This window comes from Sciurus vulgaris (genome assembly GCF_902686455.1).
Source record: "Sciurus vulgaris genome assembly, chromosome: 3".
Lineage (NCBI taxonomy): Eukaryota > Metazoa > Chordata > Mammalia > Rodentia > Sciuridae > Sciurus > Sciurus vulgaris.
The window spans coordinates 133,189,782-133,333,960 of record NC_136463.1 but is presented as its reverse complement, the minus strand read 5'-3'; the positions used below and the strand labels follow the sequence as shown (position 1 = coordinate 133,333,960).

Sequence of the window (144,179 nt, the reverse complement as noted above, 5' to 3'; positions counted from 1 at the left end):
ATAGTATGCAGGGCAGTATTTCTTTTCTTTTTTTTTTTTTTGTATTTGCTGAGTTGTTTTGTGGCATAACATATGGTTTATTTTAGAGAAGGATCCATGTGCTGCTGAGAAGAAAGTGTATTTGCTCAATGATGGGTGAAATACTCTATGTATGTCCTTTAAGTCTAAATAATTGTATTATTTAATTCTATATTTTCTTTATTTAATTTTTGTTTGGAAGATCTATCCAGTGGTCAGATAGATGTGTTAAAGTCACCCAGCATTATTGTGTTGTGATCTATTTGATTCTTGAAATTGAGAAGGCTTTTTGTGGTGTACATAGATGCTCCATTATTTGGGGCATATATATTTATGATCCTTATGTCTTACTGGTGTGATTCCCTTAAGCAGTATGAAATGTCCTTCTTTATCCCTTCTGACTATCTTTGGTTTGAAGTCCACTTGTCTGATGTGAGGATGGAAACTCCCACTTGTTTATGCAGTCCATGTGAGTGATATGTTTTTTTTTCCAACTGCAGGATGGCATCTATGACTAGCAAGTAAAATCAGGCTTGGTCAAGCCGTCAGACACAGAAATCTGACTTTCAGGAACCGACAGTCACGGGAGATTGTTTCAGATGACCTGAAGTACGTGGCTTCCTCGAAGAGTGGCTCACCATCAGAAATTGTGCATCCTAGATGTGTCACAAAGACTGGCTAGAGCAAAATGGCTTCCTTAACTCTATCCCATCCTGTTTCTCACAGAAGAAGCTCTTACATGTCCCCCTTTGGTCTGTACCACTATAAATAAACCAAGCATGGGCTCTATGTCTTGTTAGAGCCAGATCTTAGCATGTAGGGGTGCCAGGCTAGCTCAGGCACAGTTAAGGGCCATGGAGTCAAGACCCCCAGACTCTGGGAGTTGGGTGGAAGCAGGCTTGTGGCGAGCAGCCTGCAAACTCATTTATTGCGGGAACAGGTATACAGTTTATAAGTTTCTTGCCCAATCACAATGTACCACGGGGCATCAGACCTCCAGGCTCCAATACAGGTTCCCTTGGTAACACTAAGTCAACTTGGGCCAGTTGTTTACTTTCCTAGGTAGGAGAAGCGGAATGCTCCTCCCTCAGGTTTACACACTTGAGACATTAATTGCTGTGAGACAAGAACTAGGATTTCTCCCAACATTAGCATGCCTCCTAATCCAAAAAAGAAAAAGAAAAAATTGTCTCCTGTGTTTTTTTCTATTAAATAAGTTTCTTAGAGATTTATTTATAGCTGGCCCATCCCTCCAACAGAAACCCTTTCCCTCACTCATGCTGGGCATGTACCAAGACCCAACCTTTTACCTTCAGTCTATGGATGTCTTTTCCTAGGAGGTGAGTCTCATGAAGACAGTTTATTGTTGGGTCTTTTTTTTTTTTTAATCCAATTTGCCAGTCTATTTGCCAGTGTTTTGATTGATGGAGTTTAGGCCATTAACATTCAGGTTATTATTGAGATATGATTTGTATTCCAGGTCATTTTAACTTGACTTACTTTCTCCTTTGACCTTTCCTTTAGAGTAGTTCCTCCCTTTGCTGGCTTTCATTGTTTGTTTGTTTGCATTTACCCCACATGGAATATTTTGCTGAGAACATTCTGTAGTGCAGGCTTTCTGGTTGTGAATTCTTTTAACTTTTATTTATCATGGAAGGTTTTTACTTCATCTTCAAATCTGAAGCTTAATTTTGCTGGATATAAAATTCTCGGTTGGCATCCATTTTCTTTCAGAGCTTGATATATGTTATTCCAGGACCTCCTGACATTGAGGGTCTGGGTTGAAAAATCAGCTGAGATCCAAACTGGTTTGCCCTATATGTAATGTGATTTTTTTTCTCACAACCTTTAAAATCCTACCTTTATTATGTATGTTAGTCATTCTCATTATAATGTGCATTGTTGTGGGTCTGGTGTAATTTTGTACATTTGGGATCCTGTAAGCCTCTTGTAATTGATTTTTCATTTTGTTGTTTAGATTTGGGAAGTTTTCTGATATTATATCATTGAAAAGATTGTGCATTCCTTTGGTTTGTATCTCCTTGCCTTCATCTATTCTGGTAAATGTCAATTTCGCCTTTTCATGTTATCCCATATTTCTTGGAAGTTCTGTTCATGGATTCTTGCCATCTTCTCTGTGCAGTCAGCTTTATTTTCAAGAGCATATATTTTGTCTTCATTGAGTTCTGAATTCCAAGTGGTCTAGTCTGTTGGTCATATTCATTGAATTTTTAATTTGGTTTATTGTTTCCTTCATTTTGAGGATTTCTGCTTGATTTCTTTTTATAATCTCTACCTTTATATTGAAGTGATCTTTCACTTCCTGTATTTCTCTCCAATACCATCCTTTACTTCAGAGATCAACCTATGTATTTTCTAAACTCCTTCTCTGACATTTCTTCTACTGTGTGTCTGTGGATTCTATTGTTGGAATATCTTGGTTTGTTTGAGGCAATTGTTTCCCTTGTTTTTACATGTTGTTTGTGTGTCTTTTCGTCTAGCCCTATGGAGCTGAGGCAGTACAGATTCTACCCTGTAGCCTTATAGTGTCCCTGTAGTCTTCCAGTACCTCACCTTTAAGTGGGAGACAAATATTAACAGCACCCAATGCAAACAATATACCCCCTTAAACCAAATGGCTCCTATTAAGACATTTACACTTTTGTCACAATAGACAGAAATGAAGTGTTCAATTATTATCTACAATATAAACAGTAAATTTGCTAAAAGGGTTTACCATTTCAAATGATGGACAATGAGGGAACAGAAGTAGTGTAAGATGTGATGCTTCATAAACAGGGAGAGAGAGAGAGAGAAGAGAGAGGTAAAAATTTATAGTAAGAGTGAGAAAGAAATTAATAAAGGTATTTTTTTCATAAAAAGAAAACACTTCTATCAGAAAAAAAAAAAAACTTTTAAATGAAAAGAACCAAACTACAAATATTGTGGTGGCAGTAAAAAGTCAATTACATAATGCAGAAATACCCCAAATGTGAATGAGATTGACTGGAGAAATTTTCTTCAAACTCAGAAGAAAAAATAGAAAAACAAACATAATAAGGTAAAAAATAAATTTCAACAATCAAAATCATAAACATCCAAAGTGCAGAAATCCAGTTTTTACATGAGTAGGCTCATGATAAGTAATTGTTACCATAAATTGAGTGAAATAAGAAAATTTCAGATTGGCATCAGTATCTCCTCTCCAAATCAAAAAGCAAAGAATTTGATAGCCACATAAGATGATATGTGAAAGCAACAAAAAGATATTTCCAGATATTTAGTAATACAGCAAATCTAACAATTATGAACTCTTCCCATTACATTTACTCCAGGAAGGAAAGCCCATGTATAAGGACCAGATATCATATGACTAAACAATTCGAAGTTACAAATTAAGATAAAAATATGCTAATTGAGATGTTTTACCCCATAGCTTGACAAATATGTCTTCCCACATGAGTGAAGTAAATGTCTTAGAGTGCTTCCCAATGCAGCGTTCCAGTTCATACATGTTCTAGAACCAGTTTCTTGGCTTCACCTACTTACCAGCTCTGATTCCCCCAAAATACAAAAACTATGGAAATCAATGAGTTGATGACCTAATTTTCATCAAAATATCAAAGACTGCTGGATTTCATTACTAATGCACCTGTCTTGGCATTATGTTTATGAGATGGAAACATGAATAAGTAATAAAATAAAGATGTAAACAATTGATAAATTATTATAAATCTATTTCATAAATTCATTCTCTTAATTTCAGTGAGATTACTAACTACACTGTTTCACATAGTTTATATTCTATTGACAGTAACACCAAATTGGACAACCTTCCATGGGTCATTGTAAATCTTAGATCATTTTTAACAGTTCCATTTGGAGAAACTTCATTGTGCTGTGACAAGAGAAACTGCAAATGTCAATAAAAATCTTAAAACAATGTTTAGATTCAGAAATGTTCACAAATTCTCCACATACTTTTCAAACATTTTAATGGGGCACATATTTCAAATAATCATAACAGAGAATACAACAAAATAATTATTTTATTATGGCAATTTATAACCCATTATAAGTTTACCATCTTTAAAGCAATATCAAATGCAAAGAATAGTTTGTTTTCATAGGTCATATGTAGATCTGCCTATATACCAAATTTAGAACCATATAAATTGTTTTGTACTGTAAGATATTCCTCAGCTGCTATGTGCGTCTGTTACAAATATTGTGCTAATATGTACATTGCTCCAGAATTATGAATTAGAACATACAGGGAAACAAAAAGGATGCTCAGCATGAGAAATAAAAATGCATCACTCAAAATTTAATTATACCTGTGTTACAATGGCAGAAAATATTATTTCAGCTAGTTAATGTATCTTCTATGACCAAGAGCCTACATTATTCAAAGTCTCCTTTCCTTCCAGAGCACTGTCCCTCACAATGTTGGCAGTGGCACAAGCCCCAGACCTTCACAATGGCACAAACCCAGAAGGTCTTGTTGACTTGTTTCAAGGACATGAAGCAGATGTTGGAGAAAAGCATTTCTCATTTATAAACTCTTGAGGGCCTGAGCAGCATTAGTCAGAAAACTGGGCATTTAAACTTACAGATCATACTACGTCAGCATTGAGTTCAGAATCTCAAGCAGCAGTATGGCACTCAGAGTTCTTTAATAAATTAATTTTTGTGCTCCTAAGATAAGCAGTGCCATCTAAAGGATAAATCTCAAGAAGATGGCTTCTTTGGTTCTGCTAACCAGTGTATCTAAACTTGGAAAACAGAGTTATAAATTTTGGAAAGAAGAAAGTGTACATATGACTGCCTAGAAAATACAGTTATATTGTTGGAAAGGCTATGATAATTATTTAAATAACCTGACTAGTTATAAATGTGCTCTGAAAAAACATTACATAACAAAAAAAAATATGAAAAAAAAAATGTCATTCACAAAAGCAACAAAGATAACAAAACCACATGAAACACACGAGTAAAATACAGAGAGTTATGTAAACTAACATAAAACAGCACTGAAAGATACAAAAGGGGACTTGAATGAATAGAGAAATAATCGGTAAGTCTTGAATAGTGTGCTGAACACTTCTATTTTCAACTTGGTAAAACTAGAGCAATATCCCCAGATGCCTCTTCTCTGTCTGGTTCTGCATTAGAATTGGTTAAAAGAGGTATTGGTATGGAACTTGGGAGGTGTAAGTATCAGCTGTTGCTGTTTGAAATTGTTAGTTATTCGCAATAATAAATATAAAGTTTGGATGAGCTCCTGATTGTCCTCACTCTCTTCTGCTCCATGTGCAGCTCTTTTCCTAATTGTTGACCATGCTATCCAGTGTTAGTCCCAGCCTATAACTGGACACTTGGATGTTCTCTCTCTGCTTAGCACATGAAATTTACTTCCTTCATTGCAAGAAAGGTAAAAAGAGATCTTCTATGTGTATAAATTCAAACTGACAAGAAGTCGTTAAGATCAAACAGCAATACATTTATTTAATAGATAAAGGAACTGATGTCCAGTGCATTATGTGACCTACTCAGGGTCATATATCAGGCCCAGAGCTGTCCCCGGGACCCAATATCCCACTTTATCCCAGACAGAGTCCTTCACTATGCACTTTCCATAACACACCATCTACTTGAAATTCAGCCTCCCTCTCTTTCCAGCTGATGAAACTTGAGTTTTGTGAAGGAAGAAGCAAAACCAGCATCTTATTCATGTTGTCTCTTAGCACCTGGCAGTTTTCCTTCCCATGGAGCACATGCAAGAAGTATTGATCAAGGGAAAAAAGGGAAGTGCTCTTAGTTAATAGTTATCCTCAGCCCTGCTCAGCAAAGGCAAGCATTTAATAAAACTAATTTTGTTGAATATGTCAGTCATCTTTAATGCATAAATATTGATTCCTAGCTATGCAATTAGTCATAAGACAAGATAATTTTATTCTTCTAAATTAAAGATTTGTTTTCCAGTATAACTTTTTTCTTTCATTTATAACATAGGAATTAAATGAAAAGAATTTCTTATTTTGATGAATCACCAAGAAGCCAAGGTGTTTACTTATAATTAATGATTAAAATGCTCTGAGGTGGGCAGCCTGCACTTTGCCTGAAGTGCCATTTCATCTGCAGGAATGTTACTCCCAGTTCATGAAACCACATTAAAACCATATGTTTCTTTATTTGAAAACACCTGTTCACAAAAGGCAATGCCAGCATAAAATTAAAATTCAAGCCATCAGAATGTATTACTAACAAAAGGGTACTTCAAGGTCATGGAATTTTCTAACTTCCTGAACAAAGAAAATTCCCCTTGAAGACTTCAAACTGGTCAAAATATGCACCTTGTCATAATATTTTCTTCTTTAAATATGTATGTTCCTCAAGCTTTTAGGAATTATTCTGTCCTTGGTGTCACAGTGTCATTGAGGTGTAGAGTGTCAGACGTTTCTTAACCTTCCTTGACATTCTGGGCAGACAGCCTCTATCAGTGTTTCCCATCAGTGGCAATTGCATTATTCAGTGAGGAAAATTCTTTACTATTCAGAACTGTCCCCTGAATGGCTGTCTACTACATGTTCACAGTATCTCTAGTCATAGAAACAACTGAAAATGTCCTTGTTTCCTCATCCAGGGAACCTGCCAGGCTTCACCTGGGTCCTCCCAGGTATACTATGGCCTGGACATTCTCCCAAGGCAGTAAGTTGGAGCATTTTAGGACCCACCCATTTTTATCTACTGTTTTTTTGTGTTTTTTTTTTTTTTTTTTTTTCTTAGCAATGCGGTCTTTCATCATCTGATATCTTCAAAATTTTCATATATTTTGTCCAGTTTTTATTTCATCCAAAATAACTCTAATCTCCCTTAACTTCATCTTAACTATAAGCAAAAGTCAGAAGTTATTTTTTTAACTTAATATGAATATGAGACTGGGGCGATACAAGATGGTGGACTAGAGGATGACTGCATCTCCTGTCACTCCAGAACCCAGGATTCAAGAAGGGGAGGAATTGAGAGACTCAGACTAACATAGAGCCGTGGAGTGAGTCTCCCCCACCAGTTGAAGCTCGGCCCAGGCGGCAGGCCCAGACAGCAGAGGCTTCTCAGAGCAAGACAGGGCAGCTAGAGTCTTCCCCAGGAAGCCCTGCTCCCTCCACAGCCAGTTTCTCAGAGCAGGCCACTCAGTGAGAGCCTTTCTGCAAAGAGCCAGCTCCAAGTACCGAGCCAGCGGTGTGCTCCAGCCCGCAGGCAGCTTCTGGGTCGAGGGCAGGGCAGCCAGAGACTTCTCCAAGCAGCCCTGCTCCCTCCAGCGGCAGCCTCCTTCCACGGCCAGCTTCTCGGAGTAGACAGCCCAGTGAGAGCCTTTCCACACAGAGCCAGCTCCAAGCCCTGGAACCAGTAGCGGGATAGGGGCAGCTTTCTTCAGAAGCACTGCATTATCAAGTTCCTCCAAGACTTCAGGATACTGAAGGCTGGGAGGTGATATACTGGAAATCTATAGGGACACTATAAGCCAATAGAGGAAATCTGCAATATCTCAGAGTCCTACTGACATCTGGCCAATATGAGAAAACAAGGGAAGAAAATGTCCCAAACAAACCTAGATACTATATCAATAAAACCCAATGACAGCACAGCAGAAGAAATGTCAGAAAGGGAGTTCAGAATGTACATAATTAAAACAATCAGGGAAGCAAACGAGGAGATGAAAGAGCAAATGCAGGCACTGAAGGAAGAGATGAAAGAGCAAATGCAGGCATTAAATGATTGCACCAATAACAGTTAAAAGAGCAAATACAGGAAGCAAAAGATCATTTCAATAAAGAGTTAGACATACTGAAAAAAAGAAAACAAACAAACAGAAATCCTTGAAATGAAGGAAGCAATAAACCAAGTTAAAAACTCCATAGAAAGCATAACCAATAGGATAGAACACCTGGAAGACAGAACCTCAGACATTGAAGGCAAAATATTTAACCTTGTAAACAAAGTTGAACAAACAAAGAAGATGGTAAGAAATCATGAACAGAATCTACAAGAATTATGCGATATAATGATAGGCCAAATTTAAGAATTATTGGGATTGAGGAAGGCTTAGAGAAACAAACCAAAGGAATGAACAATCTATTCAATGAAATAATATCAGAAAATTTTCCAAATCTGAAGAATGAAGTGGAAGACCAAGTACAAGAGGCTTATAGGACTCCAAATATACAAAATTACAACAGACCCACACCAAGACACATTATTATAAAAATACCTAACATACAAAATAAAGAAAGAATTTTAAAGGCCGCAAGAGAAAAGAATCAAATTACATTCAGGGGAAAACCAATAAGAATATCAGCATATTTTTCAACCAAGACCCTAAAAACTAGAAGGGCCTGAAACAACATTTACCAAGCCCTGAAAGAAAACGGATGCCAACCAAGAATCTTATAACCAGCAAAACTTACTTTCAGATTTGACAACGAAATAAGATCCTTCCATGATAAACAAAAGCTAAAGGAATGTACAAAAAGAAAGCCAGCATTACAGAACATTCTCAGCAAAATATTCCATGAGAAATAGATGAAAAACAACAATGCAAATCAGCAACGGGAGGAACTAGCCTAAAGGAATAGCCAAGTAAAGGAGTAACCAGGGCTGGGGAGATAGCTCAGCTGGTAGAGTGCTTGCCTCGCAAGCACAAGGCCCTGAGTTCGATCCCCAGTACCGCCAAAAAAAAAAAAGGAGTAACCAAATCATGTCAAAAACCAAAAATGAGTCAAATGACTGGGAATAGAAATCATATCACAATAATAACCCTGAATGTTAATGGCCTGAACTCATCAATCAAAAGACATAGACTGGCAGATTGGATTAAAAAGAAAAATCCAACAATATGCTGCCTGCAAGAGACTCATCTCATAGAAAGAGATACCCATAGACTAAAGGTGAAAGGATGGGAAAAAACATACCATGCACATGGACACAGCAAAAAAGCTAGAGTATCCATCCTCATTTCAGATAATGTAGACTTCAAGCCAAAACTAATCAGAAGGGATAAAGAAGGACATTACATACTGCTAAAGGGAAGCATAAAACAGCAAGACATAACAATCATAAATATCTATGCCCTGAACATTGGCTCATTCATGTACATACAAACAAATCCTTCTCAATTCCAGAAATCAAATAGACCACAACACAATAATACTAGGCAATTTTAACACACCTCTCTCACCACTGGATAGATCTTCCAAACAAAAGTTGAATAAAGAAACCATAGATCTCAATAACACAGTCAACAATTTAGACTTAACCGACATATATAGAATATACCATCCAACAAAGAACAAATACACTTTCTTCTCAGCAGCACATGGATCCTTCTCTAAAATAGACCATATTTTATGCCACAAAGCTACTGTTACCAAATACAAGAAGATAGAGATACTACCTTGTATTCTATCAGATCATAATGGATTGAAATTAGAAATAAATGACAGAATAAAAAACAGAAACTTCTCCAATACCTGGAGATTAAATAATACACTATTATAGGATGAATGGATAACAGAAGACATCAGGAGGAAAATTTAAAAAATTCTTAGAAGTAAACGAGAACAAAGACACATCATATCAAAATCTCTGGGACACTATGAAAGCAGAACTTAGAGGAAGATTTATTTCATGGGGGGCATTCAACAAAAGAAGTAGAAATCAACAAATAAACGACTTAACACTACAGCTCAAAGCCCTAGAAAAAGAAGGGCAGACAACACCAAAAGTAGTAGAAGACTGGAAATAGTTAAAATCAGAGCCGAAATCAACGAAATTGAAACAAAAGAAATAATCGGAAAAATTAACAAAATAAATAGTTGGTTCTTTGAAAAAATAAACAAAATTGATAAACCCTTTGCCACACTAACAAAGAGAAAGAGGGAGAAAACTCAAATTACTAAAATTCGGAATGAACAAGGAAATATCACAACAGACACGAGTGAAATACAAAAATAATTAGAAGCTATTTTGAAAATCTATACTCCAACAAAATAGAAAATTTTGAAGACATCAACAGGTTTCTAGAGATATATGAATTGCCTAAACTGAATGAGGAGGACATACACAATTTAAATAGACCAATTTCAAGTACTGAAATAGAAGAAGTCATCAAAAGCCTACCAACAAAGAAAAGTCTGGGACCAGATGGGTTCTCAGCCGAGTTCTACAAAACCTTTAAAGAAGAGTTCATTCCAATACGTCTCAAAGTATTCCACAAAATAGAAGAGGAGGGAACCCTCCCAAACTCATTCTATGAAGCAAATATCACACTGATACCTAAACCAGACAGAGACTCATCAAGGAAAGAAAATTTCAGACCAATATCCTTAATGAACATCGATGCAAAAATTCTCAAAAAAATTTTAGCAAATCGCATACAAAAACATATTAAAAAGATAGTGCACCATGATCAAGTGGGTTTCATCCCAGGGATGCAAGGTTGGTTCAACATCAGGAAATCAATAAATGTCATTCACCATATTAATAGACTTAAAGTCAAGAATCACATGATTATTTCAATAGATGCAGAAAAAGCATTTGATAAAATACAGCACCCCTTCATGCTCAAAACACTAGAAAAAATAGGGATAGTGGGAACATTCCTTCACATTGTAAAGGCCATTTATGCTAAGCCCATGGCTAATATCATTCTAAATGGTGAAAAACTGAAAGCATTCTCCCTAAAAACTGGAACAAGGCAGGGATGCCCTCTTTTACCACTTCTATTCAACATCGTTCTTGAGACTCTAGTCAGAGCAATTAGACAAACCAAAGAAATTAAAGGGATACGAATTGGAAAAGAAGAACTCAAACTATCCCTGTTCACTGATGACATGATTATATATTTAGAGGAACCTGGAAATTCCACCAGAAAACTCTTAGAACTCATAAGTGAATTCAGTAAAGTAGCAGGTTACAAGATCAATGCTCATAAATCCAATGCATTTTTATACATAAGTGATGAATCTTCAGAAAGAGAAATTAGGAAAACTACCCCATTCACAGTAGCATCGAAAAAAATAAAATACTTGGGAATCAATCTCACAAAAGAGGTGAAAGACCTCTACAATGAGAACTACACAACACTAAAGAAAGAAATTAAAGAAAACCTTAGAAGATGGAAAGATCTCCCATGTTCTTGGATAGGCAGAATTAATATTGTCAAAATGGCCATATTACCAAAAGTGCTATACAGATTCAATGCAATTCCAATTAAAATCCCAATGATGTACCTTACAGAAATAGAGCAAGCAATTATGAAATTCATCTGGAAGAATAAATAGCTAAAGCAATCCTCATTAGAAAGAGCTAAGCAAGAGGTATCGCAATACCAAATCTTCAACTCTACTACAAAGCAATAGTAACAAAAAAGAAATGGTATTGGCACCAAAATAGACAGGTAGATCAATGGTGCAGAATAGAAGACATGGACAGAATCCCTAATAAATACAGTTTTCTCACACTAGACAAAGGGGCCAAAAATATGCAATGGAGAAAAGATAGCCTCTTCAACAAATGGTGCTGGGAAAACTGGAACACCATATGCAACAGAATAAAATTAAACCCCTATCTCTCACCCTGCACAAAACTCAACTCAAAATGGATCAAGGACCTCGGAATCAAACCAGAGACCCTGCATCTTATAGAAGAAAATGTAGGTCCAAATCTTCAACTTGTTGGCTTAGGATCAGACTTCCTTAACATGACTCCCATAGCACAAGAAATAAAAGCAAGAATCAATAACTGGGATAGATTCAAACTGAAAAGCTTTCTCTCAGCAAAGGAAACTATCAGTAATGTGAAGAGAGAGCTTACAGAGTGGGAGAAAATCTTTGCCACTCATACTTCAGATAGAGCTCTAATTTCCAGAATCTATAAAGAACTCAAAAACTCTACACAAGGAATACAAATAATCCAATCAACAAATGGGCTAAGGAAATGAACAGATGATTCACAGAAGAAGATGTACAAGCAATCAATAGATATATGAAAAAATGTTCACCATCTCTAGTAATAAGAGAAATGCAAATCAAAACTACCCTAAGATTCCACCTCACCCTAATTTGAATGGCGATTATGAAGAACACAAGCAACAGTAGGTGTTGGCGAGGATGTGGGGAAAAAGGTACACTCATACATTGCTGGTGGGGTTGCAAATTAGTGCAGCCACTCTGGAAAGCAGTGTGGAGATTCCTCAGAAAGCTTGGAATGGAACCACCATTTGACCCAGCTATCCCACTCCTTGGCCTATACCCAAAGGACTTAATATCAGCATACTACAGAGATACAGCCACATCAATGTTTATTGTTGCTCAATTCACCATAGCCAGATTGTGGAACCAACCTATATGCCCTTCAATTGATGAGTGGATAAAGAAACTGTGGCACATATATATACAATGGAATATTACTCCACCATAAAGAATGATAAAATTATGGCATTTGCAGGCAAATGGATGAAATTGGAGAATATCATGCTAATTGAGATAAGCCAATCTCAAAAACCTAAAGGACGAACGATCTGGCCGATAAGTGGATGATGACATATAATGGGGGATGGGAGGGGTTAGCATTAGGGTTAAGGTTTAGGGTTAGGGTTAAGGAGGGTGGTAAGAATGGAGGAAGGAAGGACTATATAGAGGGAAAAGAGGGGTGGGAGGGGTGGGAGGGGTTGGGGGGATGGGAAAAAAATAACAGAATGAATCAAACAACAATACCCTATGTAAATTTATGGTTACACAAATGGCATGCCTTGTCTCCATGTGCAAACAGAGAAACAACATGTATCCCATTTGTTTACAATAAAAAAAGAAAAATAAAAAAAGAAATATGAATATGACCCTGACATTTTGAAAAAAACAAGATACAGGTTTTGTTGGGGATAAGGAAGGAAGGAGACCTGAGCCTAGATAATATGAGAGGGACAGGAATTGGGGGTAGAAACAAAGAACAGGAAGGCATCAGCTATGCACCTGCTCTACCTCACAGTTTTTGGTGGGGATGACTAGAGAAAAATAGAGTTCATGAATTTCAGGGTTAAATCTAAGATCATATTTGCAATTCATCATTTATAATATAATAAAAAGCAATTCCACAACAAGACTACTCAGCTTATACTACACAAATAGGAAACTTACCCCAAGTCACCTTCCTTACATTTGGTGTTTTATAACTGTCCTGAGGGCTACACCTGCAAAGGGGCAGCTCTCTGCAGGGTGTCTATTCAAACATGGAGAGGTAGTCATCAGTTCCCACAATAGAATAATGTATTTCTGAATCTTGACCCCCACCATCTTCTCCCACCATCCTCCTCAGTGTCCCTCTGCTTGCAGATCAGGCAATCTTACTGAAAAAAATCAAACCCTGGAAGATGATTGTCATTCTAGAACCCATAGCCTCTTCTATTCCATTCCCTTGGAGAATAGAGCAGGTGTGGGATGAGTTTGAACATACTTAGAGATTTCAAAACTGCATGGAGCAGGAGGGACACTTAATGAAGTTTTAAATTAGTTGAGTGCAATCTCCCAATAATAAGAAACACAATATTATTTACCCTTCCTGTAATGTTTTCTCTATGAGGATACCAGGACCTTGGCCTGAATGCCTTGGCAGGCTAAGTGAAAAACCTTTGGTAAAATAATGGGCACTGATTCATTCCAGTGAGATATGAATCTTCTCCAGTGCTTGCCCATGGATAAATGAACCAATCCTTATCTCCTTATTTGAATAAAAAGTAGATTTCTGTCATCCAAATGTTAATCCATGCAAATCTCACAGACGTTATTTGAATGAAGAGGAAACTGTCGGCATGGTTCCATTTAAACAGCATGTTTCTTAGACTTTTGTGCATGAGAGAGCAGGGCCAAAACGTGGCAGGTGTGGATGTGCCAGATGACACACTGAGTCAGACTGTGCTCAAGGAATGGGTCTGATGATGCAAACCTTTAAAAGAGAGAAAAAAACACAAAATAATAAAAAAATGTCTTCCTTAAAGCACAACCTCAACTCACTGACTTACAAGAGAAAAATAAATCCAGGCCCAAGAATTGGTTGATACAGAGTATGTGCAGGGAAACAGCAGAACATAAGGAGCTCTTCTCTGCTCTTCACTAAAAACAGCAGTGTGTAAGATACCATTTGTACAAAGTGGCTCTATGTGTGACCTTCTATATAAGGAGTAAATGCTACACACATAGCTTCTATATAACCGAGTACAAGTTTATATCCAGAAATAAAATGCAAAGCACTATTAACTTAAACTCACCTCTTTACCATATTCAACTATGGTCTCTGAGACTTTATACCTAATGGTCTGAACTTAGAAAATACTAAGACAATTATAACCAGGACATGAAGTATAAAAATAATTTCCTTGATGCTTGTAAATATAGTTTGCTGGTAAACGTCTGATGTTTAGTAAAGCCCTTAGCTCCACTGGGCCCTGCAAATAGCACATATTCTTTAAATCGCTACTGGGTTAGCCCAAGCTAGAAGATTTGCCTCATTTCTTGCTTAGTATTCCAGTCTGTTATTAGGGCTGTCCTGTTCAGTAAGGATTATAAACCTGGTTAACATTTTGAAGCTGCTTAAATGTGGAGAGAGGGAAACCTGCCCCCTCTACTCTCAGCTCCAGTCTGATGTCTGGTTAATAATGAGATGCTTTGGAGCATGTGTTATGAAACCTATGCAGCAATGTATGACAGCACTCCCCACATCCTCCTGCTGTTGTCTACCATCTTTTAGTTTGGACCATCATTGAGCCAAAATATATACTGGGCACTGGATTGCTGATAACTTGAAGGCAATCTCTAGAGCAAATGTTTCTCTAGGTCCACAGAACTTTGAATGGTTGGTGGATGAGTTTCAGGCAATCTGAGAAACCCTAAACTTAATTTGATGTTTGGAATGTTTTGAGCATATGCATATTCATTTTCACCAAAGTCTCTATAAAAAATCTGTAGCTCCACCTTCAAAAGAGAAGCCTATTTTAAGTCTTCTGCACCCTCCTAATCTTTCTTCTCCTCATTAAAGAGGGTTACTGAAGTCCCAAAAAGTACTATTGTATTTATGAGCTGGACAGAGTTACAGAAACCTCAGAAAATGTTCGACAGGTCAACCACATCATTCAGAAAGTCTCCTTTACTCCCATATCTTCTTCACATTTACCACTGTGGTTAAGAAAAATCCGCAACTGCTATTACTTAATGGTACAATATTCTGAAACAGCTCCTTAATGGATGATTGATTGATTTTCACCCAAATAAAAATTTTGCTTTCAAATTACACAGGATGTTAGTAGGGAGTATCAATTTCCAAGAATATCCTCTGCCACAAGTCTTGTGCCTCTTCTTTGCTTTTCCTGTACTTTAAAGCTATCACAGTTTAAAGGGGAGAAATGTCCAAATTTAACATGGAAGAATGTAAACAAATGCTAATTAGCATCTTCATTCAAACACCCATCCTCTGACTGAATTTGTGATCTTCAAAAAGGAAGGTTTTCTCCTGTCAACTCACAACTCAAGATCAATCTCAGTTATTACTGATTTCTAGTGGATATCGTTCACAGGTACAACAAACTCACACCTCAAATAATAAACTGGATTTTCCCCAGCTGGAGTATAATTGATAAAATAAAAACTATAACATACATTTTAACATGCATGTAAAATGAAACAGCTGAACATATGTATTTATGTAAAGTGATTACCACAATCAAGCTAATTAACATGTCCACCATGTCACATACTTACCACTTTTTTATGGAGTAAGGCATTTAAGATATTCCCTTAGCGGATTTCAAGTATACCACATTATTATTAACTATCGTCTCATGCCGTACATGAAGTCTCTGGAACTTATTTATCTTATAACTGAAAGTTTTTATCTTTGGACTAAAATCGCCCTAATTTCCCAACCACTCCCCAGCCCTTAGCAACCACCATTCTATTCTTTTTCTCTCAGTTTCACTTGTTTGCATTCCATCTAGAAGTGAGATCATGTTTTATCTTCCTCTGTCTGGTTTATTTTATTTAGTATAATGTTCCTTAGGTTCATCCATATTGTTGCAGATGGCAGAATTTCCTTCTATTTTAAGACTAAATAATTTTCCAATGTGTGTTGGGAGTTAATTAGCCATCAGTAAAAGTAAAATAAGTTACAATAAGAATGAGGTTAAGGTTTTAAATTCCTTATAGAAATACTTTTCTGTTTTACTATATTAAAAACTATTGATAATGTATTAAGAAAAATAGTATATATTTGAAATTTTAAGTAACAAATATTATCTTTTTCTTTAACCAAAATGTGAATAAATAAATTACAACTTTCAACAGTTTCTTTTCAGCTATATTTTGCTGGAGGAAAAATAAATCACAAAGGTCAGCAATATATGAGGATGTATGTCAGAATTTGTACTGCTCTATTTTCTTCCTGATTTACATATATATGCATATACATATATTTTTAAACATTTGCTTTCAACTTACACAGGATGCCAGTGAAGGGTATCAATTTCCAAAAAAATTCTCTGCCACAAGTTTTATATCATATATATATATATATATATATATATATATATATATGTTTTTTTATTTTTATTTTATTGTAAACAAATGGGATACATGTTGCTTCTCTGTACATGGCGTAAAGGCATACCATTTGTGTAATCATATATGTATACATATTTGTATATGCATATATTTTTTAAATCCTATAGGGTTAGAGAATGAATGATGGATGAGACAGTTTTTAAAAAGCAAGAGGAAAGGAAAGACACGGGGGAGACAATATTCTAGGCTGGAGTAGGTAGAAAAAAGGTGAAGCCTGAGCCCAGGGGACCACCTCTCTGCAGTCTCTCTGATTAACAGGAGATTCATCAACCATTCAGACACAAGTCCAGCGTTGCCAGTGTCAGCCACACAAATATTTTATGGAGTCTCACCCACATTCACAGTGGACTCTATAAACACCACTGCTGTGATATTAACTAAGCATCTTCAAAGTAATACTCATAATTAGACCCTACTTTAGCAATAGTTTCCTCCTATTTCCTGCTTTTATAGCATAGTTCTGTTGCCATGAAATTCTAGACTCAAGTGATTAAGAATAACATTTGAAAGTTCCATTTGCCTTCAAACACAAGGCAAGGCACATGTGTGTGTTTATTCTGGCTGTTTTATGTTACTAAAATGAAGCAGATTATTTTTCTGTGTTCTTTTGAAAATGCAGTGAAAATGATTGAAAGGCAAAAATTTTGTTAACAAATGAGGAAATCAATCCAAGGAAATAGTAATAAAGAGAGAGCAAGGGTTGGACTGTAGCATTCATTTCTATAAAACAAGCCAGACCATATTAACTGGAACCAATGACCTTTACTATGTCAACAGGAAAAGGGAAGTCAACATCTCAGACTGACAATTTTGCTTGGAAACCTCTCCTACTAATTTTTAACTAAGTTGGTACAAATGTATTCTGCCAATTAAAATTATGTAATATTCTCAAAGATTAAAATATTCTCAGCAACCACGTCTTGGAAAAACTAAATTATGGGTTTTTTTGAAGTGTTTAAGAATATCTTAAGTAGATCTAACTACTACATATTCACTTTAAATATATCATAAACATCATTTAAATTATTATTTAGAAACATTAAGAAAGAAGACCAAAACTTTTTTCCACCATGAAAACATAAAACATGTGAAATATTTCCTCATATTCTACTACATAATAATTTTATAAGCCTGAGCATTTCTAAAAATTATTAAAGTCATTTAATATTGCTCCACTGCAATTTGATCAGTACTATAAGTCCAAAAGGCATCGGAAACACAATTGAAAACCTTCCCTCTTAGGTAATAAAATTTTATCAAATCACTATGTAAATAACAGAAAAAGAAAGTCAAAGGGACAGGACACACACAAAAAAAGAGATAACACAAATCATAGTTCTTATGACCACAGAACTCTGGTCTAAGATGATCTAACTTCAAACTCAGACTGTCTGTCCCAGTTCTGTGAACTTTTTTGACAAGTCCCTGATTTCTCTATGCCTCAGTTTCATCTGCAAAATGAGGATGAGTACATAGCACCTCACATGTATACTGTCAGAGTAAAGGAGGCAATTCACGAAAGGGATTTAGCAAATAATTGCCATGGGATATGCATTCAGAAATGTCAATTATTACTTTTATAAGGTTGACTCAATCTCATTACTGATTAGGAAACTGCATAGTAAAAGGAGATATTTTTTAAATTTATTTTTATTGTACACAAATGGGATACATACTGTTTCTCTGTTTGTACATGAAGTAAAGGCATACCATTTGTGAAATCATACTTTTACATAGGATAATAGTGTTTGATTCATTCTGTTATTTCCCCCCCCACCCCTCTTTTCCCTCTACACAGTTCCTCTTTCCTCCATTCTTACCTCCTTTCCACCCCCCACTGTGTGTCATCATCCACTGATCAGGGAGATCATTCATCCTTTGGATTTTTGAGATTGGCTTATCTCACTTAGCATGATATTCTCCAATTTCATCCATTTGCCTGCAAATTCCATAATTTTATTATTCTTTATGGCTGAGTAATATTCCATTTTATATATATACTACAGTTTCTTTATCCATTCATCAATTGAAGGACATCTAGGTTGGTTCCACAATCTGGCTATGGTGAATTGAGCAACTATGAGTATTGATGTGGCTGCATCTCTGTAGTATGCTGATTTTAAGTCCTTTGGGTATAGGCCAAGGAGTGGGATAGCTGGGTCAAATGGTGGGTCCATTCCAAGTTTTCTAAGGAATCTCCACACTACTTTCCAGAGTGGCTGCACTAATTTGCAGCCCCAACAGGAATGTATGAGTGTACCTTTTTCCCCACATCCTCGCCAACACCTATTGTTGCTTGTGTTCTTGATAATCGCCATTCTAATTGGGGTGAGATGGAATCTTAGGGTAGTTTTGATTTGCATTTCTCTTATTACTAGAGATGTTGAACATTTTTTCATATGTCTGTTTATTTTTTGTAGATCTTCTTCTGTGAAGTGTCTGTTCATTTCCTTAGCCCATTTGTCGATTGGGTTATTTATATTCTTGGAGTAGAGTTTTTTGAGTTCTTTATAGATTCTGGAAATCAGTGCTCTATCTGAAGTATGAGTGGCAAAGATTTTCTCCCACTCTGTAGGCTCTCTCTTCACATTACTGATAGTTTCCTTTGCTGAGAGAAAGCTTTTTAGTTTGAATCTATCCCAGTTGTTGATTCTTGCTTTTATTTCTTGGGCTATGGGAGTCCTGTTGAGGAAGTCTGATCCTAAGCCAACATGTTGGAGATTTGGACCTACTTTTTCTTCTATAATCTGCAGGGTCTCTGGTCTGATTCCAAGGTCCTTAATCCATTTTGAGTTGAGTTTCGTGCACGGTGAGAGATATGGGTTTAGTTTCATTCTGATGCATATGGAAATTTTCCCAGCACCGTTTGTTGAACAGGCTGTCTTTTCTCCATTGCATATTTTTGGCACCTTTGTCTAGTGTGAGAAAATTGTATTTATTTGGGTTTGTGTCCATGTTCTCTATTCTGTACCATTGATCTACCTGTCTATTTTGGTACCAATACCATGCCATTTTTGTTACTATTGCTTTGTATTATAGGTGAAGTTCTGGTATTGTTATACCCGTAGCTTCATTTTTCCTGCAAAGGATTGCTTTAGCTATTCTGGGTTTCTTATTCTTCCAGATGAATTTCATGATTGCTTGCTCTATTTCTGTAAGGCACGTCATTGGGATTTTAATTGGAATTGCATTGAATCTGTATAGCACTTTTGGTAGTATGGCCATTTTGACAATATTAATTCTGCCTATCCAAGAACATGGGAGATCTTTCCATCTTCTAAGGTTTTCTTTAATTTCTTTCTTTAGTGTTCTGTACTTCCTTATTGTAGAGGTCTTTCACCTCTTTCATTAGATTGATCCCCAAGTATTTTTTTTTTTTTGAGGCTATTGTGAATGGGGTAGATTTCCTAATTTTTCTTTCCAAAGATTCATCACTTATGTATAAAAATGCATTAGATTTATGAGCATTGATCTTATATCCTGCTACTTTACTAAATTCACTTATGAGTTCTAAAAGTTTTCTGGTGGAATTTTAAAATGAAATTTTATTTGGCCAAAGTGGCAAGATTAAGTAGAGAAAGCCAAATATTGGTCAAAAAAAAAAAAAAACTGAAGAAATCGATTATTGATGTGCACATAAATGCACAACCAGTGGTAATACATATTGCTTTTGCCTCTCTGAAAAGTAATTTCTGATGAGGGAAGAGAGTGGACTATAGAAATGAAGAGAGGAAAAATACACACTTGCAGGCTTCCCAAATTCTTCCCACCATGGCATATTTTTTCAATATCATTATTTGTTATATTCCTCTCTTTGTGAGTCATTTGCTAGAATTTTCTCATTTAGATATCATATTTGCAAAACCAAGATAAGATCAAAGAAATACACAAAGAATACACAAAGACACATCATCTTTGTATCAAGGTTCTTTGTTAATCCAATAACATACGCCACTTTCTTTTTAGTAAACCCCTAGAGACATTTAATCTATATTTAATAAAACAATTATGTCAAATCTATTATAAATGTCTTTGATATATAATACTTCATCTACATTTTTTCTATTTTCTCTCTCTCTTCTTTTTATAAAACTGGAAAATTTTCCCAAGACTTCATTCCTCTGACTTGAATCAGACTAACTTCATACATAATGGTGAGGAAATTCCCTTGGCCATAGACTTTGAAAAAAAAATAAATAAAGCACAAAAATAATAAAATGTTAAGTAGTAGTCAAGGAGTAGTAAAAAGAAAACTGTAGTCCAGTCCAGAAACCTGAGTTGTGCCATTTTTGAGGTCTCAAGCAAACCTGAGTTGTGCCAGTTTTGAGGTCTCAAGCAAACCTTTAAATTTCATTAGGACTCAATTTTCTCATCTTTAAATCACAGGAAAATTATTCACTGGGCAAAAGCATATCATGCCCAAGTTATTGTTAATTTTTGAAACAACTTTCTTTTCTGACAATAGAGATATCAGCCTTGAGGAGCTCTCCACCCATCATACCCCAAATCTAAGAAGAAAAGACCCTAACGGATTCATGTTGAAATGGCATCAGTACCATATCATTCTGGGGGAAGGCTAGTATGGAAGAAAGGGCCCAAGGAGTGAAGAAGGTATGATCTTTAAAGGGGATCGAAGTTCTTTCCTCCACTGAACCTTTACAAGGAGAAACGAGATTATATATTAAGCCAGAGAGATAAAGTTTTGGTTTGTTTGGCTTTGATATTTTGTTTTCATTTTATAGGCTTTGTTTTTTTGTTTCTTTTGGTTTTTGCCACTCCTGGAAACATACAATCAAGGGGAAACAATGAGAGATACTGGGGAAAGATCAGTATGGGAATGGGAAATGGAAGAGCTCAGTCCCAAATCTATATACCAGACCTAAATCTAGTATTCAACTAATCCTCAAGGTCTCTCATCTGGGTAAGAGGAATGAAGCACTTCAGTGGCTGCAGTGGTGGAAATTATCTGTTCTTATTTTTGGTGTTCTCAGCACTATTCTAAGTGACTCAAATGACATTCGGTAATTATGATCAAAAATTGGCTTTAACTTGCTCTATAAAAAGGTTCAAGCAAATGAAGTCAAGCAAGATTTGGAATTGGCCTCTCCTTTCTTCCCTCCTTGCTGTTCCCTTCCAACACATGTATGGTTCCACATATTCTTCCTGGGGTGATCTTTAACTTAATCAGTCTTGATGAAGATTAGGACTCTGAAGGCAATAACCAGAAACCTGGTCTTCAATTCTTTGTTCCTCAAGATGTGGGACAAACTGTTCTAGGAAAATCAGGGCTTTAGGAACAGAGTATTTGGGTATTATTTTTACCTTCTATGATATCACCTTTCCTGTGATTCTAAGGAAAATCAGAGTCCCCCAGAAAACATTTTCTCCTAGAATTATTACTTCAGTATTAAAAGTGACTTTTAATACTTTTAAAAGTGACTTCAGATGTTAAAAGTGACTTTAATGATTCTAAGTTTTTAACGACTCATTTTTCCAACCAGATAGCCCTAGAAGCAACTCAGAAGTGAATGTTCCACGGAATCCCTCTATCCCCAACGACTTATGCTGAGTAACCCCAGGGAGCCGCATGGGGAGTACATGAATGCTCCTTTGGATCATTAAAAGTGATAAATGTCCACCATTACTTGTTTTTATGGATGATGCAATCTGAGAAATTGTCCCAAAGTAATAAATGGTGTTATTTAAAAATTAATTAGCTAATATAACATTTTGACTTTTATATGTCTTGAGATCCAGAAATTGGTGATGGCCAGTTTGATGTCAACAGGGCAGAGCTAGCTGTAGGCAAATTTACGAAGAAGCAAAAGTTTTCTTTGGCCTTTAAAAACATCATTTACTTCATGTTTTGTCTCTCTGTAAAGACTCCTCAGCACTCAAATCTCCTTCACTGTCTCCTGGGATGGGTGCTCCTGTGTGGTATTCTCCTCCAACTGGGTCACCCTGAACCGAGCTTCGTTACTTACTTTGCACTTCTGATTAGAAGTCAGTACTTCTAATCAAAAGCTGAGCTTGTCATATGGTCAACTCTTATTAGAATCTCTCTCTCTCTCTCTCTCTCTCTCTCTCTCTCTCTCTCTCTCTCTCTCTCTCGCTTAATACAGGTTATTATGAAGCTAAAGTCCATTTCAGTGATTCTACTATGAAACATTAACATATTAAAAGCAAATGTATAACATCCACAGTAATTCTTCACAAGACCCTTTGCCAAGTCAGTGAGCAAGAAATCTTTAGCAGAACTCCCCCTTCTAATGGCCAAAGCAAAGGTTTTGTAATGTACCAAAGCACTATGCTACGCCCTGAGCATAGGGAAGCCACCATGAAATAAAGACCTGAACTCACTCCTTTCTCCAGCACAAGAGATGGAATGATTTATGGGTAGAATTAAAGAATTATAGGCGTCTGACGTTACATCCTGTAATTTTCTTCTCCTTCGGTAAACTTTGGTGATTTGCCTTCAGATCACCTCTGACTATAATCAGCTGAAGGGACCATGTACTAGTAGGCTCACACCTGACTCAAGGAAACTTGAATTCTTCAATTCTTTGTTCCTCAAGATGTGGAACAAACTGTCCTAGGAAAAATTCAGGGCTTTAGGAACAGAGTATTTGGGTATTAATTTTACCTTGTAAAAGAGGTATTTGTGTCTACCTTATATAGAAAGAAACATTTAAAAATATTCAAGATAGACATCCTAAGCCAATCTCAAAAATCCAAAAGAGGAATGATCTCACTGATAAGCGGATGATGACACTTAATGGGGGGTGGGAGTGGGACAAGAATGGAGGAAGGAGAGGCTGTATAGAGGGAAAAGAGAGGTGGGAGGGGTGGGGGGGAAGGAAAAAAATAATGGAATGAATCAAACATCATTACTCTATGTAAATTTATGAATATGCAAATGGTATGCTGTTACTCCATGTACAAACAGAAACAACATGTATCCCATTTGTTTACAATAAAAATAAATTAAAAAAAAAAAAAGATAGACATCCTGTTGAGGAATAGAGTGCATTTGACTAGAGGAATTTTTATTATTAGATTTCTTGAGAATCTGAGTATAGCAATAATGACAAGAGGGTCTATTATTTCCATAATAATAAGTAAGAATTTTTAGTGGGTCACCCAATTCTCTTCCCTAACAATACATTACATTATTTCATAACTGTCTTTTATTCTCTTCTTGTTTTGTTACTTCAACACACCATATCTAAGTAGTAAATATCTTTCTTTTTAAGCCTCTTTTCATAAACAGTTTCTTCTGGTTTTTAGTTTCTGGTAAACTGGAAAAAAAAAAGTTTTCCTTCTCTTCTCCTGTAACCAAAATGTGATCATGGGAAATGAGATCATTAGAAGCCCAGAAGTTTTGGAAGCAATAACCTTTACAAAATAAGTTCATGTCTGTTGCAACACATAGACCTGGTCAGTCGGGAAGCTTTCAGCTTGTGCCATTTTTCTATTAGGCGGCACAGACACAGTGAGTGTGGCCTGTGATATGTGAGGATCTAAGAACAGTGAGAATGTGAGAGTTATTAACTGACAGACACAGAGAAACAACAGACAATTCAATAACAAGAGTGGAAGCCTTCAGCACTCTGCTTTGCAAAATGAACAGAACTATACAAATTAACTGGAAAACAGAAGACTAGAAGAACCAGTGTGCCCACTGGACCTAATAGGTATCTATACAGTACTCCATCCAGCTATAACAGAATATGCCTTCTTCTCTAGCGCACATGGGACATTCTTCAGCAAAACTAAATTCAAAAATCTTTAAAGGGCAGATATAATAAAGAGATGATCTCCTGTCAAAATGGAATGACAGTAGATATCAATAATGGAAAAAAGGAAAAATCACAAATATGTGGGAATTAAACAGCATGCTTCTAAATAACCAATGGATCAATTAAGAAAGGAAAGGAAAACCAGAAAATATTTCGAGATGAATGAAAATGAACACAACATACCAAACTTATGGCAATGTAGCTAAAGTAGTGCTTGTATAGAAACGTTTTATATTAAGAAGAAATTTTTTAAAAAACGAAAGAAGATCTCAAAGCAAAGCCCTAATATTTTCTTAAAACCCTAGAAAAAAAGTAAAAAGTAAATTTGGAGAAAGTAGAGGAAGGGAATAATAAAGACTAGGGCACGAATTAATGAAATAGAGGCTACAAAAATGATACAGATAATTAAAAATCAGGTTTTTAGTAACAATAACAAAACTGACAAATTTTTGGATAAATGAATCAAGAAAAAAGAGAACTCAAATTACTAGAATCATAAATGAAAGAAGAGTCAGACTTTAGTACCAACTGTATAGAAGCAAAATGTATTATGATAGAGTACTATCATGACAAAGAATGCTATGTGTACCAAAAAGTTCGATTACTCTGATGAAAAGGGAAAATTCCTCGAAAGACACAAACAACTGAAACCAACTCAAAAAGAAACAGACAGTTTGAATAGACTTATAACAAGTGAAGAGAATGAATTAGTATTCAAAAACTACCCACAAAAGAAAGCTAAGGCCCAGATGGTTTCAGTGGTGAATTCTATTAAACATACAAAAATTAGTACCGATTTTTCATAAACTTTTCTAAAAAATAGAAAAAGATGGAACACATCCCAACTCATTTTATGAGGCCAGTTTTACCTGACTCCAAAGTCAGGCAAAGATATTATGAGAAGAAAAACACCATAGACCAATATCTCTTATGAATATAGATGCAAGTATCTTCCAAATATTCAAAAACAAACCCTAGTAACATAACAAAATTATATATCATAACCTAGTGGAATCCACCTCAGGAATACTAAGCTGGTTTAATATTTGAAAACCAATTAATATAATCATCAACACTGCATCAACAGAATTTTTTAAATGACAGAAATGTCTCAACAAATATAGAAGATCATTTGACAAAATCCAACACTGTTAAGTGAAAAGACAATTAGCAAACATGGAATGGAAGGTGACTTCCTCAACTTGTTAAAGGGCATCTGTGAAAAATAAACAGCTAATATCTACATAATGGTGGAAAACTAGATGTCTTCCCTCTACGATTAGTGTAAAGGATAACAAAACCCAAAGTGTTTTTTCTGCTTCTCACCACAGAATATAATATTCCAGTCACCAAAATGTGTGTGAGTTTACTCCCACCAAACAACCAGTTCCCCAGCAGCTGGGTATTCCATAGTTTGAACTCAATTTTGACACCATCTACCTAGAGACAGCATCAAACCCCACAGGTTAAGGGCTCAGGCTCAGAGGCCAATTGCAAGTATATGGTTGCTACCTATTTTTCTAAATGACTTGCTATAAATTGGGGGTTCCACAACCTCCTCTCTGGATTCAATTAATTTTCTGGAAAGTCTCACAGAACTCAGGTTTACACTTACATTTGTTTTTATTATAAAAGATATTAAAAAGAATACATATGAACAGTCAGATGAAAAAAATATATAGGACCAGGGATTGAGAGGTGGAGGAACGAGGAGTTTCCATGGTCTTTGAGCACACTATCTTTCTAGCACCTTCACCTGTTCAGCAATCCAGAAGCTCTCCAAATATGTTCCTTTTGTTTTTTATGGAAGTTTCATTACATTTGGGAGACACTCAAACTGCATCCAAACCATAGCAGCACATTTCCCCAATTCCTATCTATACCTACAAGTTCCATATGAGGTGACTTCTGCCTTGGTTTCCTGATCTTCACACCAGCCTGCCTGTTTACTGGCTGGAACTCTATCCCTTGGCTGAGACCCCTCTCTCTTCCTAAACCTTAGGCAATTTTTTTTTTTTTTTTTTTTTTTTTTTTGGTTAGGAACTGAAACCCACTCCCTGACATCAAGTCTATGATTGCAGTACTGTTTTTTCTAGGCTTCCCATGAGTCCTACCATTTACCTATCTTTCAGAAATTCTCCCACAAGAGGTTGTTATAGCCACATCAAACAACTAGCTGAATTTCCTCCAGTAATGATGGCATCCTTGAATTTGCTTTAGGGTACTGGGAATTGTCCCCATGAGTTGTCCCTCCTCTCCCTGGTGGGCTAGTCATGCAGTACACTTAATTCTTCCCACATCACTTTCTCTCTGCTTATTTAGTATCCTCTCCACCATGCATTTCTGAATCTCACAGATAATGACAGTCTTCTTAGGAATTAGAATTATGTACCTTCTAAGACGTGTAATCATCTTCTTATCCTTCTCTGCAGATTGAAGCAAAGAGCTCCTTGGGTGTTTAAGGGGTAATGGTAAGATGTTAAACTACAGAATAGAGAATTAAGATAATACCCAGGTAGAGAAATTTACATTCCAAAACAAATAAAGTAAAAAAAAAAAAAAAGAAGTGAGGTTCATTTTAGTTATAGTCAGTAACACTAGTTTTTAGATTGATTTTCTCCCTGGATGAGTGGCTCCTAACCATTTTGAGGCAGGGTTGTCTTGATCCTCTGAGGTATTGAAGTTACCTTGGCTAGTTACAGGGAGGATGCTTGCAGTGAAGTGGGTGCAGAGCAGAGAAGCTCATCGCTGCATGTCTCATTCTGCCTCAAATCATGTGAACCTAGTACAGAAGGGGGAATTCGGGCAAGGAGGAAGGCAGTTAGTGCAAAATAGTTTCTATTAGATGTAATAATGAAAAACCCCCAAAATTAAAAAAAAAAATTATTTCAAAATAAAAAATACCTAGAAATAAATGTAATAAGGAAATGAAAGACTCAAACTTTGACAACTAAACATATAATTAAAATATATTAAAGAAAACACAAATAAACAGAAAGACACACCATGTTCAGGAACTGGAAGATGTTGTTAAGATGTTCATACTACTTAAACTCAATTCAACTCAATCTGTACTAAAATCCCAATGACATTTTTGACAGAAACAGGAAAAAAAAATCCTATAATTCATATAGATTATTAAAGGATCTTGAGGAGCCAAAGCAACTTTTGGAGAAAGAAAAAAGTTGCAGGACTCACACTTCCTGCTTTCAAAATCTCCACAGTAATCAAAATTGTGGTACTGGTATAAAAACAAATAGACCAATGAAAGGAATAATGAGACCAGAAATAATTCCTTGTATATATACAAGCTAATGATTTTCAACAAGTGTGCCAAGACCACTCAATGAGGAATAGGTTGTCTCGCCAACAAATGGTGTTCAGAAAACTAGACATCTACAGGCAAAAGAATGAATTTAGACCCTTCTGTTATAACAAAAAAAAAAAAAAAAAAACAATGAACTAAAATGGATTAAAGAACTGAATGGAAGAGCACTAACTATAAAAGTTCTGGAAGAAAACATGGGGGAAAGCTTTGTGACATTGGACTTAACAATGATTTTTTTGACCCTGGCACGAAAATTACCAACAACAACAGCAAAACCAGACAAACAGGTGACAGTTGTTTGTTGCTATCCATGGGTACATGAAAGATTGGTTCCAGGGCCTCCTGAAGATGCCCAAATCCTCCTACACTCGAGTCCCTTATATAAAGTGGCATGGAATTTGTGCTGGATGGTGACACACACCCTCAATCTCAGATTCCAGAGGCTGAGGTAAAAGAATCACAAGCTCAAGGCCAGTCTCAGAAATTTAGCAAGACCCTCTACCACTTAGCAAAACTCTGTCTCAAAAAATAAAAAGAACTGGAGATGTAGTTTAATGGTATAGCACCCCTGGGTTCAATTCTCAGCACCAAAAAATTAAATTAAATTGACAGAATTTGCTTATACCCTATTTACATCTTCCCATATACTTTAACTAATCTCTAGATCATTTATAATACCTAATACAATGTAAATGTGATATAAATATTTTTATCCTGTATTATTTAGGGAAATGATGAGGGAGAAAAGTCCACATATGTTTAGTACAGACACATTTTTTTTCAGATGTTTTCAATCTGGAGTTGTAGAACCCACAGTTATGGAGTATATGGACTTATATATCAAACTTAAAAACTTCTGCACATCAACATTCACAATCAACATAGTGAAAAGGTAAGCTATAAGGAGAAAATATTTGCAAGTTATAGTCTGGTAACGAGTTAAAATACAGAATGTTTTTTAAAACTCCTCCAATTTCATTGACAAAAAAAGTCAAGTAACCTGATGAAAAATTGGGCAAAGGACTTGAAAAGGCATTTCTCCAAAGATATACAAATGGCCAACAAACATATGAAAAATGCTTAACTTTACTAATCACAAGGGAACTACAAATGGAAACCATAATGAGATGTTGCATCACACCTATTAGGTTAGTCACTATTTAAAAAAAAAAAAAAGCACAAAAAAATAACAAGTGTTAAAGAGGATGTGGAGAAATTGGAATCCTCAGGCACCCAAGGTGGGACTTTAAAATGGTGCAACCATTTAGAAAACAATATGGAGATTCCTCAAAAAGTTGAAAATAGAACTATCATGTGATCTAGCAATTTCACTTCTTAGAGTATATTCAAAAGATTTGAAAGCAAGGTCTCATAGAGATATTTGTACATCCATGTTCATAGTAGCATTAATGACAATATTCTAGAGGTGGAAGTAACCCAAATGTCAATTGGCAGATGAATGGATACCTAAAATAAGATATATAAATATGGTAGAATATCACTCATCCTTAGAAAGGAAATCTTGCTGTATGCATGTGGATGAACTATGAGAACATTATATTAGGAAAATATGGCAGTCAAAACAAACAAATATTGTATAATTCTACTTATATGAAACATCTAAACCAGTCAAATTCGTAAAAACAGTATGGTTACCAATGGCTGATGTGAAGGAACAATAAGCAGGCATTACTTAATACGTGTGCTTTCAGATTTTCAAGATGAAAGAGTTCTGGTGATCTGTTTCATAACAATATGATTATACTCAATACTATGGAACAGTACATTTAAAAATTGTTATGATGACCATTTTTAATATTATATATTTTTAAGTACCAGTATAAGAATTTAAAAATTTATCAAGTTATTTTTCAAGATCCACTCTGATGTATTCTGAATACATTCTGATGTATTGGTTGAGCATATGCCACAAATCATGTCACAAATTCTTTCAACCATAAAGATACCATCAAAGCTTCATCTGATTCCTTTTTCCTCTAATAGGCAGTATTTGATCCTTAGTGACAAAAGGAAAAATTAAAATGTAAACAACAAAACAAGCAAATCCGTTCCTCTTTCACAGGGTCTATTTCCAGATTACTTTAGAAACTGACTTGCCTAAATCAGTCCCCTGTTCTCCCACTCTCCAGCTTCTGTTAGCTTGCTTTTGAGAAGGCACACAGTAGGTATGTGAAGAATCAGAATCTACCGTCTTCTCTACACCATATTGGAAATTTCCTATCTCTAGATGCTAGCATTTATGAGTACAGGTTAGCTTCATACAGTTGATACTTGAATGAAAATATGGGACAGAAAGAAATGCAAATTAAGAAACAAAACCATGTTGGCATTATGTAAACATTCAGAAGGCTTCTCTCAATTATTCTACTAACAGTTGTCTTGATCTCACACAAATCATGTTTCTTTATTCCACAGCTAAAGATAACTTGGTCTTCATTGTTCTCTACTTTAGTTCTTTTCTGCTTTATTTATTCATTCATCCAAAAGGCATTGGGTCCCAATAATCAGATTATAAGTTTCTGTAAGATCTTTAATTCTTTACAGCATTCCTGTGACATAGGCAGTCTGTAGGTTTGGTGCTACACTGGAGAGGAAAAAATGATTACTACTACTACTACTAGCAAAATTGAGGGACTATTGCCTATTTATTATCAACTATACTCCAGTGTCTGCCCTTCTCTTGAGTCTCTTCTTCTCAACTTGCACAGGGATCAGTATTCAATTCATTAGATGTTGTAAAGGGTTGGAGAGTGCGAAGGAGTAGAGAGGGTGTACATGTAGTCTACCAGTACTGTGTAGTCTACCCCTGGAATTTAGAACAAATAGAATGTTCTTAGTTACTAGGGACCAAGCAGCATTTCTTGAATGGTCATTACTTACATTGTCATATGGATTTTCAGAGTGTTAAGGTAGAAAAGTTTTTGACTGTCTAATATTATTAGCCATATTTTTGTTTTTTCTTTATTATATTATGATATGTTAATTTTTGTCATAATTTTATGAACTGAGGTTCAAAATCTTAGGCAATTTGTTCAAATTATATAACCAGTAAATGAAAGATGAGGGATCTAAACCCAGTATCTTCTGTCTCCAAAGTCTGTTTTAGCTTTCTAGCTTAATAATTAGCCAAATTAAAAATGCTAAAAAGCTATAATTTGACTTCAATAATTTTATGTCCTCTATAATTGCTCAGGCATCCATAGATACAGCCTTTAACTTTTCTGTCCTAACACAAAGATATTTTCTTTTAATAAGGACATTGGTATGAAAATGAGCCAATTTCTCCTTAGTTTATCAGTTCATTCTTTTTCCTTATTTCGTATATGAAAGCTCAAACCTAAGAGTGTATCTAACATCAAATAAAGAATTACTGATCAGAACCTGGAGGGGAAAGCTAGAGCTGGGAGCTCTGGAAACCAGAATGTAAGTCAAGGGGAATGATGTTGAAGTCAGTAAAGCTTTTTTTACTGTCAAGCAGAACTCGGCACGTCACGTGCCTGTGGGGTAAGCCGAGAAAAGCAGAAGCATTGCAAGACACGGTTAACTCCCAACACTGACTTTTTGAAATCCTGCTTCACATTATATCAAACTCACTTAAATGTACCCACATGCCACATTAAGTTAAATATCTTTTGCAGTGAACAAAATGAAAATGCTTTTTATAGTTTTGTTTTTGAAATTATTTAATTTATGGTTAGCTCCAGTTTCTAAAGAATTAATGTGCTTACTAGGGAATTATCTTCAAACGGGACAATCTAACCTACGACTTTCTCTCCAGGGTAATGAAGTTGTTATTAATGTTAAATTTCGTGATTAATGAAAGAAGCATAACATTTCTTTTGTAGATATTTAATTATTTTGTGTTTAAAGCCAATAACTTTTGTCTTTTAACATAGAGCAGTGATTTTTACAAAACAGCTTTGTTGAGATATCATTCACACACCACACAGCTCATTCACTTTAAATGTACAATTCAATGGTTTCTAGTACATTCAAAGATACATGTGACCATCAAAACAGCCAGTGTTAGAAATTTTTCATCAACTCGGAAACCCTATATGCTTTAGCTATTTCCCCTCCCAACCTCCACCCCATCTCAAGCCCTATACAACCATTGATCTCTATAGATTTTCTCACTTCAAATATTTTACATGAATAGGATAACATAACATGTGGTCTCCATTACTGGTTTCTTTCACTTCTTTTCACATCCACATTGTAGAATGTATCACAGGGGCTCATTAACTTATAATGGTTGAATAATGTTCTACTGTACAGATACATTTGTCCATTCATGAGCGGATAGAAACAACTTAGGTTGTTTCTGTCTTTTAGTTATTGTGAATAGTGTTGTTAAACATGTCTGTAAAGAAGTACTTGAATTCATGTTTTTAGTTTGCGGGGGGCATATACAAAAAAAAATAGAATTGTGTCCTGTGATAATTGCTTGTTTGAAGGAATGCTGGACTCTTTCTAAAGTGTCTGCACAATTTTACATTCTTACCAGTAATGTATGATGGTATGATTTCTCCACATTCTTGACAACACTCATTATATTTGGCTTTTAATTCTAACCTCTTAGCGAATGTAAATTGATATCTCACTGTGGTTTTGATTTGCATTTCCCTGATGACTAATGCGGTTGAGTAGTTTTCAAGTGCTTATTGAACATTTGTACCTCTTCCTTGGAAAAATATCTATTCAAGTCTTTTGCTCATTATTAAATTAGATGGTTGTTTTTTGAGTTGTGAAAGTTCTTTGTATATCTGATGCCCAACTCCTCTAATAGGTATCTGACTTGCAAATATTTTTCCTTTACTCTGGGTTATCTTTTCACTTTCTCAATGACAGTCTTTGAAGCACAGAAGTTTCTATTTTTGATGAAGTCCACTTTATTTTTCCTTTTGTTCCTTGTGCATTTGATATCATAGCCAAGAATCATTTGTCAAATTCAAGGACATGAGGTTTACCCTTTAGTTTCTTCCAATAGCTTTATACTATTCATTCTCATATTTAGATATTTGATCCATTTTGAGTTACTTTTTTGTATATAAAGGGAAGGATCCAGTTTCATTTTTTCAAATGTGGCTAACCAATACCCCCAGCACCATCCACTGAAAATACTATATTAAATGGACTTGGTAGCCTTGTTGAAAACCACTTGACCCTAGGCAGAACTTTATTTGGGGGCCCTCAATTCTATTACACTCCTCTATGTGCCTATGTGTTTTCTACTGCCACACATACTGATTACCATCACTTGATTTGAGTTTCGAAAATGCAAAGTGAGAATACTTATGTTTTGTTTTGCTTTTTTCAAGATTGTTTTATAAATTTATAAATTCTTTATGAATTTTAGAATCACCTTGTCAATTTCTAAAGAAGTCATCTGGAATTTTCACAGGCCTTGTGTTGATCAAGTTAGTAAGTAATACCATAACAGCAATATCAAGTCTTCCTATTCATCATCATTGATGTTTTCCCATTTATTTAGATATTTGATTCCTTTCAACAATGTGTCAGAGATTTCAAAGTCTAAGTTTAGCACTTCTTTTGTTCAATTTATTCCTAAATAAAATCTTTTATTCTCTTTTGATGCTATTGGGAATGTAATTGTTTTCTTAATTTTATTTTTGGAGTGTTCGTTGTTAATGTGTAGAAATAACATTGATTTTTATATATTGATTCATATCCTGCAAAACTTGATGAACTAATTTATTAGTTCTAATAATTTTATAGTGGATTCTTTAGGATTTTCTACATACATCATCATGTCGTCTGTGAATAGAGATGATTTTTACTTTTCTTTACAATCTCGATGCCTATTATTTCTTTTTCTTGAGTAAATGTCCTTGCTAGAACTTCCATCATAATGTTGAATAGAAGTGGCAAGAATAGAGCCTTGTGTAGAGAAGCAACAGAGCCTTGTTCCTGATTATGATAATATAATATGACATGTAAATACATCTTATTATATATGATATGTTATACATATCATATATAAATATATATGTGTGTATATGCATGCACATGTATGTGTATGTAGGTATGTGTGTGTGTGTATATATACATATATATATAATCTGCCTCTGGTTCTTGATAGGACTCTCTTAAAACTCTTGTGGATAGGGGTGGCAGGCAAATCTTTTCCTCTAATATTTGTTCTTTAACTCCATTTCCTGACACAGAGCTCCTAAGACCTTGAATATTTCCTGAATGATAGGGGCATGCCATGGTTTTGAAAGATGGTGTCCACTCCAAAACTCATGCTAAAACTTAATTCTCACTGCAACAGTGGTGATTAGGTAATGAGGGCCCTGCCATTATGAATGGGATGAGCATCCCCAAAAAGTGCCTTGAGGTTGAAGGGAATGTTCTTTTGCACCACACTTGCTGCCTTTTCATCTTGTGCCATGTGAAGATGCAGCAAGAAGAAGGCCCTTGGGTTGGGGATATAGCTCTGTGGTCAAGTGCATGATTAGTATGCATGAACACATGTTCAATCTTCAGCACCACAAAATATAATAATAATAATGAGGAGGAGGAGGAGGAGGAGGATGACGACGACGATCAGAAACCAGATGTGGTGGCTTGATCTTGAATTTCCCAGTCTTCAAAACTGGGAGACATAAGTTTTGGTTGTTTATAAATTATCCAGTCTGTGGTATTCTGATCCAGTTGCACAAATGGACTAAGGCAAAATAACTGGTACAAGAGCTCCTAAATTTCTGGACCTCTCTTGGAGATAAAAAGTACCTTTATTCCCAAGGATTCATGTGTTGAAATTTTATCTTCTTTGTGAGGCATTCTGAGGGTGGAGACTTTATCTAACAATGGTGTTTAGAAGTGGAAACTTTGGGAAGTGTACAAGTCTAGATAAGGTCTTTAGGGTGGAGCTCTGTGAGGTAGCTTTATAAGAAGAGGGAGAGGGACCATAGAGACACATATACATACATGCACCCCCTGTCTCTTGGCCTTATGATGCTCTTCACCATCTTGGGACTAAGCCAGCAAGAAAACTATCACTAGATGAAGCTCATCACCTCCAGAATCATGAGCCAAAATAAACCTCTTTTCTTTATAAAGTAGCCTGCCTTAGGTAGTTCTCTATAGTTATAAAAATCAGTCTAGGGGCCTAAAAACATGAAAGGTCAGCACTAAGGCTCACCCCAGACCCAGCAGAACTACAACAGAGAATTCTGTTCAGGGACAATATTCAAATAAGCCCCAACCATCAAAAAAGATTCTGGTAATAAACACGCTGCCCATTGCTGTGCGTAAGTACACCTACAAGGTAGAATATCATCAGTCCAAAATAACTAAAACTCCCAATCCAAATCTAAAAAAATTAAGTATTTCTTAATGAAGGGCATTCTATTGACATTTTCTCTAAAACAATTCTTTCTTATTCATAACTACTTTTTATACTAAAAAAGGTTTACCATTCTTGGCCTTAGGAACTAAATACTGGTGGTAGTAGCCCATAATTCCTCACAACCAAGGATGCTCCCACATGTTTCCTTCTGTAGGGAACAGTAGAAACCTTGGTTTAGAAATTCTGCTAAATAGTTCAACAGTAAGCCTCAGGTCATATTTAATCTAGACACTGCAAGGTCAATGGTACGTTGGGTCTCTTGTTTGTTCAGCTGTTCCCTCCTTCACTGGCCTGCGTTCTCAGTTGGACCCCCATAGCAAGAATGGCTGCAGCCATTTCAGATTTCACATTCCTATGACATGATCCAATCAGAAGTAGTAGTATCTTTGTCCTAGCATTCCCATCCAAAGTCCGCAGGTTCCTTGTGATTTAATATTTAACTTTATTTACTAGAAAATTTAAAATTAGTGATTTGTATTACATTTTTGTTGGACAACACTGTATATGGTTTGTTAAAGGGTCTCCAGCTACGATTGTCCACAGTGAAACCTGATCATTAACACCATTACTGAGTTTCCTCCATTTCCCAATTCTCACTGTGCTTCCAAGGATCACATAAACCAGTGTACTCACATCCCCATCTGATCATTTGAATCTGGAGGATCCAAGCAAATACAGCAATATGGTTTAAGATTCCTTCTGAGAGGAATTAAAGTGCAGGAATGAAAATGATGTTTCTTGCTACTGGGTGAGTGGAGAAACATTTAGAAACTTCTCCCTTAGCTGACAGGATCTACCTGGTAATATGAAATTATCCAAATTTAAGAGGTAAACTGAGTAGGGAAGACCAGCAAGTCTTTTCAGATCATTTTAATTTTGATAGCTTTTTCAGTAAAGCTAAAAATCCCCAAAACACTTTTAAAGATAGATAAATGAATAAATGATACATTTTCTCAATTTATGAATGTTTATAAGTATCTTTTTGTTATCATTTAATAATAAAACTTGGACTGATATGAATTTGGAGAATCCTAACATTTCTTCTTGAAAGTCCTATGATGTGACTTCACTGTCTTCTTGCACTTAGTCCTACAAAGAAGAGTCAGCTATGCTTTTGGCTCTTTATAGGCAACATGGTTTTTCTGGGCTGTATTTCTTGGGTTTTTTCTTTGTCCTCATGTGGTATTATAAAAAGATATCTGGTCTTTCTCCCCAACTCCTTGCAGAGATTCTTTGGAATCTCTTCAGTGAAGAGTGTACCCTTGTGCGCTAATGAGACACCTGGCAGGAGGGCACTAGATCAATTCAGGATCTGGCTGGATCAGAAAGACTTGGATTAGAAGTTTGGAACTTTCAGCATCATCCCCCAAACTCCAAGGAGAGGAGATAAAATTAATCAATGGCCAATGATTTAACTAATGATGCCTATGTAAGGAAAACTTGATAAATACCCATAAGTAAACAGAGTGCAGAGAACTTCCTGGTTAGTGAACATATTGAAGTGCATATGCCTCTCTTCCATTTGGCTGTTGCAGAGTTGTGCTCCTTGTAGTAAGCAAGGAATAGTAAAGAACTTTCCTGAGTTCTGAGAAATTCTAGTGAATTTTCAGACCTGAGGAAGGGAGAGTCATGGATCCCTCAGAAGAAGAAAAGAATAACACAGAGTAATCTGGACCCCCTCAATGATCTGGTAAACTATAGTCACCCCAGCGGCTGCTACATGAAAAAAGAAGTAAACCAACTGAGTTAAGTCAATGCATGTTTTAGATCTCTTTGTTACAATTGCTCAGACTATACCCTACCTAACACAAAAGAGGAACTTATAAGGAACATGGAAGCACATATTGAATTAACACTAGAAAGTCATCAAGAACTAAGCCTCTTTCTCTGTTTCATTCTATTTTTCATATGTGGTATTTTGTCTCTATTTCTTTTTGCATATCTCTTTCCTTCTGCTCCCTTTGGAGACTGGCTTTTCATCCTAAGCAAACTGCGGGAAAATGACAATCCTCCAATCCCCAAGTTTGCATGTTCCTCTAAGACTAACTAGTTTTCCCTCCATTTCAGTTCCAAGCAATTTTCTTTACTTGGATCTGGTGTTTTCCCCAGTCTCCAGTTATTGCCCCAAACACACAGTCAAGTAATTCAAATATGGTCATTGGAGGATATGAAGAACAGAGTTATTATAGAAATAATCAGGTTATTGTGATCTTGATCACTTATTGAAAAAGTATAAAATCTGTCTTTCCACACTCTCCCTCACTTGATCATTCGCAAAAAGCTCCAATATATACAAACTGACAGCTTCCTACCACCACCCTCACCATGCTATAGATAAACCAGGACTGGAGTATCAAAAACTGATAACAATTATTCCCCTCATACCTTTCAACTTCTAGCCATATGGAAGAGATACTCTCTAAATACCTTTAAGATATTAATGGAAAAACCTAGCATACCTAGTTTGGAGTAAATTTCCCAGTTCCCAGTAAAGTAGGGTTGCCAGATTAAATACAGGATGCCCAGTTAAATTAGAATTTCAGGCACAGTGAATAATTTTTAGTATCACTATGTTCCAAATATTGCATGGGACATATTTACAGTAAACATTATAAAAACATTCTCATTATTTATATGAAATTAAAACTTAACTGAATTCCTGTATTTTATTTGTCAAACTGACAATACTAATCTATAGAATTGTTCTTTTTCCTCAACTGACAAAACTACCTTTTACTCCTTGCTCTTAAGTGATACTATTCTTCTCATCTTATTCCAGGATACCTAGATATTCCACAGACTCAAATGCTGCCCCATCTAGATGCCAATTATAGAAGGAAAGCGGCTTTCTCCATGTGCTGAGAAGCAACCACCAAACTTCTACCTGGGACAAGAGATTACAAATCCACCAGACTGAAGAGGGTACCATCTCTGCAGGCCCACTTTGACTTCTCAATTCTATTTCACTAAGAACTTAGCTGCAATGGTGGAAGTTCCTGACTTACTTCACTGGTAGTACATGAGTCTACACAACTGGGCTCTGCACCACAGTTCAATTATCCCGAATGGAGTTCCCAAATGCAACCCCAGCATTATGTCCCCCTTTCTAGAATGGAAGTACCATTCACAGAAAAATAAGTGGAGAATCTAGTAAACTGTTCAATCAACCCTTTACTTCAACTCAAACAACAGACTCTAACTTACCTAGAGTTCAGGAGTTGGTGGAACTAAGGAGAGGTATTCCTAGTCTATTCCATGTATTAAAGAAAGAGAAGATGTTTTAATCAGGAGCACAGAATAGTATAAAAAGACAATGATAATTGATAAGCTTCAGATATCAGACAAGCTACACCTTATGAAAAGAAATGGGCTTGATATAGGATAGACATTATTGAGATATGGATTGTGATTCATTATCTTGGAAATGACTAACACCATGGAAGGTAGAAACACTAATTCAGGAATTATGATAGAGTCTATAAAAAAGGTTTGTTGGATGGAGTTTGGCATAGACAATCAGACTGGAATTCTTACCTATATTCTAAGGGTGGCAGAAAATTTATTTTGGAGGAAAGACAGCTCTTTACTATAAATGCATTTTTATGGGCCATTAGATTATGAAAAGCAAGTGAAAAACCAGGAATGGAGATATTTGAGACAAGAGGAAAAGAATCTCCTCTGTTTTCCTAGTGAACAAGTGTTATCTTTGAAGAGATTATGAAGTTGGCTGTTTTTTGGAGATCTTAGACCCTGAAAGAGTAGGGTTGATGGGAAAATGAACCAAGCCCCAGATCATGACAATAAAAAAAAGTATAGAGATGGCCTTCTGGAGATTCTCCTGGAAGGATGCAAAAATGGATTGTAAGAGAAAGGACACTTAATGTTTTATAGGTTTTTGATATCTGAATTAGTCTCATATATACTTATTTATTGCTTCCTATATGTTTCAGTAAAGTGTTATAAAATGCTACAGCTGTGCTTTGGGCAATTATGTGTTAGGAATGATCTTTGAGGCATATGTGGGAACAAAACAGTATCTAGATGAAGAATTAATAACATGGCACTAAGTAATGAACAGAAAAGCCTAAGCAGTCATTTCGTGGAGAAAAATTAGCAACGACCAGTGGGTTCATCGGCTTTTCATTGTTGTGACCAAAATACTTGACAAGATCAACTTAGAAGAACCAAAATAAATTTAGTTTATTTTGGGCTCATGTTTTCAAAGGTTCAGTCCACGGTTGGACAACTCCATTGTTCTGGGCTGAAGGTGAGGCAGAGCATCATGGCAGAAGGGCATAGCAGAGGAAAGCTGCTCAGTTCATGGCACCTAGAAAGCAGAGAGCAAGCAATGTTCCAGGAACAAAATATAATCCCCAAGGGCATGGTCCCATGACCTACTTCCTCCAGCCATGCCCCACCTGCCTATATTACCATCCAGCAATCCATTTAAATTATTAATTTATCAAATGAATTAATCCACTGATGAGATTACATCTCTCATAAACTAATGATCTCAACTCTGAACCTTTCTGCATTGCCACATGAGCTTATAGAGGATATCTCATATTCAAAATATAACAACCATAAGTATAAAAAGAATACACTAATGTTTATTGGGCTAGTCACTTTTGCACTAATAGTTTGAAGAATTTTCACCAGTTATCTCATTTGATTCTCACAATAACCATCTAGCAATCTAAGTAATATTATTTTTCCTGCTTTATAAGTAGGAAAGCTGAGGTACAGAGATGCTAAGAAACTTGATCAAGATCAAACAGTAAGTAGTAATGGCTAGGGTATAAATTCTGGCAGCTTTGCCTTAGGCCACTAACCTCAACCACTCTGATATCCTGTCTCTCAGGACAGGTTTGTGGAACAAGTTCCTCTTCTATGCAGATTTTCAAAAATCACAAGGAAAGCTAATAAAAGACATAGAGTGTCAACTCAGGTCCTTCACTTCAGAAAAGCTCCCAGCTAGATAAAAAATTTGGAGACCAATTTCCTAAATTTTACATTCCTCTTCACAAGCCTCCGTGCTCTATGCCTGGTAATAATTTCCCTTTGCTGATCAAAAACATTAATGGGGGAAATGTGTTTCTTACCCCCAAAATGTCCCAATATCAATATCAATTTACTGGGACATATCAGGATAAAAAAATAAAAACTAAAAGCTTTTTCCTAGCCTGTCTGATTGACTGGTAGACTGTTGTATTCTAAAACAGTATTAACTAATTTGCTGACTACAGACACATGACTTTTAAAATACTACCAAATGATATTAAATTTTAATTCAGTCTAAACCTAAACCAGGTAACAAAATCCCTGTTATTGCTTTTTCGGAGCACTTTCATTCAGACTTAATCTAAGGATTACAGAACACATGCAGCAGGATCAAATGAGATTGTAGAGACCTTCCTCTTTGATAAAGTCTGGCCATTTTCCTTCACTGAATTGCTTACTGAAATACCCATAATTTTCACCAAATTATTTATTCAAAAGAAATGAGAAATAAAAGACCTTTTTTGTATATTATGCCTGAATTGAACAAGCATTCAGCACTCACCCAACTCTTCTTCCTGGGGCTTGTTCTTACCCTGCTGTTTTCTCTAAATATTTCGTCTCCACCCCAGACATTCTATTTCCATAAAGATTTAAGATTTTTTGGAAATTAAATCAGGTAAATCAGATAAAACCAGTAGGCCCTCGGTTTCTCCTTCTGTCATATCTCTTCTAAGGAATGAGCAAAGAAAACAGACTGAGCAAAGGGAAGAGGAAATCACGAGGGGAGGAAAAATGTCAAATGCTTAAAATGTCCTGTGTATGGACCATGCTTAGCATTTTAGATACATTATCTTAACTCTACTATTTTTTTTTTTTTATTGTTTTACTTTGTAAACGCTATTATTTACCCTCATTTTAGAGAATGTGTTACCCCACTGTGGCGATAAAGCAGTCTCTGAGATGGCTTCCTGGTATTCACACCCTTGGATTCATCCTTCCCTCCCACTGAGCATTGGGTTGACCCTAGTGACTTGGTTCTGTCAAGAGAAAATTATAACAAGTTGAAAGGTCTTAATTGGCTTTACTTGCAATTTTAAAATGAGCAACACTTCATTCCATAAAGTAGAGGAGTACTTTAATGAGCTGAACAGAAGAGGTTGGAATCATAGTTGAAAAGAGTTGAAGAAAGCAGAATCAAAGAACAAAAAGCAGATTGGTCATTTCAAAGGTACTTTCCTTGTAAGGCCGGGACATAGAGACAGAGCAATATAAAAATAACTCGATTGATTAGCATCAGGGTACTTCAGGTTACCTTGATACTGGCCTTTGTGGGACATTTGACTCTCTCTCCTGAAGACCAATTAACAACTCAGTTTTGATTTGGTGACATGGAATCTCAGCATGAGTGACTCCATTTTGATCTTCCTTTCTTCCTTTCTCTCTTCCTTTTGTTTTTTTCCTTTGTGTTGCTGTGGATTAAACCCAGTCCCTTGCAAACACTAAGCAGGTACTCTACCACTGAGCTACATTTTTAGCTTTCCATTTTGATTCTTCATCAGGTCTGTTGGGGTCTAATGAAGTCATTCAGGCCAAAACAATAGCATCCTTTCATTTTTATTTAATATTGGGGTTCAGCAACTATTACCCAAAGACTAGCACCTAGATATGCTGAGAGGCTTTAAAAGCTGCCTCAGAATCAGGGTTCATCTAACTTTATCTTTTTTCCCCCTCAATCATAAGGAAGGACTCTCTGAAATTCTCTTATGTAGCTGAGGAAGGATTCTTCCAAAAGTAAGGAAACCAAAATAATAATAATAATGTAAAATATGATACAAAAAATTTTAAAATTTTTAAACAACAACAAAAAAGCGATTGTCTTAAACCACCTCCCTAAGAATTTTATTAAATAACCAGGAAAGATAAACCACCAGAGAAAGAAGAAACCGAAAGTCTCCTTGCCCAGGACACTTCTCCCGGAGGGACTTTTCATCCATTCTTCTAAGAGTTTACCTAAAAGACTTTACATGAAGACAACCTCTGTTCCATCATGCACTCCTTCTCCCACCCCATAGCTTGTCAGCACCCCCACCCCTACAGAGTACTCCAATCCCCTCCCTACCCATGCTTTGGTTCCTTTCTGCAGCTGGGAAGTTATTTAAGCCTCATCCATCTGGCCCTCAGATTCTCACTCAGCCTATAATTCCCATGCGGTAATATTTTCCCCCTGTGCTTGTTAACAAAATAGTATGCTGTTTTCTCCTACTAATCTACCTAAGATCAGTTCATTTCAGTGAACTTTCAGAGGGTGAGGGGACACCTTTCCTCTCGCCATACATTATTAATTTCAACAAGGGGAACATTACAAAACAGATGGATGTCACTTTCGAGATTAGGCTATGCCCTCTCTCATCCTTTCCCACTAGGTCACTCTGAGGGACGCCAGCTGCTGTTTTGAGCTGTCTGAGAAAGAGGTACACATCGGTAGCAAGGAGCTCATGCCTCTGGGCAACAGCCAGTGAGGACCGGAGGTGTGCCCGTGACCACATAAGAGAGCCTGGAAACTATCTTAGTCTCTTTGGTCTGCCAAAACAAAAATACCACAAACTGGGTGGCTTCCAGTGAAAAAAAAGTGAGGAAATAAAAAAACAATAAACATTTATTTCTCACAGTTCTGAAGGCTGGGCAGTCCAAGATCAAAGTCCTAGCAGATTTGATGTCTACTGAGGGCCCATTCCTCATAGATGGCAACTTCCAGCTGTGTCCTCAAGGCAAGGGCAAACGAGGTTCCTAGGGCCTCTTTTACACAGGCTCTAGTCCCATTCTTGGGGGCTGTTCTCTATGAACTTGTCATCTCCTCGAAGATCCCACCTTCTAATACCATTGCCTATTGGGGGATAGGATTGCAGCATATAAATTTTAGGGAGACAAAAGATTCATCCCATAGCAGAAGCAATCCTCCTCTCAACGCTTGTCATGACCAGAGCCCTGATACACTGATTGTAACCTGTGAGAAACCAAGAGCCAGAGGACCCAGCTAAGCCTCACCTAGATTCCTGACCTGCAGAAACTGAGATATATTTCAGTGTGCTATGTGGAAACAAATACAAACCTAGCTTGTACATTTAAACTCAATCTGGCCCTGGAAACCATGCTTTAACCACCATGCTCTAATTGGGATTGTTCCTCTAAGCTTCCCTCACAAAGGCCAACATTCAGCACGCTCCCTGCTGCTTCCCACTGGCTGGGGTAGTGCTGGGATTCTGGCACAGAGCATGTATTTCAGCAACTCTCGGTTACTTGCTAAAGAAGATTCCTGTCCTCTTGCCTAAACCCCAGAGTCATTGCTGATTATTCCTGATGGATTATGACTTGGAGACATCTACTCCTGTGTCCTTTCATTTCTTTTCCTTTCTTTACTTTCTCTTTTTCACTGCTTTTTGCTCCATTTGCTCTTCTCCATTCAGACTCCATTTTCCTCTTCATCTCTACTTTCTCTGTCTTATAAACTGTTTTCTCCTACCTCTCCTGTCACTTACAGAAGCTGATACTATTTACTTTTGGGAAACATTAACATTTGTCTGCAAATAAGAGCTTTTTGGAAACAGCATCAGAAAGAAAAACACAGGTGGGGGGTGGGCTTGGAGGGGTGCAAAAGAACCCTGTCTAGTGGGTTGTTTTTGTTTCCACCCACCTTCCATATCAAAACATCCCCTGAGGCAGTTAAAAGCTGTTGGCTACCCCAATTAAAGTGTTTTTGTAGAATCTGTCAGAAATAGTTCCAAGAGCACTTTTAAGTTATTTCATGTGGGTTACATAAGCACTAGGGACTTGTTAAAACATTCAACACGTGATAGGAATTGAGTCACCAACAGTGAGTCAAATCTTTAGCTTTTCAGTGTGACTAACATGATCATCTGAGATTTAGGCATCCAGCAAAAATACAAACCTTAAGAAAATCGATTAAAGAATATCATGTGTTCGTTCCCAGAATCTATACTCCTAGCTTTTAAAATATGGCCATGATTATCTTGTATTTGGATTAACTATAATTTTAAGGACCGATATAATTGTACTAGTCACATTAGAAATTGCAGATGGGAAGCACAGTTATTTTTTTCTTTTGCTTTCAACTCATCTGACCTTCCTCAAGAGCCCCCCTCACCAGGTTGTGCAGAGTAAAAATAGAAAAACTTTTAATCCACTTCCCTAAGCCAAAATGGATGGTATAATATAAACAATGCATTTTCATATTTCTCATGATAATTCAAGGGGCATAATGGGTGAGACAGTCCTTTGCCCACTCCATGTTCCTACCTCCTTCCCCTACAAAATGCCAAATGCCACCTTCTGGCATGGGGACAACCTTAACACCCTTCACATTTCCAAACACCCCTTCTGAGTCAGTGCTGCTCTCCCCAGCAAACAAAAGTCCTAAGTACCACTCAGGTATTTAAGGAGACCTTCTGCTATGTCTAACCCATCCCTCCCAATCTCCTCTCCACATTGGTATCTGGGCTTTATAGGAAAAGGGTTTAGAGAAGATCCTTCTATCAGATTAAAGTTCCTAGGTTCTCTGGTCTCCAAAGCAATGATCATTACTCAGCTGGCTGGCCTTCACAGTTAATGTCAACAGCTAGTGTCATTCATGAGTTGGTCTCCATATATAAAGTAACCATTGCTGGTACATGGTTCAGTGAGAAACATTTCCAAATGGGACACTTCACATAAAAGCTTATTATATAATTGATTTGCCCGATTATGTCTTGATTTAAAAAAAGAAAAAATATTCTTATGGGTTTTGTGAAAAAATTATACTGATATTAAAGTAAGAAACTTGGCAAAATAGTTGTTACTTAATCCTAAAGACATAATTGAGAAGTAGATCCCAACAGTATAGTCTACAAAACTTGAGTTTCAAAATAGCTTAGAAGATAAAGAAAGGGTGGTCTCATGTAACTGCAAAGAAAAAAGAGCAGTAAAACAATACCAAAAATATTCTGGGATCCAAGATGGCGGACTACAGGGTGACTGCATCTCCTGATGCTCCAGAACTCAGGATTCAAGAAGGGGAGGTATTGAGAGACTCGGAACAACATAGAGCCGGGGGTGAGTCTTTCCCACCGGGTGAAGCTCGGCCCAGGCGGCAGGCCAGGACAGTGGGCAGCTTCTCGGAGCATGGCAGGGCAGCGTGAGGCTTTCCCGAGCAGCCCAGCTCCCTCCGGTGGCAGGCGTGATCCACAGCCAGCTTCTAGGAACAGGCCCGCCCAGTGAGAGCTTTTCCTCACAGAGCCAACCCCAAGCCCCAAATCCAGTGGCGGCCTGGCCTGCCTGTAGGCGACTTCTTGGACTAGGGCAGGGCAGCAAGAGACTTCCCCAAGCAGCCCTGCTAGCTCCCATGGCAGGCCCCTTCCACAGCCAGGTTCTCAGAGCAGGCCCGCCCAGTGAGAGCTTTTCCACACAGAGTGAACCCCAAGCCCTGGACCCAGCAGCGGGCCCCAGCCTGCAGGCGGCTTCTGGGACCAAGGTAGGACAGGGAAAGGCTTCCTCCCCTCCCCCCCACAGCTGCCTGGCTCCCTTAGGCAGGGGCAGGCCCTGTCTATAGTCAGCTTCTAGGAGCAGGCCCGCCCAGTGAGAGGATTTCCTCGCAGAACCAGCCCCCAGCCCTGGATCCAGTAGCGGGCTAGGGGCAGCTTTCTTCAGAAGCACTGCATTATCAAGTTCGTCCAAGACTTCAGGATACTGAAGGCTGGGAGGTGATAGACTGAAAATCAACAGGGACACCATAAGCCAATAGAGGAAATCTGCAATATCTCAGAGTCCCATTGATATCTGACCAATATGAGAAACAAGGGAAGAAAATGTCCCAAACAAACCTAGATACTATATCAATAAAACCCAATGACAGCACAGCAGAAGAAATGTCAGAAAGGGAGTTCAGAATGTACATAATTAAAACAATCAGGGAAGCAAACGAGGAGATGAAAGAGCAAATGCAGGCACTGAAGGAAGAGATGAAAGAGCAAACGCAGGCATTAAATGATTGCACCAATAACAGTTAAAAGAACAAATACGGGAAGCAAAAGATCATTTCAATAAAGAGTTAGAGATACTGAAAAAAAAAAACAAAAAACAAACAGAAATCCTTGAAATGAAAGAAACAATAAACCAAGTTTAAAAATCCATAGAAAGCATAACCAATAGGATAGAACACTTGGAAGACAGAACCTCAGACATTGAAGGCAAAATATTTAATCTTGAAAACAAAATTGACCAAACAGAGAGATGGTAAGAAATCATGAACAGAATCTACAAGAATTATGCGATATCATGAAAAGGCCAAATTTAAGAATTATTGGGATTGAGGAAGGCTTAGAAAAACAAACCAAAGGAATGAACAATCTATTCAATGAAACAATATCAGAAAATTTCCCAAATCTGAAGAATGAAATGGAAAACCAGGTACAAGAGGCTTACAGGACTCCAAATATACAAAATTACAACAGACCCACACCAAGGCACATTATTATGAAAATACCTAACATGCAAAATAAAGACAAATAAAATTATGGCATTTGCTGGTAAATGGATGAAGTTGGAAAATATTATCCTGAATGAAGTTGAGTTTTTTGCCAAGCCCATAAAACCAAAGGTGAATGTTTCTCTGATAAGTACCTGACCATATATAATGAGGAGGGTTTATGGGGGGAAGAGAAGAATGAAGGAACTTTGGATGGTGTAGAGGAAAAAGGGGTGGGAGAGGTGGGGGACAGAAAAATAGTAGAATGAAACAGACAGTATTTCTCTGTATATGTATGATTACACAAATGATGTGAATCTACATTGTGTACAACCATAAAAATGAAAAGTTGTACCCCATTTGTGTACAATGAATCAAAATGCAATTTGTAAAAATAAAAAAGATTAAAAAAAAAAAAAAGACGGAATTTTAAAGGCTGTGAGAAAAAAGAATCAAATTACATTCAGGGGGAAACCAATAAGAATATTAGCAGATTTTTCCAATCCAGACCCTAAAGGATAGAAGGGCCTGGAACAACATTTACCAACCCCTGAAAGAAAATGGATGCCAACCAAGAATCTTATACTCAGCAAAACTTACTTTCAGATTTGACAACGAAATAAGATCCTTCCATGATAAACAAAAGCTAAAGGAATTTACAAAAAGAAAGCCGGCATTGCAGAACATTCTCAGCAAAATATTCCATGAGGAAGAGATGAAAAACAACGATGCATATCAGCAACGGGAGGAACTAGCCAAAAGGAATAGCCAAATAAAGGAGTAACTAACTCATGTCAAAAAACAAAAATGAGTTAAATGACTGGGAATACAAATCATACCACAATAATAACCCTGAATGTTAATGGCCTGAACTCATCAATCAAAAGACATAGACTGGCAGATTGGATTAAAAAGAAAAATCCAACAATATGTTGCCTGCAAGAGATTCATCTCATAGAAAGAGATACCCACAGACTAAAGGTGAAAGGATGGGAAAAAACATACCATGCACACAGACACAGCAAAAAAAGCTGGAGTATCCATCCTCGTTTCATATAATGTGGATTTCAAGCCAAAACTAGGCAGAAGGGATAAAGAAGGACATTACATACTGCTTAAGGGAAGCATAAATCAGCAAGACATAACAATCATAAATATCTATGCCCCGAACATTGGCTCATCCATGTACGCCAAAAAAATCCTTCTCAATTCCAGAAATCAAATAGACCACAACACAATAATACTAGGCAATTTTAACACACCTCTCTCACCACTGGATAGATCTTCCAAACAAAAATTGAATAAAGAAACCATAGATCTCAATAACACAATCAACAATTTAGACTTAACTGACTTATATAGAATATACCATCCAACAGTGAATGAATACACTTTCTTCTCAGCAGCACATGGATCCTTCTCTGAAATAGACCATATTTTATGCCACAAAGCTACTGTTAGCAAATACAAGAAGATAGAGATACTACCTTGTATTCTATCAGATCATAATGGATTGAAATTAGAAATAAATGACAGAATAAAAAACAGAAACTTCTCCAATACCTGGAGATTAAATAATACACTATTATACGATGAATGGATAACAAAGACATCAGGAAGGAAATTTAAAAAATTCTTAGAAGTAAATGAGAACAAAGACACATCATATCAAAATCTCTGGGACATTATGAAAGCAGTACTTAGAGGAAGATTTATTTCATGGAGCACATTCAAAAAAAGAAGAAAAAAATCAACAAATAAATGACTTAATGCTACAGCTCAAAGCCCTAGAAAAAGAAGAGCAGACCAACACCAAAAGTAGTAGAAGACAGGAAATAGTTAAAATCAGAGCTGAAATCAACAAAATTGAAACAAAAGAAACAATAGAAAAAAATTAACAAATTAAAGAGTTGGTTCTTTGAAAAAATAAACAAAATTGATAAACCCTTAGCCACACTAACAAAGAGAAAGAGAGAAAATTCAAATTACTAAAATTCATAATGAACAAGGAAATATCACTACAGACACAAGTGAAATACAAAACATAATTAGAAGCTATTTTGAAAATCTATACTCCAACAAAACAGAAAACCTCGAAGACATCAACAAGTTTCTAGAGACATAGGAATTACCTAAACTGAACCAGGAGGACATACACAACTTAAATAAATCAATTTCAAGCGATGAAATAGAAGAGGTCATCAAAAGCCTACCTGTTGCCACCCGCAGCAACAATCCCACGGATGTTTGTTACCACCTGCAGCAACAATCCCGCGGGTATTTATCGGAGGTGGACTGGAAATAAACTACTTCTATTCCTGAGCTGCTTCCTTGCTTGCTTGCTTATTCTCTAGCTTATAGAGGAAAAGAGGCTTGCTTGATTTTAGAGGAAGAGAGGCTTTGAGAGAGAGTTTTAGAGAAAGAGGCTTGCTACGCTTTCAGAGATCTATTTCTTCTTAGAGTTCTGCTGCTTCTTCTTAGAGGTGTGTCCTGCATCCTGCGAACTAAAGGTGTGTGCTAGAGGTGCATGCTTGAGGTGCTGTCTATGAGACGTACGTGGTGCGTCCCACTTACTGCGATCTGTGATCTGCGACCTAGAGGTGTGTTCTTAGTCCTCAGCTCTGAGATCAGCCATCAGCCTTCTGCCTACTGCTTTTTGCCTTCTGCCTACTGCCCGCTTATATTCCCTCCAGGAGGCAGAGGGTAGGGCCACGCCAGTTACGCGAAGATCAGGCAAAGAGCCAGCTGCCCAATCACAGCAAAGGTCAAAATGAGCAGGCACGAGCAGGAGCACTCGGGAACACCTGTGCATGCGTTGTGTGCATGAACTCACTTGAATACGGCCAATGACAAAGCACCTGAGTGTGTTCATGTTACCGACTTCCTTACTGCCAATGTGATCAAAACAACTTCTGGCTGGCTAGGGCGCCATCATGGCATAATCCACATGGCATAGCCCCCAACACCTACCAACAAAGAAAAGTTGGGACCAGATAGGTTCTCAGCAAGTTCTACAAAACCTACAAACCTTTAAAGAAGAGCTCATTCCAATACTCCTCAAAGTATTCCATGAAATAGAAGAGGAGGGAACCCTCCCACACTCATTCTATGAAGCCAATATCACCCTGATACCTAAACCAGACAGAGACTCATCAAGGAAAGAAAATTTCAGACCAATATCCTTAATGAACATCGATGCAAAAATTCTCAACAAAATTTTAGCAAATCGCACACAAAATATATTTAAAAGATAGTGCACCACGATCAAGTGGGTCTTATCCCAGGGATGCAAGGTTGGTTCAACATCTGGAAATCAATAAATGTCATTCCCCATATCAACAGACTTAAAGTTAAAAATCACATGATTATTTCAATAGATGCAGAAAAAGCATTCAATAAAATACAGCATCCCTTCATGCTCAAAACATTAGAAAAAATAGGGATAGTGGGAACATTCCTTAACATTGTAAAAGCCATCTATACTAAGCCCATGGCCAATATCATTCTAAAAATGGTGAAAAACTGAAAGCATTCCCCCTAAAAAATGGAACAAGGCAGGGATTCCCTCTTTCACCACTTCTATTCAACATCGTTCTTGAGACTCTAGTCAGAGCAATTAGACAAACCAAAGAAATTAAAGGGATACAAATAGGAAAAGAAGAACTCAAACTATCCCTGTTCTCTGATAACATGATTATATGTTTAGAGGAACCCGGAAATTCCACAAGAAAACTTTTAGAACTCATAAGTGAATTCAGTAAAGTAGCAGGGTACAAGATCAATGTTCATAAATCCCATGCATTTTTATACATAAATGAAGAATCTTCAGAAAGAAAAGTTAGGAAAACTACCCCATTCACAATAGCCTCGAAAAAAATAAAATACTTGGGAATCAATCTCACAAAAGAAGTGAAAGACCTCTACAATGAGAACTACACAACACTAAAGAAAGAAATTTAAAAAAACCTTAGAAGATGGAAAGATCTCCCATGTTCTTGGATAGGCAGATTAATATTGTCAAAATGGCCATCCTACCAAAAGTGCTATACAGATTCAATGCAATTCCAATTAAAATCCCAATGACCTACCTTACAGAAATAGAGTAAGCAATTATGAAATTCATCTGGAAGAATTAGAAACCCAGAATAGCTAAAGCAATCCTTAGCAGAAAGAGTGAAGCAGGGGTATCCGAATACCAAATCTTCAACTCTACTACAAAGCAATAGTAACAAAAACAGCATAGTATTGGTACCAAAATAGGTAGATCAATGGTACCGAATAGAGAACATGGACACAAACCCAAATAAATACAATTTTCTCATACTAGACAAAGGGGCCAAAAGTATGCAATGGAGAAAAGATAGCCTCTTCAACAAATGGTGCTGGGAAAACTGGAAAACCATATGCAACAGAATGAAACTAAACCCCTATCTCTCACCCTGCACAAAACTCAACTCAAAATGGATCAAGGACCTCGGAATCAGACCAGAGAGCCTGCAGATTATAGAAGAAAAAGTAGGTCCAAATCTTCAACATGTTGGCTTAGGATCAGACTTCCTTAACATGACTCCCATAGCACAAGAAATAAAAGCAAGAATCAACAACTGGGATAGATTCAAACTAAAAAGCTTTCTCTCAGCAAAGGAAACTATCAGTAATGTGAAGAGAGAGTCTACAGAGTGGGAGAAAATCTTTGCCACTCATACTTCAGATAGAGCACTAATTTCCAGAATCTATAAAGAACTCAAAAAACTCTTACACAAAGAATACAAATAACCCAATCGACAAATGGGCTAAAGATATGGACACTTCACAGAAGAAGATCTACAGGCAATCAACAGATATATGAAAAAATGTTCAACATCTCTAGTAATAAGAGAAATGCAAATCAAAACTACACTAAGATTCCATCTCACCCCAATTAGATGCCAATTATCAAGAACACAAGCAGCAATGGTTGTTAGCGAGGATGTGGGGGAAAAGGTACACTCATACATTGCTGGTGGGGTTGCAAATTAGTGCAGCCACTCTGGAAAACAGTATGGAGATTCCTCAGAAAGCTTGGAATGTAACCTCCATTTGCCCCAGCTATCCCACTCCTTGGCCTATACCCAAAGGACTTAAAATCAGCATACTACAGAGATACAGGCACATCAATGTTCATAGCTGCTCAATTCACAATATCCAGATTGTGGGAACCAACTTAGATGTCCTTCTGTCGCTGGCTCTTGGCGGTTCCAAAATCCGTGGATATTTGTCACCGCTTGCAGCAACAACTTGCACGGGTCTTATGGGTGGTGGAGTGGAAACTGAGGCACTTCTATCTTTCTCTTTAGTGCATTGCTTTCTTACTTGTTTGTTTATAGAGGATAGAGGAAATGAGGTTTAATTGCTTTGAGAGGAGAGAGAGAGAGACTTTGCTTATCAGAGAGAAAGAGAGACTTTGCTTAAGAGAGACCTTGAGAGAAGGACAGGCTTTGCTTAGAGCTTAGAGGAAGAGAGACTTTCTATGCCTTAAAGTCCTGCATCCTGTGAACTAAGGGTACGTCTACCTAAGGTGCCCTAGTGATGCGTCTCAGTTCTCCGTTCTGCGATCTGCCTTCCGCTGCTTCCCCTACTAGCTGCTGCCACGTGTGTGTCTTCTTCTACTGCTTTTCTGCTAATGGCTGCTGTTCTGTCTCTGTCTCACTCCGCATACGCTTATATCACCTCCAGGAGGCGGAGAGCAGGGCCACGCCTCTTACACAAAGATTAGGCGAGACGCTCAGAGCAGGCAATTAGTGCTTGAGAACACATGCACATACATTGTGTGCGTGGACGATAAAATCACCTGAGTGTGCTTATGTCAATTAACCTCCTCACTGCCGATGTGATCAGGTGCCATCTCGGCGCCGCCAACATAACACAGCCCCCAACATCCTTCAATTGATGAATGGATAAAGAAACTGTGGTATATATATACAATGGAATATTACTCCACCATAAAGAATGATAAAATTATGGCATTTGCAAGCAAATGGATGAAATTGGAGAATATCATGCTAAGTGAGATAAGCCAATCTCAAAAAACTAAAGGATGAATGATCTGGCTGATAAGCGGATGATGACACATAATGGGGGGTGGGAGGGGTTAGTGTTAGGGTTAGGGTTAGGGTTAGGGTTAGGGAGGGGGCAGGAATGGAGGAAGGAAGGACTGTATAGAGGGAAAAGAGGGGTGGGAGGGGTGGGGGGAAAGGAAAAAATAACAGAATGAATCAAACAACATTACCCTATGTAAATTTATGATTACACAAATGGTATGCCTTTACTCCATGTACAAACAGAGAAACAACATGTTTCCCATTTGTTAATAATAAAAAATATTCTGAATAAGTAATCACATTATAATTTCTCTCATTAGTTTTTTAAGTCCACTGTAATTAATTCTCCTTCCACAGGACCATGGATCAAGCAGTTGGATTTGATGAAATGCCTATTTCTGGACAGAATAGATTCTTGGGAATCCTGATTCAGTCTACAGGTACAACCTGAAATTTTCTTAGCAAACTTATTATGGAAGAATGTACCCAGAGTTTATTCTTAGTTCAGAGTACTTAGTAATGATCTTTTCTATAGGGCTCTGAGACTGTCTTTTATGGAGACATAAAGACTAGCCTATTGTCTAAACTAGAGTTTTCATTCAAGTTTCAGAGGACAGCAGAAATATATTTGTTAATGAGGTTGAATGTCAGTGGCCAATTTATTATAGTACCAATAATATCAGGATGAAGGAATATAAAATTCTCTATTAGCTATTCCATGAGGGTTTGATCAGTGCTTCCCTTGAAGGAAGAACTTAAGACAGTGACAAATCTCTAGGGCTTTCCCTTAAAATCCATAATCTCTGGAATTTTTGTATTGACTTAATCTAGGCAAAGTTGAACATCTCTTTGGATTTGACAATTCTTCCCAGGCAACTCTTAGTATAGTGTTAAGCTACGTAAGAAATATGGAGCATACCAAACAATACTAATTATTTCTAGCATGCCCCTACTGCTAGTACCTATTGGGGCAGATATAGAAACACAAACTTCAGATGTTCAGACTTTGACACGCAGCTGTTTACTCCTTCAGGTTTTCGTTAGGGTATAGATTCTGCTTTTCTTAGGGTGGCCCTTGGAATGCCCAAACAAGACTGTGGTGTAAGGGCCTACAAGACTCTTCCAAAAGGCAATCTGGACCTCTCAACTGCAGTAAGAGATTTTATCAAATTTGTGTCATGTCTCTGTTTGCCTCTCCTTTCACAGGTGCTCATCCCTAAAAAATCTTTTATATTCTCTCTCTCAGTGCCTGCTTCTCATAGGCCCTAACTCACATGGCACCAGGAATGATCCAAAAAAAATTGTAATTTGGGATTCTTAGATTGAACTTTTCATTGCCTGAATGGCAAAGAGTCTGTCTTACATGATTTAAAGAGCATGATTAGTCCTTGGCTCACCATAGTAGTTCAAATGCTAACTTCACTGGCAGAGAACACTGGAACAGAAGACTAGATAAGGGAAAGTTTGTTGATTTGGAGTACTCTCTTGGAATATAGAATTAAGCATTCTGTACAGGATCCCAAGGGATGGAAAAATTTGCATCAAGAGTAACTCTAAACACTTGGAGAAAATGATGATCCATAAGGAAAATTGAAATGCATAAATTGCCATAGCTGACCATGGGGAAAGAAAGAAAAAATCCTAGGAAAGTGGACATGCTTAGTGTATTTGAGAGCAGAAAACCTTCCAGAAAATTGTTTTCCATAAAATGGCAGAGGACTCATCATTCCCTAAGACCACCGGGAAAGTTCCGATAAGTGGGCACCAAGGTCACCAAGACACCCAGTACTAGCTCTTTCCTACAGGTCAGGGTTAGGTTGTCAAAGAAATTGGCTAATGAGCAACCATTGTTACTAATGGATGTTAGGGCCCTGAAGCAAGACAGGTCAAGGCAACACGTGACTCCCAAAGCTAGGGATCACAATTATCATGGTGACCAGCAAAGTCAGAGTAGCAGCCAAGAGGGAGTTTTGAAAGTGGTTAATGATATCAGTAAAAGCAAAATATATGAGCATCCAATGAGGGATGGATGAGCAATGGAAGAGCAGGAGCTGAGAATAGTGATCCCACTAAAAGTCACAATCTCTTCTTCAGTTTCTGGACCTGTGCCAGTTTTAAAGCCATAGATTGAGACTTAGTTGAGTTTCAGGAAGAAATATCCGCAACAACACACCAAGTGTATGCTGTAATGATTCCCCTGATTCTTTCCAAAGAAATCCACTTCCATTTACTTGAATGACTGTACACTAGGGAAAGGAAAATACCCATACATCTTGGGAATTACTGCATTCAGGGTCAGAGCAGACATTGGTACCTGAAGGTCTGAAGCAACATCATAACTCTCCTGTTGGAAAAAGGCATATGGACCCCATGGGGTCATGGCTAGTCTGGCTCACAATAGGTTCACTGGATTCAAAGACCAGCCCAATGGTAATTTACCCAGTACTCAAGTGTATAATTGGAATTGATACCCTTCACAGTTGGAGTAATTTCCATACATTGATTTTGACATGTGGACTAAGAGCTATCATAGTGAGGAAGGCTAAAAAGAAGTCCTTAAAACTGCCTCTCTTGGCCAAGAGATTAAATCTAAAACCAAAGGAATTTTGATATATGACATTTATGATATACATAAAAATGCAAAAGATGCAGAGATTGCAGTCATCATCACATCTCTACTTAGACTGTTCTACCTCTGCAGAAACCAGATGAACTATAATAATTGTAGATTACCACAAGTTCAACCAATTAACATACTCAGTTGTAGTTGTCATGTAAAACATAGCGTCACCGCTAAAACAGGGCAATACTGCCCCAGGTACTTGTTATGCATCCACTGATATGGAGAGTGCATTCTTTTCTATCAAGAAAGAATACAATGAAACTTTTGCCACAGGAAAGTGAACTCTTCTACTCTGTCTTATAATATAATCCAAAGAGATCTGCATCATCTGGAAATCTTATAGATTACTATATTGATTACATCAATGACATCATCTTGCTAAACAGAAAAATTGAGCAAAAGGTGGCTAATAAACTGGAGGTTTGAGTTCTAAGGAGTGAGAAACGATCCCTCAGAATCACCAAGGACTTGTCTTCTCATAAAAGTGTGTGTGTGTGTGTGTGTGTGTGTGTGTTGTTTGTTTTTAGTGTTGGTACTAGGGACTGAACCCAGGGGCATTTTACCACTACATGCCAGCTACATTCCAGTCCTTTTTATTTTTTATTTTGAGACAGGGTTTCACTAAGTTGTCAAGACCAGCCTCAAACCTGAAATTCTCCTGCCTCAGCATCCCAAGTTGCTGAAATTACAGATGTTCACCACCAAGCCTGAATTTGATCCTAAGGGACAATAGTTAGGGCAAGGCTATGATGCCCCCTTACATGTAAAAGACAAGTTGTTACAGTTGCATCCCCTATTAAAAAAAAAAAAAAAAAAAAAAAGAAGAAGAAGAAGAAGGAGAAAGCACAACACAGTGTTTATGGGCTGTGTTGGATTCTACAGGCACCATAATCCACACTGAGGAATATTTTTTATCTGGCCCATAAACCAGATAACATAAAGAGCTACCAGCATTGCAACTTGTCACAGGAAAGGACTCTGAAGCATGCCTGATCTGTAGCTTAAGCTGCCTAGACACCTGGGCTATGTTAAGTCAGTTTTCATATCACTGTGACCAAAAGACCTGACAAGAACAATTAGAGGAAGAAAAGCTTATTTTGACTCATGGTTTCCGAGGTTTAGTCCATAGTTGGCTGACTCCATAGTTTTGGGCCTGAGGCTAAGGCAGAACATCATGGTGGGAGGGTGTGGTAGAGGAAGCAGCTCAGAACATGGCAATCAGAAAGCAGAGAGAGAGCTCTGCTCACCAGGGACAAAACACAAACCTCAAAGATAAGCCCCTGGGGATCTGCTTCCTCCAATCACACCCTGCCTGCCTGCAGTAACCATCCAAACATTCTTGCTAGTCTCACACATGAGCTTTTGGGGGACACCTCATATCTAAACCAGAATAGGCTAAATCCTACACTGTTAGAAATGTCAGCAGTAGAAAAAGATGTAGCCTAAAGTTTATGGAAATCTCAGTAGGAGGATAATAGGTCAGGTGGCTGGGGGCAGGTGTCTGAAGCAGGGTTGCTGGTCACTTGAAAAATAGCTCTTGGCTTGCTGAGCAAATCTGTGTTCAATCCTCAGCACCAGACAGAGAGAGAGAGAAATAGTTTGGTACTTATAAAGGAATAGGACACTAAGTGACATAAAATAAAATGTGCTTTAGAAAGTAAAGCAAGATAGCAGCTGAGTGAGATCTTCTAGTAATCATCTTCCCCTGGTCAAACTACATTCATAACAGCTAAGAAAGTCAGGTGAGAGACCATCCTGTCTGCTTTTAGTATTAAAAAAAAAAAAAAAAAGGAAAAGGTACACTGAAGAAGGCAGAAAGGAGGGAGTTGGCTCTATCATCCTCATCCCAACTCCAGGCAGTACAGAGTGGTAAGAGATGTCTCCCACATGGGAGAGGAGAGGGAATTAAATCCAGGCCTTATACCTGAAACCCACCCACAGATCTGCCACAGTGAAACCCAATGTCAGGCAGTGCCCCATGATCCCCAGCTCCAGGCTAAAACCAGCAGACTGAGCCCCTAGAACTGCAGTAGCCAGACGGCACCACTCCTTCAGGCAGAAGAGGGAAGAGCAAGATTCTACTCTATAGGGAGCAGGGATTAAAACCTAGCATAGGATTCTGTCTTAGAGCTCAGTGCCAGGCCCACAGTATTGACACCTGGAACCAGATAGAAGTCAAAGACCCTATTCCCACACCAGAGCCTGCAGACAGAGCCTTTAGACCGGCCCCAGCAGCACACAGGGACCTGCACCATATAGAACAGATTCTAGTTTGGTCTATATTATGGCCAACCTTAGAAGTGCAACTGGGCCACACACTCACATGCACACTGAGATCATACAGGTCCTGTGGCTGTGACTCAGGTATAATACAGCTTAGCATCAGCTTCAGTGGCCAAAAGACTGTTTCCACCATCAGTTCCCCAACCTTGGAAGGCACAGCTATTTCTAGGGCAAAGCTCACAGAGCCTCTAGACCTGCCCAGCACCAGGCAGAGACATGAGCCTTGGTGGGACAAACGTGTTTCAGCCTGCATCACCATCAGCTACAGTAAAGGCTCAGTAAAGGCTCATCCCTGAGAGTATACAGATCCTCACAGCTGTGAAATTTATACATGATCCAGTTTAGCATCAGACTGGATAACCAAGGGACCACCTTCCCCAATATCATACCAACCTGGGGCAGCAAAGTCTGGAGCAAGACCTCATTCACTCCGCACAGGTCAGGGCAGTAAGAACAGGACTTCGCTCTAGAATGGGCTGGTGAAACCTAACACTGGGTAGATCCTTACGGTTCCTATTCCCAGGCCTGCCCACAGAAAGAGCCTCTGGAAGAGCACTCGTGCCAAAGGAAGGCACACAGCCCCAGTCCATCAGACTTCTACTCTGGCCAACACCAGAATAGTGGCTGGTTGCAGCACTCTTAGGCTATGAATCCAGTTCAGCAGTAAGCCGCTCATAGCATTGTGGTCATTGGTCCTCCCCCAGTGTGGTGCTGGTCTTGGCAGACTGTGAGCTCAGGGCGTGATACCGCTTGGTAACACTGGTGGGCACAGGCATGGCATAGGTGGAACTGGTCCATTCGAGATGATTCTACCCAGAGTCAGACAGGAGCCCGCAGTGCCTGACCATTGGTCACTGATTGTGTAAAAGGTATCTGTACCTTTCCCAGTTCCAGAGAGAAGCTTGTGAGGACAGACAGCCCTTTCAAGGTGTCCCTATGGCTCATTATATACAACACAGAAATTGTAGGTTTGGGACAAACCTATATTCGGATTGCTATAGAAAAAAATAATCTCAACGTAATAAAGGCTACGTATACTAAATCAACAAAGGACATATTATTGAGAAGAAAAGAGATGAAAATTTTTTCTCTAAGATCTGAAACAAGACAATGATTCCCACTTATAGTCAATATTGTACCAGAAATCCTAGGCAAAGAAATCAGGTGAGAGAAAGAAATAAAGGGCAACAAAATTGGAAAACAGGAAGTCAAGTTGTCTTGTCTGAAGGTAACATGATCTTATACTCAGAAAACTTCAAAGACTCCACAAAAAAACGATTAGTATTAAAACACAAGTTCAATAAAGTCACGGAATACAAAATCAATATATAAAAATCAATAACTTTTTTTTAAAGACATCAGTAGTGACTTATCTGCACTAGAAACCAAGAAAGCAATCCCATTTACAACAATAAATTTCACCAAAGAGGTGAAAGGTCTCTGTAACGAAAATTATAACATTGATGAAAATTACAACATCGATGAAAAAACTGAAGAGGATACAAAAAAGTAGAAAGACATCTGTGTTCATTGATCAGCAGATTTGATATTATTCAATATTATTATTGATTCAATATTATTCAAATGCCCTACTACACAAAGTGATCTACAGGTTCAATAAAGTCTCTATCAAAATACCAATAACATTCTTAACAGATTAGAAAAAACAAATCTAAAATCTGTATGAAACCACACACACACACACACACACACACACACACACACACACACACAATAGCCAAAGCCTTGATCAAAAAGAAAAAAGCAGGAAGTACTATGTTACATGATTTCAGACAAGATCGGGTGCATTCAGAGTGGTATGACTGTAGACATATTACCTGATTCCAAACTACACTACAAAGCTGTAGTGATGAAAGCAGCCTGATATTTGATAGACCAGTGGGACACGACAGTCTAAAAGTAAACTCACACATCTACAGCCAAATGATTTTTTTTTTTTTACAAAGGACAAAAGGACACCCATTTGAGAAAGGACAGTCTTTTCAGTAAGTTGTGCTAGGAAAATTAGATATCCACGTGCAAAAGAATGAAACTAGACCTCTCTCACCAGTGACAAAAATTAACTGAAATTGAAGACTTAATGTAAAATTCAACATTATGAAACTACTAGAAAAAGCATAAGAGAAATGCTTCAAGACATTGAAATAGACAAGGAATTTTTGAACAAAACTCCCAAAGCCCACGAAACAAAAGCGAAAATAGACAAGTAGGATTATATCAAACTAAAAGCCTTCTGCACAGCAAAGGAAAACAATCAACAAAGAAAAAACCTACAGGTTGGGAAAAAATATTTGCAAACTATACTGTGACAAGAGTAAATATCCAGAATATATAAGGAACCCTAAAGACTCAATAACAAAATAAAAACCCAAAATAACAAATCCAAGAAAAAACCTCATTAAAAATGGGCAAAAGACCTAAATAGACACTTCTCCAAAGACATACAAATGGTCAACAGGTATATGGAAAAAAAAAAAAAAACTCAACATCACTAATCATCAGGGAAATGCAAATCAAAACACAATGAAATTTCACCTCACAATAGTAAGAAGGTTATTACCAAAAAGACTAAAAATTATATGTGCTGGCAGGGTTGTGAGAAAAGGAAATCCTTGCATATTTTTGATGGGAATATGCATTAGTGAAGTCATGGAAAACAACATGGAGTGTCCTCAAACATTAAAAGTAGAACAATCTCATGATTCAGCAATTCAACCACCAGGTATATATTCAAAGGAAATTAAATCAGTACATAGATGAGATGTCTGTACTCCCATGTTTATTGCAGGACTATTCACTGATGGGGTGACCAGCACCCTGACAGTGCAGTTTCCTGCTCAGGAGGTGTAAGCCGCCTGAGAAAACAAAAAGTCTGAAATAATCAGTAAGAAATAAGACACAGCCAAAGATTAGATTAAAAAAGCAGGGCATCTGATGGGTCTTCCAGTCCTGTTAGTGTTGGGACTAATGACACGTTAACTAACTCAGGCTGACTCCTTACTTCCTGGTGAGTGAGCAAGATCAAGGCCTCAAAGGCGGTTTCAATAGTTAATGACGATGAATTAGATCACCGTTAGGGATTGGTTAACAATAGTTCCGCAAACATGATCAGCTCGTGCTTGCCATATAGTCTTATGGGACTTTTGCCTGCGTGAACACCCCATGCCTTGCTGACCTTTAAGCTGATTGGTTCCCACCAAGCCCCCACCCTACATAAAAGCTGTGTGATTTCCTCAATAAACAAGTTCCTGCTGTGACGGGTCTCCCTGACGCGTCTGATTGTCCTCTGCATAGAGGGCTGGGAGCGGGCGGTCAGTCGGCCTTACCTATCCCGGTCTGACCTTGTTGGGGAGTGTCCCCTTCCCTTGCCGCTGGTCGAGCAGAGCAAGGGGGTTTAAGACCCCAACATCTGGCGTCCAACGTCGGGCCCCTCAAGGCTGAACCACAGCCAAAGCGAAGAGGCAGTTTCGAAACCGAAAGTACCGGCAGATGGGGCCAAGCGAGTTCCGAGGTAAGGCATCCCCGATAAGATGGGGCAAACACACACCACACGTGGTGACCCTGCGCTCTCAGCTCTTAGACTCATGCTGAAGAGCAGGGGCCTTGAGTTGTCTGATACATAGGCGGAAAAAGCCTGGGACACCTTTACTCGGGTGGCCTCTTGGCTTCCCGCCGCTAATCTTTTTGACTGGTCCACATGGGATCATGTAAAACGACTTGTTAAGAAGAGGGAAATCAATTTAGGGGAGGGTCCCCCATTGGGAGTCTGCCCTACATTATCCACCCTTAAAGCCTGCTTCTCTCCAGGACCTCCCAAAGGGGGCCCCAAGTTTCTCCCCAAAGAGCCGCCACCTAAAGAACCGCCGGCTCCTCCCATTACATCTCCTCCCAGAAACTTGCCACATAGTAAACAATGTTGGGAGACCTTTAATGGGGAGCCCAATCCATCTCCATCCGCTCCTCTCGAGGTTGAGGAACCACGAGGGCAGCCAGCCTCTACACGTAGAGAGGGCCCACTACCGCCCTGGGGAGGCTCATTGCTGCCATCTTGTATTCTGGGGCCACATCAGACTCCAATGAAAGCCCTCACCCTCCTCCTTCCAGAAGGCGGGAAATCTTCCCGGCGGCCATTTTATGATACTGGGGGAGAACACACTGACTCTACCCTCCCTCCTCCCTGTATGGCCTTCCCGGTAAATGCTAACCCAGGGGGTAACCGGCCTGCTATATGGTACCCATGGGAGGCACAAGATTTAAAGGAACTAAAGAAAGCTGTTTCAGAGGATGGGCCCAATTCCCCTTGGGCTGAAACCATCCTCCAGGGCCTCGCCCACCAGCAGTGCACCACTCAGGATTGGAAGAACCTAACTAAAGCTGTCCTTCCTGGTCCTTTATATCTAAAGTGGTGTGCCTTTTTTAATGAAGAATGTCATGCTCAGGCTGAACAGAACCAGGCCGCTAACCCTCCCGTCCCGGTTATTTATGGGATGCTCTCGGGGTCCAGTGACCAATTCTCTACTGGCCTCTTACAGCCTGCCATCCCAGCCCCATATCAAGAACAAGTAAGAGCCCTAGGGTTGGCAGCATGGAAAAAGCTAGAGGAGGGCCCCTCAGAACCCCCCATGGCAGGAATTACCCAGAAGGCAACTGAGGACCTAGCAACCTTCATTGAAAGGGTAGAAAGAAGCCTTCAGAGAAAATTTCCTCCAGGGCCCCTAAGAGATCAATTTGTTAAAATGTTAGTTTGGGAAGGAATGACTACCGATCACAAATTGGCCTGTGCAGGGATGAAAGATCGCTCCATGGGAAGGTGGATAGTGGCTACCAAAGATATTGGCACGCAAGCGCATCAGTCTCAGTCCTTGGTTGCAGCCCTACAGGCCCAAACTGCCTCACTTGCTGGGGCTCTCACGGCAGCCTTGTCACCAGTCGAGGCTAAGGGCAAGGAGTATGTTATGGCTGCGGGCAAACCAGGCCACTTCAAGAGGGACTGCCCCACTGGTCGGGTATGTTCTGAGGCTCTGTCCAGACACTCTAGGGGTTCAGCTCAAAGTCCGGCCAGTTCAGCTCGAAGGCTGGCCACCCCCAAAACGCCTTGCCCAAGATGCAGAAAGGGATTCCATTGGCAGAAGGATTGCAAATCTAAATTCGACATTGAGGGGAAACCTTTAAACTAATCAGGGGGCACCCTCCAGCCCTGTCATACAAAGGAGGTTTCTCCCCCAATAGCCCCCCTAAGGCACATTGGACTGTTCCCATTGTCCCCGGGGTCAGGCCAAAAATGGACATTTTTATAGCAGGAAAGAAATTCCACTGTCTCATCAACACTGGAGCAGATAGGACTGTGGGGAAAGGAGGAAGTTCCACCTCAATGGAGGTTGATTCCTGGCTCCCAGTTGCTTGGGGTAGGAGGTAATATTAAATCAGAAGAGACCAAAGATTGGCTCAAATGGCGGGATGTGGACGGTGCCCAGGGAGACGTGCGCCCCCTCGTGGGCTCAGGTCTTGCTGCAAATTTACTAGGACAGGATATCTTAGGGGAAGCAGAGGTCTATATAACAACTGATCACAAGGCAGTGTATGATGACCTCCTTGAGCAAGAGGAATGTGAACAACAATTTAATCTATCTGGCCCTTTAAGCAATTACAGAGGAGACCCTCTTTTTGAGGCATCTAGGCAGAAGGTCCCAGCTCCCCGGGGTAAAGCCTCACCCCCAATCCTAAGGGCCACTGTTCCAATAACGCCAGCCATCCAATGGCTCCCAGGTCCCCCAATATGGGTGGAACAGTGGCCATTACCCCAAAATAAGCTTCAACATTTAAGAAATATTGTACAAGAACAACTACCCTCTTGAGGTATGTTTACCGCAAGTATTCTAAAATCCCTCCTCCTCCTCCAACTTCGACTCAGCTGTTTCTGCTTCCATTCCCCAGGCCACGAGGTCCCATATATACCGGTGTGGAGGGAGTAACCAGCCCAACCATCAGTGGCATGTCCTAGTATGGAGTATGATATAGTAGTCCCAGTCCCCACAAGTATTGGGAGATAATTGTTTCACAATTTTCTGTGTCCAAACCTGAATTGATTACTAATCAGGAATAATAATATTTAATCTTATTAAAATGGAGTAATTTATATAAATTAAGAAATTTCATAAGAGTTGTTTCAGAATGTGAACAAAAAGGGGTCAACAGGAAAAAAAATAAAAGGTTCTAGCTATGGAAATATTTTTAGTGAAAAACAAAATGTTTCTGGGTAAGAAAGTGCTTATGTGATAAAATACATGAGGGTCTAAATAAGTGCTAAGAAAGTCTGTAAAGGGCAAGTTTCAATAAGTTTTCATGTAACTAAGTTGGTTGTATGTATGTGACACAGTTAAAGCTATTTAAGGTTTTTTCCTAAGGTGAAATACTAATGTTCTGATATAAACCAAAGTTTAATCCATATGGTAAAATGACAAGGATTTCTTAGAAACACTAATTTACTCTTAACTTTGTGTCTATTAAGTTTTATTCTTTAGAACAATTAGTCTTAAAAATTGGGGTATACAATTATGGTTAAACAACTGTTAAGAGTATTGTACTATGTTACAGAGTCTAAATTTTTCTTTAAAAAACTAAATTTGGTAAGATAAAAATGTCAAGGTAATTGTGAAATGGTCACTCTTTATATATTAAATGTGTTCATATTTTCCAGGTATACAAGTTTTTAAAGCAGGGAATTTATCAAGCTGCTATTCTCCAAACTAAACTTATCTGTAATAGTAATTTTAAACTAAAAAAGAGTAAATTTAAATGGGGATTTATTTCTATCATTTAATGTTCTATTATAGGACCTGTCATCATTAGGGTATAAGTAAAATTTGTTAAATGTATTTCTGAAGGTTATTGAGAGCCTGATTTGTTTAAAGGTTAAACATAAAAACATTTTGTCATTTTGCCACACAAAAGGAACGTTAAAAGCTCTCTCAGCATTTCTTTAGTTCATGTTTAGATACAATGTTAAATTATGTTAACTAATGTTCATATAAACTCAGGAGTCAATATATGTAAACTTCTTAAAATGACATTTAAGAATGTAATGCGCAGTAGCAAAATGGGACAACAGTGATTGAGATTGGAGTCTCTGACCTCATGACTTTGGACAGTGGACTTCCTTGAGAGTTACACAGAGCTCCTAACATTGCACTTTGCAGCTCTACCATCTTAGATCTACAGGCTCAACTTGATTCCTTGGCCGCTGTTGTCCTGCAAAATCATTGTGGTTTGGATCTGCTAACGGCGAAGGAAGGAAGGCTTTGCCTGTTCCTTGGTGAGAAGTGCTATTTCTACGCCAACTGCTCTGGCATTGTACAAGACAAAATCAAAAACCTACAAGAAGATCTGAAACATCGTAGGAACGAGCTCCACTCTAATTTCCTCTGGACTGGGTTACATGGGTGGCTCCCCTACCTCTTCCCGCTTATGTGACTGCTAATCACCATTATCCTTGTGTTCACCTTTGGGCCTTGCATAATCAATAAGCTTATCCATCTCCTGAAGAGCTAGGCTAAGTCTGTGCAGCTCATGGTGGTCTGAAAGCTTTATGCCGCCCTTCATAATGATAATTGGGAGCCCTATGGGATCATGGATCACTCGTATCAGGACACTAGGGTCTAAGTGTCTGTCGCTTAAGCCCTGCTCCTCCTGAGGGTCCCGCCTGAAGTGCTAAGGTGGTAGCCAATGATGGGTAAGATTCATGGGGAGCTCATACCGACCTAAGACAGGAAATGAGAGCTAGAGCCTCATTGTCCAATGATGGGTAAGGATGTTGCTCTGCCGTGGACAACCTAAGACAGGCACACCTTCGAGTAAGACGGACCCCCAAACTGCTAGGGTGATGGTCCATGACAGGTAAGACCCTTCCAGGGGTAACCAAAGACAGACACACCCTTAATATAAAACAAAAAAGGGGGATATGTTGGGACTAATGACACGTTAACTAACTCAGGCTGACTCCTTACTTCCTGGTGAGTGAGGAAGATCAAGGCCTCAAAGGCGGTTTCAATAGTTAATGACGATGAATCGGACCACCGTTACGGATTGGTTAACAATAGTTCCGCAAACGTGATCAGCTCGTGCTTGCCATATAGTCTTATGGGACTTTTGCCTGCTTGAACACCCTATGCCTTGCTGACCTTTAAGCTGATTGGTTCCCACCAAGACCCCACCCTACATAAAAGCTGTGTGATTTCCTCAATAAATGAGTTCCTGCTGTGACGGGTCTCCCTGACGCGTCTGATTGTCCTCTGCATAGAGGGCTGGGAGCGGGCGGTCAGTCGGCCTTACATATCCCGGTCTGACCTTGTTGGGGAGTGTCCCCTTCCCTTGCCGCTGGTTGAACAGAGCAAGGGGGCTTAAGACCCCAACATGTTAGGAACTGGAACTGAACTGCAAAAGTCCTCAATTATTTATTTAAGGGGAAGTACATCAAAGGCAGGGACAAGGGTTCAGTGGGAGGACTCTTGTTTTGGTACTTTTTTCTTTTTTCTTTTTTTGTTTGTTTTTTAATAATGTATTTTTTTATTGTAAACAAATGGGATACATGTTGTTTCTCTGTTTGTACGTGGCGTAAAGGCATACCATTTGTGTAATCATAAATTTACATAGAGTAATATTGTTTGATTCATTGTTATTTTTTCCCTTCCCCCCACCCCTCCCACCCCTCTTTTCCCTCTATACAGTCCTTCCTTCCTCCATACTTGCCCCCCTCCCTAACCCTAACTCTAACCCTAACACTAACCCTTCCCTCACCTCATTATATGTCATCATCCACTTATTAGCGATATCATTCGTCCTTTGGCTTTTGGAGATTGGCTTATCTCACTTAGCATGATATTCTCCAATTTCATCCCTTTGCCTGCAAATGCCGTAATTTTATCATTCTTTATGACTGAGTAATATTCCATTGTATATATATACCACAGCTTCTTTATCCATTCATCAATTGAAGGATATCTACGTTGGTTCCACAATCTGGCTATTGTGAATTGAGTAGCTATGAACATTGATGTGGCTGCATCTCTGTAGTGTGCTGATTTTAAGTCCTTTGGGTATAGGCCAAGGAGTGGGATAGCTGGGTCAAATGGTGGTTCCATTCCAAGTTTTCTAAGGAATCTCCACACTGCTTTCCAGAGTGGCTGCACTAATTTGCAGCCCCACCAGCAATGTATGAGTGTACCTTTCTCCCCACATCCTCGCCAACACCTGCTGTTGCTCATATTCTTGATAATCGCCATTCTAATTGGGGTGAGATGGAATCTTAGGGTGGTTTTGATTTGCATTTCTCTTATTACTAGAGATGTTGAACATTTTTCCATATGTTTGTTGATTGCTTGTAGATCTTCTTCTGTGAAGTGTCTATTCATTTCCTTAGCCCATTTGTCGACTGGATTATTTGTATTCTTGGAGGAGAGTTTTTTGAGTTCTTTATAGATTCTGGAAATTAGGGCTCTATCTGAAGTATGATTGGCAAAGATATTCTCCCACTCTGTAGGCTCTTTCTTCGCATTGCTGATAGTTTCCTTTGCTGAGAGAAAGCTTTTTAGTTTGAATCTATCCCAGTGGTTGATTCTAGCTTTTATTTCTTGTGCTATGGGAGTCCTGTTAAGGAAGTCTGATCCTAGACCAACAAGGTGAATATTTGGACCTACTTTTTCTTCTATAATCTGCAGGGTCTCTGGTTTGATTCTGAGGTCCTTAATCCATTTTGAGTTTAGTTTCTTGCAGGGCGAGAGATATGGGTTTAGTTTCATTCTGTTGCATATGGATTTCCAATTCTCCCAGCACCATTTGTTGAAGAGGCTATCTTTTCTCCATTGCATATTTTTGGCACCTTTATCTAGTATGAGAAAATTGCATTTATTTGGGTTTGTGTCCGTGTCCTCTATTCTGTACCATTGATCTACCTTTCTATTTTGGTACCAATACCATGCCGTTTTTGTTACTATTGCTTTGTAGTAGAGTTGAAGATCTGGTATTGCAATACCCCCTGTTTCACTCTTCCTGCTAAGGATTGTTTTAGCGATTCTGGGTTTCTTATTCTTCCAGATGAATTTCATAATTGCTTGCTCTATTTCTGTAAGGTACGTCATTGGGATTTTAATTGGAATTGCATTGAACTTGTATAGCACTTTAGGTAGTATGGCCATTTTGACAATATCAATTCTTTCTATCCAAGAACATGGAAGATCTTTCCATCTTCTAAGGTGTTCTTTAATTTCTTTCTTTAGTGTTCTGTAGTTCTCATTGTAGAGGTCTTTCACCTCTTTTGTGAGATTGATTCCCAAGTATTTTATTTTTTTCGATGCTACTGTGAATGGGGTAGTTTTCCTAATTTATCTTTCTGAAGATTCATCACTTATGTATAAAAATGCATTGGATTTATGAGCATTGATCTTGTAACCTGCTACTTTACTGAATTCACTTATGAGTTCTAAGAGTTTTCTGGTGGAATTTCCAGGTTCCTCTAAATATATAATCATGTCATCAGCGAATAGGGATAGTTTGAGTTCTTCTTTTCCAATTCGTATCCCTTTAATTTCTTTGGTTTGTCTAATTGCTCTGACTAGAGTCTCAAGAACGATGTTGAATAGAAGTGGTGAAAGAGGGCATCCCTGCCTTGTTCCAGTTTTTAGGGAGAATGCTTTCAGTTTTTCACCATTTAGAATGATATTAGCCATGGGCTTAGCATAAATGGCCTTTACAATGTTAAGGAATGTTCCCACTATCCCTATTTTTTCTAGTGTTTTGAGCATGAGGGGGTGCTGTATTTTATCAAATGCTTTTTCTGCATCTATTGAAATAATCATGTGATTCTTGACTTTAAGTCTATTGATATGGTGAATTACATTTATTGATTTCCTGATGTTGAAACAACCTTGCATCCCTGGGATGAAACCCACTTGATCATGGTGCACTATCTTTTTAATATGTTTTTGTATGCGATTTGCTAAAATTTTGTTGAGAATTTTTGCGTTGATGTTCATTAAGGATATTGGTCTGAAATTTTCTTTCCTTGATGATTCTCTGTCTGGTTTAGGTATCAGTGTGATATTGGCTTCATAGAATGAGTTTGGGAGGGTTCCCTCTTCTTCTATTTTGTGGAATACTTTGAGACGTATTGGAATGAGCTCTTCTTTAAAGGTTTTGTAGAACTCGGCTGAGGACCCATCTGGTCCCGGACTTTTCTTTGTTGGTAGGCTTTTGATGACTTCTTCTATTTCAGTACTTGAAATTGGTCTATTTAAATTGTGTATGTCCTCCTCATTCAGTTTAGGCAATTCATATGTCTCTAGAAACCTGTTGATGTCTTCGAAATTTTCTATTCTGTTGGAGTATAGATTTTCAAAATAGCTTCTAATTATGTTTTGTATTTCAATCCTGTCTGTTGTGATATTTCCTTGTTCATTCCAAATTTTAGTGATTTGGGTTTTCTCTCGTCTTCTCTTTGTTAGTGTAGCTAAAGGTTTATCAATTTTGTTTATTTTTTCAAAGAACCAACTATTTATTTTGTCATTTTTTTGTATTGCTTCTTTTGTTTCAATTTCATTGATTTCAGCTCTGAGTTTAACTATTTCCTGTCTTCTACTACTTTTGGTGCTGGTCTGTTTTTCTTTTTCTAGGGCTTTGAGCTGTAGTGTTAGGTCGTTTATTTGTTGAGTTTTACTTCTTTTATTAAATGCGCTCCATGAAATAAATTTCCCTCTAAGTACTGCTTTCATAGTGTCCCAGAGATTTTGATATGATGTTTCTTTGTTCTCATTTACCTCTAAGAATTTTTTAATTTCCTTCCTAATATCTTCTGTTATCCATTCATCATATAATAGCATATTGTTTAATCTCCAGATGTTGGAATAGTTTCTGTGTTTTACTCTTTCATTTATTTCTAACTTCAATCCATTATGATCTGATAGAATACAAGGTAGTGTCTCTATCTTCTTGTATTTGCTAACATTAGCTTTGTGGCATAATATATGGTCTATTTTAGAGAAGGATCCATGTGCTTCTGAGAAGAAAGTGTATTCGCTCTTGATTGGATGGTATATTCTATAAATGTCCGTTAAGTCTAAATTATTGATTGTGTTATTGAGATCTATGGTTTCTTTGTTCAATTTTTGTCTGGAAGGTCTGTCCAGTGGTGAGAGAGGCGTGTTAAAACCACCTAGTATTATTGTGTTATGTTCTATTTGGTTTCTGAATTTGAGAAGGATTTGTTTGACATACATGGATGAGCCACTGTTTAGGGCATAGATGTTTATGATTGTTATATCTTGCTGATTTATGCTTCCCTTAAGCAGTATGAAATGACCTTCTTTATCCCTTCTGACTAACTTTGGCTTGAAGTCCACATTATCTGAAATGAGGATGGATACTCCAGCTTTTTTGCTGAGTCCATGTGCATGGTATATTTTTCCCCATCCTTTCACCTTTAGTCTATGGGTATCTTTTTCTATGAGGTGAGTCTCTTGCAGGCAACATATTGTTGGATCCTTCTTTTTAATCCAATCTGCCAGTCTATGTCTTTTGATTGATGAATTCAGGCCATTAACATTCAGGGTTATTATTGAGATATGATTTGGTTTCCCGGTCATATGGTTCATTTTAAAATTTTATTTATTTATTTATTTGACACAAGTTGGTTCCTCCTTTATTTGACAATTCCTTTAGGATAATTCCTCCCTTTGCTGATTTACTTCTTTGTTTTTCATCTCTTCTTCATGGAATATTTTGCTGAGAATGTTCTGTAATGCTGGCTTTCTTTTTGTAAATTCTTTTAGCTTTTGTTTATCATGGAAGGATTTTATTTCATCGTCAAATTTGAAGGTAAGTTTTGCTGGGTATAAGATTCTTGGTTGGCATCCATTTTCTTTCAGGGCTTGAAAAATGTTGTTCCAGGCCCTTCTAGCTTTTAGGGTCTGGATTGAAAAATCTGCTGATATCCTTATTGATTTCCCCTTGAATGTAATTTGGTTCTTTTCTCTCACAGCCTTTAAAATTCTGTCTTTATTTTGTATGTTAGGCATTTTCATTATAATGTGCCTTGGTGTGGGTCTGTTGTAATTTTGTGTATTTGGAGTCCTATAAGCCTCTTGAACTTGATTTTCCATTTCATTCTTCAGATTTGGGAAATTTTCTGATATTATTTCATTGAATAGATTGTTCATTCTTTTGGTTTGTTTCTCTAGGCCTTCCTCAATCCCAATAATTCTTAACTTTGGCCTTTTCATGATATCCCATAGTTCATGTAGATTCTGTTCATGATTTCTTACCATCTTCTCTGTTTGTTCAACTTTGTTTTCAAAGTTAAATATTTTGTCTTCAATGTCTGAGGTTCTGTCTTCCAGGTGTTCTATCCTACTGGATATGCTTTCCATGGAGTTCTTAATTTGGTTTATTGTTTCCTTCATGTCAAGGATTTCTGTTTGTTTTTTTTTCAATATCTCTCTTTATTGAAATGATCTTTTGCTTCCTGTATTTGCTCTTTTAACTGTCAATTGGTGCGATCATTCAATGCCTGCATTTGCTCTTTCATCTCAACATTCAGTGTGTGCATTTGCTCTTGCATCTCATCGTTTGCTTCCCTGATCATTTTAATTATGTACATTCTGAACTCCTTTTCTGTCATTTCTTCTGCCATGCTGTCGTTGGGTTTTATTGATGTAACATCTAGATTTGTTTGCGGCATTTTCTTTCCTTGTTTTCTCATATTGTTCAGGTATCAGTGGACTGCTGAGATATTGCAGATTTCCTCTATTGACTTATAGTGTCCCTGAAGATCTCTAGTATATCCCCTCTTATCCTTCAGTAGCCTGAAGTCTTGGAGGAAGTTGATAATGCAGTGCTCTACAAGGAAGCTGCCTCTCTAGGGGTAGTGCCCTTCAGGTGAGGTATATTCCCCACTAGTGGGCAGAGGTGCCTCCACTTGTTGACCAATGGTCATCCAAAGGGGAACTAGGCTGCGGGCTGAGGCAAGGCCTGTTTGGGCCTGTGTCTCTGGTTTTACTGTCCTGTGGGGAAACCTCACCCGCCAGGGAAGACTCACCCGGTGGGGAGGTCTCGCTGGTCAGTTCCCCTCCTAGAGGTTCCCCTCAATTTACAGCTACCGCCTGGGCTGGGCTGCCTTCCTCTGCAAAGTTCCCAGGGGCCCGGCCCTACCTCCTGGGCCTGGGAGCCTCACCCTTCACAGATGAATCTCCTTAGGCTGCCCCTCCTCAGAGAATCTGCCCGCAGTCCTGGAACCTTTGCTGCGCCCCTACGCGTGTCTCTGTGGGGCTCTTCCACCAAGAAGCCTCCTAGATCCTGGGACCCTGCTCTGCACCTAATTGCCTGGCTATGCGGACCCTCCTCTGAGCAGCCACCTGGGGCCCCGAACAATCGCTCTGAGTCCCAGAGACCCACCGCACGCCTCTTCCTCCAGACAGCCGCCCAGTATTCCAGTGCGGTCACTAGGAGTCTGAGCAACTCACTGCGTGCCTCCTCCTCCCACCAACTGTCTCTAGCCCTGGGCAATCACTCCGAGTCGATGTGACCCGCCCCATTCCTCCTCCTCCTCTAGGTAACGCCCCGGGTGTTCAGGAGTGGTCACTCTGAGTGGCTCTGAATCCACGTGACCCGCTGCACGCCTCCTCTGGGCAGCCGCCCGGAGCTCTGGTGTGGCCACTGGAGACCAAACGACCCACCACGCTCCTCCTCCAGGCAGCCCCCCTGTGTTCAGGAGTGGTCGCTTTAAGTCCAAACAACTCACCAATCGCCTCCTCCTCTAAGCAGCCGCCTGGAGCTCTAATGCAGTCACTGCGAGTCCAAACAACCCGCCGCGCTCCTCCTCCTCCTCCTCCTCCTCCTCCTACTCCTCAGGGCAGGCCCCGGTGTTCAGAAGTGGTCTGAGTCCAAATAGCTCGCCACACGGCTCCTCCTCTGGCAACCGCCTGTAGCTCTTGTATAGTCACTCCGAATCCAAGCCGCCACGCTCCTCCTCCTCCTCCTCAGGGCAGGCCCCGGTGTTCTGAGTCCACACAGCTCTCCTCGCCGCTCCTCCCCTGGTCAGCCACCAGATTCCCGGTGGTTGCTGCGAGTGCTGAACGGCCTCCCCCAAGATGCTCCCAGTTGTCCTAGTTCACTGCTCCAGTGGGGGGAGGGGCGTCTCCCCGGCAGCTCTACTTCACAAAGTTCCCTGCGTTCCGGGACTACCACCCCATCTGGGATGCCTCCCCAATGGGAGAGACTCACCCGGCTGCTTTGAGTTGGTCCCAAGTCTCTCAATATCTCCTCTTTTGAATCCTGAGTCCTGGAGCAACATGAAATGCAGCCACCCTCTAGGCCGCCATCTTGAAAAACCTTGGTACTTTTTTCTTGGTGTGGCAGGAGTCTTGCAGTAAACAGGCTGATTGGCATTTGGCAGGCTACACCCATCTCCAGGAGGCTGTTTGATCCTAAGTACAATGAGCTAACACAGGGTAATCTGGGCATTGTCGAACCTGGGGATTTCAACCCAAGAGTTCCCAGAGGAGCAGCTTCCTTACCTTAATGGCTTGAACAAACCATAATTTATATATGTGTATGGCCACCAACAATTCACAAGTGCCAAAAAATGAAAACATTTTAAGTGTCGTCTGATGAATAGGTAAAAAATGTGGTACATATACACAACAGAATACTATTCAGCTATAAAAAGAAGGCAATTGTATAATTTGCAACATGGGTAGAACTAGAGGTCATTACATCAAGTAAAATAAGCCAGATACAGAAAGACAATTAACACATAATGCCACTCTAAAAACCAAAAAAAGGTGATCTTATAGCAGTTGAGAATAGGAGGGTATTACCAGAGGCTGAGGAAGTAGAGAGAGGGCTGACCGGGAAACATCGATCAATAGGGACTACGTTACAGTCGAATAGGGGTGAGAAGTTCCAGTGTGCCAAAACTCAAAGAGGTTCAAAGATATAGGAATTGGATCAGAAACACTGCACATATTAGTAGAAAATGTAGGCCCACTACTTCAACATGTTGACTCTGCAACTGACTTCCTTACCAAGACTTCTAAAGCACAAGAAGTAAAATAAAAAATCAATAAATAGGATGGCAACAAACTAAAAAGCTCTTCAGAGCAACGGAAACAATCAAGAATGTGAAAAGAGAGCCAATAGAATGGGAGAAATCTTTGCCATCTGCACCTCAGATAGGGCATTAATTTTCAGGATATATAAAAAACTCAAAAAAATTAACACCAAAAAAAAAAAAATCCAATCAATAAATGGGTAAAGAAGCTAAGCATACACTTTTCAAAAGAAGAAATACAAATGGTCAACAAATAAATGAAAACAATGTTCAACATCTCTAGCAATTAAAGAGAGAAATGTAAATTAAAAGTACACTGAGATTTCATCTCTCTCTAGTCAATGGCAATTATCAAGAATATAGGTAACAATAAGTGTTGGTGAGGATGTGGGGGAAAAGGGTACACTCATACATTGTTGGTGGGACTGCAAACTGGTGCAATCACTCTGGAAAGCAGTATGGAGATTCCTCAACAAACTAGGAATGGAACCACCACTTGAACCAGACAACCCACTCCTTGGTATATTTCCAAGGGAGTTAAAATCAGCATACTACAGTGACAGCCATCAATGTTATAACAGTACAATTCACAGTAGCTAAATTGTGGAGCCAACCTAGGCACCCTTCAGCAAATGAATGGACAAAGAAAATGTGGTATACATACACAATGGAGCATTACTCAGCCATAAAGAAGAATGACTTTATGACATTTGCTGGTAAATGGATGGATCTGGAGACTATCAAGCTAAGTGAAATAAGCCAATCCCCAAACACCAAAGGTCAAATGTTTCCCTTGATATATGGAAGCTGATCCACAATAAGGAGGTGGAGATTAAAAAAAAAAAAGTTTTTCAGTGGATTAGACAAAGGAGAATGAAGGGAAGGGAGGGGGGACAGGCAAAGGAAAGACAGTGGAATGAATCTGACATAACTTTCCTATGTGCATACATAAATATACCACAGTCAATTTAGAATGAATGGTGGAGAGGAGAAGCAACCAGTCCAGTTGTGGCCTTAAGACAAATTGCAAAGATGGGGACTATAATTTGCCCCAGTAAATTCTGCTGCTAAATTTCCTTCAGGGCCCAGAGCAGTGGTATTCGTCTGTAATCTCCAGAAGGCTGAGGCAGGAGGATTATGAGTTCAAAGCCAGCCTCAGCAACGAAGCAAGGCACTAAGCAATTTAGCAAGACTCTGCCTCTGAACAAAATATTGGGGAAAAAAGTGCTGGGGATATGGCTCAGTGGTTAAGCACCCCTGGGTTCAGTCCCCAGTACCAAAAGTAAATTTTAATTAATTAATTAACTAATTTCTCTTCAGGAAGAGAAGTCCACTAGAACCCTGGAGGAATCGTACCCTGAATGTGTATGGAGAGTGGACCTATATTATGGGACTGAACTGTGACAGGCACAGAGATTTGCTACTCAAATACCTATTCAAGAAAAGACTTGTCTAGCAGCTGAAAGTATGGTTCAGTGACAGCCTTCAACTTCTGACATCTTCAACTTGGTCTTGGATCAGACCCTTCTTGGGGTAGCTCCAACCAGTCACTGAGCAAGACAAGACTGTAGTACAAGGTGCCTGGACATTTTATTCCAGGGTGGGCTTCTTCTCTTTTCTCTTTTGCTCTAGAGTACCCTGTCCAATCCTGTTCCTCTCCTTTTCTTTTTTTTTTTTTTTTTTGCCCCACCTTTACATTTCTAATTCTTTTTCTTTTTTTATTTCTTTATTTTACTTTAAAAAAAAATTTTTTTTTGGTACCTGGGATTGAACCCAGGAGTGCTTAACCACTAAACTTATATTAAAAAGTCAGACCTTTTAAAATATTTTATTTAGAGATAGGGTCTCACTGAGTTGCTTAGGGCCTCGCTAAATTGCTGAGGTGAGCTTTGAACTTGCAATCCTCCTGACTCAGCCTCCTGAGCCACTGTAGGACCCAACTGACAAACCTGGTATTTTCCACCTCCATTCAGCTCCCCTAGGCTCAACCCTAACTTTCCTCTTTCCATTGATAATTGTACAGGTGGTATTGTGCTTTTTTTTCAGGTATGGATACAAATGCTTGCCAGATTTATCTTCTGTGCACTGTATTGTACAACTGGAAGGTATTTACTCAAACATTTTAAATCATCAAAATACATCTTTAACAATGGTCAAATATCTTGAATATGAAAAATAATAGGTAACACTATTATATACTAGTGATTATCTTACATGCAACAGGTGTATCAATTAATTCAAGTCTTAAAACTATGGTATAGATGGCTATTACTATTATAACTGTTTAACACATAGGCAAAGAATGTGCAGTAATTTGTCCAACATCAATAGGTAGTGAATAAATCAAAGGGCACATGATTCAAGCACAAGTAGTCTACATTCAGTTTTTTTTATTTTTAATCATTATCCTCTCTTAGAAAGGGTTCAAAGCATGAGAACCTTAAAATTATAATTGAGGAGTGTTTAAAGAAGTCAGACCTGGTTGATAAAAGGTTGGGGAACATGAATATAACTTTGTTTTAAGAAAAAAATAAAATAAAATCCCACAACAGTAAAGTTTAAGGAAACAGTTTGGTGCCCTATCACTGAACTCTTTACAGACTGCTACTTCCAGGTGTGCCAGATAATCACCTTCTCCTCACAATGTCTTACAGCTGGCACCGTCACTTAAAATAGAAGCATCGCATACTACGGAATTAACTTCTCATTATTTCATCTTATTTATACTCCAGCTTCCATTTACTTGGTCTTAAAAACTTGGAACGTAATAAGTACTCAACATTTGGTAAGATTTTGGTCAAACTGTTGAAAAAAGTCTGCAAAGAGGTCTACACTTTTTCAGGAAGGGCTAAGGTGCATCTCGGGCAGAGTTCCTGCCAAGCACATGTGAAGTCCTGGGTTTGATCTAGAAGACCTGGGGGAAATTTTTTTTCACGGAAATGTGACCACTTGGGACCACCCCACCACTTTTTGTAACTGAATAAAAGCAGTTTTAGATTAAAGTAAGTACTGCTAAATACTAAACACTAGCAAGTCCCTGATGGGCAGGCCGACTGCATGTGCTTTCTCCCGCGTATGTGTCAGAACTACAATTCCCACCGTGCCCTGCGGCCTTCTCACGCCAAAACTACAATTGCTCTCGTCATTTCCGTCCGCGCAGCCGGTGGATGCTGGATTTTGTAGTTCCTATCAAGTTTTCTTTTGTCGCCGTGTGAGTACGGAAAGTGTGTGGCTAGATCGACTGCTTTAAATCTGGTATTACTCCATGTTATTAAACTTAATTTAATGTGATGACGTATCATAGCCCATTGCATCAGGTTTCTGTCACGCTCCGCCTTCCTACTGCCAGTCCGTGGGAAGGGGAAGTGATGTACATCCGGTGTAATGGCGGCGCGGTGGAGCTTTAGGTAATTATCGAACTCCGTAGACTGGCCGCGAGCAGCGACCCGGAGTGGGGGTGGCGGGTGGATAGTGAAGGGCTCAGGAGTGGTGCTGGTGCCGGTACGGTCGTGGGCGGCACTGGGTCACGTTGGCCTTCCCATCATCTGCGGGTTCGCGGGGTCGGGGTGTGAGAGCCGGTTGGGCCGGGCAGTCGAGAGGGACGGGAATGGGCGGCCTTGAATTGGCTCTCCGCCTGCGCGGACGGACGCAGCTTGCTAGTGAGGTTTCTGGGGCCGTCCCTTCGCAGCGTCTTTGTTGCTCAAGTCCAGCACTAGCGCTGGTCGCCTCTCCTTTGGCGTGCAAGATGTTTCAGGCGCGGATCACTGGAGCCTCTGGAGCCGATGGGCTCGCCAGGGGCCTTTCCTAGTGCCTGGGTCCCAAGGCCATGGGGTTGGGATCAATGAACTGTAGTTAATTAGCCAAGTGGAAGCTTCGTTCTTACTCTTTCCAACGTAATATCCCTGTAGGTCTTCCTTTAAAATTTCACTTGTTGTTTCTTTCTTGCTTCCTTGTCCGGTAAATGCTGATCCTTCAGCGGGGACGCTGTTTTTCATTGTGTGGTGTTCGTCTGTCGACCCTCATTCTTCCACAGCGTTACCTCAATGATGCGGTAACTTCTAAACTTGGGTCCGGGTCTCCACTTCTCTACTGAGCTGGTCCTACCATACACTTTTTCAGTGGTAACACAATAGTTATTTTCACTGAGTCTGACTGCAGTAATCCCTTTACCACTTAATCCTCACAATTTCCTGAGGTAAGTGAAAAAGGGAGGATTTGGGAAAAGGCTATTTTAGTTACAAGAATTAGATGATTTACAGTTTAGTAAGAGGGTCTGGATGTAGCTCATTGTAGCGTGAATGAGGCCCTGGTTGCATTTCTTAAAAGCAATTTTTAAAAAGGTAGGATAAGAGTTCCCCTTGCATGTCTGTAGACTAGAAATAGCAGATAAACAAGGAAGTTTGATCTTCAGATAAGTTAATCTGCCTCTTCCGGAGTCTGTTTTATCTATATTTAAATTTGCCTAGTTTTAGGATTGCCTGTGAATGCAGGAGTTAACAACGTAAGTTATCATCCTACTATGGAAAAGCACATTTAGAATTGTAAATTCTAAAACCACACTGGAAGTATGGTTTTGACCATGAGACACATTGCTACAGGCAACATATGTAGGAGGAGGAAACCCACTTTTGATGGACTACTAAGCCAAGATTTCAGTCTTGGTGCAGTGCAGCGGATTCATTCTGACGCTCATAGCAAGTTACTTAACATTCTAGTCTTGCCTTCCTGATGAGAGAGAGAGAGAGAGAGAGAGAGAGAGAGAGAGAGAAATAGGACCTATCTTGGTTGTTTAAGTTTGATGAAAAATAATGTGCATAAGGCACTGTGCCTGATATACAGCATTAGCAATTATTGTTTTTACTATTATAGTGCATTTGATGTGTTCTCTTGTATTTCAGTTCTTGTTCTTTGGTTCTGAATGTTGTCCTTCCACTCTTAAGTGCCTATGGCACCCTCATGGAATCTTCCAACTCATTTGACTGGGGCTGTAGACTCTTCTTGGTTATACTTAAGAGGCTAAGAACCTTGATTTCATACCATTTCCTCAGAGTTCCAAAATGTGGTCTCCTAAGTCAACACCATCAGTATCTCTTTGGCTCTTATTTGCAATGTAAATTTTTGGACTTCATGCCAGTCCTGCTCAATCAGAAACTGGGGAATGTGGGCTCATCAAATTACTCTTATCAAATCATGCAAAGTGATTGTCATGCCAGTTAATTTGAGAACCACTACTCTAGCCCATCCCCTAATGATATGCTATGGTCCTCTCCACTCCCCAATCTGAGTTTCTGCTCTCCTTGATTTCAAGTATTTGATCTATAGCCAGTTGATTTTTCCCTGTTATTTTGCCACCACATCATTCCCTACTTTGGAGAGCTTAGCTGCAATCACTTTTGGAGTTCTGACATTTCCTAGACTACTTAACTATTTTTCCCCAACCAGCTTTCTTAGCTCTGTCAGTTCTACCAGAGTCCTTAGAGGCTGACTTTTCTCCCTGATGATTGTATTTTGCCAAGTGACCTACAGTCAGTTCCATCTGAGATTACCCAAAAGAGGACATAGTGATACTTTGTGTATCTGTAATACTGTGTCCTAACTTGAACCTGTATTTTCTGTTTATCATGCACTATAGGCTGAATTTTATACTACCTAAATTACCCATGACTTGTTTATGACTGGCCTAGAGCTAGTAGAAAGAAATGGTTATTGGTAATAGCAGCTGATCCCAGCTGATGACTTCGAAGGCTTCCTTGTCCTGTTTCCCTACTTCTCTGTTTAAATCTGGGACTCCTGGCATGAGAGGGTAATAGAACATAAGGCTTCTGGCATATGAATTTCACCAATCCCTCAGACTTAAATTTTTTCTCAGTACATATGTTTCCCAATTGGACAGTGGAAGAGACATTTAAATGTTTACCACAGAGTGCAACTTTCAAAGCATTTTCTTCAAATATAGTACATTAAGAGAGGAATGGATTGTCACCAGGTATGGTGGTACACGCATGTAATCCTAGCAACTCAGAAATCTGAGGCAGGAGGATTGTAAGTTATAGCCTAGCCTGGGCAACTTAGTGAGTCCCTGTCTCAAAATCTCAAAATGAGGAAAGGACTGGGAATGTAACTCAGTGGTGCAGTACCCCTGGGTTCAATCTCCTGTCCAAAAAGAAAAGAAAAAGAGAAGGGAATGGATTAAAGTAAACTTTTGCTCTTTGTAGCCAAGGCTAATAAGTCTTTCCAAGGCAAGAGATACGGAAAAGGGACTATGAGCTGCCTTGGCCTGGGGACATACCGAGGGCTTCTGTGATTAAAGAATGGGTTAGTTAATGGGAGGCAGAATGTGTGCACGTGCACTAGTCAGTGTCAACTCAGGTTTAACCTGTCTTTGAGCCTAACTCATGAATAGATCAAGCTAGACAGTACAGCACTACCACATGAAAAGGTACCCTATCTGTCCTTCCCTGAATTAGTTTATTAGGACAACTTCATTCTAGACCCAGTGACAAGAACTTCTGTAGTAAAATGTAGTACTGTGAGTTCAGAGGCTATTTCATAAATTTCTATATAGATATCTGTCCTCCAAGTTTTCCAGATTATGATTCACTAAACGACTCTCCGGTAATCAGAAAAGCTGCTTTCAAAGCTGTGCTGTGAGAGTAGGCAGAATGTATTCAACCCATTTAGTTAATTAGACAAGCTGAGGAACAGACTTGGGGGGGTGGGGGTGGGGAGGAGACGAGGCTAAGTGAACATCAGATGAAGCCATATGACTTTGCTATTACTTAGACATGTTTTTGTGAGTTCGAAAGAACTCCTTTAGGGTCACAATTCCTTTTACAATGCTCACAGTGGAACTGGCATTTTTTTATCTCACTTAGTAGGGAAATTTATTCAAGCTGCTCTCCAGGTTAACATGATTGAAGACAAATAGAAGATGTCATTGGATAGTGCTGCCTTGAAGCAGTTATGACAGAGCTTGGTGGTTCCAAGAAGGAGTTAATAGTTGAGACAAGACTGTCAAGGTATTCCTTGATAAGAAAGTTATCAAAACAGCATTATAGAGTTTTCTGTGTAGGAAGAAATGGGGAATAATCATCAAAAAGACACGCTCTCCCTTCTTTTAAATTTTATTTTAAAAGTGGAACCTGTTAAGTGTCTGGTACTCTCCAGGTTCTGGGTATACAGCAGTAGCTAAGAACTTAAAAGGATTCAGTGTGTTCACACAAAGCCTTTCACACTTCAGTTTCATGAATCTCATCTTCTGTCTCATTTGTTCAGTTCTCTACATGCACCCTGTGCTCTACTGTTAACAACTTGACATTGCTAAACTGTTTTATTTCTGAGTCTTTACACATACTGATCTCATTTCCTGAATGATCTCTTCCTCCTTTCCTTGTGGATAATTCCTACTTATCCTTCAGGAATCAGCCTAAGACCTGTTTCTTTCTTCATTTCCCAGACCCGTGGTTGCACTTCCTCTTTTCCAGCAGTACAGTGTTTACAGCAGAGCTATATAGCTCTTAAGACTTCCTCCTCTACCTGCGGATAGGAACATTTACCAGTGTGCTGTTAACACATATATCGCCTCAGTATATGTAGGCACTTCCTTTACTATAAAGCCATGACTGTACTTCTTTCTTTTAGCTTTATATTTCCTTTGTTTTCTCTGGAAGTGTTTTTCTGAGCAGCTGCATAATATAAATATCATTTATGGCTCCAACTTCATTGTTTTCTAGTCCTGTTTTTTAATACAACTTTTCACATGTTATAACCTCACAAAGAGAATCTTTTGCACAACTAGAAACTAATATGAAGAAGGAAGCATTCAGTGGGTGATGAGAATCATTAGAGCTATTTCTCTGCCACAAAGTATGCACTAAGAGTAATGAGGGTTGTGATACAGGTTTGAAATTTAATGTTTTATTTTTCTTGTCTTGAAAATGGGTATAAATTTAGCTTAATCAATAGACCAAATAAAACCATACTAACACCATTTGCTTAGCAAAAGAAGTGCTGAGATTACTCAGAAAAGTTATATCCTATTGCCAGGCTGCTGAGCTGTGAACCAAAGGATATAGAGGGAAAGTAAGGCAAGAGGCTGTAGACTTAGGAGCATGTGAGTGCAAGTGATTGAGGGTATAGTAGCAGAAAGGGTGTCCTTTAGGATTTATTTTATTTAGGAGTTAGACTGCTACTGAGGAACTCTCTTCTGTTATGAAACAATATATGCAGAAACATTGTTGAAGGCATACAGACCAAATTCCTCTTTTACAAAGGACATTTGCAAAGTATGGAGTAGTATCAAATACTTAGAAATGGAACATACTTTTATAAAAGCCTGTGTTTCTTATGAGCAGCTTTACAGATCTATAAAAGGGTCTTTTTACTCTATGCAATGGAATACCAGTTAGTAGCATACATGGGGAATTTATATTTGTATATACAAGTTGGAAAAGTTCTTAAAACCTACAGATAAAGACCTCATGAGAAAACGAAACTGTTGTAGTCTTATTATGGAATCTTTCCTGAATGGAGCTTTATTCTAAGCTCCTATATACAGAAAGAATGGGGTAAAGTCAGGAGCAGATTTGTTCCTAAAGTTTTTATGACATAGGATTTGAAACCCTATAGAGATTATTGGACTGGAGGGAAAAGTTGTTCTCACATGTGAGTTGAAGCTGTGAGATCAAAGATAGTCTTCCAGAAAGAATATGAAAAAAGAAAAAGCCAAGACTTTTCAATTGTTAATTTAACATATATGTTGAGAACCCCCAGTGTTGAGAATATAGCAATGAACAAAACAAAAACACATGAACAAAGATTAAACTTTAAGGGAGGTAAATATCAAAGGGGTGGACCAGGAAGAGAAGAAGAAAACCAGATGAAGGTGATGTGTAGTTCAAGAAGTGAGAGCTTCAAGAAAAGGAGGAATAGCAGTATCAAATACTAGAGCAGTGTCTGATAAGAGGAAGGTTGCCTCTGGATTTAACAACCAGGAGGTCATTATAGATAGGTCTGCAGTTCTTTATTTGTAATTATTGGAATCAGAACTGTTTCAACACTCAGAATTCTTCAGAATTTAGAAAAGAAATGCAGTACATGTAATATTTATTGAGTATTCTCTTTTGAGTCCTAGTCAGTATCCTTTAATCAAACACATGTTTCAAGGGTTCATGAATTAAGTCTTAATTTGGTAAGTGTTAGATTTTGTTGTTGTTTGTTTGTTTTGTTTTGTGGTGCTGGGGATCAAACCCAGGCAGGACCTCACACACAATAGGCAAGCAGTCTACCACTGAACTACATCCCCAACTCAGCATGTCAGGTTTTGCTGCTAAATATTTTCAGGGTTTTTCAGATTTCAGAATTACAGATAAAGGATTGTCAACGGTACCTGGTGACTCTTCCAAAAAGGGAACAGGAGTGTTTTGACTTTTTCCTCTTTCGAAATTGTGACTCTGTGCTGAAATCAAATTTCACATCACTTTTTTTCTTATGTGGCATATCATGAGCAAATTTCTCATTAATTTGTTCCTGTTAAAAAACAGCAAGAAAGTTTTCCAAAACAAAGGATTTGTCTTTCAGTACAGATATAGAAATTACATAGCAATCTTATCATATATTGCTTAAGAATTGTGGCCAACTTGTTATTCCTTTTTGTTCCCTGAGAAGGAAAAACAATATTTGGAAGGAATAGGGACTTGGCATCTGTTGGGGGATTTTTCAGAGAATCCCCTCATTCCCCTTTCATTACATTTTGACATTTAGAACCAATTGAAGAAATTTTTCATTTTGAATATTGTTAAGTATTATCATTTTCCCCATTGGGCAATCAAGATTTTTTTTTAACACAGTGGTAATGTTTGAAATTCACCAAACCTGCTATCAATCTTTAGAATGAATAAATTAAAGGGAATTCACTTTATTGATTCCCTTTTGCTTTAGCAGTTTTATGATAGTAGGAGTTTTTCTAACATGGATGGAAGACTCTAAGTAACAGTGGTAGAAGTATTCTCTTTTTGGAAGAAGCTGGAAAGCAGTGTATTCTAATCATCAGTTGGATGTTTTCTCATGTTATAAATTTTTTAGAAAATTGCAGAATTTACAATTTCATTGCTTCTAGTTAACAGTCTGAAGTACTTCTTAGAAATGTTATCAAATATTTTGCCTTCTGATGCTTGCTGAAACTGAGAGAAAATCTTCATCATTTTAAAACTAGTGCTCCCAGGAGTGCTACATCTCCTATTGCAAAATACCCTCCTTGCTCAGGAAAACAGGAATGGTTTTGCTGATTTGCTTACTTGTGACAAGGGGAGAAATTTAAAAATTCATCATAAAATCCACAGTGATGCTAAGAAGAGCAGGGAGAACTATAAACTCTAGATAAATTACTCTCATTGCAGGAATTTCCATTTAGTCTAAATATCAAGCATGCACATGCTGAACTTCCAAATTTCCCTACAGGCATATTCTGTATAAATCTGGACAGTGATAGTATTATATGCATTTTTTATTAGAACTGAAGTAACAGTCTACTTTTACAATATTGTCAATTTTACTCTTAACATTTTGTGACATGGACTTGTACTATATTAGTGATTGCCAGAAATTATTTACTGTTGAAGGTTGAAAAGTAGAAAGGGAAAGGTAACACTGATCAGAAAGAAAATTCATTAAATTTACATAAGTAAGGCAATTTGAAATAAAATACATAGAAAATTGCTTTAAAAAAAAAGTTTTGTGGATGGGTTGGGAAGAGAAAATGGGTTTCATAACCCAGAGGAATAGTAAAAGAAAATACTTAATCTTGCATAATAGAGTCAAGTGATTTATTTGCTCATACTGTACCTGGTCACAGTAAAGCCTAGATGTGCTAATTAAGTAAAGAAATTCTTAAAATTATTATGCATGTTCCAAAAGTAGTAAGTAGTTCATTATATTAGCACTACAGTCTGTGTTATCTGAAAGGAATAGATCCATTAGGATAAGAAAGTTTTCTGGGTAGTACAGACTGTACCTGTTTACATTTTATAATTTATCAATTTGACATCCATTTATTAATTGGGATCCTTTGGAATTCATTATTAAATGATTTAAGCATCTGTTAAACCTACCTTTGAACTTTAGCTCTACCATTTACTACCTGTGATTTACTTGGATAAATTGCTTCAACTCTGTTACTTAGTTCTCCTATTGAAAAATAAAGCTAAAAAAAATTACCAAAGCAAGATAATTATGAGGATTGAATAAGATTATATAAGTGATCATAAATTATGGTATAATTTCTCAATTTTCAAAAGCACAGATATACAAATTCTTTCAGGTATATCTATAGACTTCTTACTAATCATTTGGTAAAGACGAATACATTTGAAACTTGCATATCCCTTTCCAGTTGGCTTATGACTAAGTTCTTTACTACAAAGTAGGTAGACTTTGGGGGCCCTGTTTTATACCTAAGAAAAATTGAGAACCTCTGTGCTTTCATTCAGAATTGTAGAGCTGAAGCAACTTGGAGAAGAGTTGGATATTGGAATTATCTTGGGAATGTTTTCATAAAACAAGTAGGCCCAAGCCTTCTCCCCCTCCCCTGTTTTCTGACTTATATTAGATGGGCTCCAATATATGTACAAGTAATCTCCCTATCATTCAAGTTTCATCATTCAAATTGGTTTTTAACATAGTGACTTAGCAGACCAGTTTTGCAATATAGAGTAATGATCTGAAACTGACATGCAGGAAAAACCATCCAACCAGCCACTTTGCTTGAGAGCAAAATTCAATTTGCTCTTGACACCTAGAATATAAGCATGATGTAGGTGGGAGAATTTATTAAGGTTATTATTTGTTATCAACCAGCACCTACAAAGGTACTTGGCAAATAATAGAAGTGCAGTAAATATTTTTTGGGATTGCATGAATTATGTATTAATACTTGATAAAGGCATTAAGGATATAGAAATGACACAGTGATTGGTGCTGATACAGGTAGAAAAAATCCTTTTGCCTTTGAGCAGAAGTTGGTTAAGTTTCTAGTTTATGACTCTATCTACACCTTTAGAACCATATAGAGATGACCTTTGAAGAGAGTTATACAACTTGTGTATGGCACAGAGTTATCTTGTTGAGGCAAGTGGGACCTAAAATCCTGCCAAGACAAGCATTGTCCCTGCAAGGTTGTGTCTGCCCAAGATTAGAGAGCAGTAGCTGTTGTTACATGGATAGGTTTGTTCATTCATATTTTATGTAATAAAGTTAGCTGTAATTCAGATTGGTTTTTAACATAGTGACTTAGCAACCAGTTTTACAATATTAAATAATGACTATATTTTGAGTTATATGTAATGTTTTGATTTTTTTCCCCCCCTCACTACTCAGGATTTTCTCATTATCTTTGATCTTCAGCAGTTTGACTCCAGATTAAGGAGCCCTTTTCTGAAATGCTTGTGATCAGAAGTGTTTTAAAGTTTGGATATTTTGGGGTTTTGGAATATTTGCATAGAATATTTGCTTCTTACTGTTCTACCATCCCTAATCTGAAAGTCTGAAACCTGCAAAGCTCCAAGATACAAAAGTTTTTGACTGCTGAATGCTCAAAAATCCTTTGAAACGTTTTAGATTTTCAGATTAGGGATGCTCAGTCTATATTGATTTATGTTGATGAATATGTGTGTGATTGTTGTTTTCTTTATATTTATCTTGTCATGTTCTCTGAGCTTTTTCAATCTGTGAATTTGGGTTTGTCAAACAAATTGGGGAATATTTGCCTGTTGTTTCTCAAAATATTTTTTTTTTAATTCTTTTTCTCCTTTGCTTCTTGGACTTTAATTACACATATGTGGGTCATCTCAATATTGTCCTACATGTCTATAAATACTTTCTCTCTGTTCTTTAGATTATTTTCTATTAATTTATCTTCAAGCCACCTTTTTCTGTTGTCTTCATATATCTTTCAATTCTTGAATTTATTTGGTTCTATTATTTCCAAAAACTTTGCTGAAATTCCCCAGTCTTTTTTTTTTTCTATTATGTCTTCCCATATATTTTCAAAACCTTGCTTATAGAACCTTCTGTACTAACCCCAGTGTCTAGATCATTTCAGCATTCATTTCCTCTGATTATCTTTTGAGACTGAGCTACTTTCTTTAATAAGTTATTTTTAATAATATCCTGGATACTTATAGAGACTTTGGATTCTGTTACATTCTGAAAAGTGGTGACTTTTTAAGCCCTTGACTTAATTGGACTAAAATTGCAAATTCTAGTCTCTTGAGCTACAGTTCAATTCATGGTTCAGTAGGAATCCATCTTCTTCATATTTTGCTTTAGAGGCAGGTAGAGATTTGGGGAGAGTTTGTACCATGCTGTTGGAGGTTTTTCCCTTTTCTGTATCTCTCTCCTATATGATTTCTCTTGCTTTCCAACTGTGGTTACTTCAGGCTCTGCTCATTGTTCTTCAAATGAGAATGACTGCAGTTTTTCTATCAGTTTTTGGCTGCCATGCTTATTGTAGACTGCAGCTTGCACTCAAGTTTACAGCCATAGTATGGGGATAACTTCCTCATGTTCCTTTGTCCCAGGCATCTACTCTTCTCTACAATTAGCATGTTTTCTTTCATTCTCACTAGTACCTTCAGGTTGTAGTGTGTTTTGTGAAGAGTTTATAGTTGTTATCTTTGAAAGGTTTGGGACCAGTAGGAACTACATAGCCATTTTTTAATTGAAAGTACAGATACCCTTTTAAAAATTTGCACAAAAATGCCAAATAAGCTATGGTGGTCCTGGAAATCAAAACCTTTATTATTTAGATTCTTATAAGAAAATAGTGTTTTTGCTATTGTTATTATCCTTATTTGCATTGTTGGACATGAACTCAGGACCTCACACAAGCTAGGCAAGTGCTCTACCACTGAACTACATCTTCCAGCCCCCCAAGTAGTGTAATTATTATATGTCTGAATTTTCTTAGTCTGTACATTCCTCTTTCCCCATTGAAACACTCTTCCTCCCCATCACTTCCCCTCTCCACCCCTTCTCCTCCCCTCCCTCCCTCCCTCCCTCCCGTCCTTCCTTCCTTCCTCCCTCCCTCCCTCCCTCCCTCCCGTCCTTCCTTCCTTCCTTCCTTCCTTCCTTCCTTCCTTCCTTCCTTCCTTCCTTCCTTCCTCCCTCCCTCCCTTCCTCCCTCCCTCCCTCCCTCCCTCCCTCCCTCCCTCCCAGGAATTAAACTCCAGGCTTCATGCATGCTAGGCGAGTACTCTACTGCTGAGCTACATCCTCATCCCTTATTTTTATCATCTGATGTTTGTTAACACAGGTTTATCAAGATTGTAATTCTTGCATTATTTTAGAATAGGCTATTTAAGGAAGGGGAGCATGTTTCTCCTCTCTCTACTACTATCACCAAATCTGATTTTATAGCATGTTTAGTGTAACTTATTCTGAGATTTTTTTTCTGTTTATCTAAGGTATAGAATCCAGTAGGAAAAGTTACTCTGAAACTGAGTTCAAACAATAATGTCATGGTTGTGGACAGAAAGTACTAGATAGACTGGTGTCTTATATGGTTGTTAAGATTTAAGATCATAGTCATTCCTTGAAGAAAATTATAAAGATTTGGGACAACTTGCCAGCCAAAAAAGAAGACTAAGCTTTGCTCACAATTGCAGTAATAACTAGTTAAAAAAAAAATAATCTGCATATGGACTCATTGTATACAGTTAGACACATTAGTCTGTTTAACTGTAGCTGCAGATACATAAGGGGTAATATACTTTAGATTTCAATGATATTTCATAGAAAGATTAATAAGTTTGTAAAGAATCTTGTATATATTGCTTTTACTAACCTGGATTTTGTGCTAACCATTTGACTTCGTGATTTGCATATATCCCTATAAATAATAGTAACTTTTTATCACTTACAGTGTTAAAATTATTTGTGTGGCCTGCTGAAAAAAATGTGTAACTAGGTGTACTTAGCTTGGGTTTCTACGTATAGGTTCACCACTAACTGGTGTTATCATTTACAATGTTGAAATGACTTGTCTTTTAGTGTTTTCATCTTTAAAAAAGGAGGAAATAGACCAGAGAATAGCTTCTCTAGTCCTCAAAAATCTTTTTCCTAGTTGTATTTGGTTACCTTGGTATTGAACATAGTTCTTTCTCTGTATTCTGTACATCTGTTAATTCTACTTCATTTTATTTTTGTAATTTCATTACTTCACAATAAACCATTTGGGTATATGATTCCAATAAAATGCTTAAATGGCAGTTTTATATGAATGTAACAGCATTTTGCAGAAATCACTAAAATTTATTTAATAGAAAGACATTTGAGCATGTAATGATGAGTAGGTTTATTTGAGCCAAATATTTAGTTCTCAAACACATCGAGGCAGTTATTTTAGTTTAGCACCTTATATATATCCTTGTGGAGTCAGTTTATTTCTGAATGATTATCATTTCCTGAGCATCAGCTATTTAATTCTTAGTTTATGTAGAAATATTGACTATTTTATATCCCCTTTGTATCATTGCTCTATGATTGTTTCCTTAGTTCATTTTTTATAATACTACACTACTATTGCATGATACAGATATCCCTCACTGAGAGCATTTTCAATAAAGTTATAAGACATCTGTTTTTAAATTAACTTGTTCCGTCATTATAATAAAGCCTATTTGCTCTCTTGATTGTGGAGTCTTTTTCAGTAATACATGCTAGGTATACATTGTTTTGTGGAACTATTTAAGGATTAAAATTTATTATTTAATTATTGATTATATCTGTGCTTATTAAGAAAAATTAGGTGTTCAAATGTCCAATATGCAGAAAGAATATATCATTATTTCATACACAGTTTATCAGTGTTAACAAAGCTTTCTTTGCTCTATTTTATAGGTGATGTTTGCAGATGTAAAAAGTAAACTGTCAAGGAATTCAAACCATCGTGTACTTATTACTTGGACCAACTTGACGAAGGATTCTTTGATTTATTAGACCAGCTGGCAATAGAAAATGAAAAGTAGTGTGGCACAGATAAAAGTAAGTATGAAACTCATGGTAGAAAATGCAAGCTTATACTCAATTACTATCCTTTAAACAGCAGTGCACATATATGATTAGGGCACTGAAATCAGATAGTAGAGTGACATCATACACGCTTCAGGCTCCACACATTTTCAAAGGTAGATACTTGCCCAGATGGGAGTAATAGCATGCAAAAGGGCAGTTGAAAACATATACAAAATGTGTTTTTGTCTATGTGTGTTTGTGTGTGTACATGTGTGTGCATACATCAGTGTCTCTACAAATTGTGTGTGAGCATGTGCAAAAGAAAATATGTACTAAACGGCACAGGAGATTCCACCATTATTCTAAAGGAACTTGCTTCCCTGGATGAGTGTGACATGGAAGCAGGTATCTCCTTCCTCAGTTGGTCTAGGTCCCTGTGTGTCTGTCCATAATATGAACTTCTTGCTGCATATTTCATATGTATATGCTGTATTTGTTCAACAAATGTATTTTGAATTCTTATAAAATTTTGCAGTTATTCTTTTTAAGCTTTTGAGTAAAATAGTGTACAAAACAGAATTCCTTGTTCTCATGGAGTTTATATTCTAGTGTGAGGACACAGAAAATGAACCATAAACTTGATACATAATTAAGTTATATAGTACTTTACAGTGTTTAGTTCTAGGCTTCTGCTGTGGAGAAAAGAAATAAGGTATGGAGAGTCATGGCATTAAGGAATTGCAGCTTATAATAGGGAGGTTAGTGTAGGGGCCCATTGAAAAGGAAGGTAGCCATGTGAGCAGAGGATTAACTATGCAGGTGCTTGGGGAAGTGTGTGCCAGGAAGAGAGAACAGCAAGTATAAAGGTAAAGAGTCTAGTGTGACTGAAACAGCTTTGGGAAGGGGAGAGTTGTAGGAAGTGTGGTCAGAACAGTACCAAGGAGAATAACTCCATGTGCTTTCAAAACTGCCCTGTCTGTGAGTGATCTTGGCACAAGAGCAAACCTGTCAGCACATCACCTCTTGTGCTCAGATTCGGTAAAGGGAGGGTATATTTTCATTTAGTTCTAAAGATTCAGTAAAGGGAGGGTATATTTTCATTTAGTTCTAAAGGTAGGCACTCCTCCCTTCCTCTCCTCCACTAGCTCTGTACCCCTAAACTTAATTTTTTAAAGAGAATCAGCAGACTCCAAGCTGCTTGGCAACAGGAAGTAGGGACAAGGCCTGGTATGTGGAAAGTGCTTATCAAAACTACTTCTGCTGCCATTTTTTCCATCCTGTTGTGTATAAGAGGACAACCTTCAGCCTCCATGCTGTGTAGACATCCAGCCTCTGCTTGCATATCACCATTGATGTGGAGTTCACTGACTTCTAAACTAGCTCCATCTGCAGTGGATACCTTCATATATTGTTCTGAAGTTTGCCTCTTTGGGACTTGCACTCATTGGTCCACTGTTACTTAAACAGTTAATTTATTGAGGGCCCAGTAGGTGGCAGACTCTTAGGAGGTGGGGACAACAAAAGAAAACCTTGTGCAGAAATGCCTTTTGACTGAGCCTTGTAAGATGAAGCACTCAGACCTTTAAACTAATACTTGTTACACAGGGAGGAAAATGTTTAGGCTTTCAGAATCATCTTCCTTAAAGACTCTTTAAGTGTTTCTCTTGTGGTCCCAGTGGGTCTTCTTTAGTATCCCCCTAGCCCAGGAGTGACTTCAGTCATCATGCCCTTCACACTTAGTGTCTTGTTTCTCCCAGCCATTTCTGCCTACTTGGTCCACCTCTTTTCTATTAGCCACAGCTGGTCCACTAGGTGGGCAGGGGTTGGGGGGGAGGTGGGCATTTTTACTGCAAATGAAGCTCACATCTTCTTCCATGTTCTGGTGACTCATTTGTTAAGCTCATAGACTTCAGCCAAGGACCCACTGTGTTTTGTTGGAAGCAAACTCTCCACCTCTTCCAACTCCTCCCTTCTTTTGCTTTTGAATATGTCTATTCTGAGTCTACTGAATGCTCACAACCACTGGACTGAGGCTCCTGCTCTACTTGCCTCCTCACACTGCTCTCTACATTGTTAAGAGACTGAGCAACTACACGATGTCACCATATTTGTTTTGCTTAATGAGCAATTTGCAGAATTTTTAAGGTAATTTTGACTGTATTAATGGTTACTCTGACTTATAAGCTAAACTTAAAAGGGAAATGAGGAAATTTGGATTCTTAATATTTGGATCATATCCCCAAATGGTTTTTAACTTGGTGAAATCCTATTCATCCATCAAAGCCAAATTCAGGTCCTACTGTCCATTGCTCAGAGCTGTGTGCCTTAGTGATTATTCCCTACTCAGTATCTCTTGTTGCAAGACCTCTTGTATGTGCCAGACACTCGTTACTTGGTCATATTTAAGAAATCCTTCTGATTCACGATTTCAGTGTTTTTGGTTCCTCCCTTTTATTCACAACAGATGTTGGAGAGATGTGTTAAAAATCATTGCCACAGAATTGAGGCCTTCTCCCTAATGTAGTCAAAATAATTGGCTTGCCTTGTACAAGAAGAAAGTAGATAATGCAGTTTAATTATTCTCTCTCTTTTTCTGGAATATATTTACTTGTAGAAATATTATAGATCATATCTCCTTGATAGTCTTTCCTATATTTGTATCCTTTAGAGTATCTACATAGGAAGTGCTATGTCTTATGTTATCCCCAAATGGAATGGATTTTATGCTTTATATTTGGCTTAGGATTTTTTTCCCCTATTTTGGGTGTTGGGATTATACTCAAGGCCTCATGCATGCTAAGCATGTGCCCTACTACTGATCTACACCCTCAGCCCCTGGCTTAGGCTCTTGATATAAAGTTTTACAAAAACCTGTGTCATTGAGCAATTCTACTTTATTGTGGTACTAAGTAAATTTGTGTGTGTGTGTGTGTGTGTGTGTGTGTGTGTGTGTGAAGTACCAGATTTTAAGATGCTTGCATTTAGTATAAGATAATAGCCAAACTATGGCTACTTTAAATCATTATCATTTCATATTTCTTCATAGATTAGTCTATTAGGGAGCCCTATTCAAAAATTCAATATTTAATGAGATTGGCCATTTACTTGTGATAATGTTAGATTCAGACCGCTGTTAACTAAATAATTATAAAATCAGAGGAAGTAGGAGCTTGTTTGCTTTTCTATTCAGAACAAGTTTCTGTTTTTAAATGCTTCTTTTTCTCATTGAGGAGGCAAGCATGTAAGTTTGCACAACTCATTGAGTTGTCCTTTTTTTAGATTTTAAGATTGATAGTTGAACAAATACTTTTGTCTTGAAGTAAGATTTATTAAAATAATTTTAATTCTTAAAAAATAAGCTTGTCAATACCAACATTGACTAGTTGCATAAAAAATTTTACGTGCTAGAGATATATATATATAAATCTGTCTGCATGTGTGTGTGTAAAAATAAGTATTTTGGCCTCTTCATATATTCAGATTTTTAAATTAGGATATGTATTTAAAGTGAATGGTTTATATCTATCTCATGTCACATGTCTTGTCAGTCTTAAGTTACATGAAGTTACTTATTTGTATGTTAGTTCTTTTTCAAAGGATTTGGTGAATGACTTAAAGAGTCAAGTTTTGGTTTTTTGTTTTTTTTTTTTAATTCCTTAGAGTGACATGATATCATATATTCAGATGCGCAAATAACACTTGCTGAAAATAAAAATGAATTTTTATAAATATATTTGAGTCAGTTTCTCCTAGCTCTTTGTTTTACCCATATTTAATAACCTCTACTAAATTTGTGATTTTCATATAGGTGAATATTGTGGTTTTCATATAGGGAAGATAGCCGGTAAATGCAGTGTTACAAGATTTGAATATTAACAACAAATGTGAGCCAAAGTACTTGTAGTTTTCCACGATGTGTATTTTATTATCTATATACCTTTTAACATAAATTTTTTAAAAAATGTTTACTCCTCTTTTCCCTTTGAAAGCATTCTTCTGGTCATGACAGAAGGGAAAACTATAATTCATCTCAGAGGACCTCTTCTCCTGAAGACAGGTAAATAACTTTATATGTTCTGAGTGTAATTTAAACTTTTTTATGGTAAGTTTATACAGTTATTTAGCTCTTAACTTCCTAATTTTAGGGTGGATGTTGAAGTACTGGTTTTTGTTATTTACTGCTGTCCTTTCTAATTACATAGCTCTGTATAGTTTACAGAATATCTTTGTGTGCGTTATATCATCTTATCATACTTAAGATTTAACAATCCAGAAATGTCCATTATTTTTCACCATGTATTCATATTAGGACTATAGTTATTTAACTTAGTAAGCTATAACTGTTAAAAATAATTTCTGGCCAGATGCAGTGGTGCATGCCTATAATCCCAGCAACTTGGGAGGCTGAGGTAGAAGAATCACAAGTTTGAGGCCAACCTCAGCAATCTAGAAAGACCCTATCTCAAAACAAAAAATAAAAAAGACTGGGAATTTAGCTCAGTGGTAATGTGCCCCTGGGTTCAATCCCTAGTACGAAGAAGAAAGAAGGAAAGGATAAAAATTTCTGGAAGGAGAAGCATTGTTACTTCCTATGTACTTTATTCTTATTCCACTTTGCTAAATATCTCTCAAAAAATTTGCTTTATAAATACCAAGTTCATTTCCCTGGTTTGTGACTACTTACTACCTTTCACCTATCACCTGTTCCGTACACACATACTTAACACACACACACACACACACACAGGTGTATGTGTATGCATACCTTAATTGTAGGTGCGTATATAAAATATGAATTATGTTCCTGTTTGTATATATAATGTATAAAACTTCTCATAAAATTCTCTGATTTTATTGACCTTAAAGATTCACATTATGGATCTACTGCAGTGCATCCTTATTTGCTAATAATTTCAGTCCTTTCTCACTGTTACCCAGTTAAGCAATTTCAAGAGTAAAAAAACCTGATGAATAGTCTTTTGCAGTAGAGTTGAGCCTTATGGAGACTCAACCAATGACATTGGTCTCATTTGTTCAGTGCTTTGAAAAACAAATCAGGTAAGCAAAAAAATCATTTGTAGGATAGTCTTTTTCCTGACAAATAAAATTGATTTCCCCATAAATTTCTGTCACTCGGGACAACGTGAAACAAGATAAACAAGTTTGGTTAAGTGAATTTCAGGCATTTTGCTATACTAAGCTGAAAGCTTGTAATTCTGACCGAATGGGTGTTAGCAAAATAAACTGTTACTTAAAAGCAGTTTGAGAAGATTTGTAATCATAGAGATGCTTTAGCAACTCTCCTAAATATTTATAATGTAGTTGTTTTTAACTTACAACTTTGACTTTCTTATTTTATATGTTAGATATGCAGAACAAGAAAGGTCCCCTCGGGATAGAGATTACTTTGATTATAGCAGGTCAGACTATGAACATTCAAGAAGAGGACATTCTTATGATGGTGGCATGGAATCACGGTTAGTATTGGGAATTTTAACAATAGAAACATTAGCTTGATTTAATTTTCTTTATTTTTATGATAAAAACAATAATAATAGCAAGTGGCATTAACTGGATGTTTTTATGTGCCAGGCTTTCTAATAAGGACTTCATGTGAATTAACTCCTTACTGCAGTCAGTTGGAAGTAAAAACTTATTTTTTTTTTTTACAGCTAAAGAAACTGAGGCCTAGAGAGTAGCAATTCTGAAACAATAGTGGCAAACCCAGGTCTGACATAAGGCCTAAGTTTTATTCATTATATTGTACTGCAGGAAGGATTGTCTTATGTGATTATTTTGGGGACTCTACTAATCAAATAAATTTATGTATGACAGTAATCTAAATTTTTTTCATGCCTCATGGCAGAGGAATATTGAGAATGAAGTTACTAATTTGTAGTTTTTTTCTGTATCTAAATGATTTTTACTTGAGTTTTGGAGAACTTGGCTACCTGCCTGTTCATCTAGGAACAGGACCTACAAGATTTACCTGATTAAGAGATGGATGAGGAAACTGAATGGAAGGCAGGTAAACTTTTCTCCAATGCCTAAAACATTTGTTTGGCTCTAGGGGCAGTATTTAAGAGAGAAACCTAAGTGCCATTTATGTTTCATTCAAAACTAAGCAGACCTTTATAATCTTCTGTTATTAATTTGCATTTATTTTAATTCTTTTTTTTTTCTTGGAGAAATTAGTAATTTTTATAATGAGAATATTTGAAAGGAGTCAGCATTTGAGGATTAATTCACTTTAAAAACATCAGTAAAGATCCTTTATATTTGCTCAAAAGAAAACATAATATAGAAAAAAGTTACAATGCATTTGGGGAAAGAAATCTCCAAATAGAAGTAATGAATACCACAAAGAAAGAAAGTTGGCAGATGCTGGGGATGCTCAGTATAGGGAAAAAAGGTTAACTGAAACTCAGCAGGAGATAAGAATATTCTCAGCTTCCCGAAACAGAAATCACATAGTACTCAGTTAGTTTACACATATCCTTGCTTATGAGTGAAGTAGTGATACAGATAATTTAGTCATTTGGAATTATCTGTTTTGTTCTTTTTAATGAGGCATTGTTAACTATAGATTTCATACTCATACATACTAGAATTCAAATTTTAGCTACGAGTTATACAAATTAGTTTCTTACCAACTTCCTTCTGATCTTCAGTTTCCTCATGTATTAAAATTAATGTGATGACATGTCTTATCTGGTGTTTTAGTTTTAAAAATAATTTGTCTCCTACTACCATGTCTGAACATATTAAATACTAAAAAAAATGTAATTTAAAAAATGTTTTCTTTAGCATATCTATTTTAGTAGTGATAAGCAGTGAACCAGTGGCACTTTGAGTAGCATATACAAAGTAGTGGAGTGGGGATGTGGCTCAGTGGTAGAACTGGCCTGTGTGAGGCACTGAGTTTGATCCTCAGCACCACTAAAAAAAGTTAAAAGAAAGTAGTGAAACAATTCAGATTTCCTAATGTACAAAGTGGTTGATAAATTTTATTACTTTAGTATTTTATAAAGGAACTATGATCTGTCTCTCATAGTCTATGTTTTTCTCCAACAACCATTTCCATATCACTATATGGTTATATTCCTGTATCACTCTATGTTCCATTCTTAGACTTCTATCTACTGTTGTTACTGTTTTTTTTATAAAACCAACTGTCCTGATTTTCCTATTTGCCTTGTTAGTCCTCCAGTTTTAAATATGTCTCTCCCAAGTTTTTTGTTCACTAAGGTCTGTGCCCTTTGTGATATCTCTCACATATTATCCATTCATTAACCACCAAAATTAACCAACTCACCACTAGAATTTTTATCATATTCCTCAGTAGTTTGGAGCTAAGTACCTTATTGAATTTCTACAGTCAAAATTTCCTTCTCATTACATTCTAATTTATACCCAGTCTTAAAATGTCAGATTAAATTAGCCTCCAAAAGCCAGACCTATCAGAAGTTACCTTAGTGACAATAAAAACAACCACTACCAACATAATTGGTGAGCTAAGGATTTTGCATACTTTCTCAATACTGTCAAAACTCATACAAATTTGATACTATTTTTTCTAAATTATAAATAAGGAATTGGGTTTGAGGTAAGTAAGTAACCTAACTATAGTCACTGTTACCCATCTAGTAGATGCAGACACTAGAATTGAGACTCAATTCTGACTCCAGAGCCCTTGTCTTTTTGCAGCCTCTAACTGCTTAGTCCATTGTATGAACATAAAGTCTCATGTGACCCACATAGTCACTACTTAAAGCAAGCAGGCTAGAATATGAAGGCTAACAGACCAGAAACATTTGAAGACAACAGATGTTTCTGTTTAGACTAAGAATATTCTATTCCTTCTGCACTATACAAGAACAAACACAGTAATTATAAGGGTATGATTTTATCAGCCAGCTAGCTGTCTGAAGTGGTGTTTCTCAGAAAAACTCTTGGGACATACATTCATAGTAAGAAGCTACTCAGTTGCAAGTCAATGGGTAGAATTTGGAGCATCTGCATTTGTGATTAATTAGGATTTATATTTGAATCCACTTTTTTCCCCTTTGACTCAGTCTCAGTGTATACTGCCTCTGTCCTCATTGGCAGTCACTCAGACCTCATACCTCATTTTCGGAACTGTTCCTCCATAGCAGCTTGGATAGGTGATTGCTTTTCTCTGTCCATGTAAGTTGAATTTATTTCAGAACAGATCATCTCAAATATATCCTCTAGATTTCTCTATAGTGCAGTTTTCTAGTGAAACAGTGATGATGTGACACTTACTTTTATTTAATGTGTGTGTATAATTCATTATGTAAAGCAGGAACAAAATTATCTGAGTTTCTAAGACAATTTATTAAAATTGTACATAAATAAGTGTACAAACTTATCCCTGGGGAAAAATAACAGAAAGTCAAGACTCTCCTGTTAATTCTTGATGGTTTCAGAGAACAATAGCAATTGATTGTTTTTTAAGTATTGAAGAGGATAATAATTTTGGTTAGAAAAGCATTTTTTTCCTTACATTATTTCAAACAACCAAGTACTTCTGAGATTTCAAATTCTCTAAAGGAGCATTTTCAAATATTACATTTTTTTTCTTAGCAGTCTTACAATTAAATATGCCATTATTGAAAATAAACTTTTTTTCTTTATCCAGTTTGTCATATATACCATAGGCCAGTTTGTGGTCTTAAAAAACTATTTATTTCATGTTACTTTCTCACTCAGAAGCTTTTCATGATTCCCCTTCATTTCCAATATAAATAACTTAAAATCTTGGTTGTCTTTAAGGTTTCATAGGCTGATTCAAACTCATCTTTCCAGTGACTGTTGTACATGATTCTTTATTGTTTCCTGATCTTCCCATTCTAGCTTTAATACCCATGCTCAGTTATTCAGTTGTTATTCCCTCTTCTACTAGGTGCAGGATGCCATCCTCCCTCTTTCTGTCCTTCTTCCCCACTCACTCCCAGTCTGAATACTATGATGCCTTTGAAGCCCTAATATAAGTTACATTTTCTCTGTGAAGCACTACCTTATCATCCTAAACCACTTTTCCTATTATGAATATGTGGGACCCACTTGTAATCTCACATTTGGTTTGCATTTCATTGTATTTTATAGTGTCTTTTCTCCTTTAAAAAAAAAAAAAATATTACAGAAGCAGGGATCGAGAAAAACGCAGAGAGAGAGAAAGAGATATGGATCGGAAAAGGTCCCGAAAATCCCCATCTCCTGGGAGAAGAAGCCCAGAACCATCAGGAACCCAGAGTTCTGCTCAGGATGAACCTACTGCAAAGAAGAAGAAAGATGAGTTGGATCCTCTTCTCACTCGAACTGGTGGAGCATATATTCCTCCTGCAAAGCTTAGAATGATGCAAGAACAGATTACAGATAAGAACAGGTATATTGAGGTACTAGGCCTGCCAGGCATTGATACATTGAAAATTTAATCGATCATGATCTCATTAACCTTGGCTTTTGAAACTCTGCATTAGTGCACAGTGATAGAGACCTCATTTTAGAGACATCTTTTCTTCTTTACTCCATACTCTGGACAAGAGCATTTTATATGATTTACATGGATATTAATTAATTACTTCATTTTTTAATGAATTAATTTAAAATTTTGAGGAAAAGTTATCTTTTATTTTAGTATTTTCAAATTATAGTTGTTTACATTTTTTGTAGATAATCAAGAATACTACTTATGTTTTTGATCTAAAAAGAATCTTTCAAGTTGTACTAAATCAGGAGTTAGCAAACCTATAAAAGGCCAGAGAGCAAATATTTTAGATTGTGGGTCATTCTGTCTTGGTTGTAGCTACTTGACATCATTCTAGTATGAAAACAGTCTTGGGTAATGTGTAAACAAATGAATGTAGGCATGTTCTAATAAAGCTTTATTTACAAAAAACAGTGGATAGCATTTTTGACTTGGGGGTGTAGTTTGCTAAACATTCTATAAATATATGAAGATGTCAGTTTTGTCCTTTTCTTGCTTTTATTTAGACTATAATATCTTAGACTACTTCTCTGCTATTTAAAGGTAAACAAACAAAATTGATATGTGAACATTTATACTAAAACACCCCTCCCTTTTCAAAGTAATTGAAGCGGTGAAAAGCTTTTTAGCAAAGTGCAGCTAAGTTTTTAAGACTTTTTTCACCAGTGGAATGAGATGGTCACTGGAAAAGTATGGTCTCAGATTGAAGTGATGACTCAATTGCCAGGAAGTTAATAAAAAGATTAGGTTAGAAGGCAGCTACACTTTTAAGAAAGACTGATTCAAGGTGATCCAAGAAGGAATGTTCCTAGACCTTTTCGTGGGTGTTTCGATGACAACTTGTAAAATGAGAACCTTGGGTAAATAAAATATGAAGTATTTCAATTAGCTTGAAATAGAAATATCACATAAAATAAACAATTAAGATTATTAAATAAATTAAAACCATTAAGAACTAGAGAGGAGTATTAAATGACATTAAATTCAAACTAATAATTCCTCTTTATGTGCCACATTCTAGGCATGGTTGCCATATTTGGACCATTGTATGAGGAGGAATTTGGGGATGGCTTATTATTGGGAACTTCATGATTATCTAGGCATTCTCCTCTTGCAGAAGTGGCAGTATTAGTGAAAAGTATTCTTTCTCCTGTTCAGTCCAATAAACTTTATCCTAATTGTAAAGGACTAGAAACATCGTTGTTAATCTAAGTACAGTAGGCAGGGGAGAATCAGCAATATATGCTGATTTAAGATTCCTGGAAGATACTTTTTATACAGTCAAAGTCTTCAGGCTGGAAAGGGTACAATGAGAATTAGATATCTGTAAGAGAAGTCTGTAGTCTTTTCAGAAGATAATTGGACAAATTGAAGTCTTCCTACTTAGGAAGTATAATTACACTTGATATAGTTTTTCAGTCAATTTAATGGGAGAGGTTGTGATTATATGCCAGCAGTGTCTTATTGATTAGGCTTGTTGTTGAGCCACAGGTCTTATTTCTGTAGAAATAGGGCATAACAAAGGGTTGAACAGTGGGAATAGTCCACCTTGGGAGCAGGTAGTTGAGGGTGAATGTAGAGAACTTAGAAACAATAATAAAATTAACTGCAAGTCAATCTGTCTTATGACCTCACCATCTACTGATAATATTAAAAGTCACAGATTAAATATTCATGCTTATCAGGCACCATTTTTGACCCTCTTTCATGTACTACCGTAAGCAGATCTTAACCTGCAGAATTTCAAATCATCCATGGATAGAATTCAGCACTTGATCCATGAGTGTGAATGGAAAAGAGTTATATTTTATTGTTACTAATCTCACTAAAAGTTAACATTTCTTTCTGTGGGAATGTAGGCCACATACTACAGTATTAACAGTCCATTGCAGATACCTTATAATATTGTTTTTGACTGTGCTACTTGAAAATAAAGTTGTCATTTGGCCTACTGCCACTTCTTGTTACTGAATGTGTTAAGGAACTCATAGGTTACTATATCAAACTTACATTCTTTGTGTTTTGAAGACTATATTTCAATATTATTTGTAATTCTGTATTTCTAGAAACCTATTGACTTCACAAGACTTCCAGAGAGCTGTGTGGAAGGAAAAAGGTTAAGACTTTCTGTAGCTAGAATCAAATTCCAGAAAAATAGTTATAAAATCTGTAGAATTTTTAGTTTTAAAAGTTAAGACATTATAAATTTAGTTCAATCTAAAGAAATCCTTGAGGCTAAATAATTGACTGAAAGTCTATAGCCATGCACCGTTCAGCTGGTATAGCTGTAGGACTACTGCCTCAACAGATGTGGTCTTTAACATCCTTAGAATAGTGTTTCAGCCTCTGTTCCATGTGACTTTCCCTTTTACAGTAGTTATTACCATTTCTTTAAATTAAAACATGTAATTTTGTTGTCTCGTGCTTTTATGGGAAGAATCATACTAAAATTTCCTTTTTGTGGTCCCTGGGTTCTTATCGTGGTTTCAAATTTTTTTAAGTTGCATTTATTTTTAAAGGTTTCCACAAAAGATGAGTTTATGTGAAGCAATATAATAAAAAAAAAAAGCATGTATCAAATGTAACTAAAAAATAGTTTAAGTCACAACATAAATGGACATAAGAACAAAATATCCTTACATATTTTTACATAATCTTACTGTGTATGGTTTATACTATTATATGTATAATAAAGCAAATATGATTTAATATAATCTGTTTATTCCTATGAGCATCATATATCTTACTATACTTTAGACTTGTTTTGTGAAAATAGTGTTAAAAATAAAGGAATGCTAAGTAACTTGTTTTTATTATAGCCTGCTGCTATTATAGTTTTTGGCAAAGTTTTAATTTTTATTAAAATTTTTTTTTAGCTTAGCATATCAGAGGATGAGCTGGGAGGCCCTAAAGAAGTCAATCAATGGTCTTATCAACAAAGTCAACATTTCCAATATAAGTATTATTATTCAAGAGCTTCTTCAGGAAAATATAGTTAGAGGAAGGTAAGTTAGTCATTTTATTTGTAGTATTTCATAGTAATTTTTCAAAAGAACATATCTGTATGAGTAATAATCATTCATGCATTATGCCAACTCATTTTAAAGGTAATTGAAAATATTTAATTAAAATAACAGTTCTTGCTGAACATGGATGGTGGTGAATGCCAACAATCCCAGTGGCTCAAGAGGCTAGGGAGGAGAATTGCAAGTTCAAGACCAGCCTCAGCAATTTAATGAGACTCTTGTCTTAAAATAAAAAAATAAAATAAAATAAAAAGGGCTGAGGATGTGGCTCAATTGTTAAGCACCTCTGGGTTCAATCCCCAGTACCCCCCCCCCCCCCCCCCAAAAAAAATAAAACTGTAGGCTGCTAAAAAATAACTTGTTCCTCACTGGTAAGGAGCTTTTACATCACGTGATTTCTGCACAAATATTTGTTTACTCAATGTCTCCAATAATTTAAATCCATTAGGAATATTGAATATTATGACATACTACATCAAACCAGTTTAATTTTTTTTTTTTAGTCAACAGGTAGAAATGGTATGTATTTGTCATGACTAGCAATGTTTTAATGTATACATATATACGTTGTAGAATGGCTAAATCAGCCTATTTAACATTTGTTAGTTACTTATTTTGTGGTTAGGATATCTAAAATCTACTATTAGTAATTTGCAATTTTATAATATATATGTAGTTATTAACTATAGTCACCTTAATATATAATAGGTCTCTTGAACTTATGCCTTCTGTCTGATCAAAATTTTGTATATGTTCATCTCCTTGATCCTTCTGCCGGTAGTCTCTGGAAACCATCATTTTATTCTGTTTCTATGAATGTCACTTTTTTAGATTCCACATATAAGTGAGCTCATATGATATTTGTCCTTCTGTGCCTGACTTCTTTTTCTTTTCATAATTTCCTCTAGATTCATCCATGTTTTCAAATGACAGGATTTCTTTCTTTTTAATATTGTGTGTGTGTGTGTGTGCGTGTGTGTGTGTGTATACACACACCACCTTTCCTTGTGTATTCATCAATAGACATCTCGGATATTGTAAATAATGCTGCCACGAATGTGGGAGTACAGATGTGTCTTTGATAGAATTTTCATATCCTTTGTAGTGGGGTATGCTGAATCATATGGTAGTTCTCTTTTTAATTTTTATTTTTTTTTTGGAAACAAATGGGATACATGTTGTTTCTCTGTTTGTACATGGCATAAAGGCATACCATTTGTGTAATCATAAATTTACATAGAGTAATGTTTGATTCATTGTTATTTTTTCCCTTCCCCCCACCCCTCCCACCCCTCTTTACCCTCTATACAGTACTTCCTTCCTCCATACTTGCCCCCCTCCCTAACTCTAACTCTAACCCTAACACTAACCCTTCCCTCCCACCCATTATGTGTCATCCTCCACTTATTAGCGATATCATTCGTCCTTTGGCTTTTCGAGATTGGCTTATCTCACTTAGCATGATATTCTCCAATTTCATCCATTTGCCTGCAAATGCCATAATTTTATCATTCTTTATGGCTGAGTAATATTCCATTGTATATATATACCACAGTTTCTTTATCCACTCATCAATTGAAGGGCATCTAGGTTGGTTCCACAGTCTGGCTATTGTGAATTGAGCAGCTATGAACATTGATGTGGCTGTATCTCTGTAGTATGCTGATTTTAAGTCCTTTGGGTATAGGCCAAGGAGTGGGATAGCTGGGTCAAATGGAGGGTCCATTCTAAGTTTTCTAAGGAATCTCCACACTGCTTTACAGAGTGGCTGCACTAATTTGCAGCCCCACCAGCAATGTATGAGTGTACCTTTCTCCCCACATCCTCGCCAACACCTGCTGTTGCTCGTATTCTTGATAATCGCCATTCTAATTGGGGTGAGATGGAATCTTAGGGTGGTTTTGATTTGCATTTCTCTTATTACTAGAGATGTTGAAAATTTTTCCATATATTTGTTGATTGCTTGTAGATCTTCTGTGAAGTCTCTATTCATTTCCTTAGCCCATTTGTCGACTGGATTATTTGTATTCTTGGAGGAGAGTTTTTTGAGTTCTTTATAGATTCTGGAGATTAGTGCTCTATCTGTAGTATGATTGGCAAAGATATTCTCCCACTCTGTAGGCTCTTTCTTCGCATTGCTGATAGTTTCCTTTGCTGAGAGAAAGCTTTTTAGTTTGAATCTATCCCAGTGGTTGATTCTAGCTTTTATTTCTTGTGCTATGGGAGTCCTGTTAAGGAAGTCTGATCCTAGACCAACAAGGTGAATATTTGGACCTACTTTTTCTTCTATAATCTGCAGGGTCTCTGGTTTGATTCTGAGGTCCTTAATCCATTTTAAGATTAGTTTCGTGCAGGGCGAGAGATATGGGTTTAGTTTCATTCTGTTGCATATGGATTTCCAATTCTCCCAGCACCATTTGTTGAAGAGGCTATCTTTTCTCCATTGCATATTTTTGGCACCTTTGTCTAGAATGAGAAAATTGTATTTATTTGGGTTTGTGTCCGTGTCCTCTATTCTGTACCATTGATCTACCTTTCTATTTTGGTACCAATACCATGCCGTTTTTGTTACTATTGCTTTGTAGTAGAGTTGAAGATCTGGTATTGCAATACCCCCTGTTTCACTCTTCCTGCTAAGGATTGTTTTAGCTATTCTGGGTTTCTTATTCTTCCAGATGAATTTCATAATTGCTTGCTCTATTTCTGTAAGGTACACAATTGGGATTTTAATTGGAATTGCATTGAATTTGTATAGCACTTTAGGTAGTATGGCCATTTTGACAATATTAATTCTTCCTATCCAAGAACATGGAAGATCTTTCCATCTTCTAAGGTGTTCTTTAATTTCTTTCTTTAGTGTTGTATAGTTCTCATTGTAGAGGTCTTTCACCTCTTTTGTGAGATTGATTCCCAAGTATTTTATTTTTTTCAAGGCTATTGTGAATGGGGTAGTTTTCCTAATTTCTCTTTCTGAAGATTCATCACTTATGTATAAAAATGCGTTGGATTTATGGGCATTGATCTTGTAACCTGCTACTTTACTGAATTCGCTTATGAGTTCTAAGAGTTTTCTGGTGGAATTTCCAGGTTCCTTTAAATATATAATCATGTCATCAGCGAACAGGGATAGTTTGAGTTCTTCTTTTCCAATTCGTATCCCTTTAATTTCTTTGGTTTGTCTAATTGCTCTGGCCAGAGTCTCAAGAACGATGTTGAATAGAAGTGGTGAAAGAGGGCATCCCTGCCTTGTTCCAGTTTTTAGGGGGAATGCTTTCAGTTTTTCACCATTTAGAATGATATTAGCCATGGGCTTAGCATAAATGGCCTTTACAATGTGAAGGAATGTTCCCACTATCCCTCTTTTTTCTAGTGTTTTGAGCATGAAGGGGTGCTGTATTTTATCAAATGCTTTTTCTGCATCTATTGAAATAATCATGTGATTCTTGACTTTAAGTCTATTAATATGGTGAATTACGTTTATTGATTTCCTGATGTTGAACCAACCTTGCATCCCTGGGATGAAACCCCCTTGATCATGGTGCACTATCTTTTTAATATGTTTTTGTATGTGATTTGCTAAAATTTTGTTGAGAATTTTTGCGTCGATGTTCATTAAGGATATTGGTCTGAAATTTTCTTTCCTTGATGAGTCTCTGTCTGGTTTAGGTATCAGTGTGATATTGGCTTCATAGAATGAGTTTGGGAGGGTTCCCTCCTCTTCTATTTTATGGAATACTTTGAGAAGTATTGGAATGAGCTCTTCTTTAAAGGTTTTGTAGAACTCGGCTGAGAACCCATTTGGTCCTGGACTTTTCTTTGTTGGTAGGCTTTTGATGACTTCTTCTATTTCAGTACTTGAAATTGGTCTATTTAAATTGTGTATGTCCTCCTCGTTCAGTTTAGGAAATTCATATGTCTCTAGAAACCTGTTGATGTCTTCAAAATTTTCTGTTTTGTTGGAGTATAGATTTTCAAAATAGCTTCTAATTATGTTTCGTATTTCAATCCTGTCTGTTGTGATATTTCCTTGTTCATTCCGAATTTTAGTGATTTGGGTTTTCTCTCGTCTTCTCTTTGTTAGTGTGACTAAAGGTTTATCAATTCTGTTTATTTTTTCGAAGAACCAACTATTTATTTTGTCAATTTTTTGTATTGTTTCTTTTGTTTCAATTTCATTGATTTCAGCTCTGAGTTTAACTATTTCCTATCTTCTACTACTTTTGGTGCTGGTCTGTTCTTCTTTTTCTAGGGCTTTGAGCTGTACTGTTAGGTCGTTTATTTGTTGAGTTTTACTTCTTTTATTAAATGCGCTCCATGAAATAAATTTCCCTCTAAGTACTGCTTTCATAGTGTCCCAGAGATTTTGATATGATGTTTCTTTGTTCTCATTTACCTCTAAGAATTTTTTAATTTCCTTCCTAATATCTTCTGTTATCCATTCATCATATAATAGCATATTGTTTAATCTCCAGATGTTGGAATAGTTTCTGTGTTTTACTGTTTCATTTATTTCTAACTTCAATCCATTATGATCTGATAGAATACATGGTAGTGTCGCTATCTTCTTGTATTTGCTAACATTAGCTTTGTGGCATAATATATGGTCTATTTTAGAGAAGGATCCATGTGCTGCTGAGAAGAAAGTGTATTCGCTCTTAGTTGGATGGTATATTCTATAAATGTCCGTTAAGTCTAAATTATTGATTGTGTTATTGAGATCTATGGTTTCTTTGTTCAATTTTTGTCTGGAAGATCTGTCCAGTGGTGAGAGAGGCGTGTTAAAATCACCTAGTATTATTGTGTTATGGTCTATTTGGTTTCTGAAATTGAGAAGGATTTGTTTCACATACATGGATGAGCCACTGTTTGGGGCATAGATGTTTATGATTGTTATATCTTGCTAATTTATGCTTGCCTTAAGCAGTATGAAATGACCTTCTTTATCCCTTCTGACTAACTTTGGCTTGAAGTCCACATTATCAGAAATGAGGATGGATACTCCAACTTTTTTGCTGAGTCCATGTGCGTGGTATGTTTTTCCCCATCCTTTCACCTTTAGTCTATGGGTATCTTTTTCTATGAGGTGAGTCTCTTGCAGGCAACATATTGTTGGATCTTTCTTTTTAATCCAATCTGCCAGTCTATGTCTTTTGATTGATGAATTCAGGCCTTTAACATTCAGGGTTATTATAGAGATATGATTTGGTTTCCCGGTCATTTGATTCATTTTTTAAATTTTATTTATTTGTTTGACACAACTTGTTTCCTCCTTTATTTGACAATTCCTTTAGGATAATTCCTCCCTTTGCTGATTTGCTTCTTTGTTTTTCATCTCTTCCTCATGGAATATTTTGCTGAGAATGTTCTGTAATGCTGGCTTTCTTTTTGTAAATTCTTTTAGCTTTTGTTTATCATGGAAGGATTTTATTTCATCGTCAAATTTGAAGGTAAGTTTTGCTGGGTATAAGATTCTTGGTTGGCATCCATTTTCTTTCAGGGCTTGGTAAATGTTGTTTCAGGCCCTTCTAGTTTTTAGGATCTGGACTGAAAAATCTGCTGATATCCGTATTGGTTTCCCCCTGAATGTAATTTGGTTCTTTTCTCTCACAGTCTTTAAAATTCTGTCTTTATTTTGTATGTTAGGTATTTTCATTATAATGTGCCTTGGTGTGGATCTGTTGTAATTTTGTGTATTTGGAGTCCTGTAAGCCTCTTGAACTTGATTTTCCATTTCATTCTTCAGATTTGGGAAATTTTCTGATATTATTTCATTGAATAAATTGTTCAGTCCTTTGGCTTGTTTCTCTAGGCCTTCCTCAATCCCAATAATTCTTACATTTGGCCTTTTCATGATATCCCATAGTTCTTGTAGATTCTGTTCATGATTTCTTACCATCTTCTCTGTTTGTTCAACTTTGTTTTCAAGGTTAAATATTTTGTCTTCAATGTCTGAGGTTCTGTCTTCTAGTTGTTCTGTCCTATTGGATATGCTTTCTATAGAGTTCTTAATTTGGTTTATTGTTTCCTTCATGTCAAGGATTTCTGTTTGGTTTTTTTTCAATATCTCTAACTCTTTATTGAAATAATCTTTTGCTTCCTGTATTTGCTCTTTTAATTGTCGATTGGTGCGATCATTCACTGCTTGCATTTGCTCTTTCATCTCATCATTCAGTGCATGCATTTGCTCTTTCATCTCATCGTTTGCTTCTCTGATCATTTTAATTATGTACATTCTGAACTCCTTTTCTGTCATTTCTTCTGCCATGCTGTCATTGGGTTTTATTGATATAACATCTAGATTTGTTTGCAGCATTTTCTTTCCTTGTTTTCTCATATTGTTCAGGTATCAGTGGACCGCTGAGATATTGCAGATTTCCTCTCTTGACTTACAATGTCCCTGAAGATTTTTATATATATACCCCCTTAGCCTTCAGTAGGCTGAAGTCTTGGAGGAAGTTAATAATGCGGTGCTCCACAAGGAAGCTGCCTCTCTAGGAGTGGTGGCCTTCAGGTGGGGTGTAATCCCTGCTAGTGGGCAGAGGTGCCTCCACTTGTTGACCAATGGTCATCCAAAGGGGACCTAGGCTGCGGGCTGAGGCAAGGCCTGTTTGGGCCTGAGTCTCTGGTTTTACCGTCCTTGTGGGGAAACCTCACCCGGCAGGGAAGACTCACCTGGTGGGGAGGTCTCGCTGGTCAGTTCCCCTCCTAGAGGTTCCCCTCAATTTACAGCTACCGCCTGGGCTGGGCTGCCTTCCTCTGCAAAGTTCCCAGGGGCCCGGCCCTACCTCCTGGGCCTGGGAGCCTCACCCTTCGCAGATGAATCTCCTTAGGCTGCCCCTCCACAGAGAATCTGCCCGCAGACCTGGAACCTTCGCTCCGCCCTAAACCTGTCTCTGTGCGGCTCTTCCACCCAGAAGCCTCCTAGATCCTGGTACCCTGCTCTGCACCTAATCGCCTGGCTATGCAGCCCCTCCTCTGAGCAGCCACCTGGGGCCCCGTACAATCGCTCTGAGTCCCAGAGACCCGCCACACACCTCTTCCTCCATACAGCCACCCAGTATTCCGGTGCGGTCCCTAGGAGTCCAAGAAACTCACTGCGTACCTCCACCTCCCACCATCCACCTGTAGCCCTGTGCAATCAATCACTCCGAGTCGAAGTGACCCTCCCCATTCCTCCTCCTTCTCCAGATAACCCCCGGGTGTTCAGGAGCAGTCGCTCTGAGTGGCTCTGAATCCACGTGACCCGCTGCATGGGTCCTCTGGGCAACCACCCGGAGCTCTGGTGCGGCCACTCAAGACCAAGCGACCCACCACGCTTCTCCTCCAGGCAGCCCCCCTGTGTTCAGGAGCTGTCACTTTAAGTCCAAACAACTCACCACTCGCCTTCTCCTCTGAGCAGCCGCCTGGAGTGCTAATGCAGTCACTGTGAGTCCAAACGACCCGCCGCGCTTCTCCTCCTCCTCCTCCTACTCCTCCAGGCAGGCCCCGGGGTTCAGAAGTGGTCTGATTCCAGACAGCTCGCCGCGCTGCTCCTCCTCTGGCCACCGCCTGTAGATCTGGTGCAGTCACTCCGAATCCAAGCGGCCACGTTCCTCCTCCTACTCCTCAGGGCAGGCCCCGGTGTTCTGAGTCCACACAGCTCTCCTCGCCACTCCTCCCCTGGGCAGCCGCTGGAGCCCCAGTGGTTGCTCCGAGTCCCAGCGCTGTGCCGAGCGGCCTCCTTTACGGCGCTCCCAGTTGTCAGCGTTCACTGCTCCAGCGGGGGCAGGGGTGTCTCGCCGGCAGCTCTACTTCACAATGTTTCCTGCGTTCCGGGACCACTGTCCCATCCCAACGGGTGACTGCTTTGAGTTGGTCCCAAGTGTCTCAGTATCTCCTCTTTTGAATCCTGAGTCCTGGAGCAACATGAAATGCAGCCACCCTCTAGGCTGCCATCTTGAAAACCTCTCTCTTTTTAATTTTTTGGGAGAACCTCCATACATTTTTGTGGTTAGACCTAATTTACATTCCTGTTAACAATGTACAAGAGTTCTCTCTTCTCTACATCCTTGGCAACACTTACCTTTTGTCTTTCTTAGAACAGCCATTCCAGTAGATATCAGGTGATACCTCATTGTATTCTTAATTTTCATTTCTCTGATGATAGGTGTTGTAGAGCACTTGTCATTTATCTTTTGGCCATTTGTATGTTTTCTCTTGAGAGTGTCTCTTTAGGTCCTTTGTCCATTTTTAAAATTGAGTTGTATGCTTTCTTATGATTAATTTGATTTCCTTATATATTTTGGATATTAGTCCCTGATCAGTTGTATGGTTTTCAGATATATTCCCACATTCTGTAGGCTGTCTCTTGACTTTGTTGATTATTTTCCTTGCTGTGGAGAAGGTTCAGATTGATGCAGTTTTATTTGTCTATTTTTGCTTTCCTTACCTGAGCTTTGGAGGTCTTATCAGGAAAAGTCATCACCCAGAGTAGTGCCATGGAGCTTTTCCCCAGGAGTATTACCAATTTTGGTCTTATACTTAAGTCTTTACGTCATTTTGAGTTGGTTTTTCTTTAATATTTTTTAAGACTTGGATCTATTTTTATACTTCTGCATTTAAATATTTAGTTTTACTGGCTTCATCTACCAAGAGATCATCTTTTCCTTATCATGCATTTTGGCACCTTTGTCAAAAATTCTTTGACTGTAAATGTGTGTTGTTCAGAGCTCACTGTTCTGTGATCTGTGTGTCTGTTTATTCCAGTACCATGCTATTCTGATTATACTATAGCTTTGTAGTACTTTTTATTATTGGGTAGTGACATCTCTGTCTTTGTTGTTTTGCTAAAGATTTCTGGCTACTTGAAGTCTTCTGTGGTTCCATATGAATGTTTAGATTTCTTTTTTCTATTTCTGTGAAAAATGTCATTGGAATTTTGATAGGAGTTGCATTAAATTTATAGGTTGCTTTGGGAAGTGGAAGCACTTCACAACATTGATTCTTTCAATTCATGAACATGGACTATTTTTCAATTTATTTTATCTTCCATTGCTTTCAGCAGTGATATGTAGTGTAGGTTCAGTAAAGATATTTCACTTCCTTGGTTAAATTTATTCCTAGGATTTTTTTTTTTTGGTAGCTATTATATTTGGGATTGTTTTCTTAATTTCTTTTTGAATAGTTCATTGTTAACATATAGAAATGCTGAAAGGTTTTATATGTTGGTTTTGTGTCCTTCAACTTTACTAAATGTATTTATTCTAACACATTTTGGTGGAGCTCTTCCCATCTTAGAAAATAAGCAGACTTAAGTTATATGGATTGCTTAAGATCTTTGTAGATTTGCAAGCTGGGTTTTTTATTTTTATTTTTTTAACATTTTTTTTAGTTGTCAAGGGCCCTTTTTCTATTTATATGAGGTTCTGAGAATTGAACCCAGTGCTTCACACATGCTAGGCAAGCTCTCTACCAGTGAGCTACAATCCCAGCCCTATCATATTGATTCAGTTGTGATATATAAACCTGCTAACAAGTAAGACAGTTTTTCCCCTAACTTTTGGCATAATTATTTGTCTTTATTGTACTAAAAATAATTTCAGTTAGCCCACTTTGTATCTTTTCCATTCTTCCTCAAATGCACATAAAAACATGCCCATTTCAGAATGAGTTTCATGCAGGTAGCTTTTATTATACTGTCATTGTTTTAGAATTAATCTTGCAGTGCATTTATTGTGTCTTTATCTTTGATAGCAGTATACCAAATCTTCATTTTTATTCCACTAAATTAGACTTAGAATTGTAAACAACCCAAATTTGTTTTTAATCACAGAATCATTTTGCATAAATTAGGAACCCACATTGAAAACTTTGTATTACATAAACTTTGTACTTTTTACACAGATTTTTTTTTATCCTCACTTTTTTGAAAATGTTAAATTTTTTTTAACATTATAATTCTCAAATTGATGATTTATATATATAACAAATGCAGGAAAAGAGGAATTATATTTAGAAAGGAATTTTTGAGAAAAGTTGCAGTAAAATCTCATAAGAATACAAATTCAAGTTTTGTTTTCTCAAAGGCATTTTCTATTTATTAATTAGACTCATTTTCTAGGTAAAGCAGTGATTTAACTTTTAGGATTTAGCTTTTAGGATTATTTACAAAAGAACAATATTACTGAATGTTAAATATTTGTTTCCTAATTAATTGATTTTTTTCATTACTCATTTTTATTCTCTTTTAAACAGAGGACTGCTATCCAGATCTGTTTTGCAAGCCCAGAGCGCTTCTCCAATCTTTACCCATGTTTATGCAGCATTGGTGGCAATAATCAACTCAAAATTTCCACAAATTGGAGAATTAATCCTCAAGAGGTTAATTCTTAATTTTCGAAAAGGCTATAGAAGAAATGATAAGGTATATATGAATGACGTTTAAGTAGACTGTCACATAGGGTAGGCCAATAAACTAGTATCAACAAAAGTAAAGAATGCCAATTTCTGCATAGGAGTGCTTTTTAAAGATCATATTTCATGAGAACTTTTTTGGTTCTAGTAAATATTCCTGACCACTAATTATGAATCACCAAAACAATGACTTATGCTAGTAGTGGCAGTGTTTCACATATATTACTTTCATATAAAAATTATCCTTGTGTGTTACATATCTTGAGTGTCTTTACTAGAATTTATAGATAAATGAAAATTTGGGTTTTATGGATTAATTTTGTGCCTATTTTCACTTTTCAGCAACTTTGTCTGACTGCTTCAAAATTTGTGGCACATCTTATTAACCAAAATGTGGTAAGTAATTATCTTCAAAACATGTTCATTTTTAGTGGCATTAGACCATAGTCTTGATGCCAGTGATACATCTGTTTTTGTTTTGATTTATAGTCCTTCAGATAAATATCTTGGATGATATTTTAATTTCAAAACTTCAATAAATGCATCTAATATTCTTTAATATAAAAAGGAATCGGAATACTTTTAACTATTTTGTCAAATTGATCTCACTTAATACTATACATGTTTATTTGACTGCAAATTACTTTTTAAAAGAATTAATTTAGTCCTTTTCTAAAGCAATAAAGTTGTCTTCCTCCTCTTTCTTTGTGCCTGGTGTTCATGAAAACCTAATAAATGTCTGAAACTCTACAGAAAACTTTATACCCTGCAGCAGCTACATAGATGTAGTCATATATTTTTAGTTAGTTTATAAAATATAGGAGAATAAATAATTTTAATGTTTTGAAATGCAAATCATTTTATTTTCTTCTCTCTCTGTACCTGCTGTTAATGAGCACCTAATAAATATCAAATATTCTGTAAAATCTCTATTCCCTATAAATACATAAGTATTTTTAAAACATAGTTAATAAAAGATAGATCAAATAATTTTAACCTGTTTAAATACAAATAATTTTATTTTGTTTTTCAGTTTCAGTGTTCATTTTGTTTTTATCCACTATTTGATAGCTTCAGTTTAGCTTCTTTTTATCCTTGAAAAATGGTAAAATTGTTCTTGTTCATACACAAAGGTTTCCCTCATATCTATATTCTTTTACTTTGTAGAAGATGAAGAATTTTGAAGTCACGCTTTTTCTCTTTTTTTATTTTCATTTAAGATTTCTTATTATAATCATTGACACACTAATTGTACAAATTAAAGGACTTCATGATGGCATTTCCATACATGTATATTGATCATTTCCACCCTCTCCTCTAGCCTCCTGTTACCCATTCCTGGTCATTAATAGTCTCTCTTCTACTTTCAGATCTTTTTTTTTTCCTCCAGTTTCCACGTGTGAGTGAAAATATACAATGCTTGTCTTCCTGTATCTGCCTTATTTTATTTAACATGATGTCCTGTATTTCCATCCACATTGTCTTACAAATGACAGGATTTTATTCTCCCATATGACTGAATAATATTCCATTTTGTATATCTGTCATATTTTCTTGGTCCTTTTATTTGTCAATGGTTACCTATACTGATTCCATACATTGGCTGTTGTGAATAGTGCCCATGGTTAATTTTATTTCTCTAACATTATTTCTTACCTACCACTGTTCATTCTTTGAAATCTTTTAGATGTTAACCTAATTGCTTGTTATATTGTTACATGATAACTTGCTTTTTAAAACTATGGAAACTTAATTTTATGTATCTATAACTGCAGAAATGTGCTTCTGTTTTTGAATGTGTACTACACTTACATTGGAATTTTTGGCATTGCCACAGAATTCAAAATATTTAGAGCATTAAGTATTTTGCATCTTCCCACCTAGACTCAGGGTAATATTTTCTTATCATTGATGTGACATTGTTTGACCCTGCTCCTTCCCTTCCCCGACAAAGCCAGATGTATTTTTGATGTTGTGCACAGTGTGAAGAGGATATTCTTCTGAGCTGAGACTTAGTCTTATTCCTTCCCCATCTCAAAAAAGTGTCTGACTTATAAATGCATATAGATGGCATTTCAGACATTCATTCTGGTTCATTTTCTTTCATAGCAAAATTCTCAGAATTTTATACTCTTCCTCACATTATTTACAAATATTAATTTTTGAACATGGCCCATGTAATAGTGTAATTTAAAACAAGGGAGTATTCAAAATGGTTATTGTGTGTACCAGAAATCATTAAGATAATTTGTGGTAAAATTAGTATTCATGTAACTTGAGAACTATTTACTATTTAACAGTTATTCATTGAATGTATTGAGAAATTAATAAAAAGAGTTCTGGTCCTAGAGAAAGGTATTATAACAAAAATACAGTTTCATAAATGCTGATTATGAAAAATTATTTCATTAAAAATTAATACATGAGGGCTGGGGATATAACTCAGTTGGCAGAGTGCTTGCCTCTCAAGCACAAGGCCCTGGGTTCAATCCTCAGCCCTGCAAAAGCAAAGAAAAAAAAAATTTAATTTTTTTTCACTTACAGTTTGAGTTTATAGCATTTTATATACAGAATGTCTAGAAAGAATATTCTGCTATAGTTAGATAGTTGTATTCAATATAATAAGTTAAAATTTTGGAACAGTCATCTATAATTTCTAAAAGGTAAATAAAGTGATAGAAAAATTGTGTCATGTTTAATATAATCATTGCTGAGACGCATTTACCTGTTTTTTAAAATTATTTTTAATACTTGGTGAATATATGAGAAAGCATTTTTTTCTCCTATACATCTGCATTCTCTTTAAGGCACATGAGGTTTTATGCTTAGAGATGCTCACTTTGCTTCTGGAAAGACCAACCGATGATAGTGTTGAAGTAGCCATTGGTTTTCTCAAAGAATGTGGCCTCAAATTAACACAAGTTTCACCACGAGGCATCAATGGTAAGTGCATATTCTTGGTTTGTATATTCTTGTATTTTTTTTTTTAAAGTATACTGTTGATTATTGTTCTTTCTGTGTAAATTTAGCTATCTTTGAACGCCTTCGAAACATTCTGCATGAATCTGAAATTGACAAAAGAGTTCAATATATGATTGAAGTGATGTTTGCCGTACGGAAGGATGGATTCAAGGATCATCCTATTATCCTGGATGGACTTGACTTGGTTGAAGAAGATGATCAGTTCACCCATATGCTTCCTTTGGAAGATGACTATAATCCAGAAGATGTTCTTAGTAAGTCTGGTGTTTGGGGGATGGAAAGAAAGGCACCCAAGAAATATAAATGTAGAAAATAAACACTTAACTTTTCATTTATTTTTTTAAGATGTTTTCAAGATGGATCCTAATTTTATGGAAAATGAAGACAAGTATAGAGCTATTAAGAAGGGTATGTAAAATTTTATAAAATAATTTATTTAGTTCAGATAATAGAAGAAACTTAAGTAGTTATATAATTCTGGTAGAAAAAATATTTATAGATCACTGATCTTCATCCCATGAAATCTCTGCTCTTGTGAAGCAATTCTCTTCACTGATTTTTCTTTATACTATTTGCTCATATTATTACTTAATTCTGAATCATTTGTTTCCTTGTCTCTTCTTACACTCTTTATCAATTCTTAAGTCTCACCCCTCTTAAGAAATATTCATAGATTACCAGTGACCTTTATTTAACCTCTTTGTCAATTATAGTCTGTACTCATCAGTTTGATATGCAGTTAATTGGTATACTTTCTTATAAGTACTATACTTTATCTCATCTTGAGTGCAGGTTTGACGTCCTTCTGATAAAATTAGTCTGAGATTGGTACCTAATAAGTTGATGATTATTGTTATTTGTATATCATTAGTATATTGTAAGCATTAAATCCGAACAGATTTTGGGTTGTTTTTTTGTCTTTGACATTACTAGCCAAATGACCTGAAACCAATTACTTGTTTGACAGAAGCATAAATGTTACTCATTTGTGGAAGGATAAATGAAATGTTTTTGTGTGCATTTTGTGACCACAGAAGTAGTACTCAGAAAATGATAGCTGTGTTACTGTTTTTATTTTTTTATTTGCATTATTATTTTTTCCTAAAGCTTATATCCAGGCCTACTTATATAATAGTTTCATGGGTTTATTTCCCTTCAGTTCTGAGTTTTACATGAGAAGAACTTAGTGCTCTGGGAAGCTCTTGAGAGAGCAGAGACATAGAACTCTCTCTTTGCCTGTATTCTATGCTATAGTCATGCTTAAAAGTGGAAGGTGAAAGTATAAATAGCCTTTCGTTTCTATGCAGTATCCTAAAAATCTGGTCCAATAATCGGGTCTCTACTTAGATGCTAATTTCTTGAGAGCTTTTCACTGGCACTGGCCAGATTCCTTTTTCTGTTATTAGTTTCCAAACATGGAGTACTAGATAACCCATTGAGCCTTCTTTTTTTGTGAACTTCTTCTCCTATAGTCTCCCTAAGAGGTGCCAAATGTTTGTTTTCTGTAACTGTTTACCTACTCTGATTTTTCTGTTTTTTAAACTTGGAAATTCTCTATTTTGTTAGGGTCTAGGCAGTTGGCCAATGCTCAGAAAGTTAGTGCTTTTCATTTATTACAGCAGTTCTCAAATTCTTTGATCTCAATATCCCTTAGCAATATTGAAAAATATTGATTCCAAAGAGGTTCCTTTTATATGTTATATTTACCATTATTTATTTTATTAGAAATTAAACCTCAAAATAGAATATTCTTTTCAAAATAATAGCAAAACTAGTACATGTTAGCATAAGTTACATATTTTTATAAAAATAATTATTTCATAAGAGTAATTCTGTGAGATAATGGAATATTTTATGTATGTTTTGCCGAATTTAGTATCTGGCCTAATAGGAATCTAAAATAGTATCAATGAATTTTCATACTCTGTTACATTACATTCCATTGGTATGTTGCTAAGCCAGGTCTCTAAGCCAGGAATGATTTTGTAACATGTTGCATTGGTCATTTGGAAAATATTGATTTACTGAGTTATGATCATCTTCTAAATGTTAACACATTAAAATTATCAAAATCAAATTAACATTAATTAATATAATATCAAGAAATCACATTAATATTACTGTTTACCTCAGTGGAGAATTCCAATTATTGGGAAGTGGTCAAACTCAGAGGGATGGATATAGGTTTTCCAAAAATCAAATTTTCTCTTAAAATTTTGAATTTTATCATGGTGACAAATATTGTTACTTGTTTTCCTTGAAGCAACAGTGTCATTTTATTTACATTTATGAAAATGATAGCCAAATACCTAACAACTATAGATTGTTGGCCATTTCTTTCAAGAAAAGCTGGAAAAAGGAAAGGAGCTAATTCATGTTGCAACTCAAGCAGTCACGTCTTTGCTTATCCGAGATCACATTTACCACTGTGCATCTGGCTTTAACAGAAGTGTTATATATATTAACTTCATATTTTGTTGCTTGAATAATGATAAAGACCTATCCTCAAGGACTGAGATTTAATAAATTTAATGTTTTACTTGTTCATCAAAGACATTATGTTTTTAAATGAAACAGGCTTTTTTTTCCCGCTACTACAAAGTGTGTCTGTAAAGAATGCATTGATGGTTGGCATAGTTTGGTGCCTTGATTTATTTGCTCTTAGCTTACAGCGGTTTTAAACATAGTACTTTTGAACATCTTTGCAGGTATCAGCACAGTGAAGGGGAAGGTAATATCTTGGTATGAGGATATTTGACCTCCCAGACCACCTGAAAGGTCTCAGCAACCCCCTAGAGACTCAGACCATTCTTGAAACACTGCTTTATTCATTTAATGAAATCCAATTGCCATTGCTTAAGTGATTTCAGAAAGTAAATTCTGAAGTAGAGAGAAGAGGATGATGTCAATGATTAGAAAATTCATTTGACCTTCATTCTTCTGTAAATGTTCTAGAGCTGGCATAAAAAAAAATGACCACAGCAGGAAGTGAGCACAGCTTTAGTAATTAGCACCTTAGAGTGACCCAGGTGTACTTGTGTTTTAGATTTTACAGCATTTGGGAAAACAGCAGGAGTGCCTGTCTTCATACTATTGAATATTAAATAGTTTCTTCTTTTTAAAGTCTGCCTGAGCTGTGTTGCATAAATAACTAGACAGTTCAGATTATTTCTTAAAGTGACATTTGTTAGAAATATTCTTGAAACTTAGATAAGGGCTGAATGACACCTCCACATTTTTGTAAAGTGATTTGTTCCTGATGGTGTAGAGTTCTCTGCTAACATTAAATATGTGGTTTCTGGTTTATATTGCTTAGTTAAATAAAAAGAAAGTAGAATTTTTCTAAAAATGTGAGTAGACTCCAAAATTGTATTAAAAGCTCTCTGATTTTAATAGAAATATTTAATTTTAATGAAATATTTCTATTTAATTTTAATGAAATATTTCTATTTGTAAAATCTTAATCAGGCTAATAGCACTGTTAGGCGAAATATAAATTTTAGTATTTGTTATTTGTTTACTATTTACATTGATTTAGTCTCTTATAAACAATTTTCATTCAGTTTTAAATATGAGCTGTATTACAAGAAGTTATAATACAATGATTGTCTTACTCATTTTCTTAAAGGCTTTTAAACTCCAGTTTTAGTTTTACACATAAATCTTTGGAATGATTGTAATATTCAATTTAATAATTATACACTTTAATAAAGATCTCATCATTTATTAAAAGTGAGCAGGAAATTATGCAATTATTTCCTCTACCTTTTCTTTCCAAGTACTTTCTTACCTTAAATTCTTGATTTCTATATCTAGCATTCATTTTTCATAAAATATCTAGCATTTCATTTTTCATAAAACTATCCTTTTGTTGGTGATGAGATATTTTGACTTCCTTATGCTAGTTTCCATTCCTAATTTTTTTCAGTGTTGCTGTACATTTGAAAACCTTCTTGTATTTTTCTTTGTTTTTTTCCATCTCTTCCTTGATTTGTGGCCACTTTTTAATATAGCAGAAGAATAATACATGTGATACTCTCTAGTCAAATCAGTTGCAATGCTTTCTGACCACTAGGACATTGACACAGGCTTATGTGATCATCTTTGTTGGCTGGTAAACTGTTAAAACACTAATGGGTTTCTGTGAACTTAGACTTATTTTCTTAGAATGAGATATATGTATATCACTTGCTCACTTTTTTTTTTTTTTTTTTCCTTAACCTTATTGGTCTTATAGAAATTCTTGATGAAGGAGATAGTGATTCAAACACAGACCAAGATGCTGAAAGTAGTGAAGAGGAGGAAGAAGAAGAGGAAGAAGGAGAAGAAGATGAGGAAGGTAAAGGTGTAGTATACTTAAATAATAGTGCAGAATACTCTAAAATTAAATTAATTCTAATGTAATACTCTAAAACAATAATTCTCAGTCTGTTGAGGGGGTTGGGAGGGATGCTACTGCATCTAGTGAGTGAAGACTAGGAATACTGTTAAATAAGTTTTAAGTCACAAGATTGCCCCTCACTACAAAGTATTAATAATACGTTCTCAAATGCCAGTATTGCCAAGATTGAGAAATCATGCTCTGAAAGGAAATTCATGTTTTTAACATTAGCATAATTTTAATTTTGCATTTTATGCCTTTGATGATATTATAAACCAGAAAAAAGGTATATTCATGTGGAGTGCATGTGATTTATATAACCCTGGCAAGAATGTGACAGATGTGAATGACTAGATATTTGCTATTCATTTTGGCAAAATAGAGTGGGGAGGCCAAAAGCTATATTTGTACAGAAGCAGGCATGATGTTCTTCCTCTTCATCTTTGATTACATCATTTCATAGGAAAATAAGTGGGAACTTTACTTTGGTTAGATCTGTTAATATTTATCAGAACATATGTGTAAACTGGTCTTTATTTACAGGCATTACTTATTTGAAAATATTAAAACTGTCTTTTTCTTTTAGGGTATAACATTTTAGTTCTGTCTTGCAGTGTAATTGCTGTTCAGTAACATTTTATAAAAATAGATTTAATTTTTCCAGCATTCTCTTTATTTAAATCATCTAACTATTCATGTACTGTATTTTACCTTAAAGTTTCTTTGTTTCATATGAAAAGACTGTCCAAATAACAACAAATATGCATGAGGAAAATTTTCATGCATTAAATAGGGGACAGTTTTGACAAATACACATATTTATATTGGATCCATCCATCCATCCTGTCAGGATTGCAAAGCATTTTCTTAAAATGAATGTCTCCCTGTACATTGGAGGTTTCCAAATTACCAAAATTTATATTTATTTATATATATATATATTTTATAACTATAAATATTTTACTAAGCAACAGCATGAGTGCAGTCTTCTGTAGTATCTAAATGAACAGGTGACTCAGAAACAACAAGAGTTTTCCTGGCTTGGTTCTGGACTTCAAGCTAACAAAATGATATGACAAAAGACTCGAAGTATTATTACCTTTAATTAAGTAAATACTAACTTACACAATAGAAAAGATAGTTATTTTTATTATAATTATTATTTTATTATGAAAGGCTCTAAGTAGATTTATGGAAAAATATTATATCAAGATATATTTTTATTTCTTCTCATTTATTTTTCTAGTTTTGCAATTGTTGTGTTTAATTTCTTTCAGGACAGAAAGTGACTATCCATGACAAGACAGAAATTAATCTAGTCTCATTTCGTCGTACAATATATCTTGCTATTCAGTCGAGGTAAGGTAATGATTGCTCAGGTTATCCTTTTTAATTAATTTATTAAAATTTTGTTACTGTTGGTGGTGATGGTGGTGATCAAAGAGATCAGGGATTATTCAGAATCTGATAACAGAAAACTAGAGAACATTTTAGCATTCTCAGAACCTCTATCCTACACCCATGTTTGTGGACCTGTAACTTTTGACTCTTTCCTTTAAGAGTGAATTCTCTTTATTTACATGGAAGGTCTAATTATGTCACATAATTAGAATTTTTAAACTATGTCACTTCTTATAGTTAAATATCACTTATAAAAACCTGAAAACAACTGTGTTAAAAACTAACACAGTATTTAATTTTGTAATGGGAACTTAGTGTTGTTTTGTTTTGTTTTGTTTTGTTTTCTCTAGTTTGGTTTCCAATTCTGGTTCTAAGCAGAGAAGCTCTGTTTTGATGACTTTGGAATATTGATGCAGGTAGAAATGAATATAAATGGAAATAGGAATTAGACTTGGGAAGGTTTTAAGGATCCTTTGAAGTAATATTAAGGAAGAACTACAGTGATGTCATGAAGACAAAACTTGTTTCCTTTGAAGACTGTGATTGTGGTTTTGAAGATAAATAAATAAGAATGTTAAATGCTAGTGCATCTGTCAGGTCGTATGCAAAATCAACCTATTGATTTAGTGGGCAGAATTTACATTTTACACTGGAGGAAGTATGTTTTCTCAGTTTTGTTTTGTTGGTAGGTTTTGTATATTTCCATTTAGTATGATGTAATAGTAATAATGATTCATAAGTAGGAGTCATCTTGTTTTCAGTCTGTCTGAAAACTTTTTGGCTTTAGATGCATTTTCAAATGTTTAACAGCAGAACATGGGTTAGAAATTATTTTGGTGTGTTCCTACCTATTTCTTTGCCTTTCACATGAAAAACTATAAAGTATCATTTTCCAATAAAATAAAGTAGAAGATAAGAAATTTTTTGTTATAGGTAAATAGTCTTAAATAGAGTTTGACCTTTCATTTCTGTGTTCTTTAGAAATCTAATAGTAATCAGATGTGGGCAGCAGGTTCACTGTTTAAATATAGCTTTCAACATTTACTTTGAGGAGTTACAGGTGAACTCTTTAAATAGCTATTTAAAAGAAATATTTTTCTTTTTTTTTTTTTTGGGTGGTTGTTGTTGTTGACCTTAAACTTGGTAATCTCCAGATCACAAAAAAGACATGAAATATTAAAGCATGAGGAAACAGGACAGTTTCTACTTCATAGTGGTATCATTCCTAGTCAATCCTACTTGTAGTAGCAACTGTCTCTCACGTTAAGAGTCCTAGCTCCTAAAAGCTGAGTTTAAAAAAAAGAAAAATGTATATAACAAAGGTTATAGAAGAAACACAAACACTTTAATGCATCGGTATTTAAAGAACTTGGATAGGAGAGTCATCAAATAATAAAACATGGTTAAAATGTTATCAGATATCTAGACAAGGAAGTGCTATTAACAATGATATTCAATTTTGATGACTTGTGAGATAGACATAAACGTTATTGATGGGTAGACTATCCTTGTCATTTGACCCTGTTTCATTATTATATTTCCTAAAGAAATGAATGTTGATAGAGAAATATATGTGGAATTGTTCTGAACAAAAAGAAATGGAGAAAATCAGTCTGAGATAAAGTCTAAATGTACAGTTTATGCCGCATTGAAAATTAGGTTAATAATTAATTATTATAAATGTGGGCACATTTGATACAGTCGTGAGAAAAAATACACAAACTATATAGAACTCTAGTATCTCAACTAAAAAATAGGCAAGTAGAATAGAAATGATATACAGTAACTTATCACCAGTAGTTATCCTGAGGGAGTTTGGATTCTAGATTGTTTTAGTGTCTTTTTCCCCCAACTGTTTGTTTTGGGTTTTTTTTGGTTTTTTTCTTTTTCTAAAAGTCTTATGGTTATAGTTTACAAGGCTAGAAATCAGGAATAGACTATAATCATCAAGCAAGACATGTGACTGTGAAGGTATTTTATGCACACGATTCCCTTTCAGAAATCTTGTGAATAAAACTAAGTTCTGACGACTATGTGGTGGAGATTTCAGTTGTTAAATATCTTTTGTTGACTGGTATTGTTGTGACTCCTTAAAATTATCCATTTTTACTTAACACAAAACATAAAACTACATAATTGGCTTTCCTATTGAAAATAAAGTATTCCTATTCTTACTTTTAAATGACGTTCTAGTCTGATTTTATATTATTGAAGTAGTAGATAGCATCACAGGGAGATGTACTACCATGTCCCTGCCAATTTAAAAGTTTTTTAAAGTGGAAAAGTCAACAAGCATTTTTAAACACAACTTGAAAACTGATATCATATCAAGAAGATAGTAATTCAATGCTGTCTTCTTTTTTCTTTACCCTCCCCTCCATCACTATTAATTTGTAATAAACCTGGAAATCATTTTATTTAGCAACCTAAGATGAGATCTAAAATACCATGCAAATTTAATTCATTTAATAAGTATAATAGTGCAACTTCAAAACAATCTTGGGTATAGGAATTATCAAGTACTTTTATGATAAATTAAGAACTTTTTGTAGATTTTCGGTTTGGAACAATAAAATAAATAACATGAATGATTTTAGGAAGAAATCTTTGACATTAGAAGGATAATGATACTGCTGAAATTCATAGTTTCATAGAACATTTCATACTTAATATCACCTATAACAATGCAGTTAATTCTCATAACTGATAGATATGGTATATATATTTGGCTGTGTATGATTAACACATAGTACCATTTATTATATTACAGGAACCTTGCCTGCTGTACAAGTTATATTTTTCTGAACCACAATTTATTTTATTAAATCTGTGAGGTAGGCAAATGAAGTATACTATTCTCAATTTAAAGGCTAGATTATTGGGAGGCAGAAAGAAATCTTGCTTCTATAATTAAGGGATATTACACATTCTCAACTAGGAAAGAATGCAAATAAAATTTCACTAGATACCTAGTTGGCAAATTTTCATTACTTTTTGCAAAGTAAAAGACATAATTGTCGCTGGCTCTTTGCAGTTCCAAAATCCATGGATATTTGTCACCGCCTGCAGCAACAACTTGCACGGGTCTTATGGGTGGTGGAGTGGAAACTGAGGCACTTCTATTTTTCTCTTTAGTGCGCTGCTTTCTTGCTTGTTTATAGAGGATAGAGGAAATGAGGTTTACTTGCTTTGAGAGGAGAGAGAGAGAGAGAGAGAGAGAGAGAGAGAGAGACTTTGCTTAAGAGAGACGTTGAGAGAAGGACAGGTTTTGCTTAGAGCTTAGAGGAAGAGACTTGCTACACCTTAAAGTCCTGCATCCTGTGAACTAAGGGTATGTCCACCCAAGGTGCCCTAGTGATGCGTCTCAGTTCTCCGTTCTGCGATCTGCCTTCCGCCGCTGCCCCTACTCGCTGCTGTGTTCTTTCTTCTGGCTTTTCTGCTAATGGCTGCTGTTGCGTATGTCCCTTCTAGCTACTGCCGCGTGTTTTTCCCTCTGGCTGCTGCGGCGTGTGTGTCCTCCTCCTGCTTTTCTTCTGCTAATGGCTGCTGTTCGTGTCTCTGTCTCGCTGCGCCTAGGCTTATATCACCTCCAGGAGGCGGAGAGCAGGGCCACGCCTCTTACGCAAAGATTAGGCGAGACGCTGGGAGCAGGCAATTAGTGCTGGAGAACACAAGCGCATACATTGTGTGCGTGGACGAGAAAATCACCTGAGTGTGCTTATGTCAATTAACCTCCTCGCTGCCGATGTGATCAGGCGCCATCCTGGCGCCACCAACATAGCACAGCCCCCAACACATAATGACTTAGTGCAGACACTTTTGTTATTAGATTTTTATTCCATGAATGTTAAGTATGTTAATTTGAAATAATCAGTGTTATTTTTAGAACTTATGCAGTTATACTCCATCAAACTTAAAAGGACAGATAAAAACAGAATCAATAAAAGATTCTTTGTCCATTTCTAAGGATTTCACCTATGGACTTGTTTGGTGGAAATACATATATTTAGGCAGAATAATTGGAATATTCTGATTAAAAATTTAGTGAAATATTTTGATATTTTATTCTCAGATATTCACAAATTTTCTGATGTACTCTATAATAGTTAAAAATCCTCCAAGTTTACATTCTTGAAGTTAGAAGACCAGTCCAAATCATAAACATGTCTTATCTTTATTCATTCACAAATATGTGAAAAATATGAAACTGTTATGATCTGGAGGAATCTAAGGACACATGATAACTAAATATATGATATCCTGAAGATGATCCTGGAACAGAAAAGAGAATATAATGTGAAAATTAAAGACATGTTAATAAAGTATGGAATTTAGTTAATTATAAAATTAGATAAAACTGAAAATGAACTGTCATACATACTTATTAGATAAGAGAAAAGTAATAAAATTTCTTCACCACTTCTTTGACTTATTTTTCAGAAGTTTCACGATTTTTTCTACATAGTCATTCTTTTTTTTTTTTAAGAACTAGGAAAGAAAATAATCACATCTTTTAAACTGTTTTGGTATGTTTTGGTATGGCTATATTATTGAAGTTTGTCAATACTGAGTATTGTTGAGTGTTGCATGTTGTGAAATCTCTTCCCTGGAAGATTTCTCTTTTTAGTATTCTTTTTATTCCATCACTTAGGACTATCACTCAGTTGTGTTTTTGAAACTCAGTAAGTAATAGAATCTTAAGAAATGCAGATGAAATGTAAAACTGAATTCATAGTTGTATTTCTGTGGGCGATGATTTTATACTCCTGATCTCAAAAGAAATGGTTTTAACATTTTATAAAGATGCAAATATATTAGCTTTATTCCTGAATCAAATTCACATTGAGTTTAATTCTCTTAGACAAAGTATATTGAAGATGTTTTAAATTCAGTTCTTATGAACACTGTATAAAAGGATATTTTTTCCTTGCTAGTTATTTTGTTTGTTTACTATTTTTATACCTTTTGGGGGTGTTATAAATGTGGAAGCCCTGTGTTTGGGTGTGAACTATGATAACATAAAAATGATGGCTAAGTACTAGATGTCATGCTGGCCTCCTGGAGCATCTTTTACCTCTTCCTGACAAAAATCAGGGAGAAATGAAAAAATATGAAAAATATGTAACAGAGTTAAGAGAAATGTAAAACGTTCACAATATCTAAAAAAAAAAAAATAGATGGAGTTGTATTATGGTAGAATATCATTTCCATTTCTGTGCTGCGATTTTAATGTAAGCATGAGAAACTGAACCTATATTTTTTCCTGTTTTGATTAGGATTTTTCCCAGTTTCTTCAGCTGCATACTATACATATCAAGGAACTGCTTTTCAAATTAAATGTTAATCATGACATTTTCATTGAGTAAGAAAGAATAATTTTCATAAGTATTTCTGTATTCAGGTCTTACTCCCAGGACTGTGTCCAGGAGCAAGTCTGGCAAAAACCTCCAAGTCTTGTTTTTCTTCATTGAAACAAGAAGATTAAATCAGTCTTTCTCTAAATCCTTCTCAAGTATTTATTATGTGCAAATATAAATCAGTATAGTATCCTACAGATGTTTTTACCTCCATTTATTGTTATTGATTTGTGACTGAGTATCACTGATTGTGATTATTATTATTGGGTATTTGTGACTGAGGGATGAAAATATATTTCTTAGAAATTTTAGCTGATTATAAATACTTGTGAAAAAGATGTTAACATTTTAAAGCTTTAGTTTATCTTTGTCCTCATTGTTAAGTGAAACCTGTTTTATCTGAGTTCTTAAATGTAGTTAGATTTGTTTAACAAATGTAGAACAGAACAGCTGATTTTTTGAGAAAATCTTTAGTATTTTAAAGTATTCCTTGAGATAGAGCCAGGACCTAGTGCCCTGGGTTTGGATTACTTATATGTGTCTTCAGTATTGAATTGTCAAAACAGAATAGTTAATAAATTCTTTATATGCAGTTATTATTTCCCAGTTTTTGAAAGAAAAGATTGCTAACATTGAAAAATTTACCACTGTTGTACTTAAATGACCAGTGTTCAGCTGAGGAGCACTTGATAAGCTTAATATGATTGCATAAATGAGAGAATCTTGTGTATTGTGTATTTTATTATTTTTTCTGCCTTAAAATGAAGAAAATGTATATGACAGAAACCATTTATCTGACTAGTTACAGCTTGAATTGGACTAATTTGGGAAAATAATAAAAATCAATGCATATTTCTTTTGCCTTTTAAAATTAATTTTATTCATATACCATAAAATTGTTTTCAAGTATACAGTAGTTGTTCTAGTATATTCACAAAGTTATACAACCGTCATCACTAATTCCAGAACATTTTTATCACTCCAAAACCAAATCCTATGTCCATTAGCAGTCATTCCCTAGCCCCTTAATCTTCTTTCTATGTCTATGAATTTTCTTTTTCAGACATTTTTATAAAGAGAATCACACTATATGTGGTCTTTTATGTCTGGCCCCTTCTACTTAGCATAATTCAAGGTTCCATCCATAGTACATAGTATATATTTGTGCTTCATTCCTTATAGAATTGAGAACTGTTTGCTTTATATAAACAATAAGATAATATGCAATAGTAGTTAAAAGAGTTTATTCAAAACTGTAGTAAAGTAGTATTTCTATATGAAAGAGTGCTAGTTTATTGCTGTAAGCTTTTAACCTGTTGTTACCATTTTATCTCCAGTTTAGATTTTGAAGAATGTGCTCACAAACTGCTAAAAATGGAGTTTCCTGAAAGTCAAACAGTATGTTAATACTCTTTTTTTTTTTTTCCAGTAGAAAGTTTATCTTGGTTATAAAAAATCTTTAAGGCAATTAATAGACTTTGTAAATTGAAATAGTAACTCAGTGCTAAATACTTATTTTTAAAATGTACATTTTCTACAATTTTCACATAATTCAAAACTCAGGAGTCCAGGGGGTTTTTCATGTATGCTACTCAATCCAGTGAATTAAACAGGACGTTTGGATGGTATATTGGGAAAATAGGAAGATTGTCCAAAAATGCCATACCTGATGTAGAATTTCTGAATTTTGCCTATAAATCAAGTTATAACTTAAATACGGTAGGAAATTTGATCCATCTTCCTTATGAACTAGTGCATTGTTTTATGGTAGAAATTATAAAGATCACACTGTTGCATTGCTCTAGATGGATACAGAAGAATCTTTTTTTTTTATTCATTAATTCATTGAACAAAAATATATTCAGCATATACTGTTTGTCCAACACTGCAAAGTATCAGGGATATAGGAATCCATAAAGTACATAAAGCCTGTTTTTAGCCCCAAGATACTCATTGTCTTTTTCCTTAGTGTATACTTCACTATTCAAAGTATCTGAACCCTAATGCCAAGGATAATAAAGATCAGATTGAATAGATTATCTTGTGTTTTTTTTTCCTGATTGCCTTTGCTTGTATATTGCTCTCTGCCTGTGTAGCTTTCTTGTCCTTGGAACCTGAACCAAAATTTGGTGGTTTTCATTTTTATACCTTGCTTTATAAATAGTAGATCCAGCATAGATGCTTCAGTAAATGTTTGGGTCTAGTAGGCTGTTCAGTTTCTAGCTCTTCTAGCTTTTCTTGATTATATGAGCCAAGTCACTATTAGATATAAGCTCTTTGTCTTAATGCTTTAAACATGATTCATTTTTAAAATGACTTAGTATAGAATTTTGAGCAAAATTTATTCCTTTGGAGTTAAAAAAAATTATTTCTTTCTTAGTTTGTTTAGCAATATATTAATAACAGTGTTCCTATTTGTACTCTGCCTTTCCTTCCATGTATATCATCCATGGAAGGAAATAAATATGTAAATTAACCCTTAAAATTATAATTGACACTGAAATTACTGTATGATCTTATTACATGATTTGAGGAATTAAGTCATAAATTTTATTACTATTAATCCACAGGGTAGTTATTCTAGAACCAACCTCAATATATTTTGAAGCATCTGAATACGTTTATTTTTAATCATTCAAAAGACTCTTAAGATGGCTATAATATTTAATTGAAATATTAAAATATTTAATTATTTATAAGCCATCAGGAACAAACTCTTAATTGCATTTAGCCTATGGAAGAAAATAATTTGTTTTGCAAGTAGTACTATTAGCAATGCTATTAGTATATTGTTATCTTTTATTGGTGAAAAGCCTGTTTAACTGCTTTATTATTGTAAAATTCAGCATTGGTAGGAAAAGTTTAAAGTAAATTTTAATATATCAAGTTAACATGGCGGAATTTGGGAAAGCCTCATAAATTTTCTGAACTATGTGAAATTTTTCACAACTCATTTATAAACATTTAATTGAGTTAACTTGTGACATTTTATTTTAAAAATCTAGCAATATAATGGCATTTGAAAGTAACTCCTGTGTTTTAAAGTGAGGAGTTTGAGTAGATTGTTTTGTGGCAGATTATCAGCTTCTAGAGCAGTACTGTCTAAAACATTTCATACTGTGAAGTCATTTAAATAGCCACAATGAGCTATAGAGTACCATGCTGGGCAGCACAATTCTGTAGCATATGTTCTGTGCTACTTCAGGGTTCCCTTCCTGTCTCTTCACCCTGAGACCTGCTCACCAGTCTCTAACACATAGATGTGTACAATAAATGCTTATTGACATATTTTTAGAATCTTTACAGTTTTATTTAGGTCACATCTGTATAGTTGAATTTGACAAAATGTCAAGATTGTTAACTGAAAATATAAAAATCAGTTGAAAGGATATACATTTTATTTTCATAGGTTTGTTTTCTATTTAAAGAAAGAAAATATATTCCAGTTACTGTATGTGGAAAAAAAAAAAGTATTTTAAACTTCATAATAAATGTTTTATGGAAAAGATATTTAGACAGTTCTATAGTAGTGGTCAGAGAATGAGTTTCTTCATCTGTGATATTGCTATGATCAATACATATTTCACTAGGATTATTTCAGGAATTAATAAATGACATTTATTAATTAAAATCTTTAACTATTTCAGTAGAAATATTTGTGATGATAGTATTTTCTGATCAGGGACTTGTTCATTAGATCAACAGAATTTCACAGAGAAGTTTTCAAGCCACTAAATAGCTGATTGGATGGGTCTATTCCAGCTATTTTGGAATGATTTCACATGTTTATAGAGATCCATCTATAAAGATAGATCTGTATGCATAGCATTTATTTTGAGGCTAAAAAATTCAGCCATAGACATATTTTTTTCTTTGTTCTTCTAAATACATGTTTCCTATATCATCCAGAGGGTCATTTAAGTTAAAATTGAAGTTGTGCCCATTTGTGCTTCTGTAAAGACTCATCATGTTCTGCCTTTTACATATTACCTAGGTTTATTCCTTAACAATCGAATTTTTATCTTTGGGAGGTATATAACTGAATTGTTAAATATTGGGTTGGTGAGTTTATATTTTAAAATTTCTACTTCCTTTTAGTATACAGTATATTTAGCCCCTGCATGAGATAATTAATCTAATTCTCATAAACAGCTATAGGTGCTATCAGCTAGACTAGAGACTTATTTTAAAAATCCCTCAGTCTGTGTTTAGGCTTATAATTTCTAAAGTTTACAAAGTTGTAAAAGTTCTTTAAATTTATTTAGAAATGTAGGAAGTAATTATCAATATTAGTAAATTATAATTGAGCATAGATCCATTGTTTTTTAAATGGTTAACTTTTTTTTTTTTTTCCTAAATAGAAAGAACTGTGCAATATGATACTTGATTGCTGTGCCCAACAAAGAACATACGAGAAATTTTTTGGCTTACTGGCTGGGGTGAGTTCCAGCCTTGTTTTTCATCTCAGAATGTAATAGATGTACTAAGGGTCAGAATTTTGACCACAAATATAGTAAATTAATGATTCTGCCTCGTGGTCTGGTCTAATGTAACAACATATCTTTGCTAAAAGCAAATTGTTCTTTACTTCCTTGGGTTTCCCACTATCTTTATCTTCCTTCTTTCCCATTTCAGTTTTGCAGTGCCTTAACATTGTATATCATTCTTCCAGAACTTTTTGAAATTCTACATGCTTCATAACACTTTCTCTATAAAATATATAATGTCTTTTCAAAATTGCAGATCAGTTGATAAAGTCAAGAACATGTTCAGTCAGCACAGAAAATCATGATCTAAAGTAATTTTTAAATCCAAACTCATAGGGGTAGAAGTATATATTTTTAGTACACAAATGATTGTGTCTCAGATCAACTACATATCTAATTTTGTTTTAGCATATATAAATCCAGATAGCAGAATATATACATATATATGTATATATATATATATATATATATAAAAAACATCTTTTTTGAACATCATGTAACAGAAAGATGTAGTGATACTATCTTTTAAGATATACACAATATTTAGTTTTGATCAGTAAATTTAAGAATATTAACATGCTCATAATTGTATTGACATTCAGTTTTGCTGGTATTAACATTTGATTTTTTTATTTATTAGCGATTTTGCATGCTAAAAAAGGAATACATGGAATCCTTTGAAAGCATATTCAAAGAGCAATATGATACAATCCATCGCTTGGAAACAAACAAATTGAGAAATGTTGCTAAGATGTTTGCTCACCTTTTATACACTGATTCACTTCCATGGAGTGTAAGTAGTTGGGTCAATATTTATACTGCTTTCCCAATCCCCTTTTATTCTCAAATATGTATGTTGTTCTCAAATATGTGACCATAGTTATCCTATTAGGAAGTATGCATTAAAATGAAATGGGATACTTTTACTCTGCTATCTTTGAACTTATGTTCATGTAACAAGGATTAAAGCAAAGTTAAATCATACACAAGTATAAGAAATAATGTTCTTGATGTACCTTAGTCCAAACAACAGTGTTTTCAATAGTGATGACAGAGTATTTCAAAGAAAATATTACATATTTTCATCTTCTGTGCACACACAATATTCACGCATACTCATATCACAAAGGAGAGACATGGACATATGTCCCCTATTTTGGTGGCACATGTATCTCTGAATTACTGTCCCTCTTTCCTGAGAGAGTAAGTTTCCATGGCTCTTCTTGTTAGAACTTGAGAGAAATGATTGCGATAGCAAACTTTGTTCTTTTAAGCAGACATTGACATTGGGTAAGGAATAGGGAGGAGATCCTGTAGTCATATAACAAGAAAAGATATCCTTGATGAGGAAATGTACACTGAATTGGAATTTGAATGTCTTCATTAAGCTGGTATTTATTTTGTACAGTAATTGTTCATTCACCACCATCATTTAGCTACCAGCAACGGTCCTGTCACAAGAGATGCTAATCAATCAAAATGAATTAGGTATATCCCAGCTTTCTGCAGAGCTACCATATAATAAAAAAGGGAGATATATCCATGGCAATGATATAAAATTCAAAGTGGTAAATTATTTTAAAAAGACAAGCTACTAAAGGAATTTTAAAAAGAATAAAGAAATTATATCCAGTGTGAAAGAGAGGAGCATCACATAATAGAATAACATAACAGTAGAATGAGGCAACACGGATCTTAAAACATTGGATAACTTTTGTGGTACCTTACATACTAAGAATATGTAGCTATGTTAGTAGACATTTGTAAGCCAACCCAGCAGCCTAATCATAGTAATTTTTTACTTCCTTATTTCCCAGTTTGAGAAAATAAAATCAAGTTTTAAACAGTTGACTAACAAATGAACTCCTGGAAGATGTAACCCATAAAAACTGGAGATTACTTTCCTTTTTATTTGCCCTAACGTATCTCTTTATGAGTTTCAGTTTTTAAGCTGCAATCTTAGTGTTCAGAATATACCATCATTCTTCCTGTCATTACTTTTATTGTGTATTATACGTGCTGTACAAAACTATGGCCTTATGCTCTTAGAGGCAGTTTGCCCCACACCTTCATATATACCACATTTTGATAAGTGAAGTTTAGGAGCTAGTAGTGATCCTTGCTTCAACATTATATGCTCAAGCAGCATAACTTCCCTGCTATAAAAAGCACATTACACAAGAAAGAAAATGAAATCTATTTCTGCAGCATCTTAACATTTAAAAATTAGTATAGAGAAGTAGTCTTAACTTTGCCAAGAAATAATACATGTCAGCATAAGAGAAGATATTCAGATATAATTATGGTTGAAGATGAAAATAAATCATAATTTCAAGAGAGGCTTAAATTTATTGGTCACTTTGTCCTGCCTTTTGAAAACCAATAAAATTGGTTTAAAAACGAATAAAGGTAATAAAATTATCTATTTTTATTTTAATTTTCAGGTTCTAGAATGTATAAAACTGAGTGAAGAAACCACTACATCATCTAGTAGAATTTTTGTCAAAATATTTTTCCAGGAACTGTGTGAATACATGGGTCTTCCTAAACTTAATGCAAGATTAAAGGATGAGTAAGTTAATCATTTAGTATGTTTTAGTCTTATTTCCTTTAAGGGGTTTTGCCCACTTTAGCAGACAGTCCACCTTTGACTATAAAAGAGTTAAGAGTTAATCCCCTTAGGACTTATCCATTTGTTTACTCTGAATGTGCTGGTGGTAGCATCATTTAATGATGTTTTTTTTAATTCAGGTGGTAAGAACACAGAATCAAGCCTCTTTTAATTTAGTTAGAATATACAAAATTGTTTTTACATGCTTACTGGAATTTTTCAATGATGAGAATTTACAGTTTTGTTTTCATTTTTATCCTAGCTTTGAGCTTTGAAATGATAATTAATATTTTGTTATGAATGAACTTTATATACAAATTAATATCAGTCAGGTAATTGTTCAGATTATTACATGAAACCAGGGTCTTGTTCCAGGATTATTAAGTAATCTGTCTCAACTTTCTTACTTCCTATTTGTTCACATTTCTCATTTTCTCTTAGGTCAACTGCTACTTCATTCACATTACCGACTCTGTCATTTGAATTTTCTCATTGACTACCTGCCAAATTCAGTAGTCTTTCTCAGTCTCATGCTCCTTCACTTCTCTGCCTCAGTTAGACTATTTGTTCATTGTGGCTCCTCTCTTTCTTCTCATTCTTCTTAGTCTTTGTCTCCTCCTCAGCCTGCATCTCCAGAGTTACAGTTCACCAAGGTCTACACTATGTTTTACAAGCTGTTTCTGAGCTACTCCTTCATCTTCTCATGGTTTTAGATATTTATTTCATGACTGTCTACTTTATCGGGCTCATTTATTCCCTCTTTAGCAAGTTGTTCTGTGGTCACACCAATATTGCCAAATTTGCTAAGCATGTCTGGCTCTTTCATGCTTCCTTACCTCTGTTTCTACTGCTGGCAGTCCCTCTCTGCTTGATCTGTCTAGCAGATGCTTAATCATTCTTATACTTTCTTTTTCTGTGAAACACCTTTTTCTGTGAAACATTTTTCCCTAACTCCATTGGGTTGTCATTCAATATGGCACTCATAACAAAATGTCCCACATCAAATTGTATTGTTTATGTTTTTCTGTTTGTTCCCCCTCTGTAGATATATGCAATCTTCATCCTTGATCTTTTTCTTTGTTGACTACTTCCCCACTTCCTTAATGCTTTGAAAAATGCTGTGTATGCATACAATGTATGTATAAAAACAATAGAAGTTTCTAAAATTTTATAAACTCAAACTAAAATATATATGCACACATAATGTTTGTATGGATATGTGTGTGTATTAGTATATGTATAAAAAAGTTTTTTAATCTTAATTGCATAATTATAGAAATTAAGCTTAGTAAATTATTACTTGGCCTATTCATTTCATTTAAATGGCATGTGATCTAACCTAATAAATGCATAAACTACTTACTTGATTATATTTCATCTACTAATTTAATATATAGATCGAAAAATGACTGTATCAGAATTTTGTATTTTTATTTGTTCTCTTCTATTAATACGTTTTTCTTTTTTTAGAACCCTGCAGCCATTCTTTGAAGGATTATTACCACGAGATAATCCAAGAAATACTCGGTTTGCCATCAACTTCTTTACTTCTATAGGTCTTGGAGGTTTAACGTAAGGATTATTTTCAGAATTTTATTTTCAGTTTACAAAATTATCTTACTATTGCCTTTGAGGCATAGTTTTAACAGATTATATTTCTAATTAGGGATGAACTGCGCGAGCATCTCAAAAATACACCAAAGGTCATTGTGGCACAAAAACCAGATGTTGAGCAAAATAAATCCTCCCTGACCTCTTCATCTTCAGCATCATCCTCTTCTGAGTCTGACTCCTCTGACTCTGATTCTGACAGCAGCGAGAGCAGTTCAGAGTCTTCCAGTGAGGAGAGTGACTCTTCATCCACCAGTAGTCAGAGTTCTGCCTCAGGTACTGAAACCCATTCATAATTTAGTTTGCTCTTTTCTAACAAGTGTACCTTTGGTGATATTCATAATGAGGGAAGAAAGTCATATATTTGCTTATTTTAGAGTTTGGTTGTTTAAAAGCCACAATTAATAATATAAATGATCATCTGTAACTATTGCCATCTATAGTGCCTTACAGCATTTATAATGCTGAAATTATATTTTGGAGTTCTCTTTAAAGAAGTGAAGATATTTCAATGGCAAGTAATTTATTTGAGAGTTGACTGAAATAGTAATGATTTCTATATAGGGGCTATCTTGATGTTTACACTATAGATTTTCACTTTTAATAATAAAGGTTTCGTCTTAGTAGTTAACAGGTATCACACATGTAGTACTACGTGAATTTTCATAGATCACATCCAAATAACAAGCACTCAGATCAAGAACAACCAGTATCTAGTAGTTCTTCTGGCTTATTCTTTCATCATGTTTTTGAAATTTATCCCTATGATTGCATTTATAGTTCATTCATTCCCTTTGGTGTGTAGTTTCCTACTCTGTGAATTGCCTCAATATATAATTTATCCTTTTTACTTAATGGACATTTAGATTTACAAATAATGTTCTCATGAATAGTCTTGTATGTATCTTTGATGACCATATGTGTATGCAGAGTCCCTGACTTACCATGATTCAACTTAAAATTTTTCAACTTTACAGTGATGCCAAAACTGTGAATTCAGTAGAAACTGTACTTCAAATTTTGAATTTTGATCGTTTTCCAGGTAGCAGTGTGTGGTGTAGTACTTCTTACAATGCCCAACTGTGGGTGAATTTAAGGGTTCTGAAGATGTTTAAGGTAGACTAAGCTGAGCTATGATGTTTGGTAGCTTAGGTATCTTAAATTCATTTTACAGTATTTCCAATTTACAATGGGTTTATCAAGACATAATCTCATTGTAAATTGAGTAGCACCTGTGAGCATCTGTGCACATTTCTTTTGGGTATGTACCTATAGATTGAATCACTGTTGGAGAATGTGCATTTATTTGACTTTAGTAAATCCAGTTTTCTGATCTGTTTTTCTAAGTTATACTCCCACCAGCTGTGTATTGGCTATCTTTTCATTTTAGCCATTCTGGTGGATATGTAATGGTATTGCATTGTAGTTTTAGTTTTGATTGACATTTTCTTACTAATGAAATTACTAATGAAATACTAATGAAATTTAGTATCACTTTATTTTTTATTGACTATCTGAATATTTTTGTTTTTGTTAAATGACTACTCGTTATTTCTACTGATTTGCAGAGTTCCTTCTCTGTTCTGGATATGGATATATATATATATATACATACATATATATATATATATATATACACACACACACATATATATATAATCTCCAATAACTAGCCCCATTCTTGTTTCTCCAGCCCTGTGAGGCTTCCAGAACCCTGCTGTCTTTCTGTCTCTTCCTTTAGCAGCAGCCCTGAATCAGCAGATGCTCCCAGGGGGAAAGTGACTGTAGAATGTCAACTTACTTCTCTTATGCTTCTGTGTTTTCCTCTAGTTTGACCCTACTAGTCCTCATTTCTTCCCAGGTTCCCTGATGCCTTTTACTGTTTCAGCTTCTCATTTTGCATTATTTTAGCCTTATAGATAAATCTAAACAGTACAGAGAATCTGCATCTAACTCACCCTATGGTTAACTTCTGACATTATCATAGTTACCAACTGAACTATGGAAATTAACCTTGGAATATTATTAAAATATTGCCAACCAAACTGCAAATCTTATTTGAATGTCACCAGAGGTAAAGATGTAGATAAACTGATGAGAAACCACCAAAGTGGTGTTCATTTTCTTCTTTCAGGACCCTACTTTGCAGTTGATTGCATTCTTTTCAATCTTCTCTAACCACCCAGACTTTTTGTGTTTATTGGATTTGACACTTATGAAACCCTCTGGTCATTTATTTTATAGTCCCTCAAAATAGATAGTCTGTTTTCTCATGATTAGAATGAGAGTAGGCATCTTTGGCAAGGCTACTATAGAAATGGTGTATTCTTTTTCATATATCTTGTCAAAGGGTTTATAATATTGGTGTTTTATTTTTGGTGACATTAACCTTGATTGCTGAATAGAGATGATGTCCACTAGATGTCTTCACAGAAACTATTTTTCTCTATTAAATTAATATTTTATAGGGAAGTGATTTAATACTATGCAAATCTCTCTTCAGCTTTCACTCACTAATTTTGGCAACCATTTTTGGATCTTGTCTCCAATGCCTATTACTGTGCTTTTGCCTAATGATGATTTTTTCCCATTTATCTTTTATTTTTCTACATTTAGTAATTGGATTTGTTGTGTAAGAAAGAGTTGTACTTGTTCCCATTTTTATTTTTTTTCTTCAACCACATTTTTAGATCAGTATGGACTCATGCATATTTGTCTTAATCTATGGATTTAAGTCCAGTACTCTTACTTAATTTTGTTCAAATCATGTCACCTTTGGAATTAAGAGTTCCTTCTGTTATAGGATCATAAGTTGCTGCAGATCTTCAGTGCCTTTAAATGGAAGGTTTAAAAAATTTGTCTGGTATTTTTTAATTGTTTTCAGCAGGAGCACATACCTTCCTGCAGTCTTCTTTATCCTACTTGGAAATGGAAATGCTGTAGTGAAATATGTTTTCAAAGTTTAATTCTGGTTCATATTTTCTGAAAAAGTCTGTTTTGTTTTACCCAAGATCAGCTCTGCTTTCTTGCATTAGTGATTTGGTTGGGAATTGTCTACTTATCTAAAATGCATGTTATTTTTTATTTTGTGTAGGGGTGCATGCGCCTGTGTGTTTTCAGGCCATATATCAGAGAGGTAGCACTTATCCCTGTAGCTTTAGATGGGAAGGCTAATCTTTATTCTCTTGTTCCCTAGCTTATTACATTTCAGAGTGTTTGACATACTATATGACATCCAGAATTGTGGGGCTCTCAGTGTTTTGTATTATTAGAGCAGGATTTCATTTGCCAGTAGGAACTTTTATTTTTGAATAGAAATATACAAACACTGTTCATTTAACATTTCCCTCTTTTAATTCTCCAAAATTTATTTCATAGTCTCTGTTTTGAGAACAGATGATAACACAGCATGAATTGCTACAATAAGAAAGCTTACTGGTTCAATGTTAATTTGCCTTACCATATAATTATAGTAGAGAACTTTGTTATATTAATAAAATATTTAATAGCATAAAAGCAGTATGAACTGCCCTCACATTAGATAGAAAATTATAAAGCAAACATAGCAGAGGGAGAGGAGATTGCATACCATTACGTGGCTGGGTTTCAGCGTCAGCAGAGCCCTGGGAATGGTATAGAGCAGCATCAGGGGATGTTGATTTAGCACAGGGCCAGATGGTGTCTGCTGGGGTAGCTGCAGATCAGCTGAGCTGTTTGATAGGAACCAGAGAAATAAGTCCTTAGTGGTAAACCAACTGTGTGCCAAGGATAGGCATTTGTTTTAGCCAGATTTGGGTAGACTTTGAGCAAGAATAGGCAATTTTCTGCCATGTTTTCTTCTTTCTGTATACATATGAATTTTTGAAAGAAATTTTAGTCATCTCAGCACTTTTATGTACCCAAATTAACACAGATAAGGTGATTGAATTTTCTTTACAGCTTAAATAGTAAGTTGTTTCACTGTATTTATATTTGTGATTATGGCAGTAAAATTGAATTATTCAAGAGTTTTTAGAAGAGTGTTTTCAGAAACCAAGTCTTTGTAGTTTTCATGAAGGCTACAATTGTATATCTAACATAACATAGCGCTTTTCTGGGGTGTACCTATGCTTCTCTGATAGCACCAAAAAGAGCTGTTTTTTTTTTTTTTCATAGAAAAAAGTTTTATTTGAAAAACATTGATGTTGTTAAATAAGCCCAGTTGTACCACTACTTTCACCTTTAGGAAGTCATGTTGTTAGTGAATGTGATCATTGTATTTATGTACTAGACTTGCCATAATATTTCATATGACATAATGCACATGGGCTGGAATTTCCATTTTGGTATAAAGTATGTGAGTGGAAATGTACCACTTCTAGTCACTTGCTAAAAATTCCTACAACGTTTGCTATAGTTAATTTAAAGTTCCTTACCGTCATGAGTATATAACAGTGATTTGATAAGTAATTGTGAGATATATGTTCTTAAAAATTATGTATCATGTGAATTATTATTTATCATCAGACTTTCTACTCAGTTTGACTTTGCTTCCAGTTATATGAATGAGAAACATTATGTATCAGTAAATCATATTGTTAAATTATGAACTAAGATTAAAGTAAAAGGTAACTATATTTCATTTTACCTTTGCAGCTAAAGATGTAAGAAAGAAGGGACAAGGGAAGACTAGAAGTAAAGAAGTAGATAAACCAATCAGGAACCAACAAACAAATGATAGGAGACAAGAAGAAAGAAGAGCAGAACAAAAGCACCAGGAATTAAGGACTGAGAGAGAAAGAAGGTCAGAAAAACACCGAAGTCAAAATTCAAGAGATCTGAATTGGAGAGATCCTGTAACAAAATATATGTCAGACAGAAGTATACATTCGGATGGAAATAGTTATAGTAGAATTGGAAATAACCGAGATGAGGACGTATACTTTGATTTGGAAAATAGACGTGGTGATCCAAAAAAGAAGAGAAGAGAGAGGAGAAATTCTTTTTCTGAAAATGAGAAACACAGACTCCTAAATCAGGACAGTGAAAATTTTAGAAGAAAAGATAGATCAAAGTCAAGGGAAAAGAATAGGAAACATTCAGGCTCTAAAAGTGATGAGGATAGGTATCAGAATGGCGCCGAGAGACGATGGGAAAAGTCTGGCAGATACTCCGAACATTCCAGAGAATCAAAGAAAAATCAGGACCGGCGAAGAGAGAAATCTCCAATGAGGCAAAAATGATTCTACAGAGTAACATAATCTGAACATGCCTTATATTCAGTTCAAGCGAAGTATTTTTTACACTTGATTAACAAACTTTATAGAGAACTCTTGTATAAAGTACTGGTTTGTATTTGTAAATTTTAAAAATGTTTTCATTTCAACATGTTTTATAATTGATATATCTCAAGACCCTCCACATAAAATTATTAGGAGAAAAGTCTCAACAGAAAGGGGATGTTAAGTCTTACTTATATTTTGTGAATAAAATGATCAAATGCTTATTGAATCAGTGATTTCTTTTCATTGACAAAGTAGTTTTTCTGATAATGTTTTTAATTACTTAAAAATTTTCTATAATTATGAGTGGCTTTTTGTTTCTAACTGAAGACCAAAATAGATGAATCATTTTAATTTAATAGGTTTGCTTTAGTAATGAAATGTTACAAACCTTTTACAAGTTACCACATTTTTTTTTTCAGAGTAGGGGATTTATTATAAGTTTCATATTATATCAAACAAATTAGGTAATGTGTAATTTTTTTCTGAAGTATTTTGGTGAAGCAGGGTATATGTTAGTCTTTAAACTGATGCATGGCTATATTATGTAAAATTGGTCTCTGTTTGGTGACAGTTCATTCTGAACTGCTACATATGTTAAATTGAAACTTACTTTTCTTAGCCCTGAAGTTATATCACTGGTGAGTGTAAGTGTATTTAATTTTTAATTTGGATTAATATGTCTTTGGAAAACATAGTCATGAGATATGCAAAAAACCTATGGTATAATTCCAAATTTTTTAAGAATTTTAAGGGTTCCCATCATTGTAACTTTTACTAATTAATATGTGACCATATTATTTATTACCATTGAAATAAAATATCTCCTCTGAGATCTTAGATTTGGTGATAACTATTTAACTATTTACTAACTGGACTTCTTGTGCTTCCTTACCTTAAAAGTAGATATGGTCCATTCTAGTTAATATCTGGGCTCAAACATAGTGGGGCCACCATCTTCCACCATCTTAGTATTAGATTCTAGGCTTACCCTGATTCAAAATGTCTTCCATTTTTTTAATTTAAAGCTTAGCATGGTTTTTCATAAAGTCCATGTAAATAAGCTTATGTGCTCCCTGAAAACATTAATTGGACGGGATAGCTTGGAAAAAGATTCTTTAGTGTTTCACTGCTGTGACAGTTGCCAGGTGGTGAATGTTCTCAGAAGGGACCATCACAGGCACAGTGCATTTCACAGAACTAGCTAAGCCGTTGGATTTGAGAAGCTTTTTGACTCTTAAGTACTAAAGGAGCGTTGATATAGATTAGAAATTTTAGTTTACTTTCTTCATTTTAACCTCACCTCATAAAACTTTTAAATGTAAAAAATAAGAACCTTTTTTTTTTTTTTTTTTTTACTTAAGACCTTAATCCTTATTTTGTATTTTTTTGAGACTGAATCTGCCTGAATTTTCCAGACTAACCTCAAATTTGCCATCCTCCTGCCTCAGTCTCTGAGTAACTGGGATTACAGGAATGTGCCACCATGCCTGAATTCCTTAAAAAACTATTGAAGGGAATTAATTTAAAAATATAACCAAAAATTAATTTTACTATATGCCCAGGTTTGTTCTATGTACTAGAGATAAAACAATGAACAAAAGTGAATTTTCCATCCTTGCAGGAAATATAGTTGGAAGAAGGAAAATGTGAAAGACAATAAATAAGTGGATGTGCAATATACCCAAGGGTAATAAATGCTGTAAGAAAAGCAAAGCAGAGAAAAGAGAGTGTGAGTGATTGCTTGGGGTGGGTGATGTTGGCCCAGAAATTTGGAGGAAGTGAGGCCTTGGGCATGTAGGTTACCATGGGAAGAATCTTCTATGCAGAGGAACAGCTAAAGTATGGATGTTTATTAATAGTAAATTTTGCCTGGAGATTTTTAACATTTTCTATTCTACTTTGAATTTTTTCCCCCTATTTATTTACTCTTGCAAAAGCAAGTAGCAGAGCACCTAACTACTACAGCTGAAGTATTTCAGTATAGTTGAGTCATATCAGGGTAAGATGAATAAGGAGCTAGGTTGAGGAACTGTGTTCTACCTTCATATTGCATTTCTACAGCATCAACTATGATGTGTTCACATGGACTTTTTGCCATCAGACAGGTCTTTTCATCTAAGTTCTTTTACACACAAGAAACTTGTTGCCTATGTTTGCTGTTCCTAATATTTTACACTATTTTTAGAATTAGCATTTCTTAAAGGTTGAATTTAGATACTTTGCATGCATTGTTCATTATTTTCAGTTACTCAACTTCCCTGCCTCCAAAGTTCCATCTGTCCTTGAAGCACCATACTTAGACCACTGCCCAACCAGCTCACTTGCTTTAATGTGCTATTTTAGGAATTCTTTCACCTCATCAAAACTTCTGATCCATTGACTTTGTTACCAGCTCACTCCACCACCATTTCTTCCCTTCCTTGTTCCATGGCCTAATTGTTTGGATGGATGAACAAACGAATCAACTAATTTAACTATTTCAAAACAACCCTATGAGAATTGGCATTGTCTCCCACTTCCAGGCCAATTTTTAACCCTGATCAGCTTCATTGCAAAACAGGTGTAAAAGAGGGATAAAACTGGAGAGAAGTGTTTATCAGCTTTGGCATCTAGCAGCTGTGTGATCCTAGAATTAATACTCCTCCCTCACTTTCAAATTCATCTGTAAAATTCTTATTGGGTCTGCCTTACATAGTTGTGATGATTAAATGAGATACTAAAGTCAAAAGGCCTAGACTAGTATATAACACACAATAGGCACTGAAGAAATAATTCCCCCCCCCCCCCCACGTACACACACTGCACAGCAAAGACTTAGAAGGAAATTCAGGCTCATTGACTGATTCATTATGAGTGCTTTCTTTCATCCCACCTAAAACAACACTTACTATAATTTCTTTAAAAATTGTATTATGATATCTACACAGAAAATGAGTGGATTTTCTAGAGTTTAGGTGTGACAGAGTAATTCTGTCACTTCTGTCATAGTACTTTTCCAGATGTAAATATATATCCTTTGAACTCAAGCAACCTGGTGCTTATACCATACCATTTACTTCACATTTCTCAACTGTGTTGTCAGGAAAAAGACATACTACTATAGCAGTATGTGCTGCTTATAGTTATGAGTGAATTTTGGATTCTTTAATGCCTCATTTACACTGTTCTTGATTTGACTTGACTGATTCCTTAAATTCATGGCTCCTTTTATGCCTCGTTTTATTTTAGAACCCTACTGCTTGTTTTCCAATCCAATTCTCACTTTTTCCAGTTTTTTCATTCTGTTCCATGTATGTTCCACAGAACGTCTCATCAGTCA

At 36.4% G+C, this 144,179-nt stretch overlaps 1 protein-coding gene across 3 annotated transcripts; it reads left to right on the top strand.

The window, feature by feature from the left end:
• Window positions 1-77,097: 77,097 nt before the first annotated feature.
• Window positions 77,098-141,086, top strand: CWC22 (CWC22 spliceosome associated protein homolog). Of its 3 annotated transcripts, none has more exons than XM_079132219.1 (20): window positions 77,098-77,236; window positions 89,724-89,867; window positions 93,827-93,894; window positions 95,204-95,314; window positions 99,004-99,246; window positions 102,225-102,353; window positions 112,608-112,776; window positions 113,109-113,162; window positions 115,574-115,709; window positions 115,796-116,002; window positions 116,094-116,156; window positions 119,986-120,087; window positions 121,407-121,488; window positions 128,225-128,285; window positions 131,249-131,326; window positions 132,015-132,167; window positions 133,819-133,946; window positions 135,456-135,557; window positions 135,652-135,872; window positions 140,232-141,086. In XM_079132219.1, exons 2-20 carry the CDS (start codon window positions 89,841-89,843, stop codon window positions 140,816-140,818), a joined length of 2,721 nt encoding a protein of 906 aa, XP_078988345.1. In that variant the 5' UTR covers window positions 77,098-77,236; window positions 89,724-89,840; the 3' UTR covers window positions 140,819-141,086. The 3 variants fall into 3 exon arrangements, with proteins under 3 accessions (XP_078988345.1, XP_078988347.1, XP_078988346.1); XM_079132221.1 differs by lacking the exon at window positions 77,098-77,236 and adding an exon at window positions 77,785-78,024; XM_079132220.1 differs by lacking the exon at window positions 77,098-77,236 and adding an exon at window positions 85,316-85,387.
• Window positions 141,087-144,179: the final 3,093 nt, after the last annotated feature.

Excerpts from the sequence above, each read along its gene's own strand:
- CWC22 (XM_079132219.1), top strand. The coding sequence starts at position 89,841 with ATGAAAAGTAGTGTGGCACAGATAAAA. Across the intron at positions 89,868-93,826 it reads GTAGTGTGGCACAGATAAAA|CATTCTTCTGGTCATGACAG; the intron begins GTAAGTATGAAA and ends TCCCTTTGAAAG. Across the intron at positions 121,489-128,224 it reads TATCTTGCTATTCAGTCGAG|TTTAGATTTTGAAGAATGTG; the intron begins GTAAGGTAATGA and ends TTTTATCTCCAG.